General features: G+C 44.7%; 4 protein-coding genes across 5 annotated transcripts; 3 read left to right on the forward strand and 1 right to left on the reverse strand.

Annotated features, from left to right (window-relative positions):
* Positions 1–216: 216 nt before the first annotated feature.
* Positions 217–21,072, forward strand: ISM2 (isthmin 2). Its single transcript, XM_050798835.1, has 6 exons — positions 217–357; positions 11,896–12,138; positions 13,770–14,115; positions 17,972–18,112; positions 18,366–18,446; positions 20,555–21,072. The coding sequence occupies exons 1-6, from the start codon at positions 217–219 to the stop codon at positions 21,070–21,072; spliced, it is 1,470 nt and encodes a 489-aa protein (XP_050654792.1).
* Positions 21,073–27,250: 6,178 nt separating this feature from the next.
* On the reverse strand, positions 27,251–38,772 carry AHSA1 (activator of HSP90 ATPase activity 1). Its single transcript, XM_050798863.1, has 9 exons — positions 38,510–38,772; positions 36,983–37,173; positions 34,558–34,640; positions 34,045–34,162; positions 32,122–32,210; positions 31,140–31,268; positions 28,576–28,677; positions 28,246–28,297; positions 27,251–27,646 (listed from the first exon to the last, which is right to left on the reverse strand). Exons 1-9 carry the CDS (start codon positions 38,587–38,589, stop codon positions 27,474–27,476), a joined length of 1,017 nt encoding a protein of 338 aa, XP_050654820.1. The 5' UTR covers positions 38,590–38,772; the 3' UTR covers positions 27,251–27,473.
* A 244-nt stretch (positions 38,773–39,016) lies between these two features.
* On the forward strand, positions 39,017–71,387 carry VIPAS39 (VPS33B interacting protein, apical-basolateral polarity regulator, spe-39 homolog). Of its 2 annotated transcripts, none has more exons than XM_050798815.1 (20): positions 39,017–39,284; positions 42,966–43,058; positions 43,663–43,765; positions 46,667–46,813; positions 48,261–48,299; positions 48,653–48,717; positions 49,456–49,512; positions 53,381–53,473; positions 54,600–54,633; positions 55,103–55,205; positions 56,660–56,687; positions 59,864–59,937; positions 61,821–61,896; positions 62,380–62,514; positions 63,436–63,477; positions 63,806–63,895; positions 68,291–68,377; positions 68,965–69,054; positions 69,591–69,695; positions 70,427–71,387. In XM_050798815.1, exons 2-20 carry the CDS (start codon positions 42,966–42,968, stop codon positions 70,445–70,447), a joined length of 1,482 nt encoding a protein of 493 aa, XP_050654772.1. In that variant the 5' UTR covers positions 39,017–39,284; the 3' UTR covers positions 70,448–71,387. The 2 variants fall into 2 exon arrangements, with proteins under 2 accessions (XP_050654772.1, XP_050654773.1); XM_050798816.1 differs by lacking the exon at positions 39,017–39,284 and adding an exon at positions 39,443–39,461.
* NOXRED1 (NADP dependent oxidoreductase domain containing 1) lies at positions 70,614–105,182 on the forward strand. Its single transcript, XM_050798847.1, has 7 exons — positions 70,614–70,691; positions 75,066–75,237; positions 85,597–85,790; positions 91,940–92,120; positions 92,708–92,859; positions 93,458–93,680; positions 104,403–105,182. Exons 1-7 carry the CDS (start codon positions 70,655–70,657, stop codon positions 104,575–104,577), a joined length of 1,134 nt encoding a protein of 377 aa, XP_050654804.1. The 5' UTR covers positions 70,614–70,654; the 3' UTR covers positions 104,578–105,182.
* The last annotated feature ends 204 nt before the right edge of the window (positions 105,183–105,386 follow it).

A 105,386-nucleotide genomic window follows, 5' to 3' on the forward strand; every position in this document is an offset into this window, starting at 1 on the left:
GAGGACAGCAGGGGACGTCCAGGTGGGCTGACCCCAGAGCTGTGCGGACGCCCACGCGAGGTGCAGGGGCCGGAGAGGCTGTGCGAGCTGCGCGTCCCCCGCCCCGCGCGCCCCTCAGGATCCCCAGGTCCCGCCCCCGGAGGAGGCGAGGCGGGGCGCGACTGGGTTCGCGGCCGCGGGCAGAGGCGCAGGCAGAGCGGCCTCGGGACCGAGACGATGCGTGCGCTCCGCGACCGAGCCGGGCTGCTCCTCTGCGTGCTGCTGCTGGTGGCGCTGCTGGCCGTGGCGCGAGGGCTCCCCACGAGGAAGCCGGGGCGCGGCGGACCCGGGCCTGGGAACCGCACGAGGCTGGCGGAGGTGAGGGGCGGCGGCACCGGGCTGCGGCGCGGGCGGTCCCTCCTCCCCGACCCGCCGGCTCTAGCCGTGCGGGAAGCGGGACCGGGACATACACAGGCTGCGACCCCCCGAGGGAGAGAGAGGGGCCAGGGCCGGCCGGAAGTTCCCGGACACCGAGCGCTGGCCAGGTGCGCCGGACCTCGGGGCTCCCACTCCCTGCGCATGGCCGCGAGACCGGCTGCTGCGGACCAGCCGGGGGACAAGTTTGACTTCTGTGCGGAGTGAGGTGGCCGACCCTCCGCGGTGGCCAGGCTTCCTCGCCCTGAGCGAACCTTGCCTGCAGCCTCCTGTCCAGGTGCTCGCTGGCTTGGAGGGGAGTCCCGCCGGTGCGAGGAAGCTGGCGCTTTGCGGAGTGGCGGGCGGGCCGGAGCCGCTGAGGTTCAGACGGTCAGGTGAGCCCCTTCCATGAGACAAGCGGAGGCACAGTGGGGCTCTCCAGCTACTGGCAGGGGTGGCCAGCCCGAGACTGGCGCTGTCGTCGTGGACTGTGGGTGGGCGTTGGGGTATAAAACAGTAATGAGATGGAAGAGTGGTGTTGGCCATGGAGAGGAGCCATGGTCTGTCAAACCCCGTGTCTTCCAGTCACTGACGGGTCTACAGTCCAGCTTATTGTCCCCTGGAATGCAGCGGACGTTCATTCCCATGGGCACAAAGACAGCCAGACTTGTATTAGGGTCTGCAGGAGCAGGCCTGTGTGGCAGGTGGCCTTCGGTCTTGGGTCCTGGGTCCTTCCATCTACTGAGCTGTGGGAGGCCAGAATAGTTCTTCCCATCTTGCCATTTTTCCTTCCTTCCTTCCTTCCTTCCTTCCTTCCTTCCTTCCTTCCTTCCTTCCTTCCTTCCTTCCTTCCTTCCTTCCTTCCTTCCTTCCTTCCTTCCCTTGTTTCCCTTCCTTCCCTTCCTTCCTTCCTTTTCTTTCTCTCTCTCTCTCTCTCTCTTTTTTTTTTTTTTTTTTTTTTCCAGACAGGGTCTGTCTTTGTCACCCAGGCTGGAGTGCGGTGATGTGATCATAGCTCACTGTAGCCTCAACCTCCCAGACTCAATCGATCCTGCAGCTTCAGCCTCTTAGGTACCTGGGACTAGAGGCATGCACCACCACACCTGGCTAATCTTTTTGGTTTTTATTTTGTAGAGATGATGTCTCACTCTGTCTCCCAGGCTGGTCTTGAACTTCTGGGCTCAAGCAATCCTCCTGCCTCAGCCTCCCAAAGTGCTGGTATTTCTGGCGTGAGCCATGGTGCCCGGCTATTCTTCCTTTTTTTTTTTTTTTTTGAGACAGAACCTCACTCTATCGCCCAGGCTGGAGTGCAGTGGCACGATCTTGGCTCACTGCAACTTCTGTCACCCGGGTTCAAGCTATTCTCCTGCCTCAGTCTCCTGAGTAGCTGAGATAACAGGCGCCTGCCCCCGTGCCTGGCTAATTTTTGTATTTTTAGTAGAGATGGGGTTTCACATCTTGGCCAGGCTGGTCTTGAGCGCCTGACCTCATGATCCACCTGCCTCAGCCTCCCAAAGTCTGGAATTACAGGCGTGAGCCACCATGCCCGGCCGAATTTTTTTTTTTTTTTTTTTTTTTTGACATGGAGTCTTGCTTGATCTTGGCTCACTGCATCCTCCACTTCCCAAGTTCAAGTGGTTTTCCTGTCTCAGCCTCCCAAGTAGCAGGGATTATGGGTGCCTGCCACCACGCCCAGCTAATTTTTGTATTTTTTCAGTAGAGATGGGGTTTCACCGTGTTGACCAGGCTGGTCTGAAACTCCTGACCTCAAGTGATTCATCTGCCTTGGCCTCCCAAAGTGCTGGGCTTACAGGCATGAGCCACCACGCCTGACTTCCCCATGACATTTTAATACCACAGATACATTGTCTGTTTATGTATTATGGCCCTTTGGAATGTCACAAACCATTGTAATATCTTAAGACTTTTTGGTCTCTCACAAGATCTGCTTATTGCCCCTATTGAAAATGCATCCTTTAGGCCGGGCGCAGTGGCTCAAGCCTGTAATCCCAGCGCTTTGGGAGGCCGAGACGGGCGGATCACGAGGTCAGGAGATCGAGACCATCCTGGCTAACCCAGTGAAACCCCGTCTCTACTAAAAAAATACAAAAAACCAGCCGGGTGAGGTGGCGGGCGCCTGTAGTCCCAGCTACTTGGGAGGATGAGGCAGGGGAATGGCGTAAACCCAGGAGGCGGAGCTTGCAGTGAGCTGAGATCCGGCCACTGCACTCCAGCCTGGGCGACAGAGCGAGACTCTGTCTCAAAAAAAAAAAAAAAGAAAGAAAGAAAGAAAGAAAATGCATCCTTTAGACCGGCTCTTCTCAGCCTCAGCACCCTTGTCATTTTGGGCCATATAATTCTTTGTGGTAGGGGCTGTTGTTGTCTTACGCATTATAGAATGTTTAGAAGCATTCCTGGCCTCTACCCACTAGGTGCCTGTAGCACTCGCTTCCCCACCAGGACCAGACACTCCATGTGCTTCCTGTAGGACACCCCATCCCCACTGCCCATAGTGGAGAATGACTGTTATAGACAGATGAGGCCTCTCGCCAGTCCCTCCTCCCACAGAGAGATGACAGTGATAATAAAATTAACTAAATTGGCATTGTTTCTGCTCACTTGGCATGAATACTTTCTATTTTAGTACTTACTGCTTTGTATTGTAATTATTTTTAGCATGTTTGCCAAATCTTCCCCTAACAAGAACACCCTAGAGGATGAGTTATTTCAGAGCCAAAATCATCTCCTCAGCTCCAGTACAAAGCCTGGCAGAGTCATCAAAAACATGTGAAAACAAATTAGTGTCACAATGAAAAAGCAGAGCTTGGAGTCTAGGGCTTGGAGTTCTGATCCCAGTGGGTCATGAATGCACGTGTGACTCACCTCGGATGATTTCTCACATTTAAAAAGAGGGGCCTGCGCGGTGGCTCACACCTGTAATCCCAGCACTTTGGGAGGCCAAGGGGGGAGAATTGCTTGAGCCCAGGAGTTCAAGACCAGCCTGAGCAACATGGCGAAAACCCATCTCTACCCCCACAAAAATACAAAAATTAGCCGAGCGTGATGGTGCGCCCCTGTAGTCTCAGCTACTCAGGAGGCTGAGGTGGGAAGATCTCCTGAGCCCAGGAGGCGGAGGTTGCAGTGAGCTGAGATGGTGCCACTGCACTCCAGCCTGGGTGACAAAGCAAGACCCTTTTTCAAAAATAAATAAATAAAATGAAAAAAGAGAGCCAAGAGAGCCTAAGTCGTCGTCGTGGTCCTGTCCAGTTCTGACATCGTTCCATGAGTCTGCATGATTTGTGTTAAAGCTGTCTATGGCAAAGGTGTTAGTTTAAGGAGTCATGTTGAGAGAATGCAGATTGCTATTCTAGGGACTTGGGTGGTGTGTCACAAATAACTGACCAGGCTGGGCGCAGTGGCTCACACGTGTAATCTCAGCACTTTGGGAGGCTGAGGAGGGTGGATCACTTGAGATCAGGAGTTCAAGACCAGCCTGGCCAACATGGTGAAACCCCGTCTCTACTAAAAATACAAAAATTAGCCGGGCATGGTTGAGGGCACCTGTAATCCCAGGTAATCGGGAGGCTGAGGCAGGAGAATTGCTTGAACCCAGGAGGCAGAGGTCACAGTGAGCTGAGATTGTGCCACTGCACTCCAGCCTGGGAGACAGAGTGAGTCTCCGTCTCAAAAATAAAAAAAAAAATTAAACAAAGAAAAAGAAAAAACTGAACAGCCCAAAGACCTTAATGAAGAAGCTAAAGAACATCAGACCCCTGGATCTAAAAGTAAAGGTTGCTGAAAGGGTAGTGAGCATTCTCTGGGCCTTACAGAGTCCATATGAATTTCTTAACATGAGAATATTTCATTGTTACACCACTTTGACGTGGGCATTATCTCCATTTTCCAGATGAAAAAATTGAGGCACAGAAAAGTTAAGCCTAGCCAGGAGCCAGGTCTGTCATTAGAAGGAGCTACGCTGGGGACCTTATTGTACAGCTTTGCATGTCATGCTCCAGTCTGCTCATCTGAAGTCTTGAAAAGAATCATTAGGCTGGGTGCCGTGGCTCACGCCTATAATCCCAGCACTTTGGGAGGCCGAGGCGGGTGGATCACCTGAGGTCAGCAGTTCGAGACCAGCCTGGCCAACATGGAGAAACCCCATCTCTACTAAAAATACAAAAATTAGCCAGGCGTGGTGGTGGGTGCCTGTAATCCCAGCTACTTGGGAGGCTGAGGCAGGATATCACTTGAACCCAGGGGGCGGAGGTTGCAGTAAGCTGAGATCATGCCACTGCACTCCAGCCTGGGCGACAGAGCGAGACTCCCTCTCAAAAAAAAAAAAAAAAAAATCATTAGCCTTGTGAACAAAATGTGGCCCCCGCCTCTCTGGGCAGGTCTGTTGCTGAGCCTCAGTTTACTCCCACAGTAAAATAAGAACCCGTTCTGTCAGATGCAGTACTGGATGAAAAAGCACCAGACATGTGGATAGTGACAAAATGAGGCTGGGGGCCAGGCGCGGTGTTTCATAACTGTAATCTCAGCACTTTGGGAAGCCAACGCAGGTGGATCACTTGAGCTCAGGAGTTCAAGATCAGCCTGGGCAACATGGAGAAACCCTGTCTCTACTAAAAATACAAAAATTAGCCAAACATGATGGCACGCACCTGTATTCCCAGCTACTGGGGGCTGAGGTGGGAGAATCGCTTAAGCCCAGGAGTTTGAGTCTGCAGTGAGCCATGACTGATTGTACCACTACACTCCAGCCTGGGTGACAGAGTGAGACCCTGTCTTCTTTGTTGAGATGAAATTTCGCTCTTGTTGCCCCGGCTGGAGAGCAATGGCGCAGTCTTGGCTCACTGCAACCTCTGCCTCCCAGGTTCAAGCAATTCTCCTGCCTCAGCCTTGCTGAGTAGCTGGGATTACAGGCATGTGCCACCATGCCTGGCTAATTTTGTACTTTTAGTAGCCATGTTGGTCAGGCTGGTCTTGAACTCCCGACCTCAGATGATCTGTCCCCTTTGGCCTCCCAAAGTTCTGGGATTACAGGTGCGAGCCACCGCGTCTGGCCAACCCCGTCTTCAAATACATAAATTAATTAAATTAAAGAGGCTGGGCCAAGCCAGGCATGGTGGTGCATGCCTATAGTGCTAGCTAGTTGGAGGGTGGGTGGGAGGATCACTAGGAGTTTGAGGCTGCACTGAGCTATGAACGCACCACTGTACTCATCCTGGGCAACAGAGCAAGACCCTGTCTTAAAAAAAAAAAAAAAAAAAAAAAAACGCTGGGGCCAGTTTGTTGAGTGCTGGTCAGGCACAGAGTGACCCAGCTCTGTCCTGGGTATTTTCTGTTCTAGTTAGGATGAGAACACCACTCAAACAGCCGCCATGTGTGTTCCTTGTCTTGTTATCATTTTAGAGATGAGGAAACTGACAGCAGGCCCAATAACTAACCCAAGGTTAGTATGTGGTGAACTGGGATCCCCACTCAGTTTTGCTTAATTCCAGAGCCCCTGGGCACCTAAACCTGGCACCCACCATGTCCCTGGCAGGCAAGGGAAGACCTTGGCATGGGAGAAAGAAGAGCTGGGGACTTGGTGCCACAAAGGGGTTGAGGGGGTAGAATTAGGCAAGAGAGGCTGGGCGTGGTGGCTCACGCCTGTAATCCCAGCACTTTGGAAGGCCCAGGTAGGAGGATTACTTGAGACCAGGAGGTCACAGCTCCTGTAACCTATGATTGCACCAGTGCTCTCCAGCCTGGGCTACAGAGTGAGACTCTGTCTTTATTTAAAAAAAAAAAAAAAAAAAAAAAAAGGCTGGGCGGTGGATCACACCTGTACTAGCACTTTAGGAGGCCAAGGCAGGTGGATCACCTGAGATCAGGAGTTCGAGACCAGCCTGGCCAACATGGTGAAACCCCCATCTCTACTAAAAATAAAAAAAATTAGCAGGGCTTAGTGGCAGGTGCCTGTGATCCCAGCTACTTGGGAGGCTGAGGCATGAGAATCACTTGAACCCAGGAGGTGAGGTTGCAGTGAGCCGAGATTGTGCCACTGCAACCCCAGCCTGGGTGACAGAGTGAGACTCCATCTCAAAAAAAAAAAAAAAAAAAAAGCCAGGCGCGGTGGCTTATGCCTGTAATCCCAGCACTTTGGGAAGCCAAGGTGGAGGTCAGGAGTTGGAGACCAGCCTAGCCAACATAGTGAAACCCTGTCTCTACTAAAAATACAAAAAAAAAAAATTAGCTGGGCATGGTGGCAGCCACCTGTAATCCCAGCTACTTGGGAGGCTAAAACAGGAGAATTGCTTGAGCTGGGGAGGCAGAGGTTGCAGTGAGCCGAGGTCGTGCCACTGCACTCCAGCCTGAGCTGCAGAGTGAGACCCTATCTCTATTTAAAAATAAACAAGCAAACAAACAAACAGAGGAGAACTGAGAGAGGACTGCTGTTCCAGTCTGCAAGGACTGGCCCACCTGAGGCGGGATGGGGGTGGTTCATGCTGCCGCAGCAGGGGTTAAATGGCCGTGAAAGAAGCAATTGTTGAGGGTATGGGCTGAGACAGAACTAAGGGCAGAGGAAGGAGCCTGGGGTCCCTGAGAAAGCTGAGGCAGTGTCATGCACATGGTGGGCGTGCCTGCCCAGCACTTCAGTCCTGGTCCGTTGTCCAGCCAGTTGCCTGGAAGCAGGGGCTGGATTGTAGGAGAGGTACAAGGTCTCACCTGCCAGGTGGGTGGCAATGAGAAGGATGTATTTCCTAAAGGCTGACTTTATTTGGTTGCAGGGTCTTTCTAGCCCAATCAGTGAGTGAGTGCCCGGGAGAACTAGAACCTAGGTCTGCGTGGTGCCAAGCCTGTGGCCTCAACTGCTAGCCTTCTCCTGCAGCTGACCGCCTCCCTGGACCTCAACTATGGCCTTCCTTATACCTCCAGACCATTCTGTCTCTAAAGGGTTGGAAACCCCAGGGAGGGAGAGAGGGAAAGACAGGAGTGGAGCCTGGAAGCTTGGCTGCTCAGAGGCCCCAGGCAATTCTCCAGCCTCTCCAATCTCAGTCTCAGGTTGTTATGAGGATTAAAGGGAAGGATGGATGTGGAGAGTTGAACATCCTGTATAGTGTTTTGTTCATCCAGCACATTCAGCACTGCAAAGCAGCAGGCAGCAAACCAGAAGGTGCAGCCACTGCCTGGAGTTAGCAAAGCACAAGGCTTAAGAGCACAGACTCCAGCCAGACCACTGACATCAAATCCCACTCTGCCAGCCCCTAGCTGTGTGACTCCAGGCAAGTTACTTTACCTCTCTGATCCTTGGCTGTATTGTCTATGAAGTGATGATGATGCTCATAGCTACCTAAAGTGTTGTTGTGAGAATCCAGTGAGTCTGTACATATAGGGTGATCGGCAAAACTGGCTACTTTTTTTTGGTTTACTTTTCTTTCTCTTTCTTTTTTTATTGCCTTTACCTTGGAAAGCCAACTGGCCTTGTTTTTTGTGGGGCCCAGTACCGAATGAAAACATGGGGTTTCTTGGCTGGGCACGGTGGCTCACACCTGTAATCCCAGCACACTGGGAGGCTGAGGCGGGCAGATCATGAAATCAGGAGATCGAGACCAGCCTGGCTAACATGGTGAAACCCCGTCTCTACTAGAAATACAAAAAATTAACTGGGCGTGGTGGTGGGCGCCTGTAGTCCCAGCTACTCAGGAGGCTGAGGCAGGAGAATGGCATGAACCCGGGAGGTGGAGCTTGCAGTGAGCCGAGATCACGCCACTGCACTACAGCCTGGGCTACTCAGTGGGACTCCGTCTCCAAAAAAAAAAAAAAAAAAAAAAGAATAGTACTTACCAATCAGGAAGGTAGTTGAGGGAGAATGAAATCCAGCCCTATTCCTCTGCCTGTGGCTGAAGAGGCCTGACTACAGAGGCAATTGCTGTTGTATGCGGGGTCTCAGGCCTGGCTAAAGAGGCAATTGCTGTTGTGTGCTGGGTCTCCAGCACCTCCCGCCAGCATGACTTAGTGTGCAGCCTGGCTGTCTGTGGCTGGCCCCGGGCTTCAGCAGCTAGGGCTACGGGACCTGCATTTGGTGACTGAATTTAATTATCCAAAACAAGTTTCTGGCCCCTGAGGCACAAAGGAGAAGGGAGAATGGGGAACTGTGAAGGGGCTGAAACAGGTTGGCAGGCGGGCTCGTGCAATGCAGTAAGGGTCTGTGGGGATCGGGACTCTGTCGTGTTAACTGGAAACATATGGGTCAGGGGCTGCCTGGCCAAGCCTGGGAAAGTAAGCTTAGGGGTGAGAGAGAGAGAGAGAACTGGTGAAGATGTGCCTCAGGATGTATCTCTATTTGGGCAGTGACACCACCCCCCAAAAGAATGGCCTTGTGTGTTTGGACATGCATGCAACTCCACATGTAAGCTTGAAAGATGGAGAGAGGTGATCTTGTAAGATAGGGCTAGAGTTCTTCAGCAACCTGGAGCCTCAGAATTCCCCTCAGAATGTCGTGAGAATACACCTGCCGAGTGATTTTGCAGCAGTGTTCGGGGGATCTGAATGAGGTGTAAAGAACTGGCACATTGCCTGGCAAGGGGGGTGCCCCCGATGGCTCCTGTCTGCCTTCTGAGTACCATCTATTGCCACCTCTGGGTAACGTTCTTTGCGTGCTCACCACCTACAAGATACTATTCTAATTCAACAAGCCTATGAGACAGGCGCTGGTGTTTCCCTAAATTACAAAGGAAGGAACTAAGGCAGATTCAGTAACCTGCCTGAGGTCACGCAGCTAGTAGGTATATACGTTGGGATTGAACCCGGTCATGTGGACTCCAGCCTGAACTCATTTCCACCACATTCAGCTGAGATGATGAAAGTGGAACTGCTCTGTGAAGACAGAAGGTGGTGGCCCACGAGGGGTTACTGTCCCCAGTGTCTGTCCACGCATGCATGGTGTGTACCAGTGCGCAGGTGTTGAGATCAGGCCAGGCTGAGCTGAATCCTAGTTCTCTTATTGTAACCTTTAAGACCTTACGTAAGTCCCCTACCCTCCCTGAGCCTCCATAGCCTCATTTTTAACATAAAGATGATCACACTCGCCCCTCAGGGTTGCTGGTGTTCATTTGTTTACGTGGCAGTGATTTCTTGAGCTCCTATAATGTATCAGGCACAGTGCTCAGCACAGTATCCCACAGTGAACAAAGCAGACAAAATTCGTATCTGCACAGAACTTACCTTCGAGTTGGAAAAAGTGACAGATGGTACAGAAATTGCGTAGGAAGGCCTGGTGTGTAAGATGTGCCCGGAGGTTGGCTATGGGCTGGGCCTCTGGATGCCCGGCCCTGATCCCTCAGCCCTGCTGGGAGCTGTACGTGGCTCACTTGAAGTGCCTGGAGAGCAGATCCTCCCTTCTAGCCCCAGAGCCTTTAACCCAGGACTGCTGGAGTTGCCAGATAAATCCCCAGCTCTGTCCCTGCTCGAGGGGTATCAGAGGAGCCTGGGGGAATTGGCTGCAGATGCCCATCAAGGTCGCTGCTTGACTGCATCCTTGACTGTCACCTCCCCTTCCCTGTCTCGCTTCCCTACCCTCTTCTGGCATCTCCTGGGGCCACTTTCCAATGTCCCCAGATGAGAACCACTGCATAACCACTGTACCACCTGCCACAGGCAGGCCCAGCCACCATCAGGCTAGGGTGTCCCGATCAGCCAAAAGGCTGCACAACCCTGAACACCTGCTGCTCTGAGACTGCCTGTCTCTATGCCCCGGAGACTGCAGACAGTGGAGATGCCGAACAAAGCCACAGGCACAGTTAGGGCTTTGGTGGAATTGTGGGTGGGAGCTGCCAAGAAGCCAGCACTCGGGGATGCTCCAGGCCTCCCTCATTGGTCAGTGAAGGGGCTGAGTTGTTCCATTACTTACCGTTCCACCTTGCACTCATCCACCCTGCTGTCTAGACTAGAGGGCTTTGACTCAGCAAGAGACTCCAGGCTGGGGCTGAGATGGGCCCACGGCTGCCCTGGGACCAGGCGTTTATTGCAGGGTCCCTGGAGCCAGATGTTTGGACACCGCAGAAGGGGAGGGGAGAGAGGGAGAGACAGAGGACTCTGAATCTCTTTCCAAACTTTCAAGAAGAAAAGTCAGTGACAGTGAGAAACTAGGCTGATTAAGCCCCTGATTTTTGAAGGGGATGCAATACTATCACTTTATAGCACGCAGGTTAACGGAATGGGCTTTAGGCCCAGACTGCCTGGTTTAAATCCTGGCTTTATTGCTAAATGTCTGTGCAACCTCAGGCAGGTTACTTGCCCTCTCTGTGCCTTAGTTTCCATTGTAAGACAGGCATGACCATGAGGATGTAAGACAGGGAGGATGAAATGAGTGACGAAGTGTTTAGAATAGTACCTGGTGTGCAGTAAATGCTGTGGAAATGTTTGATAAATAAAATTCTCACAGTCCTTGCAGGGAAGAATGATTATCCTCAATCTGCAGACGAGGATATTGTCAAGTTGAAGAAGTTAGTAACAGGCAGAGCTGGGATTTGAACCCAAGCTTTTCTGGTTCTCAGAACCAGTGTTTGTCAGCCATACCATACTGCCCAGGTATGAGACGGGAGGGGTGGCAATGGTGTGGCCTGAGTGAAGCAGGGTCCACAGGTGCCAGGCCCCGGAGACTTATAAGGCAGCTCTGGGAGGTGCTCCTTCTGCCCTGGCATAGAGACCTGGGCAGTGGCTATAGCCTGGAGGCAAGTGGCAGCCACTGAGCCCCTAGTGCTCCACTGTCTGGGCAGATGAATGCTGGAACAGGAGTCAGAGATGACATGGATCTGCTTTTCCCTTACCATCTGATCTGAAGCAAGGACTGTCCCGGTGAGGACACCATGGCCAGTGGCTGTTGGAAGGGATGAACTGGCTGAGTCAGCCATGCCAGTAGCCTGGAGTACAAACAGGAGCCAGGCCCCAGGCAGGCAGGCAGGCGGAGGAAGGTAACTGTGGTCAGAGGCACCGAGGAACGCAGCCCTCATGTGGATGGCCTGGGCGGGGCTGAGTGGACAGGAGCGGGCTGAAGGGAAAGGCCAAGGCCTGCTGCCCACTCCCCGATAGGACCAGGCGCATCCCTGAGGGCCTTTCTGCTCTGGCCTGTGAGGGCCCTGGGGAGTGGGAGGCACATTGTCTGCAAAGGGCACCATTCTCTGAAACAACTGTCTCCCCTTCTTGGGCCTCCGTTTCTTCATCTGTGAAATGACCCTCCTTTTCTTGCCTCACACTGGCATCTGCTATGGAAGTGCTTTGTGGACATAGTCCACTGTCTGACCAGCTACACCCTCACTTACCCATTGAGGGCCTTAAGGCAGGTGGTGTGAAGATTTTACATGACAGAGACACACTCCAGAGAGGTGTAAATCACAGGGTGAGTTTATGACCCAGTCAGACCCCAGGGCTCCTGGGTCTGCCTGGCCAGCCTTTTCTGGGTCCCCATGGGGTGAGCCCTGACCTGTTACCTCACCTTCCCCTTCTCTCCCTCAGGCCTCAGCCTCCCCAGATCCTAGGCCTCTGAGGGAAGAGGAGGAGGCACCACTGCTCCCCAGAACCCGCCTGCAGGCAGAGCCACACCAACATGGACACCGGACTGTCACTGAGCCAGCAGCCCTGACCCCAGGCAATGCCACCCCTCCCAGGACCCCAGAGGTTACTCCCTTGCTGCTGGAACTGCAGACGCTGCCGGGATCGGCCAACACAACCTTGAGTACCCCTAACCCTGATATCCAGGTGAGAACTGCAGAAGGGCCAGCAGCTCCTGCAGACACCCAGAGAGGAGCAGGGCTGATAAGGTGGGCTCAGGGTACCCTGCATCCTGGACTCTGTGGAGGGTGGGGCTGCTGTGTGGGGTGAGGGCAGGCTCCCCATGCTCTCCCTGTGGTGTAGGGGACAGAGTACCTGCCCCTCTAGTTTCTAGCTGTGGGCCTTGGGCAAGTCTTTTGACTCTTTGAGCCTTTGTTCTCTAGACCATGGCAAGAGACAAACAGTACCAACCTAGCAGGGCTGTGTGAGCACCAGTGAGTGGGAAATGCTTTGTAGGCTACAAGGGATCCCAGGAATCTAAGGAGGCCTCCTGGAAAAGACCTGCATGTCTGATCCCCTAAAGAAGGGGTTCAGTATGGAATGGAGTGGGCTGGTGGCATGGGGTACAGCCACCTGAAGGGCTTTATAGGAGAGGAAATGAGAGCAGCTGGCAGAATTATAGTTTCAGGCTCCACTGCCTGGGGTGAGTCCTTCATGATAATAATCCTGCATGTTTGTGTAGCAGCTACGGTTTACAAAACACTTTCGTCAGAAGGGGAAAAAAGTATAAAACACAATTCTAAAATTATTTGAAAGTGTCTGTCTTCTTTTCTCTACTTACCTACACATACACACACACACATACAGACACAAAAAAAAAAACTGGAAGGTTTTCTGCCAGTGATAGAATATAGGTGACTTTCTTTTTTCTTTGTTTTTTTTTTTTTTTTTTTGAGATGGAGTCTCACTCTGTTACACAGGCTGGAATGCAATGGCATGATCTCAGCTCACTGCAACCTCTGCCTCCTGGGTTCAAGAAGTTTTCCTGCCTCAGGCTCCCAAGTAGCTGGGTGCACCACCACACCCGGCTAATTATTGTATTTTTAGTAGAGACGGGGTTTCACCATGTTGGCCAGGCTGGTCTCGAACTCTTGACCTCGTCATCTGCCCACCTCGGCCTCCCAAAGTGCTGGGATTACAGGCATGAGCCACCGAGCCCAGCCAGCATATAGGCGATTTTCATTTTCTTCTTTATAGTTTGCTGGTTTTTTCCAAATTTTGTTCAGTGAACCTGATGTTACTTTATTGAATAGCCAAAAATAATGTTTCCGAAGTTCAGTTTCACATAAATGATTTTATTTTACTTATTTCCCATCCATAATGTGGTGCAAGAGAGCTCCTCCGAGGGCTGCTGTGTCGGCAGCGCTCAGCTTCCAGCCCTACCATGAGGAATTGGAGGCTCAGAACTGCCCAGGCCCAGCAGCTGCATGCTGGCAGAGCCGGGATTCAAAGCCAGCTTCTCTTAAGCTAGTGAGTGTCAACCCTGGCACGTGTTAGAACCACCATACCTGGCCCCAGCCCAGACCAGTTCAGTCCATACCTGGTGTCTGGGAATTAGGAGTCCCCAGGTGATTCTAATGCACCTCCAGGCCGTAAGCTGTGATTCTTGTGCCCTAAGAGGCCAGGAAGGTTAGCCAAGAATGTCAGCCAGTAGAAGACAGCTGGTTTGAAGGAAAGATTGGGCCTCTCGCCTCTGACCCTGACCCCATCATCCCCCCTCTCCTTGGAATGCAGCTTTAAGACCTCCCTCACTGGCCGGCCTGGCCTGTCTCCTGCAGGTGAACATCGAGGTGGTGGAGGACCCCCAGGCCCAGGTGGAGATAGACCTGTTGGCTGAGCCCAGCGATACCCCGCCCAAGGATACCCTTAGCTGGCTGCCCGACCTCTGGTCCTTCCTCTGGGGAGACTACAAAGGAGATAAAAAAGACAGGGCCCCAGGGGAGAAGAGGGAGGAAAAGGAGGAAGACGAGGATTATCCTTCAGAGGAAATCGAGGGTGAGGACCAAGAGGACGAAGAGGCAGATGAGGAAGAGGAGGTGTTCTGGTTCAATGGAACTACAGACAACTGGGACCAGGGCTGGCTGGCCCCCGGGAATTGGGTCCTCAAGGATTCTGTCAGCTACGGTGAGCACCCCCATCTTGGCATCCCCAGGTACTGAGTGGAAATGGGGGTGGGGGAGAGGGTGGAGGCTTCCCAGGCAAGACCATCTGAGGAAGCCAGGAGCCTAGGCCTTGTTCAAACACCATCATCAACTCAGAAGTAACATTGCCAATAGCTTGCAGAGTTTTTCCTTTTTTTTTTTTTTTTTTAATTTTTTTATTTGAGATCAAGTCTTGCTCTGTTACCCAGGCTGGAGTGCAGTGGCATGATCATGGTTCACTGCAGCCTCAAACTCCTGGGCTCAAGCGATCCTCCCACCTTAGCCCCGGAATAGCTGGAACCACAGGTGCATACCACCAGGGCAGCCTAATTTTTAAATTTTTAGTAGAGATGAGGTCTCCCTACGTTGCACAGGCTGGTCTCAAACTCCTGGGCTCAAGCAGTTCTCCCACCTCGACCGCCCAAAGTACTAGGATTACAGGCATGAGCCACTGTGCCCAGCCTGTTTTTTTTTCTTTTTTTCTAAACAACATTTGACTGTCACAAAAATCCCTGATATCCTCTAAGCAAAAGACATATGTTACTATTATATTTATTTACATCTGTGAGTTTCCAAGGATTGAGAAATTATAAATTCCATCACTCACGACTGACCTTATTTTCAGATTGTGTGTGTGACTTTGACTCCTAGCTGTGTTGCTTACCAGCTGAGTGACCTTGGGAAAGATTCTTCAACTCTCTGTGCCTCAGATCCTTCCTCTATAGAATGGGGAATGGTATAATCTTTTTTTTTTTTTTTTTTTGAGACAGAGTCTTGCTCTGTTGCCCAGGTTGGAGTGCCGTGGCACAATCTCAGCTCACTGCAATCTCCGCCTCCCAGGTTCAAGCAATTCTCCTGCCTCAGCCTTCTAAGTAGCTGGGATTACAGGTGTGTGCCACCACGCCCAGTTAATTTTTGTATTTTTAGTAGAGACGGGGTTTCACCATGTTGATCAGGCTGGCTCAAACTCCTGACCTCGTGATCCACCTGCCTCGGCCTCCCAGAGTGCTGGGATGACAGGCGTGAGCCACCGTGCCCTGCTGGTATAATTTTTTGTTGTTGTTGTTGTTGTTGAGACAGAGTCTCACTCTGTCACCCAGGCTGGAGTGCAGTGGCCGGATCTCAACTCACCGCAAGCTCCGCCTCCCGGGTTTATGCCATTCTCCTGCCTCAGCCTCCCGAGTAGCTGGTACTACAGGTGCCCGCCACCTCGCCCGGCTAGTTTTTTGTATTTTTTTAGTAGAGACGGGGTTTCACCGTGTTAGCCAGGATGGTCTCGATCTCCTGACCTCGTGATCCGGCTGGTATAATCTTTACTACATGGAGTTGGCTGTAGAGAGTACTGAGTTAAGACATATACAGTACCACCATGGAGTAAAGAATGTATTGACTATTTTTATTATTTTTGTTAGAAAAAGACGTAACAACAGCACAAACTGTTCAGAAAATATTACCTTAAGCCTACCAGCCTCTCATGATGACAGATTTTTTTTTTTTTTTTTTTTTTTCGAGGTGGAGTCTCACTCTGTTGCCCAGGTTGGAATGCAGTGGCACAATCTCGGCACACTGCAACCTCTGCCTCCCTGGTTCAAACGATTCTGGTGCCTCAGCCTCCCAAGTAGCTGGGATTACAGGTGTGGACCACCATGCCTGGCTAATTTTTGTAGTTTTAGTAGGGACAGGGTTTCACCAACTTGGCCAGGCTGGTCTCGAACTCCTGACCTCAAGTGATCTGCCCACCTCAGCCTCCCAAAGTGCTGGAATTACAGGTGTGAGCCACCCTGCACCCGGCCATGATGATGATTTTTATTTTTGCATGTTGTGGTTCAGGTTTCCTCTGGGTGCAGACGTGTTTTATGCATAGTTGCAGCCATTTCCCTTGGAGCCCTGGTATCTTGTCAATGGACAGAGGTGCCTATGATTAAGACTAGGTTGTGACAGGCTCTTCCCAGTTCACTAAAATAATGTAAACTCACAGAAAATTTCCATGATTGGCCGGGCACGGTGGCTTATGCCTTGTAATCCCAGCACTTTGGGAGGCCAAGGCAGGTGGACTGCTTGAGCTCAGGAGTTCATGACCAGCCTGGGCAACATGTTGAAACCCTGTCTCTACAAAAAGCACAAAAATTAGTTGGGCATAGTGGCGCCTGCCTGTAGGCCCAGCTACTCTGGAGGCTGAAGCAGAAGGATCACTTGAACCTGGGAGGTCAAGGCTGCGGTGAGCCGTGATTACACCACTGCACTCCAGCCTGGGTGACAGAGTGAGACCCTGTCTCTAAAAAAAACAACAACAAAAAAGGAAAAATTTCCATGTTTTTCAGCTTTTCTCCCATTAATTTTCCTTAAACTCTTGGCGCCAGTGCTGGCCTGTCTGTGAAGTGTGGAACCAGCTCTCAGTATTTTGGGGGTTTCACAGAAAGCACTGGGTCTCAGGCCCTGCACAGCCTGAGGATATGGGTCCAGCCACAGTGTATTTCAGCTCCCTCAGATCAGAAGTGGGTCCCTATTATGGGTAACAGGGAAATTCTTTTTTTTTTTTTTTTTTTTTTGAGACAGGGTCTCACTGTGTGTGGAGTGAGACACAGTGGCTGTGGCTGGAGTGCAGTGGCATGATCACAGCTCACTGCTGCCTCAACCTCCCTGGCTCAGATGATCCTCCTGCCTCAGCCTCAGCAGCTTTTTAAAAATTTTTTGTAGAAGTGGGGTTTTGCCATATTTCCCAGGCTGGTCTCGAGCTCCTGAGTTTAAGCGATCTGTCTGCCTCAGCCTCCTGAAGTGCTGGGATTACAGGCATGAGCCACCATGCCCAGCCTGGAAAATTATTAAATATCTCCAGTTCAAGGGAAATATTGTCATCCTTGGTTTTGATTGACATAAAAACTATAGCTCAGGCCAGGTGGGTGGCTCACACCTGTAATCCCAGCATTTTGGAAGGCTGAGGCTGGAGGATCGCTTGAGCCCAGAAGTTCAAGACCAGCCTGGGCAACATGGCGAAACCCTGTCTCTACAAAAAATTTAAAAATTAGCCAGGCTTAGCCGGGTGCAGTGGCTCACACCTGTAATCCCAGTACTTTGGGAGGCGGAGGCAGGCGGATCACTTGAGGTCAGGAGTTTGAGACCAGCCTGGCCAACACGGTGAAACTCCATCTCTACTAAAAATTAGCTGGGCATGGTGGTGCACGCCTGTAATTTCAGCTACATGGGAGGCTGAGGCAGGAGAATCACTTGACCCTGGGAGGCAGAAGTACAGTGAGCTGAAATTGCGCCACTGCACTCCAGCCTGGGTGACAGAGTGAGACTCTGTCTCAAAAAAAGAAAAAATTAGCGAGGCTTAGTGGCACGTGACTGTAGTCTCAGTTACTAGGGAGGCTGAGGTGGGAGGATTGCTTGAGCCCAGGAAGTCAAGGCTGCAGTGAGCTATGATCCCACCATTACACTCCAGCCTGGGCAACAGGGTAAGACCCTGACACAAGAAACAAGTAAAAAATCTATAGCTCAGAGATGTAGAGGGACTTGCCCAAGGTCACACCAATAGCGGTCAGATGGCTCCCAGCCCGAGGTATCCTTTCCTGTTTATTGCTGTGTTGGCACAGAATAGGTGACTAGGGCTTATACTGTCTCTTCAGGGCCACCTGATACATTTGCACAGATTGTTCATGGCAGAAGGGTACCCAGTCGAGGGAGCAGGTGGAAGCTGAAATCCAGCCCAGCTTCATTCGTGAGGCTGGAAGCCCTGGCGTGGGCTGCATCCACCTGAGGAAAGGGTGCCCTGTGCTGATTTGTACCGATTTGCCCTGTGGGCTGTGTGCACTCACTCCCAGCTCCCTGTCTTCACCCAGACTATGAGCCTCAGGAGGAGTGGGGTCCCTGGTCCCCCTGCAGAGGGAACTGTAGCATTGGCAACCAGCAGAGGACTCGGCCCTGTGGCTTAGGCTGTGTTGTCACCCAGACCCGTACCTGTGACCTGCCCAACTGTCCTGGTGAGAGGAGCCCCTACCCCTGCATAGGAGTGGCTGGTGTGGCTTAGGCTGGAGGCTTGGTCCCCTGGGAATGTGAGTGGGCTTGGGAGACGGGATGCAGGAAGCTCACAAGCATGGTGGTCCTGCCTTGTCCCAGGCCTATTTTGGCTGCTGTGGGTACCGAGAGCCTTCTGAGGTGGGGGGGGCGGTTTCCCCCATCGGGGCACTGAGGTGCCCTGCGGAGCCACCAGCCTGGCCTCCTTTCTTCCCAAAGGCACTGAGGACAAGGACACCTTGGGCCTCCTTGAGGAGTGGCAGCTCCTAGCCCGCAATGCTACGGACATGCCTGACCAAGGTGAGTGGGGAGCTAGGCTTGCCCCTGGTGGTCTGGAGGACATGCTCTCAGGGGAGGGTGGGGTATTATTCCACGGCAGGAACCTGGCCTCTCTCGACGAGGCGGAGAGCACAGCTTCCATCTGGAAGGCTTGCTTCCCCAACAGGGGGCCCTGGCATTTCTGAGCCAGCCCATTGGCCTTTCCTAGGCTGGTATTTCTACTGGGAAGGTCTTAATGGGAGCAGCAGAGCTTAGAGATCATCTGGTGGGGCATATCCTATCCTCCCTGGCAGCAGGATGGGGTGGGTACGTTCTGACTTCCATTCCTTGGTCACCCTTGGAGGCTCCTGGGCAGACTCTGTCTGGGGAGGAGGATACAGTGCAGTCAGAAATGGGTCAGCGTTCAGAACTCCAGCACTGCTCCTCCAGGCAGCTGGGCGTGGGCCAGGCTTCCAGCTGCACACTCTGAGTCTGTGTCTCTTGGTCTCACTTGCACCCTACAAGGAAGGCAGGGAGACCCACCTTGCAGATAAGGCTTGCACTCAGCACAGCAAGAGCCTACTGAGCCCGCATCATGTGCCTGGCCACGGTGCTGGGGCAGGGGATGTCAGCAGCCTGAGGCCTAGTCCCTGTTCTCAAGGAGCTCAGGTCCCATGAGGGAAAGACACACATAACCCATGTGAGCCCTGCACTGCAAAGAAGGCCGTAAAGATTTGGGAGCAGAAAGAAAGGAGCAATTTGTTTCCCAGAGCAGGGGTGGGCCTGGGAAATGCGTGTCTCTTCCCCTCTCCCGTGGTCCCGTTTCCCAGGCTCCTCTTTCACTTCCAGTCAAAACCCAAATCCCAGCATCTGGATCCTGGGCAAGGTTGCAGTCCCTTGGGGATGTCCAGGGCCTCAAACTATCAAAATCAGTGCCCCAGTGTCCGGGGCTGGACAGCTCATCCCATTAGGTTGAGGGCACAGAAGGGAAACGAGAAACAAGACCCAGCAGTTAACAGCACCCACTCAGGCAGATTCTGGGGAGTGGGAGCAAGGTTCTGCGCATTCCCTCATGGTCAGCTCCCCAAGGCCATTTTTCTTCTGTCTGCTGTTCCTTGGTGACTGCAGTGTTTTCCCCTTCCCTGCTCGCTGCAGGGCTCTGGTGAGCGTGGGGGGCCTCTCTTTCTGGTTTATGAAGGCTCCTGGCCTCTGCTGTGCTGTGCCATGGGGACCAGGTGAAACGGTGAGACAGAGTCCTGCTCTGTCACCCAGGCTGGAGTGCAGTGGTGTGATCGCGGCTCACCGCAACCTCCACTTCCTGGGTTCAAGTGATTCTCGTGTCTCTGCCTCCCAAGTAGCTGGGATTACGGGCATGCACCACCACGCCTGGCTAATTTTTGTATTTTTTTGTAGAGACGGGACTTCACCATGTTGGCCAGGCTGGTCTCGAACTCCTACCTCCTGCCTTGGCCTCCCAAAGTGCTGAGATTACAGGCGTGAGCCATCGTGCCTGGCTCCTCAGCTCTTCTATTTAAGAGAACCTCAGACAGTTGTACTTTAGCCTCAGATTTTTGTTGAGGGATATAATTTATTTTAAAATTAAATAAAAATATAGTTTTTTTTAAAAAGGCCACATTTCCCGAGGTGGAGATGGGGAGGATAGCAGCATAGACAGAGGGGGCCACAGGAGGCCAAAGCAGCCAAGTGACTCACCCCAGGCCAGACCGCCTGAGAAAGGCAGCGTTCAGAACAAGAATGGGCCAGTGTCTAAAATACTGAAACCTTCTTACCAGTTGGTTAAAAGTTGCTGTCCCTGTCTCCACCCACCCCAGATCCTTTTCCAAGATCTCAGGATCTTTCCCATCATTCAGCACCTAAAGATGTGACACTGGCACTGCAGAGGACCTCTGGGTCACTGCTCCAGCCTCTTGGCCCGTGTCTGTTCTGAGCAAGAGCTTTTTGCTTCAGGTTGTCTGGGTGGTGTGGGGTAGCCTCTCTCTGTCCCCAAGGCCCTACCAAGCCACACCTTTGCACCAGCTGGAGCCTGGGCCTTCCCTCCCCATGCACTGGCCCTTAATCAGTCCCCACCCAACACCGGCCTAGCTAGCTCTCTCACCGGCTTCCCTCTTGCACTTTGTGGCCCTCTGCAGATGTGGACTACTGTGAGAAGTGGCTGAACTGCAAGAGCGACTTCCTAACCAAATACCTGAGCCAGATGCTGCGGGACCTGCCCAGCTGCCCGTGTGCCTACCCACTGGAGGCCAGGGACAGCCCTGTGAGCCTGCAGGACGAGCATCAGGGCCGCAGCTTCCAGTGGAGGGACGCCAGCAGCCCTCGCGAGCGCCTGGACATCTACCAGCCCACGGCGCGCTTCTGCCTGCGCTCCATGCTGTCTAGGAACAGCAGCACGCTGGCCGCCCAGCACTGCTGCTATGATGACGACAGCCGGCTGCTGACCCGTGGCAAGGGCGCCGGCATGCCCGACCTCATCAGTACCGACTTCTCACCTGAGCTGCACTTCAAGTTTGATACGACGCCCTGGATCCTGTGCAAGGGGGACTGGAGCCGCCTCCACGCTATGCTCCCCCCCAACAACGGCCGGGCCTGCACCAACAACCCCCCGGAGGAGGAGTACCTGGCACAGTTGCAAGAGGCCAAGGAGTACTAGTAACGGGGCTGCTGAACAGACATTGCAGGCAGAGGGCAGGCGGCGGCTGCTGCTGCTGCTGCTGCTGCTGCTGCTGCTGCTGCTGCTGCTGCTGCACGGGAGAACTTTCCTGGGAGGGCCCTCACCCCGCCCCTGCCCAGACAGGGTGAGGAAAGGGCTCCCTCAGCGAGGTCGGTCCGAGGCTGCGTGCCTTCTGCAAGTGACCCCGAGGCAGATATCTCAGTGGGGTTAGTGAGAAGGTTGAAGGGTATGTAGGGCCCAGGGTGGGTGTCCCTGGGAGTCCTGGAAATGTGCATACGTGCCTGTGTCTGCCAGGGCCTCCCTCTGCTGCCTGCTGGGAGCCTGGCCACTCATTTTTCTCCTCCTTGGGAGCTGGGCTCTTCTGCCCTGGCTCTGCACATAGGTGTAAGCCAGCAGCTCCAGAAACATCCCGATTCTCGGGATCTGCCATGAGTGTCTCACACCCGCCCCTGGTGGCCAGCAGAGGAAGTGCCACTCTTCTCATGGGCATAGCCACCCTTTGCCAGGGGGGCATCCAGCCCGGGTGGCCACTCCTCCTTATCTCTGGGTGGTGCACATGCCCTTCTTTCCCCACTCCCTGACACGAGCCACTGCACAGGAGGCTATCTGTAGCCCCAAGCTGCCTTTCTGTTGGACACCACTTTAGTCTCGGGCTGCAAGCCATCCCAGCTGAGGTGAAGTGGACTCCAGGCAGGAAATGGCTTGCCCAGTTCCAGTCCCTTTCCTTTGCTCAGCCCTCTCTGTTCTGCTGATCGTAGGGATGTGCAGGGCTGGGAGCTGGCACTCCCCGAGTGGGGAGGTGACAGCTTGTCACAGTAGCCAGGCTTGGGTGGGTTCAGCACTGGCTCAGGACCGTGGGTCACACATCTATAGTAAACCAGTTCTCTGGGAGGGAAAAAAAAGCCCTGATTTGTTGCATTTGGGCAGCTTCTATGGTGTAAATTCTCCCAGCAGTGGCCCATGTCATACTCCCAGCATCGCTGAATGCACTGAACTCAGAGTTGGGAAGAGATGCACATAATCACTCTCCTGGTACACCTCATACCTCTTCCCTGCCTCCCCATCCCTGTAGCTACACTTGCTTGCCTTCTATGGGGTTGAAATGTTGAAGTCTCAACTGTCTCTGTTCACAAGAGCCACCAAAAGGTAGGGGACTTCCGTCCTAGCCCCTAGATGGCCGCCCTGAAGCTCTCTGGGATCCTCAACAATAAAGCACCTTATTTTCAAATTCTGCCTGATGAAGATTTTTGGGCCCTGGCAGAGCGGAGGAGTGTAAGGAACCCTTGCTTATGGTCCAAGTCAAGCTCCCTTGGGTGTGCTTGTAATTTACCTAACCCACAGCAGGCTTCTTTTCATTTCCTGGACCAGCTGGGCAGGCAGAGCTTGTGGCATGTAGGGGTTAGACTGTAAATACAGTTATCCTTATTCACACTGCCTTGGAGATGGGCGAGGAGCTGGCTGGACCTCAGGGGCACATTCACTCTGAGCTTTGTCAGAGAGGTAAATCACGTTTACTGCACCAGGAAGTCATTTGCTGTGAGGGGATCCAACAAAGACTTGCCCAAAGAACTACAGCTGTAAGATGAGACGTGGATCTGTGCTCTGCCTCAGTTGGCACCCCAACTAGACACTCCACTGTCACTCCTGACATGTGGGGAAGGACAGGGATGTGTCAGGAAGCACAGTAAAGGAAGATGGGTCCAGAGCCGCCACTGGAGACAATCGGAGAGTCAGACGTTTCCAATGACGATCACTCCCAGAGGTGAGTATATTAGCCTGTCCTGAACCATAGTCTAAAAATACTGTATCTGCAACTAGAAATACGAGAGGGTTAGAGAGGGCAGTGTTTCGGGCCACCAGATGGGAGCCATGCCACTCCCTTTCTCTTGTCTAAGGAATTCAATAAGATTAATTATTATTATTATTTTGAGACAGAGCCTCCATCTGTTGCCCAGGCTGGAGTGCAGTCGCGATCTCGGCTCACTGTAACCTCCGCCTCCCAGTCTCAAGTGATCCTCTCACCTCAGCCTCCTAAGTAGCTGGGACCACAGGCCCACACCAGCACACCTGGCTATTTTTTTTTTTTTTTTTTTTTTTTTTGTATTTTTGGTAGAGACGGGGTTTCTCCCTGTTCCCCAGGCTGGTCTCAAACACCTGAGCTCAAGCAGCCCACTTGCCTTGGCCTCCTAAAGTGCTGGGATTACAGGCATGAGCCACTGCACCCAGCTTGAGGCTAATTATTTTTCAGCAGAAACTTTTAAAAGTAACAAGACAGAGTAATCCCAGAGTCTGCTTTCTAAGGAAACTGCTAATTCCCCTCCTTTCTAATATAACTCACCTTGCCTCTTAAACATACTGTCTTAATCTGTATCTAATGGTTTTCTATCACTCATACTGAATTTAGCCAACCCCATTTTAAATCTGTACGTTTAAAGTGGCATGCTAAATTGCTACCATGTCAGGCCACAGATGAGAGAAGCTAAACAAAAGGGGCTAGGGAGTGGGTCGGCTATGAAATTATGTTTATTCAAGCAATGCAAAGGAGAAAGACACTGCACAGGTGGTGACTGGCTTTAGGAGCACCTGTGTGTGAGGAGCAGCGCCAACGGCGGGAGCAGTGAGCCTGATGAAGGGAGGGTTTCCAGAGCAGCTGGTATCAGAGCCCAGAGGAAGCCCATGAAACCAGAGAGGGTCCCTCCACTCCGTTCTTTTCTGGTGTCAGTCACATCACTGGCTTGACTAGCTGTTCTTCCTGTCCCCAACACCAGGAGTTCATCCGTGGTCATGAATCCAGCATGAATACCACTGACTATTTCTACCTTAACAGCTACCCCAGCAACCAAGATGGTTTTGCCCAATTTTTCCCCCTCTGGTTTGCCTCACAAACGGCCCTAGGCTAGGCAAGGCTGGTCAGATTGAATTCTTCCTAGAGTTTTAGGTAACCAACAGTAGGAGTCTGCTGACCTCTGTCTCTTGGAAGACAGAATGATTAGATCCTTAGTCGCAAAAGGGACACAAATGTGCTGCTGTGCCTCCCTCTTTACAATGAAGTTTGCTTCACATGTTGAGGTGCTTCTCAAAGTGCATCCCTGATATTAGAATCACCTGGGATATTTATTAAACTCTGTTTATGAGCCACACCCCACACCCACTGAGCAAGAATCTCTAGGAGTGGAGTCGACTTTTGTGCATTGTTCTTCCTCTCAGGCAGGCAGAGCTCTTAGCCCAAGATATGCAATTTGGACTAAATTAGCCAGCTTTTCAAAATAGCATTCTGGCTTAAGGGAAAACACTTGGGCTTTTGAATGGACTCAGCAGGGACTATTTGCTAAATGACACCAGGTGCCAGTGTTTCCACATGTATCATCTCGAACACTCTCACAAGGCACCTATTATACGCATTCTACAGATAAGGATGTTCACCCAATTTGTTAGGAAGTGGGGAACTTTTACTATTCAAACACAAGTCAAAGTCCACAGTTTTATTTCTAGCTATTCCATCTGCTAAAAAGGTTCAGATGGCTAACCAAAATGTTATCAGTAAAATGGCAATGGTAAGAATTGAATAGCATCAATACTGGCATGTAATGGCAATTGCACATGTCACATGGCAGGCACTTAGCCTGGTGCCTTGGGTTTAACGAACGTATTGGTCATCTCTACTTGATTAATTATAAGTGTTCTGGAACTGGTAACTTTCCATCCAGATGTGTATGAAAAGCCTTATTTTTTCTTTCTCTTTTTCTTTTTTTTTTTTTTTTTCATTCAGACGGAGTCTTGCTCAGTCGCCTAGACTGGAATGCAATCAATGGCATGATCTTGGCTCACTGCAACCTCCGTGTCCTGGGTTCAAGCAATTCTCCCACTCAGCCTCCTGAGTAGCTGGGATTACAGGCACCTGCCACCGCACCTGGCTAATTTTTGTATTTTTAGTAGAGATGGGGTTTCACCATGTTGGCCAGGCTGGTCTCGAATCCCTGACCTCAGGTAATCTACCCACCTTGGCCTCCCAAAGTGCTGGGATTACAGGCGTGAGCCACCACGCCTGGCCGAAAGGGCTCTTTTTTGTTGTTGTTTTTGTTTTGAGACAGAATCTTCATCTGTCGCCCAGGCTGGAGTGCAGTGGCTTGGTCTCAGTTCACTGAAACCTCTGCCTCCCAGGTTCAAGCAATTCTCCTGCCTCAGCCAGTAACTGGGATTACAAGTGCCTGCCACTACGCCTGGCTAATTTTTGTATTTTTAGTAGAGATGGGGTTTCGCCATGTTGGCCAGGCTGGTCTCGAACTCCTGACCTTGTGATCTGCCTGCCTCAGCCTCCCAAAGTGCTGGGATTACAAGCGTGAGTCGCCGCGCCCAGCCAAAGGCTCATTTTTTAATGGTCTCTGTGTTAGGAGGGGTCTGTTAGGAAGGGCCTATTGATTTGATTCAAGCTAGAGTCCAGGTTCTTCAGCAAAAGGTGTCATTTTGGACCCCTAGGAGGCAGATGTAATGTCAAACTAGATGTAGATTAGTTCAGCCCAGCACTCCTATAATTCAAGCCAAAGATGGCTTTGGGAAATGTAAATGAACCAGATCTTGAACTCTGCTTTAACTAGTTTTAGCCTGCAAGGTCTTGCTGCCACCCAATAAAACAGGCAAAAAATAGACGAAGGAAATAGCTGTAGCTGTAGGAGGTAGTGTCTGGCTTAGAGGGCACTGACTCACGCTGGGGTGCAGGAAGTCAGGGCGAGGCTTGTCCAGGAGTGACTCTCCCTGTTCAGGTACTGTTACCTCTTCCTGCAATGTGGCAGTCTGAATCCACTATATCCCCAACACTTGGCTCATGGTCAGTGCCCAGCAAACTTAATGGTACCACATATTGTTAAATAAACAACTTCCTGAATATGGGCTCTGCAGTTACAGTCCTTGTTGCAGTTACAGTCCTTGTTGCAAATCTCAACTCTGCTTAATTGTTCAGTCTGGGTGTTAAGAAATCCAAGGCTCGGCCGGGCGCGGTGGCTCAAGCCTGTAATCCCAGCACTTTGGGAGGCCGAGGCGGGCACATCACGAGGTCAGGAGATCGAGACCATCCTGGCTAACACGGTGAAACCCCGTCTCTACTAAAAAAAATACAAAAAACTAGCTGGGCGAGGTGGCGGGCGCCTGTAGTCCCAGCTACTCCGGAGGCTGAGGCAGGAGAATGGCGTGAACCCGGGAGGCGGAGCTTGCAGTGAGCCGAGATCCTGCCACTGCACTCCAGCTCGGGCGGCAGAGCGAGACTCCGTCTCAAAAAAAAAAAAAAAAAAAAAAAAAAAAGAAATCCAAGGCTCACCTGTAGCAAGTATGTATGTAAACTATTTTTTTTTAATTTTTTGAGACTGTCTTACTCTGTCACCCAGGCTTGAGTGCAGTGGTGCAAACTTGGCTCACACCTTCTGGGCTCAAGCAATTCTCGTGCCTCAGCCTCTAGAGTAGCTGGGATTACAGGCGTGCGCCACCACATTGGTTAATTTTGGTATTTTTAGTAGAGATGGGGTTTCGCCATGTTGGCCAGGCTGGTCTCAAACTCCTGGCCTCAAGTGATCTACCTGCCTCAGCCTCCCGAAGTGCTGGGACTATAGGCCTGAGCCACTACACCTGGCTATATGTCAAATACATGTATTTAAAAGCCAAGACTTAAGTTCTTGTAAAACAAATGACCAAGTACCTACTTCATATCATGGAGATCAAATGAGTTAATGCAAGTAAACAGTGTAGTGTCTGGTACTCAGTAACTATGCAACGTAACAGAAGCTGCCACAAGTTAGGAATCTCCCACCTTTCCATATCCCAAAGCAGCATCTGGTGATCACTAATCCTTTCAAGAGGGTAAGAGGCTATGGGCAGTGCAAAGTGAGAAGTCAGCTGCACTGGCAGTAGAGGTATAGTGTTTGTTAGCACTCTCTACCCAGGTACCAACCCTCCCCTACTTTTACGGGTAAAAAGGCAGGAACTATTTACCAGTAAGAAAGACTAGCTCAGGAATGCCTGGTAGTGAGAAGCAGGTGCTGTGCCTCTTAATTACCCACACTTATCCAGAATAGAGACAAGGCCATCCACCCCATCCTTTACTGAATTCAGAACCTTTGAGGGAGCTCTCAATACCAGCCACTCAATCAACACAGGTTCCAGACACGCATGTTTTTTAAATTATGTTTATTTAGCATATGTACACATAAAAGAGAAATTGCCCTCTGAACCCACCCAGAAGAAAACATGCACAAACCCAAGGTATATGTGGAGGGGAGGGGCCCTGGCCCCAAGTTAGCGGCTGGGACGATGCAATCCTGTGAGTCGCAAGTCCCAGTCAGGAGAGGGCTGGACTGAAGTATCCAGGAGGCTGAAGTCCCCTGCCGCTGGCCCTAAAATAAGCGTGCGCCATAGCCAAAGGTCTGTTTAATGCCCTCAAAGTAGTACCGCTGCCAGCCCTGCCGCGTCCGCTCTTCCTCAGGAGCAGGGATGCCTCGACCTTCCATGCACAGCTCAGTCTCTCCATTCTTGTCGATGAAGGTCAAGGTGATGGTGGCAAAGTGCCCTGGGAAAGGCAGAGGGGATGGGGTTTCATATCTAGGGTTTCCATCTGAGTTTAAGACTGGGGCAACCTGGCTGGGTGTGGTGGTTCACACCTGTAATCTCAGCAGTTTGGGAGGCTGAGATGGGCGGATCACCAGAGGCCAGGAGTTCCAGACCAGCCTGGCTAACATGGTGAAACCCCATCTCTACTAAAATTACAAAACTTAGCTGGGTGTAGTGGCATGCGCCTGTAATCCCAGCTACTTGGGCAACCTGTAATCCCAGTACTTTGGGAGGCTGAGGCAGGAGGATCACTTGAGCCCAGGAGTTCGAGACTAGCCTGGGCAATGTAGTGGGACCCCATCTCTACAAAAAAAGTAATTAAAAAAAAAAAAAGCTGGTGTGGTGGTACACGTAGTCTCAGCTACTTGGGAAGCTGAAGCAGGAGGATCGTTTGGGTCTGGGAGGTTAAGGCTGCAGTTAGCTGTGATTATGCCACTGCACTCTAGCCTGGGTGACAGTGAGACCCTGTTTCCAAAAAACAAAGCAAAAAAAAAAAAAAAAAAACTACAGCAAAGAGAAAAAGTTCTGGGGGTAATGGCAATATATATGTTTACTTACCCTCTGGCCAAGATTTAAACCTCCACTTCATCACAATATGTTTCTCAGGGACCTAAAATAATCAAACAGCTCAGTCTACATTATATACTACAACGGACCCAGTCCTAGCTAGGATCAGTCATCTGCCCTTCATACGGAGTCCACCGTCTGTGCAACTGTATTACTTGCAAGAGAGTTCAAATCACAGCCTTTTTTTGAAAAACAAAATGTTTTATTAACCAAAGAGATTAAAGCCTTAAACTTTACCTATAGAGTTGAGAAACAAGAGAAATGTCACTCAGCTGACCAGACAGACGCAACAACCCAAGTCTAGGGCCAGCAGGTACTCACCAGATCAGTAAATTCCCCAGAAACGTTGCCATCTACCATGTGGAACTTTCCACCTCTGTCTGCTTCTAATGTTGCGGGAGCATGGGTAAAGGCCTGCACCAGCTGCAGGAAAAAAAAAAGAGGCAGAAGATACATGGCTCTCAGTGGGACCCAGGGACAAATGCCAGCTGAAGGCTGCATGTCTCAACTCTCATTTCCGCCAGTCTGCCCCACAGGCGGGTCCAAGGTGTCCCTCTATTCTGTTCTACTACCAGCCAGGACTTGACTTCGGGAATTCTTTCTGATCCGATGATGCCATTACTTTGGACCCATTTACTTTTATTTATTTGAAATAGTAGGCCGGGCGCGGTGGCTCAAGCCTGTAATCCCAGCACTTTGGGAGGCCGAGACGGGCTGATCACGAAGTCAGGAGATCGAGACCATCCTGGCGAACACAGTGAAACCCCGTCTCTACTAAAACTACAAAAAACTAGCCGGGCGAGGTGGCGGCGCCTGTAGTCCCAGCTACTCGGGAGGCTGAGGCAGGAGAATGGCGTAAACCCGGGAGGCGGAGCTTGCAGTGAGCTGAGATCCGGCCACTGCACTCCAGCCTGGGCGACAGAGCGAGACTCCGTCTCAAAAAAAAAAAAAAAAAAAAAAAAAAAAAAAGAAATAGTATATGGTTCAGAAAGATATGAGAATGAGCTTATGAAAGAAAATTCTCAAGTAAATGTTTGAGACTTCTATTTTCATTTCTGAGAACGTGTCCCAAAGTAGATCTATGCCATACATCTTTTTTTTTTTTTTTTTTTTGAGACGGAGTCTCACTCTGTCACCCAGGCTGGAGTGCAGTGGCATGATCTCAGCTCACTGCAACCTCCGCCTGTCCAGGTTTTAAGCAATTCTCTGCCTCAGCCTCCGGAGTAGCCGGGATTACAGGCATGTGCCACCACGCCGGCTAATTTTTTGTTTTTTTAGTACAGACAGGGTTTCACCATCTTGGCCAGACTGGTCTTGAACTCCTGACCTCCAGATCCACCAGCCTCGACCTCCCAAAGTGCTGGGATTATAGGCGTGAGCCACCGTGCCCAGCCCTTTTATTTTGTTTTTGAGATGGGTCTCGCTCTGTTGCCCAGGCCAAAGTGCAGTGGCATGATCATGGCTCACTGTAGCCCCAACCTCCTAAGCTTAGGTGATCCTTCCACCTCAGCCTCCTGAGGAGCTGGGACTATAGGTGTGTACCACCACACCAGCTAATTTCTGTATTTTTTGTATAGATGGCTTCACCATGTTGGCCAGACAAGTCTCAAACTCCTGGGCTCAAGCAATTCATCGGCCTCAGCCTCCCAAAGTGCTGGGATTAGAGGTGTGAGCCACTGTGCCTGGCCTACTCCATATATGTCAAATCAGTATCATTTTGCTGTGTTCGATTACTCAACAGTGCCACTTTTACTTTTAAAAAGGCTTTACTATTTTTTTAAGTAGGTAATACAAATACATGGTAAAAAATTAAAAAGGAACAGAAGGTTAAAAATGTCAGGAATCCTCCCATACAAAAGTATTTTAAAACTCTGAAAACTTTAGCTAGTTTGGAAGAAGAGATTCAACTGAAGTCTGTGTCCATTTAACTGCTTCTCCAGTTCTTGGTTTTCTAAGGGGGACAGAACTATCATGAGAGTATTTTGAGCGCAGGCACACAGACATACTAACACCCATATACTACATGGTACCTCTTAATTTATGGCTGTATTTGCATTTTTGTTTTAAAAATAAGATCTTGGAATTTTGTCCTAGAGTATGTGAGAACTTCCACGTATCCTAACCGCCTTTACTATCAGATAATAAAGCTGAATACAGTCATGTTTCTCAACTCCACACTATAGCAGCAGAATGGTACAAGTCAGCTGTGCAACAGAAAGAAGCCAGGAATTCTTCTGTGCTACAGAGTAACCAAGAATGGCCATTCACTTTTCTGATAAGATTCACTCAGTGATTTCTACTTATATGACCCAAAACTAGGACAGGCATGGTAATGTGCACCTGTAATCCCAGTTACTCAGGAGGCTGAGGAAGGAGGATTGCTTGAGCCCAGGAGTTCAAGGCTAGTCTGGGCAACATAGCAAGACCAGGTCTTTTGTTTTTAAAATAAATAAATATGGCTGGGCACAGTGGTTTGCACCTGTAATCCCAGCACTTTGGGAGGCTGAGGTGTGGGCAGATCACTTGAGGTCAGGAGTTTGAGATCAGCCCATCTCTACTAAAAAACATGGTGAAACCCCATCTCTACTAAAAAATATAAAAATTAGCTGGGCATGATGGCGTGTGCCTATAGTACCAGCTGTTTGGGATGCTGAGGCAGGAGAATCGCTTGAACCCGGCAGGCAGAGGTTGCAGTGAGCCGAGATCGCACCACTGCACTCCAGCTTGGGCGGGTGACAGAGCGAGACTTCGTCTCAAAAAAAAAAAAAAAAGAATAGAGGGAGGGAAACTTCACTTTGATGAAGGCCTCATGGCTCCAGCTGTGAGCACCTTTTCTGCACACTCAGGGCAGATGGCACGAGGCCTGAAGGACAAGACTGACTTACCTCTTGGGTGGTAAACACTCTATAGAGCTCCTCTGGTGACGTCAGGAAGGTTTCCTTAAGAGTGATCTTACAAGTGGGGATTTTGACTCCAACAGGTCTGGCCTGGGTTTTTGAAGGAGCAGGCTTAGCCTGTGAAAGTGGCAGTGAAAACGGTCAGTACAGAGTAATGATACAACCTCAATCAGCGTGGCTTCAGAGACAGTTGTACCATTCATTCTCATAAAAATTTTCACCTCCAAGGCTAATTATTCCAAGGGGTTTGAAGGGAATTTGAGTGTGTAGGTGTTTTAGTCATGAGGGTCATGTTTCTGGAAACATCCTCAATTCCCAGTAAAAATAACCACTCTACAAGGAAGACCCTGATAGTCAAATAACAAATCAAATCATTGAGATATTTTTTAAGAGCTCAGTGTAATTCTCAAACAATTTCTATGCTTAAATAGCTGGAAGCAGTTTTCTCCCCACTTCCAGAGTATCCACTCTACTATGCTGACAAAAGAGCAACAGGGCTCTAAACCAAGTGCTGAGCTTGAACCACAAACTTCTATCTCCAGATAAAGTACCTGCTCGCCCTGTAAACTGGAGAGACTGGGTGAAGACAGGGATGTAACTCCATTTCCTGATGGGACCTCTAAAATCAAAGTCTGAGATATCAACATACCAATTAGGCTGAAGACTTATATAGATGAAGACCATCCTTTGTTCATAACCTCCTAATTGGTGCTAAATGCAATCAAGAGTCAGACTTTTAATTGTCTGATAGCTTCTACTTGCTCTAGGGGTCTGCGATAAACAAATTAAAACCAGGTTAAAGATGGGTGAATGAATGCATATTGCAGGGACTCTAAAAAAGTACCATGAGCAGATCACAGCTGCTCTGGCTTAGAGGTTAGGGACACAAAGAGCTGACATGTGGAATTAAGAAGGCAGTCTCTCAAGTTCCTTTGCAGACAGTCTCCCACCCCGGGGGAAAACCATTTACCTTGCGCTCCTCAGTTTTCAGTGCTGGCTGCCCCACTGGGTCTACTGACTCTCCATTCACTGTAGGTAAGATCATGCCCTGGGTGAACTCTGAAAAGATAAAATTCCAGCTCATGGAAGTTATTTCTTAGTAGCTGAGATCTGGAGTTTCATTACAGCTTGACAAACATAGCCATCCTACTACAGAATGAGGTTTTGACCAGAAAAGGAAGAGGCTATTTTTACATCTTTACTTTTGGTCTATGCCAGACTGGTATCAGGGTATATGCTATAGAATATAGTGTGTTCACTGGGATTATCTTTTTTTTTTTTTTTTTTTTTAGATGGGAGTCTTGCTCTGTTGCCAGGCTGGAGTGCAGTGGTGCAATCTCAGCTCACTGCAATCTCCAACTCCCTGGTTCAAGCTATTTTCCTGCCTCAGCCTCCTGAGTAGCTGGGATTATAGGCAAGCGCCACCATGCCCAGCTAATTTTTGTATTTTTAGTAGAGATGGGGTTTCACCATGTTGGCGAGGATGGTCTCGATCTCCTGACCTCGTGATCCACTGGCCTTAGCCTCCCAAAGTGCTGGGATTACAGGCATGAGCCACCGGCACCCGGCCACTGGGATTATTTTTAAAAGCTTATCCTCCTGACTCAACTGGAAACATTATAACATATTAAGTGCATGTGAGGTCTACTATGGAAGGATGGCATGAACGCTGTGGCACTTTGATGACTTCAAGAGTAGGTAATCTACCCAGCACCCATGGATGCATGGTTAGTATCTTTCCTCCACTCTGCCTTGCCTCTGTAGAAAAGCCACAACTAGTTATGGCACTGGAGTACTGGTCCTCCCCCAAAAAGGTGTCTATCACCTTCTATCATCTTCTTTGATGGTTATTATACATATTCCAACACCAAGATCAGAACACACTGGCAGAAATGGAATCCCAGGGGAAAGCTGAGCTGACTTCTATTCTAACCATCTAAATATCCCTGGAGAATGCATATCAAAGATAGTCCAGACTGTATTTAAGTAATGAGTCCCGCGATGCCAAGTCTTTAGATTAGCGCTGTCCATTAGAAATATAATGTGAGCCTCAAATATAATTTTTTTTTTGAGACGGAGTCTCACTCTGTCGCCCAGGCTGGAGTGCAATGGTATGTTCTTGACTCATCGCCACCTCCATCTCCCAGGTTCAAGCGATTCTCCTGCCTCAGCCTCTTGAGTAGCTGGGATTACAGGCATGCGCCACCACACCCAGCTAATTTTGTATTTTTAGTAGAGATTGGGTTTCTCCATGTTGGTCAGGCTGGTCTTGAACTCCCGACCTCAAGTGATCCGCCCAACTCGGCCTCCCAAAGTGCTGAGATTATAGGCGTGAGCCACCGCACCCAGCCCATAGTGTAATTTATACTCACAGCACGTCTCTTGTGTTTTTTGGTCATCCAGGCTGGAGTGCAGAGGCATGATCTCAGCTAGCTCAATGCAACCTCCCTGCCTCCTGGGCTCAAGCCACTCTCCCACCTCAGCCTCCCCAGTAGCTGGGACTACAGGCGCCAACCACCGCATCCAGCTAATTTTTGTATTTTTTGTAGGACGGCATATTGCCCAGGCTGGTCTCGAATTCCTGAGCTCAGGCAATCAGCCCACCTCAGCCTCCAACAGTGCTGGGATTACAAGTGTGAGCCACTGTGCCTGGCCCTCACAGCACATCTCGGTTTGGTCTAACCACATCTCAAATGCTCAACTGTCAGTATTGGACAACACAGCTCCAGATCTTTCCCTTACTCCGAGCTTATGGACTGACTTTAAGATGAAATAAGCCCCCTCCCCACAAATCTTTACCCATCTGCCAAAGAAAGGACTGTCCAGGCCCTTAACCACAGTCTAACAGGTGGAAACTACCTCCTTAAGGCATATAGAACTACTCAAGGGATACCTGTTTTGAGGGTGCTGATGTAAATTCCCATTGCTTCTCTGAGAAGTTTCACCCCTTCTTCCTTCATTAAGGCCACGAGATTTGTGTCAGGCTCATCTTTGGCAAGGCTCACACTAATCTGAGTGAAAGATGAGAAGTAGGTGGTAAATAACTTGAGGGGCACCCTCATTATGGAATGTGGGGGCTGAGCAATCACGTAACTGCTGACATTTCCAAAGGAAATGCATGAGTACTGCGATATTCGTACAATCCCCATTAGTGTTCCTTCTTGAGTCCTCTCTGTCAAATGGCTAATGTTAGTTAGAACCCATGTCACTAGCTAAAGTGAAGAATTAAAGTGCAAATTGCTCTGGAAGTTTCCAGTGGCACCACACGCCTAGCAAAGTATCTGCAGACTCGGGTTCTGAATGCTTGGACCAAGCCTGCACTATGAATCCTCAATGACAGGTCACTTTTCTCATCTGAGAGTAAGAGGATATAGAGGACTCAGATTAGGAGTTAGGAAGCACGAACCTCTACTTCATCCACGCTGTTTTCATCAGACAAATTGGGGATCTCCACATGTCCTTTGTACTGTACTCCTGACTTAGAAGTACCTGTCAAAACCAATGCAATGTTATTAGTCCACTCCTAGGCAGGAAAGGTCTCTGCTCCAGGGTCCTAACTGCGACCTCACTTCTGCTGCTTTTGGATGGCTGAACCGATCCTCTTTATTCTGAGAATGCCACATGCCAGATGCAATCAATACCCGCACCCCCAAAAGAAATGTCTTTTCCTCACCAGGTTACTGGAAACCAACTATGTTATTGGTACTAGCATGAGTTATACCATGAGAACTTGGGTCAAAAGCCAGTAGTTCTGCTAGAAACTTCTTTTGAAAATATCAATTTATTTCAGTGCAACTGAGATATTAGGGAGCAATTTGATTATAATGAGAAGTTCACATTTGCTTATATGTGACTCCATCCATGAGAAACACTAGGTGAATACGGAAAGCCTCACCCAACTACACAGGATACATAAAACACACATATCTCAAACACCTATCTGCCAATGACCTCGGTTTACAGCGTGTATTGTGAGCCATACCCATCCTCATCTAGTGTAATGTTCCTTCTGATTGTAGATGACTCTCCTTCTACCATTCCAAAGTAGTCCTCAAGCTGCAACCCTTCTGATGCCCACTTTTTTCCCCCCAAGACAGCTCTGTCACTCAGGCTGGAGTGCAGTGGCACGATCTCGGCTCACTGTAACCTCCACCTCCCAGGTTCAAGCAATTCTTCTGCCTCAGCCTCCCAAGTAGCTGGGATTACAGGCACGTGCCACCATGCCCGGCTAATTCTTGTATTTTTTAGTAGAGATGGGGTTTCACCATGTTGGCCAGGTGTGTCTCCAATTCCTGACCTTGATCCACTTGCCTCAGTCTCCCAAAGTGCTGAGATTACAGGCGTGAGCCACCGTGCCTGGCTCTGATGCCCACTTTCACAAGTAACCTTCAGGTCTTTTTAATGGTAAAGCACCATATTTACTGTAGTATTTATTTATTTATTTATTTTCTTTCGAGATGGAGTCTCAGTCTGTTGCCCAGGCTGGAGTGCAATGGTGCGATCTCAGCTCACTGCAACCTCCACCTCCTGGGTTCAAGCAGCTCTCCTGCCTCCGCCTCCCGGGTAGCTGGGACTATAAGCACGCGCCACCACGCCCGGCTAATTTTTTGTATTTTTAGTAGAGACGGGGTTTCACTGTGTCAGTCAGGATGGTCTCAATCTCCTGACCTCATGATCTGCCCGCCCTGGCCTCCCAAAGTGCTGGGATTACATGCATGAACCACCGCGCCTGGCCTGTATTTATCTGTTTCTTACCATTTAATGTGCACAAAACTATGCTACCAATTTTTAGTGCCTATATTTTAAAAAAAAGTGTCGGCCAGACACAGTTCGAGACCAGCCTGACTAACATGGTGAAACCTGTCTCTAATAAAAATACAAAATTAGCCGGGCGTGGTGGCAGGCACCTGTAATCCTACTTGGGAGGCTGAGGCAGGAGAATTGGTTGAACCCAGGAAGTGGAGGTTGCAGTGAGCAGAGATCGCGCCACTGCACTCCAGCCTGGGCGACAAGAGTGAAACTCCGTCTCAAAAAAAAAAAAAAAAAAGGGGGGGGTCTGGGCAAAATGACACCAAAGATTCCTTCCATACTACTATGCTTCAAGTGTACTTTAAAAACAAATTAACAAAAATCAAGGACAGATAAATCTACTTTCACCTTTTTTTATGATATGACTATTCACTTTAGAAATGTTTATCAAAGCACAAATTTCATGCCTTGCCTCATACCCAGACAGTAGCTATCTCATACTCCTTTAACTTTATTGTCTTTTTACATTCAGGCTCTCGACAGTCAGGACTGTCCAAAACGGGCATACACATGACCTCAATTTTTTCCTAATGTCATACAGAAGGGACACAAAACTAGAAGAGAGATAAAACAGCCCCAAATTACTGTCACACACAAGCTTCTTTTTAATTTGTTAGAGTCACACTGAGGAGAGTAAAAAAAAAAGATCAAGACCAAAAAAACAAAAACAAAAACAAAACAAAAAAAACCCTCCTTCCTCCTTTTAAATCACTCACGAGATACATGTAGCTAGTCTGAAGAAATATCACCTTAGGTGTTCCAACAAAGACCAAGGCCCAAACATGCAGTGGCCCAGCCACTTCATGGGTGGGACTGATGAGACCCGGAGAGAGGAAATCCATTTAGCATCCCACAATGGCAAAGAAATTTCAGTACCCAATACTGCTTTACACAGGACTCCAAAGCAGCAACATCTGCCTTCTCCCTTCAACGTTTGTAACTCCTCAAAACTGTTCTCTCCAGCTACTTAACAGGTTAAACAAAACACAGTTAATCTCTCTGACAGCCCAGCTTAGACTTACCTGTCCAGTTTAGTTTGACGCTCCATTCGTAAAAGAAGATAAGTTTCCCTTTGCGATTGTTAATGGACGCCTCTCCATCAAGCTTACTCACTTCTGTCACCTCACATTTGCCTTCTTCATTTTGAACCTGCACTGCCAGGAACAGTGTTTTCAGCTTATCCGTGGACCAATTTGAAGCATCTCTCTCCGTCCTGCAAAGCAGAAACAAAGCTATGAACTAGCAGTCAAATGGAGGATATACTGCTCTATGCAAGAGAATATGAGGTTAAAGGAGGCCTGACAAATAGTTTGAAAGGAACACAAAAACTCCCAGTCCCACTCCAGTATGTCCACAAACATGTCACCCTTTTCTAGGAAGACAAGGGGTTGCACACTGTCAACAAAGACAGCTGCTGTAGAGAATGGTATAAACTCAATGGAAAATTATGCTCTCCTTTCTCGGCATGATGGTGCTGGAGAATACTTGATACTTTAACATGGCGCCCCCATTTGACCAAGTGGAAAACTGCACATATTGCTCTGATCAGGAACACAGACTGGACCATGGAAGAATAGTACTTAGCTAAAAGGCCCAGAAAGGATTCAACCAATAACCCTGACCTCACTGGCACAGTGTTCTGACCTATCAGATTCGCACTTGTATTATAAACTTCCTACACATTCACTGCCCCCTAGATGGCCACAAAAACGTTAAGACAAGGGCTTCAAAACAACAAAAATTAGGTCAAGTACTCTGCATGTTAGAAGAGAGAACACAAAGTGAGATATGGAAAAGAAACATCACTATCTGCCCTCCTGCTTATCAACTATTAGAGAAAACAACAGCAAAGAAAGCTGCAACAAAGTAACGGTACAATACAAACATTATGAACAGAATTCAGTGGAATTCAAAAGTAAGGAAACATTACTTTGGGAAGATTTCATGAAGCGGGGCAGTATTTTAAGAACGGACAGGTTATAAAACCACGGCTGCTCGGCAACCTGGAGTTCCAACACACCTGACCTGACAGTTCCGGGTGAGAGGCCGCAGCTATCTGAGCTCTGAGCACCTGCACAACACGTTCTCAATCTCCCGCGGGACTGCTGCAGCGGTCCCCTATGAATGACTTTTAATTTTACTGCAAGCCGCAAAACAGGAATTACAGACCCCTGGCCTTAGGCCTTTCACAGCTGTCTCCCAACACAATCAAAAGAGGTTCCAGTCTCAGTGACTCCTCTGGCCACGTGTAGTAAGCACCTCCCTGCTCGGGCTGGATGCAGCAGCCAGGGCGTTATCTCCCAGTCTCTCTGACAACCCTCCTCTGGGGCGCTGCCCTCCACGTCCATCTCCCTCCCCTCAAGCACTGAGAAGGTGGCCGGGGAGTGGAGAGGCCTGGGGCTACGGACCCCTGCCACAGGAAGGACCCGCCCCCATCTCCGGACAGGGTTACTTCAGCCCCAGCTCTGTCCGGTCCGAGGTTCCAGGAACCCTGGAACCCTGGCCCGGCCGCAGGTCTCCCAAGGCCGGCCTGCTTTGCTGGCCCTCACCAGTGCCAGTTGTTGACGTTGGTGGCGTCCGCCCGCTCCTCCACGATCCAGCGTGGGTCTCCCTCACCCCACTTGGCCATCGGCTCTCCTATCGCGGCGCCACCAGCTCCGGAGCTGCCGCAGCCACAGCCTCAGGACCGCTTAGTGCCAGCCGCCCGGCAGCGCCTGGAAACTACTAGAAGCGGCCGCAAGCACCTCCTGGCTTGCTTTTCCCTCCACCCCCTCCCCTTCTTAACTTCCGGCTCCTCCCCACTTCCACCGGCTACTTCCGTCCCAACTCGCCGCACCGTGGGTTCCATCTGATTTAGTGTTCCTTCGGACTCCCTCAGGTTCTCCCAAAAAAGGGTCCCGAAACCCAACTGCTCATACAACCATTCCTCACCCATAGGAAAACAAAGAACACGTCTCATTGTTTCCCTGGACCCTAAATCGGCCTTGCTGAGCCTCATGGGACTTGTAGTCTTCTTACGTGACCCGCTGGATAACCGCGGAAGGTCGCCCTGAAGGGAGAGGAAATGACCTAGCACAGTGCGTGGGGTTTCTGGGGGCTGTAGTCAAGAAGCCTTGTGGTTCATCGGGACGGCGCCTGACAGCAGAGGCAGAAGAAACTACAACTTCCAGCATGCCCTGCGGCCTCTTTATTCGCGTTTTCTCCCCGCCCCGCGATTATTCCTTTCTGCCCCCTTGTCTAAGCTGCACAGCCTGAAAAGAGAGGCTGTTCCAGCGGCGGCGGAGGCTGACGCAGTCCTGAGAGGGAGGGCTCTGTGCGTAAGAGGTGAGGGTGTCCCAAGCCCCTTGGGTCGCTTATCTGGCTGAGTCCAGCCTCTCCGCATCTTGATCTTTTCCCCTCTTCTAGGAGGCATCCCTACATCCTACGACCACAGGCCTGATTCTCTTCTTTCAGTCAGGGCGACCCTTGGGCGCTGGAGTACGCTTGGGAATGGGGCTGCGAGTAAGCACCAACGATTGGTTCGGAAGCGGACATTTGGTTCAGAAAGAGCATTTAACTCTGCCAGGGATCCGCTGGGCTCTGACGACTGCGGTAGATCCATGGCTTCCTGGACGTTCACCCGTAGAGTCATCCTAGCTTAACTCATGTTCCCTGGTCTCAGTTCACAAGCCTCACCTGTATCTTCCTGGCTCGGAAGATAATTGAAACCAAGTCTGACTTTCTCAGAAGCTGGTTTTTGGAGTTTTCTGAGGCAGGGAGGATGTTGTGGTTTTCTTGCTGATCCTTCTGTTTTCTTTTGTAAAGTTCCTGTTCTCCCCTGAGATCCCTCACCCTGCCTTGTGGTCTGTCAGTAAACAGGAGACGACAAAGATAAACCTCTGAAGTGTTTTAAATCATGTTGAAGCACCTGTCACTCTTAAGATTGTACCTGATTACTTATAACTCTGGAGCTATTAGATCATAATCTATACTTGTCAAGTAAACCTAGCTTCTCATTTGGCGTTATAAATACAAATTGATGGCAGGTGTCTACTGCCATTGCATGGTTTAAAAGATTTCCAGAAATCCTCTGGCAGGTTATTGTGTTTGTTAGACATATTCTATGTCTATTTGTAGATAACTACTATAGTGAAGGAATGATCTCTAGTTTTCCAGAGAGTGAAAAATAGATAGAAGGACCATGCAGGACACTAGAAATGGTCTAGAAGCCAGAAAGCCTGGATTGTAATTTGAAATAGCACGTAACAAGGTGGCTTTGATACTGAACTCTTTTGTGCCTCCCTTTCCCCGTGAGTAACATGGAAATGGAATTTCCCAGGCCTACCTTACAAGATTGTTCTGAGGATCAAATGAATGACAGATTTATGAACTGACATGTGTGCCAGAGACATTTATATGTTCTGTGCACATCTTCAGCATTTGTGGCCACTCAGAATTTTTGTATTTTTTTTAATTTTTAGGATTGCTAAAAAATATTTTCTTTTTTAGCTTTTCCCAAGGTACTATGATGATGTATTAATAATAAAAGTTACTACTGAGTGTTAATTTTGGGTCGGGCACTAAGCACTTTATATGTATTAACTGGTTTACTCCTCATAACCATTTCTAAGGTAGGTCATCTGTTATGCCCATTTTACAGATGGGGAAACCAAGACAGAAAAATGTCAGTATGATATTCCATATTAAAAGGAATTAACATTTAGTATTTACTTTCCGCTAGACACTTTTATAGGTGTTCCTGCAACCCTGTGAGATAGGATATAATTTTCTCCAAGGCTTAAAAGTAAAGTCATTTATCCAGTTTGCTCAGAATTAAGAGAAACCAGGATTTGAACTCAAGGTTGCCTGACTACAATGTCTGTGGGATGATTTCATGGTGTCTGCCAGCATTTTTGGTTTATCTCCCTAAAATTAAATACAGAAAAGGATTTTAAAGCAACACTTCCAGTAGAAATCAATTAGCAATGTCTGCTGTGGGAAGGAACAAGATAGAAAATTCCCACAATACCCTTGCTATCCTTATATCCCCTGAGTTGAAAACAGAGTCAGGAAGTAACAGTAGAATATCTTTAAGGGCCATCAAAAGCCTCAACAGGACTACCATGATGAGGCTTTTCTCAAGCTCTTATTGATGAAGGTGCTATTAAAAGGAAAAGCAAATGGTTCTTTTAGAACTTGATGCTGTTTAGCCTTCACAATTATTTTTGGTGCTGTGGGAGTTTTAGTACCTAGTCCTTGGCTTAAATCATAGTTTTCATTCTAATCCAGTTGGCATGATAGTTTAGTTTGTAATTCTGTTTCCTTATTTAGAGACAGGAAGGGTCTCACTCTGTCACCCAGGCTGGAGTGCAGTTGTGTGACCTCAACTCATGGCAGCCTCAACCTCCCGAGCTCAGGTGATCCTCCACCTCAGCCTCCCAAGTAGTTGGGACTACGTCACCATGTCCAGCTGGTTTTTTGTTTGGTTTTTAAATTTTTTTTTGTAGAGACAGTTTTACTGTGTTGCCCAGGCTAGTCTTGAACTTGGACCCAGGCAATCCTCCCACCTCAGTGTCCCAAAGTGCTGGGATTACAGATGTGAGCCACTGTACCCTGCCTAGTTTGTAATTCTAGGGCAAAACTTGTTTTTACAGGGCAAAATTGAATTTTATAGTAGTTATAACAGGGACTTGTGGTCTTTTGACTACTTCTTTATATACTTGCTTTTCTTGGCCATGCCCTCATTTCCCAAATTTTGGCCAACAGTTGTTAATCAAATAGTCATAATTTGAAGATTTAGGTGAAATAATTCTACTTCTTTTAATTACTTTGCTTTCCATTCTTTCAGGCATTTATGAGAGTGGAATATTTGTCAATTTTATTCACTGTAGTATTCCCAGAACCTAGAACAGTGCCCCAGAGATGGTGCTCAATAAATATTTGTTGAAAATGCGAATGCAATTTTTGTCTGTTTTGTGCATGTTTTGATTGCTCTTCCTTGTGTATTCAGCAAAGTTTTGTGATGGATTCTTTTTTTTTTTTTTTTTTGAGACGGAGTCTCGCTCTGTCACCCAGGCTGGAGTACAGTGGCCGGATCTCAGCTCACTGCAAGCTCTGTCTCCCAGGTTTATGCCATTCTCCTGCCTCAGCCTCCCGAGTAGCTGGGACTACAGGCGCCCGCCACCTCGCCCGGCTAGTTTTTTGTATTTTTAGTAGAGACGGGGTTTCACCGTGTTAGCCAGGATGGTCTCGATCTCCTGACCTCGTGATCCGCCCGTCTCGGCCTCCCAAAGTGCTGGGATTACAGGCTTGAGCCACCGCGCCCGGCTGTGATGGATTCTTAAAGCATCTGCCTGCCTTGCACTGTTGCCTGTTGCTTTTAATATATACCTATGCTGAATGCCCTGGCTGTGTTGTAGGGTCCTTCAGAAGTGGGACCGTGTCTGACCCTTTTTTTTTTTTTTTTTTTTTTGAGATGGAGTTTTGCTCTTGTTGCCCAGGCTGAAGTGCAATGGTGCAATCTCGGCTCACCGCAACCTCCGCCTCCCGGGTTCAAGCGATTCTCCTGCCTCAGCCTCCTGAGTAGCTGGGATTACAGGCATGCACCACCATGCCCGGCTAATTTTGTATTTTTAGTAGAGACGGAGTTTCTCCATGTTGATGAGGCTGGTCTCGAACTCCTGACCTCAGGCGATCTGCCCACCTCGGCCTCCCAAATTGCTGGGATTAAAAGCCTGAGCCACTGCACCCAGTCTCTGGCACTTTTTAATATACCTTACAACACCTGAGAGAGTGCCCTGGACAAAGTGGATGCTCTAAGAATGGATGACTACTTCTGGGTAATTAGAAGATTAGAAGTATGATTTGATCAGTTGGAGACCCAAGAATGTGGTTTTATATGGCAGGTTCAATATTTGTTTTACCAGATCCTTTTCTGCATCCTTGATTTTTGGGAGCAGTTAAAGCTTTGGAACTCTTTAGGGAGAGACCCAGAAAGAGACGATGTATGTCTTCCTGTCACTGTAGATGAATCGGACAAAGGGTGATGAGGAGGAGTATTGGAACAGCTCCAAGTTCAAGGCTTTCACCTTTGACGATGAAGATGATGAGCTTTCACAGGTAGGTCAACTGCTGAAGTTTGTACTCTTTTCCACAGTGCCACTCTAAAATTCCTTCCTCTTGCAGTCTGGGTAACTTGGCTTTTGACCATGTCTTCATTAGGCTCAGGAAAGAGCCAGAAGGATTGTAAAATCCAGCTCACTGCCTTTTTTACTTTACCTTTTTAAGATGATTTCTTCCTTTCAGTTTTTTTTTTCTTTTTAAAGAACCTCAAGTCTTTTATTCATGTGATATATATTTTTTATTTTTGAAAGATGAACTGGATTGGAGGATTTATTTTTGTTGTGTCTATTTTGCAATTGGGGAAACATTTATTTTTAGAGAGGTGAATAAATTCACTCAGGTTTACATAGCAAGTCACTGCCAGGAATATGATGAGAATTCAAAAGTGACTTTGATTCCTCCTAATTCTTTTACCACTGGACTGTAGTGTTGGCTAAAAATCAGTTTGTTTTCTTGGCAGGTATCTAGTATGCTAGGCTTTCGATTGCACAGGGTGAGCGTTGGCCACCTTCAGGCCCCAATTCCTCAGCCTTCTTGATTGTCGGAAGAGAGGTGGGGAATGATGATTGCCTGAGCGCCCTGGCCTTGTGTCCCTCTGCAGTTAAAGGAGTCCAAGCGGGCGGTGAACAGCCTCCGAGACTTCGTGGATGATGATGATGATGATGACCTGGAGCGAGTCAGCTGGAGTGGGGAACCTGTGGGAAGTAAGTAGAAGAGGCGGGGATAGATGTCCAGGATTCTTTTTTTTTTTTTTTTTTTTTTTTTTTTTTTTTTTGAGACGGAGTCTCGCTCTGTCGCCCAGGCTGGAGTGCAGTGGCGCCATCTCGGCTCACTGCAAGCTCCGCCTCCCGGGTTCACACCATTCTCCTGGCTCAGCCTCCCGAGTAGCTGGGACTACAGGCGCCCACAACCGCGCCCGGCTAATTTTTTGTATTTTTAGTAGAGACGGGGTTTCACCGTGGTCTCGATCTCCTGACCTTGTGATCCGCCCGTCTCAGCCTCCCAAAGTGCTGGGATTACAGGCGTGAGCCACCGCGCCCGGCCCAGGATTCTTATCACTAATGAAGGCTGTACTTGTTTGTCTCTTCAGTGCCGGTTTGGAGAGGGAATGAGGTAAGACTATTTTCAGATGAGCATACATCTGGAAACTGAACTCCAGGAGAAGATACTTGGGAAATCCAGCAGGCGTTCCCACATGGCCATATAGGTCTGCTCTTCAGGGGTTGAGGCTCGGCTGGCTATTTCATTCTCATTTGGGGTGCTTGTTAAAATGACATACTCCTAGGCTTTATCCCAGAGATTCTGTTCATTAGGTCTTCTGCGGAGTAGGGGGGGGCTCTCAAGTTTTAATAAACACTGCAGGTGATTCTAATTTGTAGCCATATTTGGGAACTACTGACTTAACTCAGTATACTCATAACTGATTGACAGAACAGACTTCCTTACCCACCCAGTCTCACTGCTTAGCTGTGTACTTAATACTTTCTCAAAGTCCATTTGATTTTTTTTTTTTTTTTTTTTTTTTTTTTTTAGATGGAGTCTTACTCTGTTGCCTAATCTGGAGTGCAATGGTGCAATCTTGGCTCACTGCAACCTCCGCCTCCGAGGTTCAAGTGATTCTCATGCTTCAGCCTCCCTAGTATCTGGGATTAAAGGCACCAACCACCATGCCTGGCTAATTTTTGTATTTTTAGTAGAGATGGAGTTTTACCCTGTTGGCTAGGCTGGTCTCGAACTCCTGACCTCAAGTGATCCGCCTGCCTTGGCCTCCTAAAGTGCTGGGATTATAGGTATGAGCCACCGTCCCTGGCCCACATCTGATTTTTTTTTTTTTTTTGAGATGGAATCTCGCTCTGTCACCCAGACTGCAGTGTAATGACATGATCTTGGCTCACTGCAACCTCCGCCTCCCGGGTTCAAGCGATTCTCTTGCCCCAGCCTCCCGAGTAGCTGGGATTACAGGCGCGCACCACTACACCCAGCTAAGTTTTTGTATTTTTAGTAGAAATGGGGTTTCACCATATTAGCCAGGATGGTCTCGATCTCCTGACCTTGTGATCCACCCGCCTTGGCCTCCCAGAGTGCTGGGGTTACAGGCATGAGCCACCGTGCCCGGCCTACCACATCTGATTTTTAAGAAATATTTTTAATTAAAAGTTTTTAAAAAATAGGCCATACTATAACATGACTAAAGATTTTTAAAAATTAAAGGTATACAGTGAAAAGTTTCCGTTCCATATTGTTATGTATCTTCTCAGTTTTCAGTTCCTGTCCTCCCAAAAAACAATCGTTGTTGCTTGGTTCCTGTGTATTCATCTAAAGACTCTTTTTGCATTTGGAAATGTATATGGAAACATGTATTCTTATCCCTTTTTTATGCAAGCAGTAGCATACTTCATACCTTGCTCTTTTTATGTGTTAATATAGCTTGGAGATCTTTCTATGTCAGTATATAAAGGGTGTTCTCATTTTCTCTTTCTTTTTTTAAATAGCAGCATAGTATTGTATGGATTTACCATCATTTATTTAGCCAGCCCACTGTTGAATTTTAGATTTTTCAGTCTTTTGCTCTTTATATTTCTATCAGTGACTTTGTATTCTGACCCTAGATGAATAAACGACAGAGCAATTCTTAGAGTGGAATTACTCACATAGGATGTTTGCATCTGTATTGGGTAGATATTGCCAAATTGACCTCCACACAGGTTGTACCAATTCGTACTACCACCAGCAATGACGGAGGGTTCCAGTTTCCCTATAGCCTGGCCAACACAGGGTATTATCAAGCTTTTGGATCTTTCCCCATCTTGGAGGGGACTAATGGTTTCTCATTATATTTTTAATTTGTAGTACTCTTAGCAAAGCTGGGGGCAGGTGGTGTGTGCCTCTGGAGGTGGTGGCGATGAATTGCTTGAGGCCAGGAGTTGAGGCTGACGTGAGACGTGATTGTTTGAGATATGATTGTGAATAGTCACTGTACTCCAGAGATCTGGCAACGTAGTGAGACCCTGTCTCAAAAAAAAAAAAAAAAAAAAAAAGAAAAAGGAAAAAAAAGAGTGAGGTTGAGCATCTTTTCATATGTTTAAGAGCCATTTGAGGCCGGGCGCGGTGGCTCAAGCCTGTAATCCCAGCACTTTGGGAGGCCGAGACGGGCGGATCACGAGGTCAGGAGATCGAGACCATCTGGCTAACACCGTGAAACCCCGTCTCTACTAAAAATACAAAAAACTAGCCGGGCGAGGTGGCGGGCGCCTGTGGTCCCAGCTACTCCGGAGGCTGAGGCAGGAGAATGGCGTAAACCCGGGAGGCGGAGCTTGCAGTGAGCTGAGATCCGGCCACTGCATTCCAGCCCGGGCTACAGAGCAAGACTCCGTCTCAAAAAAAAAAAAAAGAGCCATTTGAATTTTCTTTTCTGTGATCCACTTATTCATGTCCTTGATCCATTTTTCTGCTGATTATTCTATTTGATTCTATCTTTTCTCCTTGCCCCAACTTGGCCAAGGGACCAGGGCTTCTGGTGAAAAGCTTTTAGAGTTTGTTGAATGTTGGATGTCAAGGATTTATTGTGGATGAGAATTGCTGATGTCGTTCTTACTATCTCACAGGTATCTCATGGTCCATCAAAGAGACTGCTGGTAATAGTGGCTCCAGCCATGAGGGGCGTGAACAGCTAAAGAGCCGAAACAGCTTCTCCTCCTATGCACAACTACCCAAGCCTACTTCTACCTACTCCCTGAGCAGCTTTTTTAGAGGTAAAGAGATATGCTTAAAGAGACAGGGAAGTCCTCCTCTTTTTTCAGAAAAATCTTAGGCCATAATTTTCATCTACTTTGTAAGAAAAAGATTATTAAAGGATAAAGCATTCTCATTGGAGCTGGCAGCTGGGGTCAGGAGCAAGAGAAATGAGAGAAATGCAGAGGGGTTGGACTGGTTTTCTAGAACACGATGAATGAAATTGACATTAACCATGTGACTGGTACTGAAGAAATTTGCCTGGATCAAAATTCCTCCCTACTCCTTGTGCATTGCTATTAGAACACCTTGTTGGTAGGAATGCCAAATGGTGCAGCCACCGTGGAAGACAGTATGGCGGGTTTTTAAAAAAAAATTAAACATAGAATTAACATATAACTGGCCAGGCATGGTGGCTCACACCTGTAATCCCAGCACTTTTGGGAGACCGAGACGGGTGGATCACCTGAGGTCAGGAGTTCTAGACCAGCCTACCAATATGGTGAAACCCCGTTTCTACTAAAAATAAAAAATTAGCCGGGCGTGGTGAGGGGGCGTCTGTAATCCCAGCTGCTCAGGAGGCTGAGGGAGGCAGATTGCTAGAACCTGGGAGGCAAAGGTTGTAGTGAATCAAGATTGCACGACTGCAGTCTAGCCTGGGTGACAGAGCAAAACTCCATCTCAATAAATAAATAAATAAATAACATATGATCTAGCAATTTTACTTGTAGATATATATCAAAAAGAATGGAAAGCAGGGACTTGAATAGGTATTTGTACCTCCATGTTGATAGAAGCATTATTCACAATAGTCAAAAGATGGAAACAACCCAAATGTCCATTGATGGATGAATGGATAAACAAAATGTGCCATATACATGCAGTGGAATGTTACTCAGCATTAAAGAAGAATGACATTCCGATACATGCTACAACATCGATGATCCTTGAGGACATGATGCTAAATAAAATAAAGAAGGCACTAAGGGACAAATATTATATGACTCCATTTATGTATGACCTAGAATAGTCAGATTCCTCGAGACAGAAAGTAGAATGGTGGTTACCAAGAGCTGGGGCAGAGGAATGGAGAGTTATTGTTTAAAGGGTATAGAGTTGCTTAAAGGGTAGAGAGTCTCAGTTTGGGATGATGAAAAAGTTCTGGAGATGGATAGTGGTGATGGTTGTACAACAGCGTGAATGTACTTAATGCTACTGACTTATACACTTAAAAATGGTTAAAATGGTAAATTTTGTTACGTGTATTTTACCATAATTAAAAAAAAATTTTCTCCCTGCTCAATTTTTTAATGGCACTTCAGATTTCTACAGATGAATAAAACATTTTTTACGGCTTAAGTTCCTATATTGCATTATAGAGCTCTGTATACATTGTGTCTTTAACCAAGTCTGGATGGCTCTGACTTAAACTGTTGACCTTTTCCCTCTTGTGTTCTTTACCTTTAGGTAGAACTAGACCTGGAAGTTTCCAGTCCCTTTCTGATGGTACGCATTGAACCCTCTTTTAATTGCTGTGGGAAATGTTACTGATCTGGTACAGTCTGGGGAGTTATGGGGACAGGTAGTAATTAGATGACAAGATGAACTTTCTTCTGCATCTACTGTCATTATTAGAGGAACTTTCTGATACTGACTAAGGAGGTAGAAATCATTCTGGCTACAGGGGCAAAGGTGACTTCTAGGGATGCTGCCTTTGGGGAAGAACGGAGATCTGCTTTTGGCCACAAAGTTAACATTGGGAGCCCAGAAGTCAAACAAATGTGAGAAGGAAGCAGTAGAGAGAAGGAACGACAAGCAGGATTCATGGTGCCCTTCTGAACCAGCTGCTTCTTTTTCAGCTCTGTCAGACACACCTGCCAAAAGCTATGCTCCAGAGCTGGGGAGACCCAAAGGGGAGTATAGGGTGAGTTACAGCATACACTGGTGTGACAGTTTCCACAGTATAAAGTACCTTGACATATGTTACCTTGCTTGATTTTCCCAACTATTTGAGCAGAAATTTTTTTAACCCTCTTTTATAGATAAGAAAACTGGGTTTCTAAACATTAGGGCTTACCTGGGGTCTCACAGCTAGGAAAGGGTGCAACTTAGACTTATAATCTCTATATTCTGACTCAGCCCTGCCATACTTTGCTTACTCATGTTCCCACTTGAAGGCTGTACTTTGAAACCCAGTGATCATCACTGCAGTCTGGAAGCTTGGTAGAGCTCATATTCCCATGAAGCAAATAAAAAAGCAAATGGATTCATAAGGAAGAAACCATATATCCTAAGGTCAGAAAAGGAACATGTCTCCAACGTCTCTCTTTCCTTCTGTTGGCCAAAGGCATTAGTTGTTAGAATCCTAAAACGTGATTCTAATTGCATCTAGAGGTTGCGGTCCTGAACCAGTAGGCATGGGCCACTGGCTTTGTCAATTGGCTCCTCCCTCTTTGATCCATCTCCTCCTACCTATATTGCCCCTGCTCTAGTTCCTTCAGAAACTCAGAACAAAACTGTCCCGTTTCTTCATTTTTTTTCACATCCATTCCCTCCCACAAAGTATTTCCCCCTTAGACACTAAGACTTGAGTTGAGGAGTTGGTACACTGATAACTTTGATTCCTTAACTTCCTGGGATTCATGTATTGCTAATATTCCAGGATTACAGCAATGACTGGAGCCCCAGTGATACAGTGCGACGCCTCCGGAAGGGAAAGGTAAGGACAGAGAATTTTTGTGAGCTTCTTTGGGAAGCTGGGCAGCTTGTTCACACAGGGAAGATTTTTTGACCTCTCTTCAGTTCTCATTTGTTCAATGAATTTCAGGGGGAAAATAAGTCCACTAAGGTTGAAAGTCAGCGGCAAAGTTTCTGATTCTCCGTTACTGTTGCTTTGATGGGATAGTGGGGAAAGAGTGATGGATGAGAGGGAAAAGTGCATTTAAGAGTGAGAGGCCTGGGCTGGGGGCGGTGGCTCACGCCTGTAATCCCAGTACTTTGGGAGGCTGAGGCAGGTAGATCACGAGGTCAAGAGATCAAGACCATCCTGGCCAACATGGTGAAACCCCGTCTCTACTAAAAATATGAAAAACTAGCCGGGCATGGTGGCAGGCACCCGTAGTCCCAGCTACTCAGGAGGCTGAGGCAGGAGAATCACTTGAACCGGGGAGGTGGAGGTTGCAGTGAACTGAGATCGCGCCACTGCATTCCAGCCTGGCGAGCGAGACTCCGTCTCAAAAAAAAAAAAAAAAAAAAAAAGTGAGAGGCTGGGCGCGGTGGCTCACTCCTGTAATCCCAGCACTTTGGGAGGCCAAGGCAGGTGGATCACCTGAGGTTAGGAGTTCTAGACCAGCCTGGCCAACATGGTGAAACCCCATCTCTACTAAAAATACAAAAAATTATCTGGGCATGGTGGCATGCACCTGTAATCCCAGCTACTCGGGAGGCTGAGGCAGGAGAATCACTTGAACCTGGGAGGCAGAGGTTGTAGTAAGCTGAGATCGTGCCACTGCTCTCCAACCTGGGTGACAAAAGTGAAACTCCACTTCCCGCACCCCCCAAAAAAAGAGTGAGAACAATCTTTTATGTTGGATCTGTGATTCATTGAGTTCATGTTTGCATATGGTGTGATGTAAGGGTTTGAGTTTCATTGTTTTCCCCATATAGATCTCCATTTGTTCCAGCACTATTTGTTGAAAAAACTATCCTTTCCCCTTTGAATTATCCTGCTGATGCCTTTGTTGAAAATCGGGCCAGTCGCAGTGGCTCACGCCTGTAATCCCAGAACTTGGGGAGGCCAAGGCGGGAGGATCTGTTGAGCCCAGAAGTTCAAGACTAGCCTGGACAACATAGTGAGACCATGTCTCTACAAAAGATAAAAAAAAAAATTAGCCAGGTATGTGGCCGGGCGTGGTGGCTCACGCCTGTAATCCCAGCACTTTGGGAGGCCAAGGCAGTCGGATCACCTGAGATTGGGAGTTTGAGACCGGCCTGACCAACATGGAGAAACCCTGTCTCTACTAGAAATACAAAATTAGCCAGGCATGGTGGCACATGCCTGTAATCCCAGCTTCTCAGGAGGCAGAGGCAGGAGAATCGCTTGAACCCAGGAGGTCGAGGTTGTGGTGAGCTGAGATTGCGCCATTGCACTCCAGCCTGGGCAACAAGAGCAAAACTCCGTCTCAAAAAAACCCAAAAAAACCCAGGTGTGACTAATTTATAATATAAATGTATATTATAATTTATAATTATAAATATATAAATATAATTTGTAATTATCAATATATAAATATAATTTATCATTTTATAGCAGGATATGTTTTTAGTCACAGTTACTTGATGAAAGGATTGCTTGAGCCCTGACGGTTGAGGCTGCAATGTGCTGAGATTGTGCCACTCCATTCCAGCTTAGGCGACAGAGCAAGACCCTGTCTCAAGAAGAAAAAAATAAGAAAATTAATGATCATATATATGTAGTCCTATTTCTGGACTCTTTATTCTAGTTCATTGGATTATTCTTAAGCTAATACTACAGTCTTGATTATTGTCTAAATCTTGAAATCAAGACACTTCAACTTTGTTGAAGCTCTCAACTGTCAACTTTTTTCTTCTCTTGTTTTGGCTATTCTAGATCCCTTATACTTCCATATCGATTTTAGCAGCAGCTTGGCAGTGTCTACAAAAGAGTTGCTGAGATTTTGATTGGGATTGCCTTGAATGTACAGATCAATTTTGGTAGAATTGGCAATGATCATAATAATTAATGGATCAAAATGGATCATAGTGCCAGGTGTGGTGGCTTGCGCCTGTAATCCCAGCTACTCAGGAGCCTGAGGCAGGAAGATCAATTGAGCCCAGGAGGTTGAGGCTGCAGTGAGCTATGATTGCATCACTGCGCTCCAACCTGGGCGAGAGAGCGGAACCCTGTCTCTCAAAAAGAACGGATAAAATGGATCATACTTCACAGGTTCTAAGGATTGGGAATGAAAAAATAAATTTAAAAAATGGATCATAGACCTAAATGTAAATTAAGTGTTAAAACTATAAAACTTCTAGAAGAAAATATAGATGAAAATCTTTATGATCTTGGCTTAGGCAAAGATTTATTACGTAGGACACAAAAAGCATGAACTATAAATGAAAAAATTGATAAAATGAACTTCATCGAAATTTAAAACTTTTATTTTTTAGAAACCACTGTTAAAACCATGAAAAGACCACCATAGCTCAGAGAAAGTAGTTTCAAAACACATGTATTATAAGGGACTTTCATCCAGAATATATATAAAACTTTTCTTTTTTTTTTTTTGAGATGGAGTCTCCCTCTTTCACCCAGACTGGAGTGCAGTGGCATGATCTCAGCTCACTGCAACCTCTGCCTCCCAGGTTCAAGTGATTCTCCTGCCTCAGCCTCCTGAGTAGCTGGGATTACAGTTGTGTGCCACCATGCCCAGCTAATTTTTGTATTTTTAGTAGAGATGAGGTTTCACCATGTTGGCCAGACTGGTCTCAAACTCCTGACCTTAGGTGATCTGCCTGCCTTGGCCTCCAAAAGTGTGGGATTATAGGCCTGAGCCACTGCACTTGGGCAGAATATATATAAAACTTTTATTAAACCTGGCAATATAGCAAGGTCCCATCATTACAAAATAAAAATTAGCCAGGTGTGGTGGTACTCACCTATGGTCCCAGCTACTTAGGAGGCTTGAGGTGGAAGGATTGCTTGAGCCCAGGAAGTTGAGGCTGCACTGAGCCATGATCATACCACTGCCCTCCAGCCTGGGCAATACAGTGAGACCCTGTCTCAAAAAAAAGAAAAAAAAGATAAAACTCTTAGCTCCGTGGTAAGTAGACAGTCTGATAAAAAATTGGCACAAGAGTTGACCAGACACATCACAAAAGAAGATTCATGAATGACCAATAATCATTTAAAAATATACTTAAAATTATAGTTATCAAGAAAATGTGAGTTGAAACTATGAGATACTGGCCGGGCACGGTGGCTCACACCTGTAATCCCAGCACTTTGGGAGGCCAAGGCTGTCGGATCACAAGGTCAGGAGATCCATGGTGAAACCCCATCTCTACTAAAAATACAAAAAAAATTAGCTGGATATGGTGATGGGCGCCTATAGTCCCAGCTACTTGGGAGGCTGAGGCAGGAGAATGGGTGAACCCAGAAGTGGGGCTTGCAGTGAGCTGAGATCCAGCCACTGCACTCCAGCCTGGGCGACAGAGCGAGACTCCGTCTCAAAAAAAAAAAAAAATCACTGAACTATATACTTACATAGGGTACATTCTACTGTATGCAAATTATGATGTAAGGGTTCTTTAAAAAGAACAAGTGATTTCTGTTGACTTTATCAAGACCTCGGGACATTAGCTTCTTGTAGGGCAGCAGGCTGAACTAGAACTAGAGAGGGTGGTGGGAACCTACTGTTTTATAAGTTATGGGGACCCTAGTGTAAAAATAAAGAGACTCTCCTTGGGGACATTTTGTTTCATTATTGCTCATTCTTTAGTGTCCAGCGACAAAGGAATAAGGAAAACTGTCTTCTTTTGTGCTAATTCTAGTGTTATTCTGCCAGGTCTGCTCACTAGAGAGATTCCGCTCCTTACAGGACAAACTACAACTCCTAGAAGAGGCAGTAAGCATGCATGACGGAAACGTCATTACGGCCGTGAGTTGTCAAATTTGTTGTTGTTTGTTTAATTATTGTTTTCACTAGTTTCTGAAAATCCAATCAAACAGACTAATATTTCGTGTTAAATGTTAAGTAAAGATCCTGGATTCCCCTTGGAGGTGTAGGATTCTAAGTAATCTGTGCTTTAAGGGCTTAGCTGGTGACACATGCACTAAGTGTGGAACCCTGTGTTTTTTTGTTTGTTTGTTTTGCTTTTTTTTTTTGGAGACAGGGTCTTGCTCTGTCACCCAGGTTGAAGTGCAGTGGTGTGATCATGGCTTGCTGTAGCCTTGACCTCCTGAGCTCAAGTGATCCTCTCACCTCAGCTCCCCGAGTAGCTGGGACCACAGGTGCATACCACCATGGCTGGCTAGTTTTTTTTGTGTTTTTTTTTTTTTTTTTTGAGACGGAGTGTCACTCTGTCACCCAGGCTAGTGTGCAGTGGCACAATCTCAGCTCACTGCGCGATACTCCTGCCTCAGCCTCCCAAGTAGCTGGGATTACAGGCGTGGGCCACCACGCCAGGCTAATTTTTGTATTTTTAGTAGATACGGGGTTTCACCACGTTGGCTGGGCTGGTCTCAAACTCCTGACCTCAGGTGATCCACCAGCCTCGGCCTCCCAAAGAGCTGGGATTATAGGCGTGAGCCACCGCGCTTGGCCTTGCCTGGCTAATTTTTAAATGTTTTTGTAGAGACAGGGTCTCGCTATGTTGCCCAAGCTGATCTCACACTCCTGGGCTCAAGTAATCTCCCTGCCTCAGCCTCCCAAAGTGTTGGAACTATGGGCATGAGTCACCATGCCCAGCCTATGTGAAACCCTGGATTGTAACCAAGACACAGAAGGTTGGCTACTGTGTGTTATGTGAAACAGTCTCAGGGAGGAGAGGTGTGAGCATATCCTCTTTCAGAGGGAGGTGTCTCTCAGCAGCATGGGCACGGGCATGTGGTCTCCCAAGACACAGCTCAGTTCCAGATATCCATTGGCTTTCCTTCCATCACATACAGAGCTGGTGGCTGTACCTGCAGAGATTGCTAATGAGTTGCTGGCCCCGTGTCTGTAGTGCTCGGGGCACGACTCTGTGTTGGAAAGTTTGCACAGTCTTTGTTCTTTTCTCCCGTAGGTTCTGATTTTCCTGAAGAGGACACTAAGCAAAGGTGAGAATGGCTTGCAGGAAATCTTCAGTCAGCAAGGTGTCTGCCACATTCGAGGGGAGAATGCCATGTGCCTTTCATACCAGAATTCATTAGTCAAGTCTATTTCAGAGACAACTGGGGTGGCCTGAGACTTCAGAGCACACATCACATCTCTGAGGGCATCCGTTAGGGTGATGACTACATTAATCACAGAGCCCCCTCAGATGGCTGTGTTGGTTTGAAGAAGTCAGAATCCATGCTAAGTGCCTGCTGTTTGGGTTGGTGTGAAATGCAAAGCTGACTCAATGGCTGTGAGCTGCCCAAGACCATAGAGTGTGTTGATGGTGAATTAAGACGTAGGGGTAAACCATTCTTAGCTTTTGTTAGGCTTTGATGAGATATTGTTTGGAATGTGTGAGTAGGGAGACCAATTTCACACTTGACTAATAGGCTTTAATCTTTCTCAACCTAAATCCTGACTGTCTGACAGAGATCCTCTTCCGAGAGCTGGAGGTGCGACAGGTTGCCCTGAGACATCTTATTCATTTCCTTAAGGAAATAGGGGATCAAAAGCTGCTTTTAGACCTCTTCAGGTAAGAACCGATCGTCTGGTCTATAAAGTTGAGTAAGTACTTGTTTCAAAGCACTCTGAGGGATACAAAGGAACAGAAGACACCAACTGCCCGACAAGCTATTGAAGTGTGAGGAGATAACTAGCAGTACAGCACAGCTTATGAGAAGGTGCAAGCTGGTTAAGAACCAGGCTTTGGAGTCACACGCACTTGGGTTGAATGCTATTACAGATCTCCCACATCATTCATAGAGTGACCTTGGCCAAGTTATCAGCCCTCTTCGTGAGGTTTTCACATCTCTCACATGGAGATGATGACGCCGACCCACAGGGTTATTATGAAGATGAAGGGGTAGTGTGTGAGCCAGCACTTAGCCTAATACCTAGTTTGTAGTATTAATATCTATTTTTTTATTTAAAAAGATGTAGAATAAAGGTATCTTTTATTACTGATTTCTAAGTGATACCAGTGGGAAGTACAGTAGAAGAGAAGAAGGAAATATTTTCAGTCAGGATACCCAAGTGAAGCCTCATGGAAGTGATTAGATTTGCATGGGCCTATAAAACTAGGTAGGATTCTGATTGGTGAGAGAAAGGCATATCTGCTGGGGGTAAAGAGGTCTAAGGTCTTTTATCATATTTTTCTTCCCTCTAATTCCAGTCAGTAGGGACTATTTCCCACCTTTGGATTAAAATATGTGCACATGATGTCCTTTCTTCAGTGTCAGGGAAATGGTTAGAACCTCTGTTTAGACTGACATGTGGCCCAAGGTGACTGTGATTACCCAGTGACTCCAGCACAGCAATGAGCTCCCCAGAAGACTGAGGTGGGGAAAAGCAGGTTACCTGGTTAGGGTCAAGATTACAGGTGTTAGCCAGAAATTTGTAAAAGAAGACATGGTCACAGAGGCTGGCTGCTTCCTCCCTTCCTCCTTCCCTCCTTTCCTCTTTCCCAACGAACAAGGCTTTATCAGGCATCACCTCCAAGCCAAAATGGTAATGTTAATTATGGTGGTCTATTCAGAGTAAAGAAGAATCAGAAGACAAAAGTCCTGGTGCTCCAAGGTTTTACCTAAGCCTTTGGAGGAGGCAAAACACATTGTACTCTGTCCGTGAAAACAGTAAAGAACAATACAGAAAATATGTTTTCAAGATTGTATGAACAGAGAATAGTGCTTTAATCTTAGGGGAAAAAAAAAACAACCAAGTTTTCTGTGGGCCCGAGTAGGTGGCTCTGAGCTTCCCTGTCAGACCTGTTAACAAAGTTATTAGTTCCTTGCAATACCTTCTTGTCCTTGCTTTTTGATCAGCCAGAGAGACCAGGGGAACAATGATACCTGATCAACCATTTATCTTGTGTATAGAGGGAAATGAGTCTGAACTGTGTTTCTCCTAGAGGAGGCACTCTATTTTGTGAGGTTATACTGCCACACATAAATAGATACAAATGCCCTGCTCCCTTCTGCTTCTTCCCAGGTTCCTAGATAGAACAGAAGAGCTGGCGGTAAGTGTGGCCTTTGTTTCAGTTGGGGACCAGTTTAACAGAAATCTAGGCTGGGCATGGTGGCTCACGCCCGTAATCCCAGCATTTTGGGAGGCTGAGGTGGTCGGATCACCTGAGGTCAGGAGTTCAAGACCAGCCTGGCCAACATGGCGAAACCCTGTCTCTACTAAAAATATAAAAATCAGCCGGGTGTGGTGGCGCACGCCTGTAATCCCAGCTGCTTGGGAGGCTGAGGCAGGAGAATTTCTATAACCTGGGATGGGGAGGTTGCAGTGAGCTGAGATCATGCCATTGCACTTCAGCCTGGGTGATAGAGCGACACTCTGTCTCAGAAAAGAAACAAACCCAGAAATCGAAGCCAAACCTCAGCCTCCAAGATCCCAGACTGATTGAGCTATTTTCTTTGATATTGATTATATACAGAAGAGAGAGGCACCTGGAAAACCTGAAAACTTAATCTGAATGATGTATTTTTCTTTTTATATGCTCTTTTGGTTGGGCTTATGAATAAGTTTTAAAAAATAAATATGTGAAAATTGGCCTGGTCAATTTGTAATTTGTTTTTCAGTTGTTTTCAGGTCCTGGTTGGTAGGAGTTTTGGGGTTTTGGCTTCTCACAAAGAAAATGTTGAAGGCTAAGAGGCTAAGAAATCAGATATGGGTCAAGAAGGAAGATAGGTCAAGTTGATGAAACACTTAACATGTTTTGGCTGAGAATTCAATGGCCAAGTGTTAAGATTGAATTTTGGCAGATTTTCACAATCACAGAATGAACTCCTGGAATATAAGAATAAATCTGAAATTTTACCAAAAACTCAATTGTATTATTAAAACTTCAGCAATTCATGTTAAAAAAAAAAAACCAAAAAAACTTGTCATTATAATGCAGCTATAAGAATTTCTAGCCAAGCATGGTGGCTTATGCCTGTAATGCCAGCACTTGGGAGGCTGAGGTGGGAGGAACACTAGAGTCCAGGAGTTGGAGACTAGCCTGGGCAACATAGTGAGATCCCATCTCTAAAAAAATTGTAAAAATTAGTAAAGCATGGTGGCGCATGCTTGAAGTTCCAGCTACCTGGGAAGCTGAGGTGGGAGGATTGCTTAAGTCTGGGAGGTCATGTCTGGGTGAAAGAATGAGACCTTGTCTCAAAAAAAGGATTTCTCAGCACTGTTGATGGCAGGATTGCTTTTTTAGTTACTGTACAACACATTCAGTTGGCACATTAAGTATTGTTAACCTTTGAACAGCATAATTACAATATAATACTGAAAATGCTTTTCAGAAACATGGGTTTTTTTTTGTTTTTGTTTTTGTTTTTGTTTTGAGACAGGCTGGAGTACAGTGGTGCATGATCATGTATTTTACATATAGTTTACTGCAGATTCCCAATTCCTGGTTCAAGCCTCAGGCTCCCAAGTAGCTGAGATTACAGGTGCACATGACCACACCTGACTAATTTTTTAAAATCTTTCTGTAGAGATGGGGGTCTCCATTTGTTTGCCAGGCTGGTCTCAAACTCCTAACTTCAAGCTGTCCTCCCACCTTGGCCTTCCACAGTTTTAGGATTACAGATGTGAACCATCTCACCTGGCTCAGTAACATGTTTTCTGAAAGGAACTTGTACTTCATATTCAAAGCATGAGACAATCTGAAAAATCCTTTTTCTTAATCAACTGAAAATGATTGGTAGCCTGTAGTAATCACTGAAAAGCTGTTTATATTTTTAAATCTCTGTAAGTTCAAAACTATAAGGATTTTTCTTCTTACAGCATTCTTGTAAACTTTTTTGTTTTGAATTTGATTAGTGAGAATAAATGTGTTTTGGGTAACTCATTTTAATCTAAAACTTTATTTTCTTTATACTCATGTTTGAATTGAAGATGATTTATCATGCATGTTGTTGTATATAGATTTTGAATTTTTCAACCTTGTAAACTTTGGAAGTGGCAAGGCTGATAGTACACTTTTAGTGTATGTCCACAGAATATGAAGGTTTCCCAAGAAGAACTTTTCTTGAAAGACCTAAGGCTGAAATGGAATTGAATAACAAAAAATTAACTATACCTCTTAAAGATTACTTTCTTTAATATTAGGAATGATTGTACACCAACTATTTTATATGAAATGTTTTACAAAGATTGGATTATGATATATAATTTCTGTTATTCTGTCTTATGTTATTTACATTTTTACATTTACATTTTTATATACAGCTGTTGGCTCAATCTGTGAATATTTATGAACAGTGAGTCAGAATGACATGCCCTATTTATATTACTGATGATAATTGTTAGATGTTGACATGATCATACTACCATTGATCATGCACATGATCAAGGGTGCCAAAAATAACACTGAAATACGCATTTAACTCTTTGACTTTTCAAAATCTAAATTTGAAGCAAAATATTCATTTTCGGTTAAATACTGAGGCTAAAGTGAAACTTAAAGGTAAAGCTCAGTACTGTATCTACTCAGTGCTTCATTATATAGATCAGCACTGGCCAATAGAACTTTCTACGATGATAGAAATATTCCATATTTGGGTCGGGCGCGGTGGCTCACATCTGTAATCCCAGCACATTGGGAGACCAAGGTGGGGCGGGTCACCTGAGGTCAGGAGTTCGAGACCATGATGGTGAAACCGTGCCTCTACTAAAAATACAAAAATTAGCCAGGCATGGTGGTGGGTGCTTGTAATCCCAGCTACTCGGGAGGCTGAGGCAGGAGAATCACTTGAACCCGGGAGGCAGAGGTTGCAAGAAGCTGAGATTGTGCCATTGCACTCCAGCCTGGGCAACAAAAGCGAGACTCCATCTCAAAAAAAAATATATACATATTTATGTTGTCCAATATAGTAGCCCTGGTCACATGTAGCTATTGAGTTCTTTAAAAGTAGCTAGTGTTAACTAAGGAGGTGAATTTCTACTTTAATTAATTTAAATTTAAAGAAATGGTTGTAGCTAGTGGCTATTGTATTGTACAGTGCAGTTATAGATAAACCTACTAATGATATGTAGTCACTCTTTGCCTATCCCCCCGCCCGCCCTCCATAACCATTTATACCAAGAAATGAAGAATTTGTTTTTTCTTAAAGCATGGGAAGTTCAGTTATTTAGCTATCTCCCTCATCTAAGGAGACAAAATACCTCAAAGCCTTTTTCTGCTTTTTGTAGCTATCTCATTATCGAGAGCATTTGAACATTCAGGACCCTGACAAACGAAAAGAATTTCTTAAGACCTGTATTGGGTAAGTATGGGGGAGAAATGATTTTAAGTATCAATACCTTTACCCAGAAGGAATGAAGAAAATTAAAAAGGGTGGAATGGATAGGCAGGAAGGGAAGGGCTAACAATGAATCACACCAGCATCATTCAGGGTCACCTCATGCAGTGGTGTTCACACACTTGTCCCCAGCAGAGTTTCCACTGCTTAGTGGTAAACCGAGAAAAAAAAAAGACAAATGTAAAGAGATTTTTTTCCCACAGCCAAATTTATTTAATTTGAAATGTTATCTTTTATTGTCCTCACTTTTCTCCTCTTATTTGGTATCAAAATGCGTTGTACCTTTTTTTTTGTGACCTTAAGTAATAAAAAGATAGCAATACTTTAGGGACCTGATGCATTTTTTTCAGTGTTACTGGTCCTTGAAACCCCAAAGTCCAAGAACCACTGATCCAGGGCAAGCTTTCATCCAGAATTTAAATTATTACAAAACCCAGCTCTGCATATTCCTGTGACAGGGTGCCCGTTGCTCTTGAAACAGCTCAGTTTGTTTTTGAACAACCTTCATTGTTGGAAAGTGCTTCCTTATGTTAAGCTGAAACTTGCTTCCCTGTATCTTTTGAGACAGGTGTAGCGTCTCCCAAGTAGTCCTTGCTTCTTTAGGTTCAGCACTCATGGTTGTTTCAACCATTCCTCGTGTGACATGATTTCCTGGCTTCAAGTTTAGAAATTCGATTATATCAGTGAAATCCATTTAATGTTACCAAATACTGAGATATGTTATATGGCCTCTGGAAAACAAGGAGAAAAGTTAAAATAGTGAAGTAACTAGAATTTAAAGCATCTCTCTAATTTATCTCTTCTAAAAATTCACTGTGGCTAAAACTTATCTGGAATAGTGCAATTAAAACTCAGAGTTCTTCCTGGAGTGCGCAGAGGACGGGGAATAATGCAGTACTTTTTAAAAGATAGACCTGTGAACTGGGCATTTAAAACCTGACTTCTGTTCCTGGCCTTCCCCATTGACTGACCACATAACTTTTTGGCAAGATGCTATCCCTTAGCATCTTCATGTATAACAATAATGCGGCCGGGTGTGGCGGCTCACGCCTGTAATCCCAGCACTTTGGGAGGTTGAGGTGGGTAGATCACAAGGTTAGGAGATCAAGACCATCCTGGCCAACATGGTGAAACCCCGTCTCTACTAAAAATACAAAAATTAGCTGGGTGTGGCAGCATGCGCCTGTAGTCCCAGCTACTCAGGAGGCTGAGGCAGGTGAATTGCTTGAACCCAGGAGGTGGAGATTGTAGTGAGCCAAGATCACTCCACGGCACTCCAGCCTGGGCGACACAGAGAGACTCCATCTCAACACAAACAAAAAGCATAATGCAGTGTTGAAGACAGGACCCTTGACATTTGTGATATTTGTCAATCTATAAACATACCACCATGCCATGTAATTTAATTTGCCTTTTGTACTCTGCAATAAAATAATGGCTAACAAATCTAGGTGTCCCCTCAGTAAGTTAAGCACAAGCCACAGAATTTCACTGGGATGTGGATGATGGGCAGTTGCCTAGGCTCACTCATTAGCTTTGTGACTGGTTCACCAAATATTCCAGCTTCCAAAATGAGAAGATCCTAATTCATTTATCAGCAAAATTATGAGTGACTATAAGTATTTTGTGGACTTTCAGGATCCCTCTTGAATTGGCAAAACCTTTAATACGAAATTCACGCCATTCATGCTATGTCTTTCTTCCTCTAAGGGACGCTCTAAAGGTGAACTGAGATCAGACTTGTGAGGCACCATGAGCCTCTTATACTTATGCTGGTGATTTGGTTTAGTTGGGTTTGTTTCCTTTTTCGAATAGAGAAAAATACTAACCTTCTGGCACTCTACCAGCTTGCCATTTTCAGCAGAAGATTCTGCACACATACAGGACCATTACACGCTCCTGGAACGCCAGATCATTATTGAGGTTAGACTCCTCATCTCCACATCTGCGTCAGTGCCAAGGCTCAGTGCCATTCAGCATCTAGGAGATTTCCATACTCTGCATGTGGGTCATTTCTTGTTGGTTTCTAAAAGCCTTTCATTTTCTGCCTCTATACAATAGCCCCCTTCCTCCATTGTTTTTAGGATCCTTTTTCCTCTTACCAGCTGTTAACCTGGAAGTATTTCTTCTTCATCCCAAATCTCCCATGTCATCACCACTTCTATTTGTTTCCATCCAACGTGGATCCATGATCACTTTATGGATTTTAAACTACCCTGGGGATCTCCTAGGCAATTTCTTTCTTTTTCTCTTCTTTGTTTTCACTCCTTGGGTGGGAAACACAACTGCTGTAATATTAAAAGACTTTTCTCCTGCCTCTACTCATGGACATTGTTTTTTGTTGTTGTTGTTTTTGTTTTTTTGTTTTGTTTTGTTTTGTTTTTTACTTGGCTCACTCTACCATAGGCAAATGATCGCCATCTAGAATCAGCAGGACAGACTGAGATCTTCCGAAAGCACCCCCGCAAAGCTTCCATCCTCAACATGCCACTAGTGACAACGCTTTTCTACTCCTGCTTCTATCACTACACGGAGGCTGAGGTACAGGCAAAATATGGAAGATTCCACAAAAAACAGTTCAAATCCAGTACTTTTATGTACTCTATTAATAATGGGTATGTATAGTTCTCAGAAATCCACCTGGAAGCTTTCCTGGCCCTCACCAGGGATAAGAGGGTCTCATCTGGCCAGGAGGGAAGAGGTTTGTAAGGTTTGTGGCTTCAAGTGAGCTGGCATGCTAGCATAGCAAGTTCTATCCCTGGTGCTGTTACCTGTAGAAGTCTCTGTTCAAAGGTCTGTGATTTCAAATGGATTAGCATGGTGTGGAGAAGAGCAGCAGGGTAGCAAGTAGCTGTGGATACTTTTTTTTTTCCCTGAGATGGAGTCTTGCTCTGTCACCCAGGCTGGAGCACAGTGGTGTGATCTTGGCTCACTGTAACCTCCGCCTCCCAGGTTCAAGCAATTCTCCTGCCTCAGCCTCCTGAGTAGCTGGGATTACAGGTGTGTGCCACTACTCCTGGCTAATTTTTTTTTGTATTTTTAGTACAGATGGGGTTTCACCATGTTGGCCAAGCTGGTCTTGAACTGACCTCGTGATCCACCTGCCTCGGCCTCCCAAAGTGCTGGGATTATAGGCGTGAGCCACCGCGCCCGGCCGTTCCTTTTTCTTTCTAAATTTTTCGAAGAAGTTTGGATTCCATGATAACAGGCAGACATTTTCCCCTTATTTGGATTAGCAGAAAATGGGAAAAAGCACCGTACTTATTAATCCAGTTCCCGATAAGCCAGCTTATAGTGGTATCTGACTATTCCCAATGGAGCTTTTCTCTGAAATTAACTTCTGTGTTTAAATGGCAACAGAGTAAGATGTAGAAAGTCTCTGTAGTGGGAGAGAAAATGAGAGCTTGGGTGGTACATGGGAAAGTCAATATCACTAAAGTTCCTTTTTCGCTTTCATCCTAGGGGACATTCAGCAGTCCCGTCAACCTGAAGAAGACATTTAAGGTAGATACAAATTGGTCAGTGTTATGAAAGGAGTGATCAGGGTAACTACATGGAGTGGATGTTGCTTTGTAACCCTGTGCAGTATGTCCTTTGATATTCAAGGTTGAAGGTGGAAAGGAATGAGTTTGGGAAAGTGAGAGAAGACTGAATGCCCTATAGCAGTGGTGGGGCTTGGGAATTAAGAAGTTCTTGAACTGAGAAATGTTTTGATTTTAAGAGCAGAGTCAATATCAGGAAATATTTAATGTCTGTCTGTTCTAAAATTCTCAAGCACCCCCATTGATGTATTTCTACTTCCCCTTAATTTTTCTTGGTCTCTGCTTTTCAGATCCCAGACAAACAGTATGTGCTGACAGCCCTGGCTGCTCGTGCCAAGCTTCGAGCCTGGAATGATGTAGATGCCCTATTCACCACAAAGGTGTGTGCCCTGGAACTGTTTAATGCTGCTGAGGCCTTGGGAGACAGAAGGGTTCTATCATGTTACAAGTTCTGCTTACTGGTGTACATTTTTCCTCCAACTTTTTATTTTCCAAAATTTCGAACCTAAAGAAAAGTTGAAAGAATGAATTTTATAGTTCATATAATAATCAAATATATACTATAATAGTATAATAGTCTTTATCCACATCACTAATTTATTAACAATTTTGGCCGGGTGCGGTGGCTCATGCCTGTGATCCCAGCACTTTGGGAGGCCAAGGAGGGTGGATCACGAGGTCAGGAGATTGAGACCATCCTAGCTAAAACAGTGAAACCCCATCTCTACTAAAAGTACAGAAAATTAACCGGGCATGGTGGCGGGTGCCTGTAGTCCCAGCTACTCGGGAGGCCGAGGCAGGAGAATGACGTGAACCTGGGAGGTGGAACTTGCAAGGAGCCAAGATTGCGCCACTGTACTCCAGCCTGGGCGACAGAGTGAGACTCCTCCGTCTCAAAAAAAAAAAAAAAAAAATTTTGCTATGTATGCTTTCTCTTTTTCTATACCTATGTGTTTTTCTTTTCTGAATCATTTGAAAGCTGTAGGCATCTTAACACCTCTCCTTTAATACTTCATAAGCACAATATTGGACCGGGCATGGTGGCTCACGCCTATAATCCCAGTACTTTGGGAGGCCGAGGTGGATGGATCACCTGAGGTCAGGAGTTTGAGACCATCCTGGCCAACATGGTGAAACCCCATCTCTACTAAAAATACAAAAATTAGCTGGGCTTGGTGGTGTGTGCCTGTAATCCCAGCTACTTGGGAGGCTGAGGTGAGAGAATTGCTTGAACCCAGAAGGTAGAGGTTGCAGTGAGCCAAGATTGCGCCATTGCACTCCAGCCTGGGCAACAAGAGTAAAATCCTGTCTCAAAAAAAAAAAAAAAATTACATATATATAGATATATAATTATCACTAAAAAAATTTAACATTAATATAATAATATATATTTAATCATGGTCCATATTTAAATTAGTTCTTTATAGCTGGTTTTGGTTTGCTTCTGTATTTTTTTCTATCAGGATCCAATCAAAGACCTTGCATTGAGTTTGGTTGTCATGTCTCTACTGATTTGCCTTTTTTTAAATTAATTTTTATTGTATATATTTAAGGTATAACGTAATGTTTTGATCTACATATACATAGTGAAATGATTATACAGTCACACCAATTAACATCCATCATCTCACAGTTAGCCATTTTTTGTGAGTGTGGTAAGAGCCCCTAAAATTCACTCTCTCAGCAAATTTCCAGTATACACCACACTATTATTAACTGTAGTCCTTGTGCTGTACATTAGATTTCTAAATTTATTCATCCTGCATAACTACAACTTTGACCTACATTTTCCCCTCTCTAGAAACTACTTTCTATGTGTCTGACTTTTGTAGATCCTACGTATGAGTGAGATCAGGAAGTTATTTTCCTTTCTGTGTCTGGCTTGTTTCACTTAGCATAATGTCCTCCGGGTTCATCCATGCTGTCATATGTCAGGATCTCCTTATTAAGTTCTGAATACATTCCATTGTATATGTGTACCACAATTGGTTTATCGATTCATCCATCAGTAGACACTTAAGTTATTTCCATATCTTCGCTCTTGTGAATAATGCCACAATAAACATAGGAGTGTAGATGTCTCTGTGAGATGCTGATTGCATTTCCTTTGGATATATACCCAGTAGTGGGATTTCTGGATAATATTTTAGTTCTGTTTAAACATTTTTGAGGAACGCCTATACTGTTTTTCATGATGGCTGCACTAATTTACATTCCCACCGACAACAGTATACTGGGGTCTCTTTTTGCTACACCCTTGCCAGCACTTGTTATCTTTCTTCTTTTTTTTTTAAAGATAAATGTTATTATATATTGTATATATTTAAGTTATACAATAAGATGTTACGAGTTACACGTAGATAGTAAAATGGTTACTACAGTGAATCAAATCAACATATCTATCATCTCAAATTATTTTTTGTGGCAAAAGCAGCTAAAATCTACTCATTTAGCAAAACTCCTGATTACAGTACAATATTATTAACTATAGTCCTCATCTTGTAGTTAGATCTCTAAAGCTAATGTTCCAGCATGTATGTATATATATACCATAGTTCCATAGTTTCTGTATCCATTTGTCTGTCAATGAACACTTAAATTGTTTCCTTATCTTGGCTATTTTTTTGGGGGGAGGGAATTATTTATTTGTTTATTATTTTTGTAAGTTATAGACATTTAAATTCTCAGCAATAACTTATAATAGTTACATTTCATGAATAGTTAACATCTCATGAATAGTGTTACAATGAATGTGGAAATGCAAGTATCTTTATGAGGTGATGATTTCATTTCTTTTGGGTATATACCCAAAAGAAGGATTGATTACTGGGTCATATGGTAGTTCTATTTTTATTTTTATTTTTATTTTTATTTTTATTTTTATTTTTTTGAGAGAGGCTCTCACTCTCACCCAGGCTGAAGTGCAGTGGCATGACCGTAGCTCACAGCAGGCTGATCCACATTGGCTACCCCAATCTACATTCCCACCAACAGGGTACAAGAGTTCCGTTTCCCCGCACCCTTGCTAACACATCATTTGTCTTTTTGATAACAGCCATCTTAACAGGTGTGATGTGATGTCTTATTGTAGCTTTGATTTGCATTTCCTTGATGATTAGTGATATTGATCACCTTTTCATATACCTCTTGGCCATTTTCATGTTTTCTTTGGAGAAATGTCCATTCAGGTCTTTTGCCCATTTTTTAAATTTGGTAATTTTTATTTCTGCTATTGACTTGTGCGAGTTCTTTATATGTTTTAGATATTGATCCCTTATCAGATATGTGGTTTACAAATATTTTCTTCTAACCCATAGGCTGCCTTTCATTTTGATTGTTTCTTTTGCCACGTGCAGCTTTGTAGTTTGATGTAATCCAATTTACTTTTTGCTTTGGTAGTCTGAGCCTCTGGTGTGATATCCAAAAAATCATTGCCAAGGCCAATGTCAAGGAGCTGTTTCCCATGTTTTCTTCTAGGAGTTTTATCGCTTCAGGTCTTATGCTTAGATCTATTATCCATTTTGAGTTGATTTTTGTGTATGGTGTAAGATAAAGGTCTAATTTCATTGTTTTACATGTGGAAATCCAGTTTTCCCAGCACCACTTGTTGAAGAGACTATCCTTTCCCCATTGGGTCCACTTGGTGCTTTTGTTGAAAATTAGCTGACCATGTATGCTTGGGTTTATTTCTAGGCTCTCTATTCTATTCCACTGGTCTATGTGTTTGTTTTTATGCCAGCACTGTACTGTTTTGATTACTATATATAACTTTGTAATATAATTTGAAATCATGAAGCATGTTGCCTCCTACCCCTACCCACCCCCCTTTTTTTTTGTTTTGAGATGGAGACTTGCTCTGTCACCCAGGCTGGAGTGAAGTGGCGCAATCTCGGCTCACTGCAACCTCTGCCTCCTAGGTTCCAGCTAATCTCCTGCCTTAGCCTCCCAAGTAGCTGGGATTAAAGGCATGCGCCACCATGCCCAGCTGATTTTTGTATTTTTAGTAAAGATGGGGTTTCACTGTGTTGGCCAGGCTGGTCTCGAACTCCTAGCCTCAAGTGATCCTCCCACCTAGGCCTCCCAAAGTGCTGGGATTACAGGCATGAACCACCGCACCCGGCCTTCATTTTGTTTTTCTTTAACATTGATTGCTTTGGCTATGCGGGATCTTTGGTGATTCCATATGAATTGGTTTACATTTTTAATATCTGTTTTTCCATTGTAGGTTTGAAATTTTTTCTGTTTTTCCCATTTGTTAATTATGTAATTAGTTGTATTAACAAAGCAATACATTTCTGTTGTCAAAATCAAACACTGTATTAAAGTATAGAAAGAGTGAAGTTCCTTTTTCATTTTCTACCTACTCCTATCTCACCCCCTTTCTCAAGGCAAACACTGTTAAAAGTTTAGACCTTCCCTCATGAATTTGCAAATAAACATCTATACTTATAAAGATATGGAAGATGGAATTATTTTCTACATTGATAAGTTCATACTACAAATATTAAGTAAGTTACTTACCCCATTTAGTAGTATTTCAAGACTTTTCCCTGCATTCATTTCTATAGATCTAAGAAGTTATTTCAAACCTGATTCATTTCTACTTTCTCAAATCGCTTGATTTTTCTGAAAAATTCATTTCTCATTATTTCTGTATCCTTCAGCACCTCCACCCACCCACCACATTATTCTGGTCTGATCATAAAACATAGACTAGCCTAGAATGTGTTGAGTGTGCCTGGCCTACCTACCGCTGCCCCATCTTCCTCTTTCAGAACTGGCTGGGCTATACCAAGAAGAGAGCACCCATTGGCTTCCATCGGGTTGTCGAAATTTTGCACAAGAACAATGCCCCTGTGCAGGTAATGGTTCCTAAAGAGAGTTGGGTACAGGATATTCTCGGATACCTAACTTTAAGCCTCTTACTGGTCAGTGATGGGAAACCCGATCTGCCCTTGTTTTCCTTTAAAGGCAGCACAATGGTTGCAATAGGCCTCAAGATAGAAAAGGCCAGGGATTGAAATTCTCTCCCTTTCTCCCCTTTAGAAACAATTCCAAACTGTCCTCTCTGAGTAGCATCTACTATGTTAGCCCAAGTGGAATATTGAGGTACCGTTCAAATGATAGAGAAGCAGAACTCGTGGAGAAAAGACATCAGGGAAAAAGGAGCAGGGCACTGGATCAGATCTAGAGCACTGTCATTGCTGGCGTGTGTATCTGGCTCTAGGATCAGGAGAAGTGCGCTCTTTCCTGCTTACTGAGGCAGCATGGAAGTACTGTGTAGCATTACCTCATTCCCATTGCAGAACTAGTCCTATGGTTGATGACGGGAATTGTAAACATTCGCTGTTGAACTCTTTTGCCGTCTTCAGGACTTTCTTTTGTACCTTGTATAGCTCTGTGCCTTATGGGTCTTTGAATCATTAATCGGAAGTACCTCTTCGCACAGATATTACAGGAGTATGTCAATCTGGTGGAAGATGTGGACACAAAGTTGAACTTAGCCACTAAGTTCAAGTGCCATGATGTCGTCATTGATGTGAGTCCCCAAGAAATGGGAGTCCTCCGTTAGATCCTCAGTGGCGGGGGTGCAGTGGTGGGGATTATAATATTCTCTGTCCAAGATCCTGAGGTGCTACCACCAGTTTTGACTGAATGAACAGAATAATCTGGCAAGAGTTCGTTTGGAGACCAGCATTCCTGTGTTATTTTCCCAGCCCTCTGACTAGTTTCTCTGTGTTTTTATAAACTTGTCATACTTAGAGAATTCATAGAACTAAATCAAGCTACATAAGCTGTGTAGTCTTCTCTCCAACATGGAGTTCTGTAGGCATTGGACCCCACTGTCATCCCACTATAGCCTCTCAGCCTCTCTTTGAGCCTTGGGTCAAAGTGATAATGACAAAAAGAAATAAGCCCTCATGTGGGCACAGTAGCACACACTTGTAGTTCCAGCTACTCAGGAGCCTGAGGAGAGAGGATTGCTTGAGCCCAGGAGTTTGAGACCATCCTGGGTAAAAAGAACCCTGTACAGAAGGCTGATTGGAGGTTCGTATTGTTTGTTTTGATGCACAGACCTGCCGGGACCTGAAGGATCGTCAACAGTTGCTAGCATACAGGAGTAAGGTAGATAAAGGATCAGCAGAGGAGGAGAAGATTGATGCTCTTCTCAGCAGCTCGGTGAGCAGCTACAGTTTATCCCTCCAGCAGGCTCAGGAGACAGTTCACAAAACAGTACCAAGTATATGTTCCCAAGGCCTGGAAGGATTGCAGTTGGCTAATCCACATGGATGTAAGGCTCTCCTCTGGCCACAATGTCAAAAGCACTGCTTTGAATAGCAGAAATTACTCCTGAGATGCGGTATGATAGGGGGGTAATCTGGGGACCTCAAGCTAAGACTCAACTGTAATACTCTGATAATAGTTAAACCTAGCAGGTAGGAGAAACTAAATATTGAAAGTATGAAAACATGTTTCAGATTCAGAATATCCAAACTGTATGGTCTCATGGGGATGGATGGGACCTACCTGTTGAAAATAAGAAGTGGGTGAAATAGATGTTAACTATCTGGGGAGCACAGCTGGTTCATCTCTCACAGCATGAAATTACTGAGCTTTTTGTTAATATGAAAGTTAGTTCCCTGTTAGGTATTTTGGGACCTACCTTAGAGTCAAATGACCAAAATTAGGCTTGTAAAATACAAAATAGGTGTTTAATGCATCTTTGAATAAATGAACTCCCCCACATATTTTTAAAAATTTCTCAACATCCTCTACCTCCCGATCTGATTCTACTTTTTCTTTTCCTTACATTATCTAGCTATGGGCCTTGTTTTGTTGCATTTTCTCTGCCTTGCTATAGGGATAAGTGAAAACTGATCATACACCTTCATTGTTTCCTCTTTCCACAGCAAATTCGATGGAAGAATTAAGTGGCATTGACTACCCTGAAACCTGCCTCATTTCCTCCTTTCCTGCCTGTGAAAGTAGAGAGAGCTCCTCTTTGAGAGAGCTGCAGCATCACATCGCTTGAGCCCATTATCAACAGGCAGTGCCAGCTACTCTTGACACAGATAACTTCTGACTGAACTTCTGTCCAAGGAACATCATCTGAGGATTGAGATCTAAAGCTTTGACTCATGAGAATGATTCTCTTCACCTGGTGCTCATATGAAGGTGGGAGTGATTTCTAGATTGGGCCCCTACTGGGTAAGATCTCACTTGGTCTGAGAAAAGTGACTGCTCCAGAAAGGAAGAAGTACAGGTGTCATAGGGTGACCACTCCATTCCACTCAGCTAATTATGATCCAGGACTTGGTGCTGGACATTGGCAGTTCTGCTCTGAATGAAGTCAGAACAGAACCAAAATGGCCTCAGGAAGGAATGCCAGTGTTTCCCAAGACCTGCTGGAGATGCACTCACACCAGACTGCACAGACCCCTCCACATTATGCCACACATTGCCTAGACGTTGTGTTTCCTCAGCCATTTCCCCTCTGCTGCCCAGTTTACTCTGTCCAAAACCCTAAGGTTCTTCTCTCACTTGAACACAGATGACCTTGCTTGGGTGATGAGACATCCCCTTTATCTCTTCCTCTACTGCTAGCCCAGACCTGTCACTTTCTAAGAAGCTCAGATGCAGCAGTGCTGGAGAGCTCTCTCTTTATGCAAAAATCTCATTTCACCAGGAGCTTTCAGAAGTTTCACCTGGGCTAAACTCAGCAGCATTTCTGTTAGGATATTTAGATGGAGGTTTTATTTTCACACTTGGATTCTTCCTTTGTACCAATATTTGCCTCCTTTTCTGTGACTGAACTGGGTTTTTCTGACATGCGTAGACTCCTAATAAAAGTATTTCTTCCTTGGTGCCTTCTCTCCTGCTCCTGGTGGTTTTGTGCAGAATTATGAAATAATTGCTCAGGATCTTAGGATTATTACAAGTCTTCCTCAATGACTGCATTCAGCAGCCTGTCAGCACATGTCAGGTTATAGGGTAACAGTGCTATGGCAAAGCAGGGCTATGTGGTTAACAGAAGCCTGACTTTTTCCAACTCTACCACTAACTAGTTATGTGATGCTGGGTGAGTCCCTTTCTTTCTCTGGATTCATTAGATAATCTAAAATTTTATAGAGTTTGTTTGTTTGTGAGACGGAGTCTCGCTCTGTCACCCAGGCTGGAGTGCAGTGGCGCTCTCAGCTCACTGCAACCTCCACCTCCCAGGTTCAGATGATTCTCCTGCCTCAGCCTCCCGAGTAGCTGGGATTACAGGTGCCTGCCACCACGCCCAACTAATTTTTGTATTTTTAGTAGAGACGGGGTTTCACCATGTTGGCCAGGCTGGTATTGAACTCCTGACCTCAGGTGATCCTCCTGCCTTGGCCTCCCAAAGTGTTGGGATTACAGGCATGAGCCACCACACCCGGCCTGTTTTTAAATAGACATGGTCTTGCTCTGTCACCCTCATGGCTCACTGCAGCCTTGACATCCCAGATTCAAGCAATCTTCCTGCTTCAGCCTCCTGAGTAGCTGGGACTACAGGCATGTGCCACCACACCCAGCTAACATTTTGTAGAGTTCTGTGCTCCTGTGACTGTGGAGTGGGTGAAGTCACAGAAAGAAAAGAGAAGATGCTCTTACAGAGGCGCATACCATGCTTTAAGGCAATATGGTTCTCAACTGGAGGCAGTTTTGCCCCTCAAGAGACATTTGGCAATGTTCGAAGTTGCTTTCTGTTGCCACACTAGGAGTGCTACTGGCATCCAGTGGGTAGAGGTCAGGGATGCTGCTAAATGTCCTACAATCCACGGGACACCCCACAACAAAGAATTATCCTGCCCAAATGTTAGTAACACCAGTGTTAAGAAACTCTGCTTTAAGGGGATCAGACTCCAGCTTTTGCTTCTCCACTTTGCAATTCCAGGTAACCTCATGTTTAGTTCCTTTCTTGATCATCCTTCTTGCTATTGAAGAAACAAGAGTTTAATTTACTAGATTGTACTAAAATTATTGGTTCATCTTCAAACAAATAGTGGTTACTTTATTACCTAGTATATTGGTTAGGGTTCATTTAGAGAAGCAGAACCATTGGGCATATATATGCATTATCTAATCTAATCTATATATGCAGTTTGTTAGAGACATTTGACCTTTCTCTGACCTGTTAGAGAAATTGGATGAGAAGTACTGAGGAGTAGAGCCTGTCTTTTCTGTTTGAGTACTTCCACTCAAGTATGGCAGCTGGAGGGTCTGATTAAGGTAGTTGTCTTCATGTCCAGTGGTAGAGCTTGAAATCCATAGGGAAGGCCGTGAACAAGGGAAGATCATTATAAAGTGAGTGAGCAGGGACTAGGACCCATGTCAGTTCTCACAGCCCCCAACCTTCATGAAGTGGGTGTCCTGCTGCTGGAAAAGCTAGTGGCCTTTGTCATGGAACCGAAAAACACCCAGCCCAGGAGTGAGCAACTGAAGAAGGAACCAGGGAAGATGTAGCAGTTACAGGTCCAACTGTTGCCCCTCACCAGCAAGGTACCCAGCAGATAAACAGCAACATGTGTGAACTACAAAAGTACTTCCTCTGATTATGCACACTGAAACACAAGTTGGTTACTGTTCATTTCCACCCTCCTGGTCTTGCACAGAAATATCTCCGGTGGTCCACCTTAACCAGAAACATACAGGGAAGGGAATTCTGGAAATTGCAGTTCAGCCTAGCCAAGGTGACATGATACAAAACAGTAACAACTGATGCCTACTTTTGAGAATGCATAAGTAAAGGATAGGCCTAGAATTCATGTCTGTACAACTTGTATGCTGCATTGGTCATACTGATCTAGGAGGTTTTGAGCTTCTTTTTCCTTTGGAGCAGGAAGCATTACTTGGCAACATTAGGATGACCTACTGACTGTTTTGGTGTAAGGAAGTGTTTCTTGGGTTTGATGAGAACTTCCATGCCCCACATTTCAAGTGTAGAGGCTTTGCTTTTGTTTTATGTTACTTTTTTTTTTTTGAGATGGTGTCTCGTTCTGTCGCTGAGGCTGGAGTGCAGTGGCACAATCTCTGCTCAGTGCAACCAACCTCCACCTCCTAGGTTCAAGCAGTTCTCCTGCCGCAGCCTCCTGAGTAGCCAAGATTACAGGCATGTGCTATCACACCTGGCTAATTTTTGTATTTTTAGTAGGGACGGGGTTTCACCGTGTTGACCAGGCTGGTCTCGAACTCCTGACCTCAAGTGATCCACCTCTTTCAGTCTCCCAAAGTACTGGGATTATAGGCATGAGCCACTGTGCCGGGGTGAGACTTTGCTTTTAAAGAGATTATGTCACATAACAGCCTTCCTATAAAAGGGATTAGAGAAGCCAGACACAAAAGGTCACATACTGTATGATTCCATTTATATAAAATATCTGGAATAGGTAAATCCATCCAGACAGAAAGCAGACTGGTGGTTCCAGAGGCTGAGGGTGGGGAGGGATATGGAGTAACTGCTTGATGGGTGTAGGCTTTCCTTTTGGGAATATGAAAGTATTTTGGAACTACATAGAGGTGGTGGCACAACATTCTGAATGTATTGATGAATTGTTCACTTTAAAATGGCTAATTTTATGTTATGTGGGTTTCACCTGAAAAAATTTTTATTGGTTTCTTGAACACAAAAAGGAGTTGTAAACTAACTCAAGTAGTGCTAAGATCTGTAGGATATTCTAGTCTGCAAAAAAAAAACCTAGAAATCCAGAATCTTCTTTTGGGAAAAGGAGGGTCTCATACTGCTCTAGTGTGGTACTCCTAGAAGTAGTGGAAGGGACTCATGTCCTGATATTCAGCTCAGGAAAACCTCTAAGTGGGGCTGGCCCCTTTAAGACTCAGAGACTGTAATCTGGTAGTTAAGGAGTCATAATCACAAGTTTCTTGGGTAATTCTCCTTAGAAATGTAGTTCTTACCTTCCAGGATCAGAAGTACTGAGGAGCAGAGCCAATCTTCTCTGTTTGGTGATAGATATATGTAGATGGGTTTATATGACTTTGAGTTTAGTTTATAAAATCTAGATGTCCCTGTCCTAGACAGAGGACAGTGATATTTAGTTTGGGTTCTTTTCTACCCTGTGGAGAACAGAGTTCAGTGAAAGGGAAGCATTTCTTTGAAATGTGGTTCTATGTGTTCAGTCCTATTTCCAAAACGCAGGAGGGAATGGAAGGGAAAACGTCCTGGCTCAAGAATACCTGTAAAACTCAATTGCTGTTGTAAATTCATCTGCCAAAAACAGTGCCTGTAACCCGTGTGGAGAAACAACACTTTGGGTTTCTGTACAGATTTTTCATGAGTCCAGGATTCATGGGCAGCCAGTGATTAGGAATCCTCAAACACTCACACTCTAGAGTGTGAATTCAAGAGAGGTGAATTCCAAGTTCAGAATTTGGGAGTAGAGAGTTGCTGAAGCCCACCAGCGTGAGTGCTTGTGACCTGGGCACACATACCATCATACACACACCACCTACATAGACCCTTCTTCTACCAGGACAGGGAGCCAAACTGATTAGTATCTATCACTGCAGGAAATAGTGGCTTGGAAATGGACATGCTCCAGGACCTTGAGTCCCTGCAGTTTGAGTATGGGGTTCCAGAGGAAGATCGTATCTGGCTGTATTTGCAGGGCCGTTCTCGGGGACTGATGATAGAAGCTTGTGCCCATGCAACCTTCTTCTGCAAACTATTATATAATTTGAGGTAAGCTGAGTATCCAAATTGAGGAAGTTGGACAAGAATCTCACTGCTGAGAATTCAAATGTCTTACATTTTTTTTATATCGGAGGGTAAGTTTGGCTGGTGGATTGTCGTCCTATCTTTTCCAACCCAGAGTCAATGACTCCTGGTCTGAAAGGACAGGAAAATCTATACCAGGGTCCCCTAGCTGTGGTTACATAATAAAGCATGGACTAGTAGTGATTACCTTTTAGTGGATGGATTGATTAAATGATCATTTGTTCATCCATTCACTCACTCATCATTACCACCAGCTTGCCCTCCACAGTTGCTAATGTCTAGCCATTCCTTATCTATTGGCAAGGAGTGCAAGTGGAATCAGTTCTTTCTTTTGGGGCTGAGGTAATAGTGGAATGCTCCCTTACAGGAAGGCTACCCAGGCCTTCACAGGTCCTGTGCCAATGACTTCCTTGAAACCAGGAATATTGATTTGCAGAAAAGCTCTCAGTCCAGTCTTGATTCTGATATCAATATGGCTTCAGACACTTAAATAGGAAATGTGTGTGAAGCATGTACCTATAATTAGGCTCCAGAATTCTGCAACTCCAGGTCACTCTGGGAGCATATGTCACCTCCTCACTCTACTTCTTAGTTTTTTTCTGAAGTTAGATTAATTCCTGGATGGTGGGACCAGATTTGAATTAAACATGTTTATAGATACAGCATATGTCCAAGGAGGCAGGCTGCTCAGTGAATTTATGGATTGGCTTACTGATAAGGATGCATATACCTATTGGTGGTACTCAATATGACTGGTGAGGAAACAATACATGAAACTTGCAGGTGGCATTTTATATTTCGAAGGATCAGGCACTAAGAGAAAGTGCTCTTTCAACCAGGAGAGAAGGCTTAAATAGAGTGTGACTTGTGTTGCTTAGAAGCAAAATCCAGAGCTTTAAGACACTGGTTTTTACAGAAATACAGAACAAATATAAGGCTCTCATATAGCAATGAAAGTATACCTTATGTATTCAGAAGTCTGACTTTGTTAATCTTGGGCCAAGGAAACACATCCAGCACCAACAGTAAGTTGGACCTCTGAAAATAGTGGTCTGAAATCTTCATCCTTAGTTTCTCAGTTCTGTTCCTTTTTGTTTTATTGTTTAAATTTGTACCCTGAATGAACAGTTTTGTTTTTATAAACCATTTATGTTTATAAGTCATAACCTTCTCAAAAAGCCAAGTTATCTGGTTTCTCAAGTCTGCAGATTTGAAATAGCAAACTAGAAAGAGTGGGTGTATCATAGGAAAGGAATGCACTCACATCTAATAGCAATAAAAATTGACAGCTGTCTCAGACAGTGGTATCATTGACAGTGGCATCAGTAAGATGAAGAAATAGGAAGCTCCAGACTTTGTAACCTTGAGACACTAACTTAACAATATATGGTCCAAATGCCTTTATGAAAACTCCAGCAAGCACTTAAGAAATTGTAGTGCCCCGGAGAGGTACAAATCCAAGAATAGCTGCATTTACAGGGGTAAGAAAAGCCATTGCAGTTCACCTAAGATACTCCTTTCCTCAAGCCAGCCTCAGGTGAGCAGGAGAAAATGCCTAATTTGTGGCTTCTCCCTTGGAGGGAAAAAGAAAAATGGAATGTTTGTCCACTGTTCTACCTTTTGGGGGGCTGTCTAAGGGATTGGTTTCTGTCTCACATGACTTGGAGCATCGATGAGGAACCAACATATTTTGGATGAAAACAAAGGATCACTCAGTGACTTGTTGCAGTACAGAGAACCTGCAGTACTGCAGATAGATACCAGAGTGAGGAAAAGATTATGAGTCCCTGCAATAGAAACAGGCAAAACTCTTTAATTGGGAAATTCCAAACCCCGGCCCAGAGAAGACTCATTCCTGGAAAGATTTGACAGGCCCCAGAATCTCTAGTTGGGCTGATTGGGAAAGATCTTCCCCTGTATGGTGCCAGTCTGTAAAGATTGGGAGAGACCTGACTGTTCTTTCAAAAGCCCAAATCCAGCAAAAAATAAAAAGGCAATATTGCTCAAACATAGAAACAAACTACTGCAGAAACCAGCCCTAAAGAAACAGATCTATGAGATGCCTAACACAGAATTCAAAATAATAATCTTAAAGAGGCTCAGTGAGCTACAAGACACAGAAAAACAACTAGGCCAGGTACAGTTTACAGATTAATTTGTAATTACAGGCCTGTAATCCCAGCAATTTGGGATGCTGAGGTGGGAGGGTTATTTGAGCCCAGGAGTTTGAGACCAGCCTGGGCAACATAGTGAGACCCTGTCTCTATGAAAAAAAAAAAAAAGTGATGAAATCAGGAAAACAATACATGAATAAAATAATATCATAAAGAGAAACAACCAAAATTTGGAGCTGGAGAGCACAATAATTGAATTGAAACAACTCACTAGAGTGGTTCAACATTAGACTTGATCACACAGAAGAAAGAATCAGCAAACTTGAAGAGCAATTATTTGAAATTATCAAATCAGAAGAGCAAAAGGAAAATTAAGAAAAGTGAAGAAAATCTAGAGGACTTACGGGATACTATCAAGTGGGTCAATATATGCCTTATGGGAATGTCAGAAGGAGAAGAGAGACAGAGCAAGGTGCAAAGAGCTTATTTGAAGGAATAATGGCCAAAAACATCCCAGATCTGAGGAAGGAAATGGACATCCAAATTCAAGAAGTTCAGAGGACTCCAATTTGGATGAACCCAAGGAGGACTACACAGAGACACATTATAATCAAACCATCAAAAGTCAAAGGCAAAGAATACTGAAAACTGCAAAGAAAAAGCAACTTATCACACACAAGGGAGTTCCCAGAAGACTATCAGTGGCTTCTCAGCAGAAACATTACAGGCCAGAGGGAGTGCTTGATATATTCAAAGTGCTAAAAGGGGAAAGAAAAAAAAAAAACCTGTCAACCAAGAATACTATATCTGGCAAACCTGTGCTTCAAAAATTAAGGAGAAGCTGGGCACGGTGGCTCATGGCTGTAATCCCAGTACTTTGGGAGGCCGAGGTGGGCAGATCACCTGAGGTCAGGAGTTCAAGGCCAGCCTGGCCAACATGGTGAAACTCTATCTCTACTAAAAATACAAAAATTAGCTGGGTGTGGTGGTGGGCACCTGTAATCCCAGATACTTGGGAGGCTGAGGCAGGAGTATTGCTTGAACCCAGGGAGGCAGAGGTTGCAGTGAGCTGAGATTGCACCACTACACTTCAGCCTGGGTGACAAGAGCAAAACTCCATCTCAAGGGAAAAAAAAAAAAAAGGAGAAAGAAAGAGCTTCCCAGATAAACAATAACAACAAAAAACCTCATCACTTCTGGACCTGCCTTACAACTAATGCTGAAGGGAATCCTTAAGTTGAAATGAAAACATGCTAGTCAACAACACAAAAGTATACAAAAATAAAAAGCTCTCTGGCAAAGGTGAATATATAGCCATATACATAATACTGTGATGGGTGGTACATAAATCATTTTTAATTGTGGTATAGGATTTAAAGATAAAAGCTGGCCAACTGTGATGGCTCACACCTATAATCCCAGCACTTTGGGAGGCCAAGGCAGGAGAATTGCTTGGGCTTAGGTGTTTGAGATTAGCCTGGGCAACACAGGGAGACAACATCTCTTAAAAAAAAAAATTAGCTGGGCATAGTGGCACACACCTGTGGTCTCAGGTATTTGGTAGTCTGATGTGGGAGGATCACTTGAGCCTCGAAAGTTGAGGCTGCAGTGAGCCATGATCATGTCACTGCACTCCAACCTGGGTGACAGAGTGAGACCCTGTCTCATAAAAAGATAAATAAAATATATATATGTAAATAATATAGAAATAATAAAATGTAGAAAGTAAAATTATAACTATCAATAAGTATAAATATAAATAAATAATAAAAATTAAAAATAGGCTTGGCACGGTAGCTTACGCCTGTAATCCAGCACTTTGGGAGGCTGAGGCAGGCAGATCGCTTGATTCCAGAAGTTCGAGACCAACCTAGGCAATGTGGTAAAATCCTGTCTCTACTAGAAATAACAAAATTAGCCAAGTATGGTGGTATGTGCCTGTACTCCCAGCTACCTGGGAGGCTGAGGCGGGAGGATCACCTGAGCCCAGGAGATCAAGGCTGAAGTGAGCTGTGTTCACGCCACTGCACTCTAGCTTGGGCCACAGGGTGAGACCCTGTCTCAAAAATAAAAATACTGAAAAAAAACTATTACTATAAAACCATGCTAATGGATAAAAAATATCCAAAAGATATAATTCGTGAGATAAATAACAAAAAGCAGAGGCAGGAAAAGATGAAGTAGAGTTTTTGTATATGATTGATGTTATCTTAAAATAGGTTGTTACAACTATTTTTATGATTTTTATGCAATTTCCTATGGTAACTACAAAGAAAATATCAACAGAAAAAAAGAAAATAATATAATTACAAAAAAAAAATCAGTGAAACACAAAAGAAAGCAGCAGGAGAGGAAAAGAGGAACAAAACTGCAACACCTGGAGAAAAAACAAAATGGCAGTGATAAGTCTGTCTCTGTCAGTAATTATTTTAAATGTAAATGGATTAAGCCCATTAATCAAAAGATACCAAGTGACTGAATGGATTTAAAAAAAAAAAAAAAAAGATTCAATACATATCTTATCTTCAAGAGACTCACTTTAGATGTTAGGACACAGACTGAAAGAGCATAGAGAAAGATAATTCCATGTAAATGGTAACCAAAAAAGAATAGGAGTGGTCATACCTGTATCAGACAAAATAGATTTTCAAAAACTGTCATGAGAGACAAAGAATGACATGATGATAAAAAGATCAATTCACCAGGAAGATACAACAATTATACATGTACCTAACATCAGAACATCCACATATATGAGGCAAATATTGACAGAACTGAAGGTAAACAATTATAGCAGAAGATTTTAATACCCAACTTTCAATAGTGGATAGAACAACCAGACAAAAGGTTAATAAGAAAACAGAAGACTTGAACAACACAGTACACCAATTAGAACCTAACAGACAAGTGCATAACACTCCACTCAACAGCAGCAGAATACACGTTCTTTTCAAGTGCACATGGAACATTTTCCAGGATAGATCAACGTTAGGTCACAAAACAAGTCCTAACAAATTTAAATAGATTCAAATCATACCAACCGTCTTTTTTTTTTTTTTTTTACCATGATAGAATGATACTAGAAACAGCAGAAGAAAAACTAGAAAATTCACAAATATGTGGAAGTTAACACAACTCTTGAACAACCAATTGATCAAACAGGAAATCACAAGGAAAATTTGAAAATATCTTAAGTGAAAATGAAAACGACATACCAAAACGTATGGATTGCAACAAAAGCAGTACCATGAGCAAACTTTATAGGAGTAAATGCCTACATTAAAAATAAGAAAGATCTCAAATCAACAGTGTAACTTTTTATACTTCAAAGAACTAGAAAAAGAACAAACTAAACCCAAAGTAAGCAAAAGGAAGCACATAATTAGATTAGAAATAAACAAAATAAGACTATAAAAACAATGGGGAAAAAAAAGTCAATGAAAATAAGAGCTAACAGCCCTTTCCTAGACTAAATGGCAGAGAAGAGAGAAGAATCAAATAACAAAATCAGAAATGAAAGAGGAAACATTAAAATTGATGCCACAGGCCAGGTGTGGTGGCTCACGCCTGTAATCCCAGCCTGGGAAACAAAGCAACGCCCTGTTTCTATAAACACAAACAAACTGATGCTGTCGAAGTAAAAAGGATCTTAAGACTAAGAGTCTACTATGAACAATTACATGCCAACAAATCGGATAACTTCAAAGAAATAGAAAAACTCCTAGAAACATACAGCCTACAAAGACTAAATCATGAAAAAATTTTTAAAATCTGAACAGAACTATAACTAGTAAGATTGACTCAAAAATAATAATACACTCCCAAGAAAAGCCGCAGGCCTGATGACTTGACTGGAAAATTCTACCAAACATTTATTTTTATTTTTTATATATTTTTAGACAGAGTCTCGCTCTCTCACCCAGGCTGGAGTGCAGTGGCGTGATCTCGGCTCACTCCAACCTCTACCTCCCGGGTTCATGCGAGTCTCCTGAGCTGGGATTACATGCGCCTGCCACGCCTGGCTAATTTTTGTCTTTTTCATAGACACGGGGTTTCACCATATTGGCCAGGGTGATTTCGAACTCGTGACCTCAGGTGTTCTGCCTGCCTTGGCCTCCCAAAGTGCTGGGATTATAGGCATGAGCCACCACACCTGGCCTTACCAAACATTTAAAGAAGAATGAACAATCCTTCTCAAACTCTTTCAAAAAAAATTGAAGATGAAGGAACACTTCTGAACTCATTTTATGAGGCCAGCATTACCCTGATACCAAAACCAGACAAAAATAATGGAACTACAGACAAATACCCATAGTGAATACAGATGCAAAATTCCTCAATAAAATACTACCAAACTGAGTCCAATAGTTTATTAAAAGATTTATATGGCAAGTGCAATGGTTCATACCTGTTGAATTCCAACAATTTGGGACGGTGAGGTGGGAGAATCACTTGAGCCCAGGAGTTTGAAACCAGTCTGGGCAACAATATGATGAGATTTTGTCTCTACAAAAAATTTTTAAACATTAGCTAAGTGTGGTAGCATACACCAGTAATCCCAGCTACTTGGGAGGTTGGGGTGGGTGGATTGCCTGAGCCTGGGAGGTCAAGGCTGCAGTGAGCTGTGATTGTGCCACCACACTCCAGCCTTGGTGACCAGGCGAGACCCTGTCCCAGAAAAAAAGAGAAAGGATTATACACCATGACCCAGTGGGATTTATTTCTGGAATGCAACAGTGATTCAACATGCAAAATCAATCAATATAATGCATCACATTAACAAAATGAAGAACAAAAATCACATGATCATTTTAATTGATGCAGAAAAGGTATTTGACAAAATTCAACACCTTTTCATGATAAGAACCCTCAGCAAACTAGGAATAGAAGGAAATTATCCCAATATAATAAAGGCTATATATGAAAGGCCCACAAGTAACATCATATTCAATGGTAAAAACTAAAAGCTTGCCAGGTGTGGTGGCTCATGCCTGTAGTCCCAGCACTTTGGGAGGCCGAGGAAGGTGGATCACGAGGTCAGGAGATCGAGACCATCCTGCCTAACACGGTGAAACCCCATCTCTAATAAAAATATAAAAAGTTAGATGGGCATGGTGGCGGGCACCTGAAGTCCCAGCTACTCAGGAGGCTGAGGCAGGAGAATGGCATGAACCCGGGAAGCGGAGGTTGCAGTGAGCCGAGATCACGCCACCGCACTCCAGCCTGGATGATAGAGCGAGACTCTGTCTCAAAAAAAAAAAAAAAAAAAAAAAAAAAAAAATCAAAACTCAAAGCTTTTCCTCTAAGATCAGAAACAAGGCAAAAATGCCTACTTTTACCACTTCTGTTGAAGTACTGGAAATCCTAGTCAGAGCAATTAGGCAAGAAAAAGAAATAAAAGACATCCAAACTGGAAAGCAAGAAATAAAATGGTCTCTGTTCACAGATGACATGTTTTGTTTGTTTGTTTTTGAGACAAAATCTTGCTCTGTCCACCAGGCTGGAGTGCAATGGCATGAGCATAACTCACTATAACCTTGAACTCCTGGGCTCAAGTGACTCTCCTGCTTTAGCCTCCTGAGTAGCTACACTACAGATGCACACCACTACACCCAGTTAACTTAATTTTTTTGTAGAGACAGTGTCCTGCTATGTTGCCCAGACTAATCTCTAACTCCTGCCTTCAAGCAATCCTCCCACCATGGCTTCTCAAAGTACTGGGATTGCAGGCATGAGTCACTGTGCTCAGGCTGACATGATCTTACATGTAGAAAACCCTAAAGATTCCATTAAGAAAAAAACTGTTAGAAGTAGTAAACAAATTCAGCAAAGTTGCAGGATACAAAATCAACATACTAAAAAAAAATTAGTTGCATTTCTGTACACTAATGAACAACCTGAAAAAGAAATTATGAAATTCACATTTACAATAGCCTCCAGTAGAATAAAATACTTAGTAATAAACTTAGTAAGGGCATGAAAGATTTGTACACTGAAAACTACAAAACATTGTTAAAAGAAATTAAGGAAGACACAAATAAACTGAAAGACATCCCATGTTTATGGATTGGAAGACTTAGTTTTAAAATGTCCATACTACCTAAAGCCATCTACAGATGCACTGCAATCCTTATCAAAATCCCAATGACATTTTTCATGAAGATAGAAAAAAAATCCAAAAATTCATATGGATGAGGCTTGAGGACATTATGATAAGTGAAATTAACCATGTATAAAAAGACAATACCACATAATTCTACTTATATGAGGTATCTAAAGTAGTGAAACAGAAAGTAGAATGGTAGTTTCCAGGGGCTGGGGAGAGAGAAAAATTGTATAGAGTTTCAGGTTGGGTGCAGTGGCTCACACCTATAATCCCAGCACTTTGGGAGGTGGAGGTGGGCGGATCACTTGAGGTGGGGAGTTTGAGACCAGCCTGGCCAACATGGAGAACCTCATCTCTACTAAAAATACAAAAATTAGCTGGGCATGGGGTGTGGTGGCATGCACCTGTAATCCCAGCTAGTTAGTAGGCTGAGGCAGAGAACTGCTTGAATGTGAGAGGTGGAGGCTGCAGTGAGCTGAGATTGTGCCACTGCACTCCAGCTCAAGCAATGGAGGCAGACTCTGTCTTGGAAAAAAAAAAAAAAAGCATATAGAGTTCCAGTTTTGCAAGATGGAAAGGTTCTAAAGATCTGTTGCACAACTATATCTGTATCTATATTTGTCTGTCTATCTATTTTTTTTTTTTTTTTTTTTTTTTTTGAGATGGAGTCTCACTCTGTTGCCCAGGCTGGAGTGCAGTAGTGGATCTCGGCTCACTGCAACCTCCACCTCCCAGGTTCAAGAGATTCTCCTGCCTTAGCCTCCTGAGTAGCTGAGACTACAGATTTACACCATCATGCTGGGCTAATTTTTATATTTTTAGTAGAGACAGGGTTTCACCATGTTGGCCAGGCCAGTCTTAAACTTCTGACCTCAAGTGATCCACCCACTTGGCCTCCCGAAGTGCTGGGGTTACAGGCATCAGCCACCATGCCTAGCGACAATGTGCGTATAATTAACACAACTGTACTGTGCACTTTAAAAATGGTTATGATAGTAAAGTTCATGCTGTGTGTGTGTGTGTGTGTGTGTGTGTGTGCTTTTCCTGAGACAGGGTCTTGCTCTGTCATTCAGGCTGGAGTACAGCGGCACGAGCACAGCTCACTGCAGCCTCAAACTCCTGAGTTCAAGCAATCCTCCCGCCTCAGCCTCTGGAGTAACTGGGACTACAGGTGTGCGCCACCATGCCTCACTAATTCTTGTATTTTTTGTAGAGACGAGGTCTCACCATGTTGCCCAGGCTGGTCTCAAACTCCTGAGCTCAAGTGATCTACCTGCCTTGGCCTCTCAACGTACTGGGATTACAGATGGGAGCCACCGTACCCAGCCTGTGTTTTTTAACCATGATTTAAAAAAAAAAAAAAAATTGACAGATGTCTGCACAGAAACAAACAAAACATGAGGGGACTGGCCCACAATGTGTTATAGACATTACAGTATGCTGTATGATAGTGACTGTTCACAATGGTGTACTGAGCCAGTGAAATGATTAAATATTCAGACTGTTTAACCAGACAAGCATAATACATGTAACAAAGTATGTTCATTTAAAACATTTTAAATTTTGGTCCCTTGAAAAGGGTTATACTTTTGTTTCTGGAAAATTAACTCAGGAGGAACATTTCATTCCCTAGTGAGGCTGGATAAATGACACACAGTTGAAATGCCTTATCTCCGAAGTACTTTAAGGTGCCACCAAGCACCTTAAATGACAAAGCAGAAATCATCAGAGATTGACAGTTAAGAAGAACTAGGCTGGGTACGGTGGCTCACGGCTGTAATCCCAGCACTTTGGGAGGCCAACGTGGGCGGATCACGAGGTCAGGAGATGGAGACCATCCTGGCTAACATGGTGAAACTCCGTCTCTACTAAAAATACAAAAAATTAGCCAGCGTGGTGGCGGGCACCTGTAGTCCCAGCTACTGGGGAGACTGAGGCAGGAGAATGGCATGAACCTGGGAGGCGGAGTTTGCAGTGAGCCGAGATCACCCCATTGCACTCCAGCCTGGGTGACAGAGCGAGACTCTGTCTCAAAAAAAAAAAAAGAACTACAGTGTGTGCACGTATTTATGTTATGTATGTGTCTGTGTGTTCATTCTCCAGAGCATCATTAAATGAGAATCAAAGTTCCAGACATCTCTCAATTGACTCCCTTAATTCAGCCACTCCTGAAGAGTTTAAGGTGGGCATCATTGGAGGTGGCCACCTTGGGAAGCAGCTGGCTGGCACACTGCTGCAGCTCGTCCCCATCCCTGCTGAAAGCCTGCGGATCTCCACTCGGAGGCCAGAGGCTCTGGGTGAGCAGCGGTGTGTGGGAGAAAGGGGGCTTGGTTGTGCTGTGTAGGTGTCAACAAAGCCATTTTGAAAGGGTCCTCCAAAGAGGAGTCCTTGCATACAGCGTGTGGAGTTCTCAGCTTGCTAGACCTAAGAAAGGTTAGAAGCATGACTTTCTCTCTTGTTCTTTAAAGCAACTTTTTTTCTCCATGTATATGTTTTATATCCATCTCTCCTCCCTGTGCCCTTGGTGGTGAATTATCTTTCTGGATCTTTGATAGAGGGAAGCTTTCCATACAGAGTTCAGATCTTCTGACTGAATCAGTTAGGGTCTGGTTGGGTGTTATACAGTTCCAGGCATTTGCAGTTGGCCTTATGTTTTTAAAAATGACATTTACTGGCTTTTAAAAAATGTTTTGTGGTCGGGCGCGGTGGGCACACCTGTAATCCCAGCACTTTGGGAGGCCGAGGTGCATAGATGACGAGGTCAAGAGTTTGAGACCATCTTGGCCAACATGGTAAAACCCTGTCTCTACTAGAAATACAAAAATTATCTGGGCGGGGTGGCGCGTGCCTGTAGTCCCAGCTGCTCAGGAGGCTGAGGCAGGAGAATCGCTTGAAGCCAGAAGGCAGAGGTTGCAGTGAGCTGAGATCACACCACTGCACTCCAGCCTGGCGACAGAGCGAGACTCCGTCTCAAAAAAAAAAAAAAAAAAAAAGTTTTGTAATGATTCCATTTATGGTGATAGAAATCAGAACAATGATTTCTTCTGGGGAGATGGACTGAGAAAGTCCCAAAGGAACTTTTTCTGGGGAGATGAAAATGTTCTATATCTTGAGAGAGGTATGGGTTAAATGGGTGTATGCTTTTGTCAAAACTGATCAAACTATATACTTCATATCTGTGTGTTGCATTATATGTAAATTATACTTCAATAATAAAAAATGTAAAATAATATGCATATTATAGAAAATTTGTCTATAAGGAAGGGTACAACTACCTATAATCTACTCAGGTTATCATTTCCTTCCCATGTTTTCTTTTCTCTATATCAGTAATTGACACTATATATAGTTGTTTGTATTCTGCTTGTTTTACATAATGTATCATGAGCATATTCTCATATTGTTTTAACATTTTTTGAAATAATGATTTGCCCACGTCTGTAAGCCCAGCACTCTGGGAGGCCGAGGTGGGCAGATCACCTGAGGTCAGGAGTTTGAGACCAGCCTGGCTAACATGTTGAAACCCAGTCTCTACTAAAAATACAAAAATTAGCCAGGTGTTATGGTGGGTGCCTTTAGTCTCAGCTACTCAGGAGGCTGAACCCAGGAGGCGGAGGTTGCAGTGACCTGAGATCGCGTCATTGCACTCCAGCCTGGGCGACAGAGTGAGACTCTGTCTCCAATCAATCAATAAGAAATAATGATTTTAAGCCCCTCCACTTTCCCACAGTAGAAGGTTACCCCAGCAGGCTTTGAGCACACTCCCTTGCTTCTCCCTAGCAGGTTGTGCTTGCTGTATCTGGTGTTTGGATGCACAGACTTTGTAGTTGTGCCCAGCAGTGGCTGAGACCACCAGACACCCTACACCATTCTTCCTTGCTCTGTTTTCATCTCAGGATTTAAAATGTTAATTATATTAGTAAGAGATTAATGTAAAAAAAAAAGATTTTAAGGTTGTGTAGTATCCCAAAGTATGGATGTACTATAATTTATGTTAACTGTACCTTATTTAGTTGAACTTCCTTGTACATAATTTTCCAAATAAAGTTATTAGGTCAAAGAATTGGTACAGCTTTATTAATTTTTTTTTTTTTTTTTTTTTTTTTTTTTTTTTTTTTTGAGACTGAGTCTCGCTCTGCCACCAAGGCTGGAGTGCAGATTGTGGAGAGCACAGTCTTAGCTCACTGCAACCTCTGCCTCCCAGGTTCAAGCAATTCTCTTGCCTCAGCCACCCCAGTAGCTGGAATTACAGGCATACACCACCATGACTAGCTAAATTTTTTTTTGTATTTTTAGTAGAGACAGGGTTTCACCATGTTAGCCAGGCTGGTCTGGAACTCCTGACCTCAGGTGATCTGCCCACCTCGGTCTCCCAAAATGCTGGGATTACAGGCGTGAGCCACCGCGCCCGGCCCTAAAATATTTCTATACAATAAATGGCACACAGTTAAAAGTGTACAATTTGATATTTTGGCACGTATACTCCTGTGAAACCATCACAAGGTAATGAACGTATCCCATCACCCCTAAAAGTTGCCCCTTGTCTTTGGTAATCCCTTTCTGTCCACTTCCCTGTAGCTCTCCACCCAGGAAACCAACAATCTGATTTCTGTCACCATAGATTAGTTTGCATTTTCTAGAGTTTTATATAAATGGAATCATACAGTTTATAGTGTTTTTTTAGTCTAACTTCTTTCACACTGCATAATTTGTTTGAAATATATCTAAGGTTTTTTTTTTTTTTTTTTTTTTTTTTTTTTTTTTTTTTTTTTAGACAGAGTCTCACTCTTGTCGCCCAGGCTGGAATGCAGCGGCACAATCTCGGCTCACTGCAACCTCCGCCTCCCAGGTTCAAGCGATTCTCCTGCCCCAGCCTCCCAAGTTGTTGGGATTACAGGCACGTACCACCATGCCCAGCTAATTTTTTGTATTTTTAATAGAGACGGGGTTTCATCATGTTGGCCAGGTTTGGTCTCCAACTCCTGACCTCAAGTGATCCTCCCACCTCAGCCTCCCAAAGTGCTGGGATTACAGGTGTGAGCCACCATGCCCAGCTGAAATATATCCAAGTTTTTTTATATATCAATATCCTTTTTTATTTCTGAGTAGTATTTCCTTGCATGATTATTCCACAGTTTATTCATTTGGTTTACTTAAGCTGTTTCCAGTTTCGGCTATTACAAATAAAGCTGCCATGAATACGTGTATATGAGTGTTCATGTGGGCAACTACTTTCATTTTTCTTGGGTAAATACCAGGCAGTGAAATGGCTGGGTCATGTGGTAGGTATCTGTAATTTTTAAAGAAACTTCTAATGTATTTTTTCAAATTGACCTCCCAAAAGGTTTTCAGGTATACTTTTTTACCAACATTGCATAAGAATACCCATTTCACTACACCCTGGTCAGTGCTGGGATCATTTTTAACATCACCATTTTAATATGCTTTACGTTATTTTCTTGTTTTAATATGTCTTTCATTAATCACTAGAAGAGTTTTATTTTCTTAGGTTTTATTACTATGTCATATTTTCTTGAGGTGCTTTTGACCATATTTTCTGTTGAAGTACCCATATTTTTCTTACTTTATTTATGTATTTATTTATTTTGAGACACAATCTCACTTTGTCACCCAGGCTGGAGTATAGTGGCATGATCCCGGCTCACTACAACCTCCCTGCCTCCCAAGCTCAAGTGATTCTCATGCCTCAGCCCCTCACGTACCTGGGATTACAGGCACACACCACCATGCTCAGCTAATTTTTGTATAATATTTTAGTAGAGATGGGGTTTTGCCATGTTGGCCAGGCTGGTCTCAAACTCCTGGCCTCAAGTGATCCACTCGCCTTAGCCTCCCAAAGTACTGGGGTATAGGTGTGAGCCACCATGCCAAGGTTTATTTTTCTTATTGATTTGTAATGTTTTTTTCTTTTTTGGTTTTATAAATAGAGACAGGCTATCACTGTAATGCTAAAGCTAGTCTTAAACTGCTGGGCTCAACCAGTCTCCCCCGCCTCACCCTCTGAAAGTGCTGGTATTACAGGAGTGAGTCACCACACCTGGCCATTTTTTTTTTCCTATATTCCTAAGGAAACTAGAAAAAAAATCTTACCAACTGGGCATGGTGGCTCACGCTGGTAATCCCAGCACTTTGAGAGGCTGAGTCAGGTGGATCACTTGAGGCCAGGAGTTTGAGACCAGCCTGGCCAACATGACGAAACCCCATCTCTTCTAAAAATACAAAAATTACCCGGGCATGATGGCACATACTTTCAAATCCCAGCTACAGGGGAGGAATGAGAATTGCTTGAACCCAGGAGGCAGAGGTTGCAACGAGCCAAAATCGCACCATGCACTCCACCCTGGATGACAGCAAGACTCTGCCTCATAAAAAAAACAAAAAAAACAAAAAAATCTTACCAGTCAAGGTATATTTATCCCATCAATAGGACTAATATATGTGATATTTCAACAAAGTACATATATTCTTTGCAAAGCAATGTATTTATTAGAATAAAATTATAGTTGTAAAATGTCAGTGTGTGTTGTGTAAGGAAACAAGAATTCAAAATGCTCAACATCAGCTTCTATGCACGTGAAAAGAATGAGAACAACACATGAGAGAATGATAGATATGCCTGTTTTGTAAACTTTGTCCTGTTGTATTAGTCTGTTTTCACACTGCTATAAAGATACTGTCTGAGACTGGGTAATTTATAAACAAAAGAGGTTTAATTGACTCACAGTTCTGCATGGCTGTGGAGGCCTCAGGAAACTTACAATCATGGTGGAAGGTGAAGGAGAAGCAAGTACCTTCTTCACAAGGCGGGAGGAGAGAGCACACAGGGGAAACTGCCATGTTTAAACCATTAGCTCTCGTGAGAACTCCCTCCCTATCATGAGAACAGCATGGTGGAAACTGCCTCCATGATCCAATCACCTCACACCAGGTCCCTCCCTCGACACATGGGGATTACAATTCCAAGATGAGATTTGGGTGGGGGCACAGAGCCAAACCAAATCATCTTTCTTCCAGGTTTATCAGTATCTAGATAACTGCAGCATTACATTTGCCATGTACTCTCAGTGGTTAACATAAGAAGTCACTCGCCAATGTCTGTTATATTCTGTTTTCCAATGACATTTACGACATATCACCAGATGTGAATGTACACTTTAGGTTTATACTTTTGAAAATCCATATTGCCTCACACCCATAATCCCAGCACTTTGGGAGGCTAAGGCAGGGGGATTGCTTGAAGCCAGAAGTTGGAAACCAGCCTGGATAACATAGTGAGATCCCATCTCTAGCCTAAACAAAACAAAACAAAAAAAAATGAACTACCAGTAAGTGTTTTTATGCAACTACATGAGTTGCCAGTCTTTCTTCATTTATAAATATCCTAATAAAATTAATTTGTATATACTTTACAGAAACTGTTAAATATTTGCAAACTCCTCTCAGCCTCTGATTTATACCTTCCACGCTCCTAGTCTTTTCCACCACCTCAAGCCAGCAGCTCTGTAACTTTGGAAAAGTCATATGATTTCTTGAATCCTCAGTCTCCTCATCTGTAAAATGAGACTGCTACTCATTTCTGCTTCATAAGGTCCTTGTGAGGGTTACACCTTAGACACTGTAAAGTACTTTGTATATTATCTGACACATGGTTATCCTGCAGTACACTGGAGTAAAAGTCTTCTCTGAGATTTTTTTTTCTTCCTAAAGAAAAAAAGTCTGGGCAGCACATGGTGGCTTATGCCTGTAATCCCAGAACTTTGGGAGGTGGAGGTGGGAGGATCATTTGAGTCCTGGGGTTTGAGGCCAGCCTAGGCAACATAGTGAGACCTTGTCTCTACACAAAATAAAAAAATTAGCTGGGCATGGTCACACTCACCAGTGGTCCCAGCTACTTGGGAGGCTGAGGTGGGAGGATCCCTTGAGCTCAGGAAGTTGAGGCTATAGTAAGCCGTAATCACACCACAGGTGACAGAGCAAGACCCTGTCTTAAAAAAAAAAAATCGGAAATATTCTAGCACTTGATCTAAAAGTAAGATAAAGATGAATTGTAGGCCAGGTGTGGTGGCTCACACCTGTAATCCCGGCACTTTGGGCAGCCAAGATGGGCAGATCATCTGAGGATGGGAGTTCGAGACCAGCCTGGCCAACATAGTGAAACCCCAGCTCTACTAAAAATACAAAAATTAACTGGGCGTGGTGGCACGTGCCTGTAGTCTCAGCTACTACTGCTGCTTTAGTACTAGAGTTAGGGCATTGCTGCATGGCTTTTAGAAGTCCTGTAGGAAGGAATATCTTCTGATTTATGGAGCAACAAGTCTTGGGTTGATTTACTGAGCTAAAATAATGATCACCCTCTCCCCATAGTTGATGTTCAGGTCAAACTCCTTAGTACTGTGCTCTTTCTGTCTTCCTTTTTCCCTCCCAGGTGAGCTCCAGAAGCTGGGAATCAAATGCTTTTACCATAACACTGATCTGGTGAGTTGGGCCGACGTGATATTCCTCTGCTGCTTGCCATCTCAGCTGCCTAATATCTGCGTAGAAATTCACACCAGCCTTGAGAAGACCAGCATTGTGTACAGCTTTGTAGCTGCCGTCCCACTACCTAGGTATCTTATTAGGGTGAGAACGGAACTGGCACAACTGTTCTGTCTCCCTATCTCTGACTTCTGCCTCCCACCTCCACTGTAGCCCCTACCTCTTAGAGCTGGTCATTTCCAGTAATAAGGGGAAGCAACTTTATCTGTAGAAGAACATAGTTAGCCAATCTTCTTTGTAACTTCCCTGCTTACCCACAAATAGTACCCACAAACCATTTTTTTTGCTGTACAAAGGTTTACAATTGCAATAGAACATTTATTCCCATTACTTGAACACTGAAGTATTCTCCTTATGCATCAATGAGAAGAGAAATCATCAGTCAATAACATGAAAAGTTACTGAAAGTATGTGTCAAGTATTATTTCTGCACACTTAGTTTCTAGCCCAGTGCCTGGCACATAACATTCAATAAGTAAGGATTTGTTAGGTGGATGAACAGTCCAATTAATTAGTGTTCTCAGCACAGACCCAGACCCGCATTTATCTCTGAGCTGTGTGGGGGAGTCTGTTTATGGGTTGGATGTAAACACAGTGGGTTATGTGGTCATTTATTCCAGTCCTGGCATTGCACTCCCTGTCTTGGCTTTACTTCCAGGCTGAAACTACTGTTGAACCACACCAATATCTTGCGGCCTCAGTATCAGTATGGTGAAGATTCTGTCAGCATCTGGGGGGCCAATAAGAAAGTCATAGCTGCTCTCCAAGATCCTACGATTCTTCAAGCTACCTGTCCCTACAGTCCTGCTGGTCATGGCTCAACATATTTCTGGCATTCTTTTGAAAATTACTTTCCTTTTGGCCCATTGCTGTCTTATTAAATCTCTCTCTCTCTCTCTGTGTGTGTGTGTGTGTGTGTGTGTGTGTGTGTGTGTGTGTGCAAGGCACAAGGTACTGCAGGAGAGCTACTTGGGAAGAGCTGAGAAGCTTGATCATTTGGACTTGTTAAAGACAAACTAAAAACCAAAAGAGGAGATAGCTTATTTCAATAGGAGGATGTAATGTTGGACTAAAATGGTTTTTCCCTGTTCTAATCTTGCAGTTTTCTCCAGTTCCTTCTCCTTATTAGCAACGACTATTCTAGAGACACTTTTTACCATTAGCAATGTCTACATTAGTCGTATCTGTCCGCCTTTGGGATGGTCAACACATGATGTGTTATAAAAGGCACAAGTAGGGCTTATGGCTCAGGAAGGAGTGTTTATCTTGTGGTTCATATTACCAACCTGTCTTGAAAAAAAGGTGGCTATTCAAAAAGGTGGCTATTCACGGTCAGGGGTTTATTCTAGGTTCTCTGCAACCATTTTTGGTGGTGTTAACTGGTATTTACCTTCTCATTGATGTGTAGGGGGAATAATCCTCAAGATCAAGTGGTTGGAGGGAGTGTTTTATGCGGCCCTAAACATATGCACAGCAAGAAACATGGCCCACTCCCAAGTGCTGCAGCTTCTGAGTGAACTCTTTCTCTCCGTGCACTTTGAAGACTGTGGGAAAGACACAGCATCTTGCCCAAAGTTTCAAATAACAGATTTTGTCAGCAAAGCCTATGGCAAGAACTTGTCTCAGGAAAGGTAAGGGCATCAGACAGCTGGCCATTCTCATTTCTCCCAGACTCTGCTTAGTTAATGCTTTTTTCTTTTATCCTTTCATGTTCTCTTTAAACACTGATAAAAATCATACCTTTCTGTAAAGAATTTCAAAGAGTGGAAAAGTAAATGTCGTCCTTTGCCTTCCAAATCCTGTTTCATAGATTTCACCTCTAACAGTTTTTATATTTTTATCTATGCATTTACAAAGATTTATATTGTTATAATGTATATGCACATCTATTCCTATATATACAGTGTTATACACATGGGAACTATGCATTCTGCTTTTGTACTTACTGTATCACAGCTACCATTCTATGTTAGTACAATCATAGCTACTTCACTTATGAGCAGCTACCTAGGTGTCCACCAGACACATTTATTTCATTAAATTTATTCACCCTGTCTCACTTGATAGAGATGTAGTTCCTCGTCCTATCCCCAATTTTGCATTACGGGCTACTTTTACTTTTTTTTTTTTTGAGACAGTCTTGCTCTGTCACCCAGGCTGGAGTGCAGTGGCGCAATCTCGGCTCACTGCAACCTCTGCCTCCCGAGTTTAAGTGATTCAAGTGCCTCAGCCTCCCGAGTAGTTGGGATTACAGGATTGTGCCATCATGCCCGGCTAATTTTTGTATTTTTAGTAGAGACAGGGTTTCGCCATGTTGGCCAGGCTGGTCTCCAACTCCTGACCTCAAGTGATCTGCCCGCCTTGGCCTACCAAAGTGCTGGGATTATAGGCGTGAGCCACTGCGCCCGGCCTGCTTTGAACATTCCTGTACTTTGCGCACTTGGACCAGTATTTTGGTGGCATATGTGAAAGAATCTCTGGGTCAAAGGTTATACATATTTATATTTTATATTTGATAGGGATTCCCAAATTGCTTATAAAAAATGTGGTACTTGTTTACATTTCTACCAACAACATATGAGGGTGCCACTTCTCTATTTGATAACTATCAAATAAATATTTTTGATCTTTGATAATCTAATATGCAAAGATTATTGCTCTTATTACTAGTGACTTCCATGTCACTAGATCCACTGGATGCTTTAAACTCTTTTTCTTCCTTAATTATTGAACATGCCATCCTTCCTGAAGCAGCCTCTTCTCTAGGCTGACGTGGTCCCTCCCGTTCTCATTTTCTTCCTGACTCCCCGGCCCTCCTTTGCTAGCTCCTCCTCTGCCTCACCCTTAAATCTGCGTGTTTTCAGGGCTCTATCCTAGGCCTTTTTCTTTTCATGCTGTACTTCTTTTCATTCTATACTTTGTTCCTGGTGATCTTTTCCACTTTGGGGACTTAGGTTGCCATCTTTACACTGGCCATCTCTAGCCTAAACGTCAGTGCTATGCCTAGGTAACTGTGTATTCACCATCTCCACTCAAACTCACCACATCCAAAAACATACCTGCTCTTATACCTGCTCTTCTAATGTTTCTTACCTAATTATATGCTGCTTCACCAAGTTGTTCAAGTCAGAACCCTAGAAGTAATCCTAGATTCTTCTTCCCCTCTTATCTTTTGTATTCCAATCAATCATCAATGGACAGTTTATTTTCTATGCCTGTGATTCACTTTTGACTTGGAGATTTTTCTTTTTCATTATCCCAGGGATTCGCCTCACTTTTCTGTTGTATTGGATTTCTTGTTTCCTGTCATGGAAACATCTCTTATTTCTCTCTCATGAATTACTTCTTAATTTGGGGGAAACATATCCTGCAGTACCTTCCTGAGAAAGGGTGCATTGAAATAATTTTCACACTCTTTGAGATGCTTTTATTCTAAACTCCTATTTTATCGAGAACATAGCCAGGTATAGAATTGTAGGTTGGAAATAATTTTCCCTTAGAATTTTGAGGCATTGCATCTACAGCCATACCACCCTGAACGTGCCTGATATCATCTGATCTCGGAAGCTAAGCAGGGTCAGGCCCGGTTAGTACTTGGATGGGGGAATTTTGAAGCATTGTTTCATTGTCTTTCAGCTTCTAGAGTTGCTGCTGAGAGTCACAGTGCCATTCTAATTCTTAATCTTTTGTCTGAAACCTGTTTCTTTCCTTTCTGGAAGCTTATAAGATCTTTTGACCTCAGTATCTTGAAATTTTATGATGTGCCATGATGTAGGTCTATTTTAATTAAATGTTGAGCACTTGGTGGGCCTTTTTTTTCCATTAACTTTTTTGTTTTTATTTTTATTTTTTTGAGACAGGGTCTTACTCTGCTGCCCAGGCTGGAATGCAGTGGTGTGTAATGTTGGCTCACTGCAACCTCCACCTCCTGGGCTCACATGATCTTCCCACCTCAGCCTCCCGAGTAGCTGGGACTACAGGCACACACCACCACGCCTGGCTAATTTTTGTATTTTTAGTGATAAATCTATCAAGTGATATAGTGTCTGGGATTGCCTTCAAAATAATCCAGCAGATGGGGGTAAAGGAGGTGGGGTTTTGGATGAGACAAGATTAGCTATAAATTGATAATTGTTAAATCTGAGTGATAGGCACACAGAGTTTCGTTATACTATTTTTTGTTAAATTCTTTTTTACTTAATACTATTCTATGTTTCATTCTATTTTTGTTTTAAAATTTCCATAATAAAAACAAAAAGTTTCCTTCTATTAGTTTGTCAGCCCTAATTTACTCATTCTAATTTTACTCTTCTCAAGTTTTAAGAAAACCTATTTCAAATTTTATCAGTTTCCCTTTTAAGCATTTAATGAGATTTTTGTTTCTCCTCTCCTTTAAGATTGTAATATTTAATTAATGTTGTAAACTATATAGTTTTCCTGTCAAATTTTCCTTGTATTTTTTTTTTTTTTTTCTGAGATGGAGTTTCACTTTTGTTGCCCAAACTGGAGTGCAATGGTACGATCTTGGCTCACTGCAATCTCTGCCTGCCGGGTTCAAGCGATTCTCCTGCCTCAGCCTCCCGAGTAGCTGGGATTACAGGTGTCCACCACCACACCCAGCTAATTTTTTGTATTTTTAGTAGAAATGGGGTTTCACCATGTTAGCAGGCTAGTCTTGAACTCTTGACCTCAGGTGATGCCTGCCTTGGCCTCCCAAAATACTGGGATTATAGGCGTAAGCCACCATGCCTGGCCTGATGTGTAGCATCTTTTCATATGCTTACTGACCATTTGTATATTGTGTTTGGTGAGGTGTCTGTTAAGGTCTCCAGCCCATTTTTAAATTGGGTTGTGTTCCTATTGTTGAATTTTAAGAATTCTTTGTATGTTTTGGAAAACAGTCCTTTATCTGTCTTCTGCAAATATTTTCTCTAGTCTGTGGCTTGTGTTTTCATTCTCTTGACAGTGTCTTTCACAAAGCAGGGGCTTTTAGTTTTAGTTATTTAATTTAAATTATTTAATTATGTTCAGCTTGTCAATTATTTTTTTCATGGATCATGCCTTTGGTGTTAACAACTATAAAGTCATTGCCAAACCCAAGTTCAGCTAGATTTTTTCCTATGTTATCTTCCAGGAGTTTTATAGTGCTGAATGTGACAAATTTTGACTTCACTTCTGTGAAGGGTGTAAGGTTTGTGTCTAGATTCATTTTTTCTTTTTTGCACGTGGATGTCCAAGTGCTTCAGTACCATTTGTGAAGAGACTGTCTTTTCTCCATTATATTGCTTGTGCTCCTTTGTCAAAGAGCAGTTAACTATATTTATGTGGGTCTATTTCTGGGCTTTCTATTCTGTTCCACTCTATTTGTCTTTCACCAATACCACACTGTCTTGATTATTGTAGCTTTAATGTATGTATTGAAGTTGAGTAGTGTTACTCCTCTGACTTTGTTCTTCCATTTCAATACTGAGTTGGCTATTCTGAGTCTTTTTTGTCATTGAGACAAGGTCTTGCTCTGTTGCCCAGGTTGGGGTGCAGTGGCACAATCATGGCTCACTGTAGCCTCAACCTTCTGGGCTCAAGCAATCCTCCCACTTCAGCTTCCTGAGTAGCTAGAACTACAGAACTACAAGTACACACCATTTTGCCCAGCTAATTTTTTATATTTTTTTGTAGAGATGGGAGCTTGCTATGTTGCCCAAGCTGGTCTCAAGCTCCTGGCCTCAAGTGATCCTCCTGCCTCAGCCTCCCAAAGTGCTGGAATTACAGGCATGAGCCATCACACCCAGCCTGTTCTGAGTCTTTTGCTCTTCCATTTAAACTTTTTTTTTTTTTTTTTTTTTTTGAGACAGAGTCTCGTTCTGTTGCCCATGCTCCATGCAGTGGCACCATCTTGGCTCACTGCAACCTCTGCTTTCTGGGTTTAAGCAATTCTCCTGCCTCAGCCTCCCTAGTAGCTGGGATTATAGGCACCTGCCACTATGCCCAGCTAATTTTTGTATTTTAGTAGAGATGGGGTTTCACCATGTTGGCCAGGCTGGTCTCGAACTCCTGACCTCAAGTGATCCACCCACCTCAGCCTCCCAAAGTGCTGGGATTACAGTTGTGAGCCACTGCACCTGGCCCCATTTAAACTAGAGAGTCAATTTTTCAATATCCACAAAATAATTTCCTGAGATTTTGATTGGGACTGCATTGAATGTGTAATTCAGTTGGGAAGAACTGACATCTTTATAGTATTGAGTCTTCTCCATGAACACGAAATCTCTATATTTATTTCGTTGTTTTTTGATTCCTCTCATCAGTTTTGTAGTTTTCCTTATATAGATCTTGTACATATTTTGTTTGATTTATACCTAAGTATTTCATTTTGGGGGGTGCTAATATAAATGGTAATGTGTTTTTAATTTCAAATTCCACTTGTTCATTGCTGGTATATAGAAAAGAGACTTACTTTTGCATATTAATCTTGTATCCTACAACTTTGCAACATACATTTAAACATTTGCCCTATTGTTTCACTAAGCCATTCTAAGGCATAACAGACTGTTCCTATAAATTGTGTATTCAGTAAAGGGCTTATCAAAAACTCAAAAGAATAAAACCATTTGTCTCTTATCTACCTATGACCTGGAAACCCCACCCCACTTCAAGTTGTCCCATCTTTTCAGACCAAACCAATGTACATCTTACATATAGTGATTGATGTCTCCTGTATTCCTAAAATGTATAAAACCATGCTGTGCCCCGACTACGTTGAGTACATGTCATCAGAACCTCCTGAGGCTCTGTCACAGGCACATAGCCACAACCTTGGCAAAATAAACTTTCTAAATTGACTGACACTTGTGTCAGATACTTTCTGGTTTACAGTGTTATCTGTTAGATCAATTAGAAGTAAGAAAAACTAAAGTTATCTTCACTTGTTCCTTCTTCAGTGCTCTGCTTTTCTTTATGTAGATCCGTGTTTCTGACCTATATCATTCTCCTCCTCTCTAAGGAACTTCTTTGAGCATTTCTTGCAAGACAGGTCTACTGGCAACAAATTCCCTCCATTTTTGTTTGGTAAAGTCTTTATTTCTCCTTCACTTTTGAAGGATAACTTTGCACAGAGTTCTAGGTTAGTGATTTTTTTTTCCTCCTGCACTTTAAATGTTTCACTGCACTCTCTCCTTGCTCACATGATTCTCAAAATCAGCTTTCTTCTCTTTGTTTTTCTATGGGTACGGTGTTTTTTTCCCTCTGGCTTATCTCAAGATTTTTTATTTTTGTTTTTCGGTAGTCTCAAAATGATATGTTTAGGTATAGTTTTTTGTTTGTTTTTGTTATTTATCCTGCTTGGTGTCTTCTTGAGCTTCCTAGATCTGTGGTTTGGTGTCTGACATTAATTTGGGGGAAATTCTCAGTCACTATTGTTTCAAATATTTCTTGTGTTCCTTTCTCTCCTCCTCCTAGTCTCATTATATGCATGTTACATCTTTTGTAGTTGTCCCACAGCCCTTGGATATTTTGTTCGGTATTTTTCAGTCTTTGTTTTCTTTGCTTTTCAGTTTTGGAGGTTTCTGTTGAAATATCCTCAAATTCAGAGATTATTTCCTCGGCCATGTACAGTCTACTAATAGGGGCCTCAAAGACATTCTTCATATCTGTCACAGTGTTTTTGATGAGTAGTATTTATTTTTGGTTCCTGGAACTTCCTTCTTTCTGCTTCCGTAGTCTGGCTGTTCTTGCCGTCTACTTTATCCATTAGATCCTTTCACATATTAGTCATATTTTATTTTTTGAGACACGGTTTTGCTCTGTTACCTAGGCCAGAGTGCAGTGGCATGATCACTGCTCACTGCAGCTACAATCTCCCAAGCTCAAGTGATCCTCCCACCTCTCCCGAGTAGCTGAACCACAGGCACATGCCACCATGCCTGGCTAGGTTTTTTATTTGTGGAGACTGGGGTCTCACTTTGTTGCCCAAGCTTGGATTCCTGGGCTTAAGCAATCCTTCCACCTCGGCCTCCCAGATTGCTGGGATTACAGGAGCGAGTCAGCTTGCTTGGTCTCATAGTTATTTTAAATTCCCAGTTTGATTATTCCAATATTCCTCCTATATGTGGTTCTGATGCTTGTTCTACCTTTTCAAAGTGTGGGTTTTGGTGTTTTTTTGTTTTTTGGCTTTTACTATGCCTGTTAACTTTTTCTTGATAGTCAGACATGATGTACCAGGTAAAAAGAACTGGTGTAAATAGGCCTTTTTTTTTGAGACGGGGGGAGTCTTGCCCGTCACCCAGGCTGGAGTGCAATGGCGCAATCTCGGCTCACTGCAACCGCCGCCTCCTGAGTTCAAACGATTCTCCTGCCTCACCCTCCTGAGTAGCTGGGATTACAGGTGCCCGCCACCACACCCAGCCAATTTTTGTATTTTTAGTAGAGATGGGGTTTCTCCATGTTGGCCAGGCTGGTCTCAAACTCCTGACACTGTGATCTGCCTGCCTCGGCCTCCCAAAATGCTGGGATTACAGGTGTAAGCCATTGCACCTGGCCTGTAAATAGGACTTTAATAATGTAGTAAGGAGTCGAGGAGGGGAGGTGTTCTATAGTCCTATGAGTAGGTCTCAGTCTTTGAATGAGCCTGTGCTCTGGACACTTCACACATGTTTCTCAGGTTTTTTTTCCTTCTTCAGTGGAACAGGATGGCTAAAGTGGGCTGGAGTTGAGGAGCCCACTCCTTCCACGTGGAAGGGCAGACCTGACTGGAACTGGCTATTTCTCTTCCCCCAGGTCAGTCAGGCTCAGACAAAACCCCAGAAGGTTTGGCTCTGGTTAAATAGTTTCTCCCAAGGGCAAACCTTGCTAAGATGGCATATTTCAAAATGGTTCCTTTTCCTCTCCCTCTGACGGAAGCACAAGGGGCTTCTTCTCATATATCACTGAGAACCTGGCTGAACTCCTAGAAGTAAAAATCATGTGTGAGGGTCCCCAATAATTGGGTCCCCCTGACATTTTTATTCTCAGACTTGTCCACTCTGAACCTCCAGCAACTTGTCAGTTACAGTTCCGGGTTCCCTATCTTGGCACTGGGTTCCCCTAGAGGTTTCAGCCCATGAGCTTCTCCTCTAGCAAGCTAATTCTGAGCATTTGCGTTCTGGTCCCTGCAGTCTTAGGGAGAGTAGTTTGCTCTTGACCCTACCTTTCTTACACATCTAGAAGAGTTATTGATTTTTTAGTTCAGCTTTTTAATTATTGTTAGGATAGAGTGGCAACTTCTAGCTTTTTACATGTTGGACTAGAAACTGGAATTCAAGATTTTTTTTTTTGAGATGGAGTTGAGCTCTGTCACCCAGGCAGTGGTGCAGTCTCGGCTAACTGCAACCTCTGCTTCCCAGGTTCAAACGATTCTCCTGCCTCAGCCTCCTGAGTAGCTGGGATTCAGCCAGTAAGCCTGGCTGATTTTATTGTATTTTTAGTAGAGACAGGGTTTCACCATGTTGTCCAGGCTGGTCTTGAACTCCTGACCTCAAATGATCCGCCTGCCTCAGCCTCCGAAGTGCTGGGATTACAGGTGTGAGCCACTGCACCCAGCCAAGATAATTTTTTTTTTTTTTGAGATAAATACAGAGTCACATGAAATTGTTAAGAAATAATAGTGAAATCCCATGTACCCATTTACCCATTTTCCATCCATGGAAATAGATATTGCAAAACTGTAGCACAATATCACAGCCAGGATATTGACATTGATACAGTTAAGATATAGAACAGTTTCTTTCACTAACAAATTCTTCATGTTGCCTCCTCACAGCTGCAAACCTGGTAACCACTAATATGTTCTTCATTCCTATAATTTTGTCATTTCAAGAATGTTATATAAATGGAATCATATGTATGCCACCTTTTGAGACTGGCTTTTTTCGTTCAGCATAAGTCCCTGGAGATTCATCCAAGTTGTTATGTGTATTAATAGTGGCTTTTATGGCTGAATAATATTCCATGGCATGGCTGTATCACAATTTGTTTAACCATTCACCTGTTGAAGGACATCTGGGTTGATTCCAGTTTTTGGCTATTATGAATAAGGGTGTTATGAATATGCATATACAGGCTTTTGTGTGAACATAAGTGTCCGCTTACCTGGAATGAATGACCAGGAGTGTAATTATTGTCATTTGGTAGTTGAATATTTACTTTTTTAAGACACTGCCAAATTGTTTTTCATAGTAGTACCAGTGTATATTATCACTAGCAATGTATAATCCAGTTTCTTTGCATCCTTACCAGCAACTGGTGTTGTCAATAATTTTTATTTTATGATTACATCTATAGATCAATTTTTGGAAAACTGACATTTTGTTGAGTTTTCCCACGCATTAATATAGTATGTCTCTCTATCTAGATATTCTTTGATTTCATCAGCATTTTATAGTTTTTATTATGCAAGTCTTGTACATGTTTTATTGGATTTACATTTAAGTATATCATTTTTTGGAGTGACAACAAATGAAATAACATTTTCAATTTTGGTGTCCACATGTTTATCACTATTATCTATAAATACAATTGATATTTATATGTTTATTTTATATCCTGCAACCTTGCTGAATTCATTAGTTCTAGGAGGTTTTAAAAATAGATTCCTTGGGCTGAGTGCAGTGGCTCATGCCTATAATCCCAGCACTTTGGGAGGCCAAGGCAGGTGGGTCACCTGAGGTCAGGAGTTCCAGACTAGCCTGACGAACATGGAGAAACCCTGTCTCTATTAAAAATACAAAATTAGCCAGGCGTGGTGATGCATGCCTGTAATCCCAGCTACTTGGGAGGCTGAGGCAGAAGAATCACTTGAACCCAGGAGGCAGAGGTTGCGGTGAGCTGAGATCGCACCATTGCACTCCAGCCTGGGCAACAAGAATGAAACTCATCTCAAAAAAAAAAAAAAAAAAAAAAAAAAAAGATTCCTTGGAGTTTTCTGCATAGATAATAATGTCATGTATGAATAGAGACAGTTTCATTTCTTCCTTTCCAATGTCCATGCCTTCTAATTTCCTTTTATTGCCTTATTGCATTGCCTAGAACTTCTGTCTAGTACTGTGTTGTATAAGACTGGTAAGAGCAGGTATCTTTGCCTTAGCTTTACTCTTGATCTTTTTTTTTTTTTTTTTTTTTAAGAGACAGGGTCCCACTATGTTGCCCAGGCTGGCCTTGAACTCCTGGGCTCAAGAAATTCTCTTCTTTCAGCCTCCTGAGTAGCTGGGACTACAGGTGCGCACCATCGTGCCTGGCTCTCCTGATCTTTTGAAAAATATCGAAACCCTATGTCTTAATGCTTTTTTTTTTTTTTTTTGAGATGGAGTCTCGCTTTGCCACCCAGGCTGGAGTACAGTGGCTGGATCTCAGCTCACTGCAAGCTCCGCCTCCCGGGTTCACGCCATTCTCCTGCCTCAGCCTCCCGAGTAGCTGGGACTACAGGCGCCCGCCACCGCGCCCGGCTAATTTTTTGTATTTTTAGTATCACAGGTTTCACCGTGATAGCCAGGATGGTCTCGATCTCCTGACCTCGTGATCCGCCTCCCAAAGTGCTGGGATTACAGGCTTGAGCCACAGCACCCGGCCGTCTTAAGGCTTTTTACCTTGAATTACACTATAGACTAATATTTAACGTTGCCCCGTTGAGTATTCATTTGCATATTAACTTTCCTCTCTCTCTGTTTTTTTAGAGATGGGGGTCTCACTCTGTAGCCCACGCTAGAGTGCAGTGGTGTGATCATAGCTCACTGCAGCCTTGACCTGCTGGGCTCAAGCAATTTCCCACCTCAGCCTCCTGAGTAGCTGGGACTACAGGTGTGTCCCTCCACATCCAGCTAATTTTTTTTTTGTTTTAATTTGTACAGATGGGGTCTCACTGTGTTGTCCAGGCTGGTCTCAAACTCCTGACTTCAAGTGATCCTGCTGTCTTGGCCTCCCAAAGTGCTAGGATTACAGGCATAAGCCACTGCACCCAGCCTACTTTTTAATCTATACAGCTAAAGAGGCTATCTTAAAAGCAATAAGACTTCTTCCTTGCTTAATGTCCACGATCTTCTTATGTTATGTTCTTTCTAAATTCAAGAAAAATATTCTGCAAAGGGTGTCAATGTCAATATTACAATAATTCTCTATGAATTCCTCTCCAAACACACTTAGAGAAATGTACATAAGTGTGATAAATCACCATTAAGTACACTTAAATCTACACATTGACTAGTTCTAGCTGAATTTCTAGTTTATGAAAAGGTTATGAGGAAAACTTCCTTTAAAAGATGTGTTTGACAGCCAAATCAGATATACTGAACAGACATAAAAAAGTAACAATTTTTCTTTCACCTCAGGCCTTTCCCCTGGTTTGATCTGACCGCTGTGCAACTCAAGGAAACTCCGTTTAGCCAGCATCTCTCAAGCAGTCCTGTTCTCCAAGACCACCTTACCCATCTGTACTGTGCTTCATTTGGCATCTCCCTAACCAAAGAACAGCCAGTCGTTTCCACAGGCTCTCCATCCCAATAAGAGAACTCGGGAATCAGGATTTTTTCCCACTCACAGATTTTCCCTACAATATCATGCCCTGATTATCACAATTGACTGTGGGAGTCTTGTGACTGTATTGTGTTTGCCACATGATAGACATCAGGAATTAGAAAACTGTACTGATGAGGAAAACGTAGAATAAAACAAGTGGTCCTATCCATCAATATGTATCTGGCTTTCAGAAGCAACTAGTGAAACTATACAACCTAACTTAAGTAAGCTGCTCCCGCAGAAAAGCCTTATTAATACAAATTATTTCTCTTCTAAAATCCAAGAAGTTATAATGTTATAAGTTTTAGACAATTACATACTGCAACTTCTTTTCCAATAAATCAAATTTCAATCCATTTGCCAGCAGTAGGTAGCTGGAAAAAGATATAGTTTGATTTTCTCACAATTTTGGATAGGGAAGTGAAGGTATGGTAAACCATCTTAATTGAATTATGGCTTCTCTCATGATTATTTTGACTATATATGACTGTTCTTGTACTATCTTATTTACAGCTGTTCCCATTTAAATCATTTTAAAAACTGGTATTTAATGGCTAAAACTAACTTTGCAAAATATAGATCTGTATTGCAAATTTGTTGATTTCCTTTATGTTTTGCAAATACTTTTTGTCAATTATAACAGTTGAAAACAACAGGGATGTCACTATGCTCTGTCATAGAACATAACTGCTGTTTGCTAAATGCTAAACGGCTTTTGAACAAAACCTTTCGCTATATATGTAAATCACCATGGTCTTAGGTTAATCATTTACATTTCATTTTTTTACATAATCGTG

This window comes from Macaca thibetana, chromosome 7 (assembly GCF_024542745.1).
Source record: "Macaca thibetana thibetana isolate TM-01 chromosome 7, ASM2454274v1, whole genome shotgun sequence".
NCBI lineage: Eukaryota > Metazoa > Chordata > Mammalia > Primates > Cercopithecidae > Macaca > Macaca thibetana.

Coding starts and splice junctions, on each gene's coding strand:
- ISM2 (XM_050798835.1), top strand. CDS start 217: ATGCGTGCGCTCCGCGACCGAGCCGGGCTGCTCCTCTGCGTGCTGCTG. Junction 358..11,895: donor ACCGCACGAGGCTGGCGGAG/GTGAGGGGCGGC, acceptor TCTCTCCCTCAG/GCCTCAGCCTCCCCAGATCC. Junction 18,447..20,554: donor TACGGACATGCCTGACCAAG/GTGAGTGGGGAG, acceptor GGCCCTCTGCAG/ATGTGGACTACTGTGAGAAG.
- VIPAS39 (XM_050798816.1), top strand. Junction 43,059..43,662: donor AAGATGATGAGCTTTCACAG/GTAGGTCAACTG, acceptor GTCCCTCTGCAG/TTAAAGGAGTCCAAGCGGGC. Junction 48,718..49,455: donor GACCCAAAGGGGAGTATAGG/GTGAGTTACAGC, acceptor CTAATATTCCAG/GATTACAGCAATGACTGGAG.
- AHSA1 (XM_050798863.1), bottom strand. CDS start 38,589: ATGGCCAAGTGGGGTGAGGGAGACCCACGCTGGATCGTGGAGGAGCGG. Junction 34,641..36,982: donor CGTCAAACTAAACTGGACAG/GTAAGTCTAAGC, acceptor TGGTTTTGACAG/GTACTTCTAAGTCAGGAGTA. Junction 28,298..28,575: donor CTGGGGAATTTACTGATCTG/GTGAGTACCTGC, acceptor TGATTATTTTAG/GTCCCTGAGAAACATATTGT.
- NOXRED1 (XM_050798847.1), top strand. CDS start 70,655: ATGAGAATGATTCTCTTCACCTGGTGCTCATATGAAG. Junction 92,121..92,707: donor GCTGCCGTCCCACTACCTAG/GTATCTTATTAG, acceptor CTTTACTTCCAG/GCTGAAACTACTGTTGAACC. Junction 93,681..104,402: donor AAGAACTTGTCTCAGGAAAG/GTAAGGGCATCA, acceptor CTTTCACCTCAG/GCCTTTCCCCTGGTTTGATC.